General features: G+C 43.7%; 7 protein-coding genes across 8 annotated transcripts; 3 read left to right on the top strand and 4 right to left on the bottom strand.

Annotated features, from left to right (window-relative positions):
• Positions 1-2,285: 2,285 nt before the first annotated feature.
• Positions 2,286-11,626, bottom strand: LOC311128964 (protein smoothened-like; the record flags this gene model as incomplete). Its single annotated transcript, XM_084161196.1, has 12 exons — positions 2,286-3,432; positions 3,768-3,905; positions 4,498-4,646; positions 5,190-5,375; positions 6,096-6,204; positions 6,585-6,677; positions 6,785-6,908; positions 7,255-7,474; positions 7,885-8,057; positions 8,556-8,765; positions 9,725-9,933; positions 11,362-11,626. 12 exons carry the CDS (start codon positions 11,624-11,626, stop codon positions 2,816-2,818), a joined length of 2,493 nt encoding a protein of 830 aa, XP_084017322.1. The 3' UTR covers positions 2,286-2,815.
• A 3,376-nt stretch (positions 11,627-15,002) lies between these two features.
• LOC311130094 (tetraspanin-33-like) lies at positions 15,003-46,002 on the bottom strand. The gene is made up of 8 exons (XM_084162764.1): positions 45,643-46,002; positions 37,216-37,273; positions 21,655-21,782; positions 20,941-21,015; positions 19,763-19,858; positions 18,358-18,486; positions 17,822-17,983; positions 15,003-17,296 (listed from the first exon to the last, which is right to left on the bottom strand). Exons 1-8 carry the CDS (start codon positions 45,739-45,741, stop codon positions 17,195-17,197), a joined length of 849 nt encoding a protein of 282 aa, XP_084018890.1. The 5' UTR covers positions 45,742-46,002; the 3' UTR covers positions 15,003-17,194.
• On the top strand, positions 39,305-40,997 carry LOC311130093 (E3 ubiquitin-protein ligase TRIM21-like; the record flags this gene model as incomplete). Its single annotated transcript, XM_084162763.1, has 1 exon — positions 39,305-40,997. The coding sequence occupies one exon, from the start codon at positions 39,305-39,307 to the stop codon at positions 40,928-40,930; it is 1,626 nt and encodes a 541-aa protein (XP_084018889.1). The 3' UTR covers positions 40,931-40,997.
• Positions 46,003-50,603: 4,601 nt separating the features above from the next.
• LOC311129909 (prestin-like) lies at positions 50,604-66,647 on the top strand. Its single transcript, XM_084162451.1, has 18 exons — positions 50,604-50,767; positions 51,895-52,187; positions 52,738-52,877; positions 55,396-55,506; positions 57,772-57,959; positions 58,372-58,536; positions 58,833-59,068; positions 59,382-59,529; positions 59,712-59,825; positions 62,014-62,091; positions 62,363-62,458; positions 62,841-62,947; positions 63,171-63,240; positions 63,499-63,591; positions 63,829-63,957; positions 64,250-64,465; positions 64,723-64,777; positions 64,925-66,647. Exons 2-18 carry the CDS (start codon positions 52,030-52,032, stop codon positions 65,062-65,064), a joined length of 2,244 nt encoding a protein of 747 aa, XP_084018577.1. The 5' UTR covers positions 50,604-50,767; positions 51,895-52,029; the 3' UTR covers positions 65,065-66,647.
• Positions 66,648-66,680: 33 nt separating this feature from the next.
• LOC311129912 (26S proteasome regulatory subunit 7) lies at positions 66,681-73,074 on the bottom strand. Its single transcript, XM_084162455.1, has 12 exons — positions 72,904-73,074; positions 72,404-72,441; positions 72,051-72,132; positions 71,726-71,825; positions 71,460-71,591; positions 71,276-71,348; positions 68,928-69,023; positions 68,520-68,684; positions 68,175-68,262; positions 67,720-67,922; positions 67,257-67,353; positions 66,681-66,944 (listed from the first exon to the last, which is right to left on the bottom strand). The coding sequence occupies exons 1-12, from the start codon at positions 72,974-72,976 to the stop codon at positions 66,787-66,789; spliced, it is 1,305 nt and encodes a 434-aa protein (XP_084018581.1). The 5' UTR covers positions 72,977-73,074; the 3' UTR covers positions 66,681-66,786.
• Positions 69,343-82,981, top strand: LOC311129910 (dnaJ homolog subfamily C member 2-like). 2 transcript variants are annotated; one of them, XM_084162453.1, is made up of 16 exons: positions 69,343-69,427; positions 77,390-77,580; positions 78,038-78,113; positions 78,257-78,355; positions 78,780-79,002; positions 79,391-79,456; positions 79,791-79,882; positions 80,007-80,128; positions 80,249-80,398; positions 80,542-80,630; positions 80,714-80,783; positions 80,886-81,067; positions 81,266-81,366; positions 81,462-81,572; positions 81,762-81,916; positions 82,250-82,981. In XM_084162453.1, exons 1-16 carry the CDS (start codon positions 69,421-69,423, stop codon positions 82,316-82,318), a joined length of 1,803 nt encoding a protein of 600 aa, XP_084018579.1. In that variant the 5' UTR covers positions 69,343-69,420; the 3' UTR covers positions 82,319-82,981. The 2 variants fall into 2 exon arrangements, with proteins under 2 accessions (XP_084018579.1, XP_084018578.1); XM_084162452.1 differs by lacking the exon at positions 69,343-69,427 and adding an exon at positions 73,336-73,516.
• Positions 82,484-86,876, bottom strand: LOC311129911 (mitochondrial-processing peptidase subunit beta-like). The gene is made up of 13 exons (XM_084162454.1): positions 86,613-86,876; positions 86,088-86,225; positions 85,908-85,994; positions 85,674-85,803; positions 85,320-85,518; positions 84,802-84,881; positions 84,443-84,555; positions 83,883-84,026; positions 83,632-83,792; positions 83,376-83,461; positions 83,093-83,181; positions 82,889-82,964; positions 82,484-82,572 (listed from the first exon to the last, which is right to left on the bottom strand). Exons 1-13 carry the CDS (start codon positions 86,826-86,828, stop codon positions 82,508-82,510), a joined length of 1,584 nt encoding a protein of 527 aa, XP_084018580.1. The 5' UTR covers positions 86,829-86,876; the 3' UTR covers positions 82,484-82,507.
• Positions 86,877-144,179: the final 57,303 nt, after the last annotated feature.

Below are 144,179 nucleotides of genomic sequence, written 5' to 3' on the forward strand. Positions count from 1 at the left end.
CAGTGTTATTTTCATTGCAGTGCTTTACAGCTTGCTTAATTTATCTTCCAGACATGGACATTTTATAAATACACTTCTCTGATACACATAGCACATTAGCTAATAGGACTATCATAATACTGATGTAGGATCTTAATTTGAGCCAGTTTGCTACAGCAGGAACATAATCCTGCAACAACAGGAAATGTGGATTATAATTAAGGGACATTTTTGTAGGGGTTGATACATTTTTCATAAGCGAAAATCAAGTCTGAAATTTCTAAGTGGAAATTGCAAACTTCAAAAGCCTTTTTAAATCTCAAATGCACTACAAGTTTAAAAATGTCCTGCATTGCAGGGAAGTTCTCCTGCAACAGGGTGATCAAATTAAGATCCTACATCTGTAGTTCGGCACCATCTTTATTCTGTTGTGAGTGTGACGCAAAGACACTAATACTAAATTACTTTGGTTACAGCATAGGTACAACTACATCACAAGCTTCAGTGACTTTTCCCTTTTGCTGAGCAAATCTGTAATGTACCTCAACACGGAAAATCAACCAAACATACAGTATAACAACAGAGTTGTAGAAGTATGCTGCGTCTTAGCACAGGAGGTTGTTGGCACCTTAATTGGGGAGGACAGGCTCGTGGTAATGGCTGGAGCGGAATTAGTGGAAAAGTATCAAATACATCAAACACATCCATGTATTTGATGCCATTCCATTTGCTCCGTTCCAGCCATTATTATGAGCCGTCCTCCCCTCAACAACCTCCACTATGTCCTAGGTCACAATAAATGAATAGGTGCACTGCACATAGAGAGAGAAGCACAAGATGCGTGCATTTAGAAATTGTAGCAGATAATTACAAGTAAAGATAATAAACATGTTTTTCTCCCCTCTAGGACAACATGATGCAATATATAGCACTATCCTTTACAGTAAAAACATAGAAAACTCAACAAAGTATAGCCAAGATTGTCTATACGTATGCTTAACTTGGCAGGAGCTCACCGGAGCTGAGTACCGGCACCTAAAATGTTCTACCGCTTGAGCTCCTGTTCCTCTTATAGAATATTAGCTCAAAAGTATTGTGGAGCTCCTGCACCTAAATATAAACAGTACCAGCACGCAAAATGAGTACCGGCACCTATTTCAGTCCAAGTCAAGCACTGCTGTACAATAGAGTAAAACATTATGTGGAAATACTACATACTACAGTAAAAAAATAACCCTTTTTAATACAAAAAACTTAGCTAACTGATGTAGCTAACATGTGCAAGAACACTTTCAAGAAATGAAATGATTGATTCCCACTGATATAAAATCCATTCTCTTTCTCCTCAGGTGAAAAAAAGCTCACTTTTGTGTGATTGCACCAGGCAATATAAAAACAGTTATATATTTTTGCTACAAAAGTACAGACTACTAGTTGACGATGGTATACAAAGTCATGGAACTTCCAGAGAGCCTGATAGTTTGAGGCTACAGCTGCATCTCAAATCGTCTAAAGTGGCTTCCTCTCCATCTTTACAGATCTAGTAATATTTTGTTTATTAACACAGGCTAGTTGATAGCAATATGGAGAATGCCTACATATAATTAGTTTTTTCACCTGTCCAGTTCTAAAGTCAGCGATGACGTGGAAGAGACACAGGTAAAGGGAGCCACTTTACACTACTTATATAAAATGACTCAGGGAAGGACAAGATCTCTGGAAGAGTCTTGGAAGTCATATGATGAATGAATGGCTATGAGTCTGAAATCAACAAGAGTGATATCTGATCCAAGAGAAAGTGACCCGGGATCATGTCAGTGATGGTGATCCTGATCCAAGTCGGTCAGAGTTGAGCTGCCTCCTCTGTGCCGTCATTCAATTAAATGTTTCTGACAACAGAAGTTAGTTGTTGCAACGTGGGTGGTCATGTCTGTTTTCTGACCAATGCCACAAGTGGAATTATTTTAGGTAACTCTGAAAAATCACACACAGCATTGACTAGCCTGGGCGGCGTTTCCTAAAAGCTTTGTAGCTAACGAGGTACTTCATTTCTCTTCACAACCTATAGACCCAGACCACTTGTTGAACAGCAAAGTGCTTTATTCAATTAATTTTGCTCATTTAGACAGGCAGACCAATTCTGATATTTTTGTCACTAATTGGTCTTTTGACCAATCAGATCAGCTCTGAAAAAGATGTGATGTGAAAAGATTTGATGTGATTGGTCAAAAGACCAATTAGTGGTAAGAAGATCAGAATTGCGCTGCCTGTCTAAATGCAGCCATATAATTTTTTTTATTTTTATTGAGAACATACTACAGACATTATCATTGTTACTCTGTCACTGCTGTGGGTTGCTAAGAGAAATTCAGAGCCACCCCACTGGGCACAGAAGTCAGTTCAACGTCTAGTTTTGAATTACATTTGGTTGAGTTGTCAACAAACGTGTATTCAATGTGAAATCAACAAAAAAATTCACCATGTCATTGGATTTAGGTTAAATGCCCTTACGTTGATGACTTTTTTCAAATCCAATCAGTTTTCCACGTTGATTTGGGGGGGTTGAAATGATGTGGAAACAACGTTGATTCAACCAGTTTGTGCCCAGTGGGACATAAGTCAAGAAGCTTTCATGAAACTCACCCTTGGCCTGATCAGTTCTCCTTTAGCCCTTCCCTTTTAATGAGACAGATCTGACCAATTAACTTGACTTGAGTCCTGTTTCATCTTGACTGTTGGGCAGTGACAAGGGAGCACCATAAGTGTAAGTATCCAGCACTTCTAGCTTACAGTCTGTAAAAAAAACACAAAACCCCACAACCATACATGGTCGCTCTCAGAAGTCAGAGTCAGCGTCCATAAGCTCTGCCTCCATCAGGTTGGTTCTAGAGTGGATCTGCCCCCACTCCGCCCTCCTTTGACCCCCCTGCGACCTCCCCACGTGGGCTGTCCTCCCAGACCCCCCTGCCATAGGCGCCACCTCCCCGGAGTAGCGGAACGCTCCATTGTGCTGCCAGGAGGAGGGGGGTGGTTGTTGGGGGCGGCAGCGGGGCCCCAGGCCAAGGTCCTCAGGCAGGTCGCTGAGGGAGAGGGGGTTGAGGTCAGTGTACCTGCTCCTCTGGCTAGAGGAGGGCCCCAGGGCTCCTCCGTACCTCTCCTGGTAGGGCAGGGGCTGAGAGGGCCTAAACTCAGGGTAAGAGCCTGGTAGGACGTCCTCAGCCTCCTCCTGGTGCTGCCTCAGATTGGCCACCAGGCTCCTGTGGCCGGGCAGCTTGGGTAGCCGTGGCACCGAGCTGGTGCCAAACTCTCGCTGACGGTAGCCCTGGTGTTCGGCCAGCTCCTCCATAGGACGCGCCTCCTTCTTCCTCTTCTTCCTCTTCTTTTTCCTCTTCATCATCTCAGGAGAGATCTCCGCCTCCACCATCCACAGCTTCCTCTCCTCTGGCGGTGGAACTGGGTGAAAGAGCAGGGTGAGATTCAGACTCATAGTGGTAACATGGTAACAGGATTAAATCAGACTGGAGGCTGAACTGACAATTCTGTAGCCTGGTTATATCATACTGAATACTGCCATTGTGAGTGCAGCATTCAGTCTGGCTTAACCAGGCTAGTAACATAGGCCCTGTTTGAATCTATACATGATTGGATAAGTGAAAGCAAAGACCCTCTCCCATTGCTTTAACTAATCCAACTGTCTACGATCTGTTATCATTTCAAGGAAGAATGCAATGAACGCAAGGAAGAGTGCAGATGTCAGACAATGTCAATAAGCAGGTGGCAGTTCTCACCAGGTGTCCCTGTAGGGGTGACAGAGATGTCCTGCGGCAGAATGGCACCTCTCCTGGCCACCATCTTGGTCACATGCTGGGCCCAGGCTGAAGACATCTCATTGGATGGCTCCCCGTTCAGGTCAAAGTTGATTCCAGCTACCAATGAGAAAGAAGAAAAGACAGATCAACCATTACTATCCATTATATAGTAGAAGAGCTCAAACATTACTATCCATTCATTAAAAGCCCCAAAGGTTATTTATATAGTAGAATGCTCCCTGGAGTCCCCTGCAGTGTTCCAATAACTAACAGTTCATATAGTCCCTCCAACATAAGCAAGCATGCTGGCCACAGCCACCTCAGTGCTTACATTATCTGATGACTGTCATTCAGACAGAGTTCTCAATGACATTCACTTCTAGTGTCAGACAGAGTTCTCAATGACATTCACTTTTAGTTGTAACATTGAAACATAGTGGAAACATAGTGGAAACTAATATCAGCCAGGAGTTCCTCAATTATAAAAAAGTATGGCATACCATCCTCATAAAAAAAGAATACTTTGAATGTTAGAGTTTTCAGTTCAGCCCCAAAATGTGCCATTTCATTGAGAGGCAGCCAATTCAGCCTCTTGCTGACTGATGACAAGCAGCCTCTTGCTGACTGATGACAAGCAGCCTCTTGCTGACTGATGACAAGGTTTGTAGTACTTCTCCTAAACCCCCAGGGGGTCGCTTTGGGGACTTACCTACTGGCCCGTCATGGGAGACAGTGTGCATGCTGAAGGACAGCTCCTTCTCCGGGTCTTTGTGGAGCTCCTTGCGCTTGGAGAAGGCCTTGGCTATCATCTTGCTCTTCTTTATCCTCTTGGGCTCATCGTCGCTACGGCCGATAACCCTATGACAGGAACAACAGGTAGATAAATGACAATGTGACAGACAATGTAGACGTATCCCTTGACGTGACAATCGCGGTAAAATTGTGCAGACATTAAAGCTGAAATCCATACTTGGTGAAACTACCACGTTCGTTTGAGATATTACAACAACAAAGAAGTTGCATCAAACAACGAACACTGTATTTTTTCGCTCTGACATCATTGCACGTGCGATAGAACAGCATAGTATGTACTGAAGAAAACAAAATGTATGTCTCCTCTCCTCCATTTCATCAAAAAAACAATAACAAATTCGCTGGGGGCGAACAGTGGCGCTGTTTCACCTTATGCGGATTTCAGCTTTAATACACAGACAATGCCGTGTGAATGCCTCAGAGAGATAATAAAATGTGTAACTCCATACTTGGGTATTGTTGTTAAAGTTCATATACTATTTTCTTGTAGCCTACCTTTTTTCTACAATACAACTTTCTGCTAAAGCACAAAGAGACTGCCGCCCTGTCTAATTTTCTGTGTGTGTTCTAAAGGAAATGGCTGCTTACTTGCACCAGGTGCGTTTCCAGATGAGGATAGTGGCCTTGGTCCACACCCAGGTGCTCATGGCGATGCCCGTGCCGAACATGGAGAACAGATTAATCTTTTCTACTAGTAGACTGGGACGGTTCTTGATGGTACATTCTGGGATCGGCTTGTTGGTCTGATGAGCGATCGTCACGTTGGCCTCGCACCTGTTCAAAACCAACATAGACATCATCAATCAATCGTCAAAGCTCTTTTTGCACAGGCAGTTGCATTTGCTGTGGTAAAATACTCTACATACCCACACCCACTGTAAAGCCATATAAATGGGGCATATTCACATACAGAGCGGTTGACATGAACCAGTTGTTTACTTGTTGAGGCAGGAAAGAGACATTTACATTTCTGAGGTGAAATTAATACCAGTCCACCCAAAGTCAACAGAGTGGAGAAATAAGGCTGCATTCACAGCACCACAACCAGGTAGGGCTATGGTAACCACCTGTCTCATCTGCTGGGAATCTCCCACTACACCATACAACTGGGGCCATGTTCCAATACTCTTAAATCTCCCACTACACCATACAACTGGGGCCATGTTCCAATACTCTTAAATCTCCTATTACACCATATAACTGGGGCCATGTTCCAATACTCTTAAATGCATATTTCCTTCCTCCCTTCCTTGAAGTAATCACTCGTTTGACATATTGGATTAGTGTAAGGAAACTTTCCATTGCAAAGCTTTTACCAATTATGTCATGTCATATATTGGTGATTACTTCCAGGTGTTGAGAAAAGAAGCATACATTTTTAGAGTATTCCAAAAGGGTCCAGAAGTCCTTAGGTCCTAAACACCTGTTTTGAAGTTGCAGCGTTGAAAATAGTTCCGGGTTATTGTAGGCTACATGAGGAGAAAAGGAACTTACAACACATATTCTCTGAAGCTCTTCTCCCACTCAGCCTGGTTGAAGAAGTCGTAAAAGTGGCAGCCAAACGTGATTAAGACAAAGCCAAACGCCAGGAATCCAAATATACCTGATAAAGAGGAATTACACAAATTGTTAGGGATATTTGAAATTCCAGAAAACTCAGGAGTCAAGACACAATATACTTTATATGATGATAAAACCAAAGGGTTATATAACATATATCGTGCAACAGAATCTAAAGTAAATCTACGATGAGGCGATTTAAGTGGCTTTATTAAAGGTTTATGCTAGCATGCTATTGTAGCATTTCGTGGGGGGGGGGGGGGTCGCCTGACCCAAAGGCAGTGGATCTAACCACTGCTCCAGGAAAGCTAGCTCCCTTGTGGAAGCGGTTATCTGTCTTTTCAACACTAACCAGGTTTGTTACACTGTTATGCCAGTGGTTTGGCTCTGGATATTTGGTGATTGACAGCTAAGGGGTCATACCAAGTCTTAGCATTGTTTCGTTGATTTTGCTCGCAGCCTTCTCACTCAGAAGACCCGGGTGGTTACTCTTGATGGAGAACAACGTCATGACTCCTGCAGAAACAAACAGAGGAAATCAGTTAGGGAACGTCTGTTTATTTGGTAGCATTTCAATTCTGAAATATGAAAATGTCTAGTTTTTTGGGTTTGAGAGAACTCACCTCGTATGAGGAAATAGCCACCAATGACAAGCACAACTCCAATGGGAGCCAACACAAAGCCAGCGCGGTAGTGGTAGTTCTTATAGCCAACGAAACAGATCCCACTGACAGAGTCTCCATCCACCTGTGGCAAACAACAGAGACCAGAAATGCATACATGTGTTTGAATGGCATAAAATATAAATAATTTGGAAAACAATAAATTCTGAGTCATTGTCTTTCTATCATGAAAAGCGAATAAATAAACTTGTCTCTAAACTGTAGACACTGTTTGGGATTACACCATTGCAAAATAACCCAGTAACACTTAACTTAAAGCCTGCTGGTACAATGCATTAAGATTAAGTTACAACGCATTGTGAGACTTGTCATAAGCATGTATAATGTGTTATCATCATTAGCATTATAAAACGCAAATCACAGAAGTTACTTTTTTTCAATGGCTAAAACAAATGGTAGGTGTTCCATACCTCAGCGGTGGCTAGAATAGTCACAGTGAGGATGAATGGGACGGACCATGTGACCATGTGGAAGTATGAGGTCTTGCCCGACAGGGGCTGGTGGGTGGTGCCCAGGGCCTTGAAGGACGTGTGCCAGGCATAGGTCAGCATGACGAACCAGATCACCCCAGACATCAGAGAGTAGTAGACGAGGCTGAAGATGATGACACACGACAGAGTCTCGGTAGACCTGGATGGAGAGAGAGAGAAGAAAGTGAATGACTCTATGATTTTGAAAGTGTACACTGCCATTGCATTGGCTGTATGTGTGTTATTAATTGTCTGATAAATTCAATCAATCAATCAGCCAACCAATCAATCAACCAATCAAGTTTGAGAAACAAAGCGATCTTGTGAAAACTAACCTCCTGACTCCTGTACCAGCAAAATACAAGACCTACGAACCTCACCAGAAGATTCAAGAAATACTCCTTTAAATGGCATTTTCCCATCTTATCTCATAATACTCCCACTTTCTTCCAACCCCTTCGGTGTGTGTGTGTATGTACAGTGTATGTGTGTGTCTCAGGGGGTTGGGTCGTAAGCAAAAACTACAAATGATGGACAATAAAATATATAGTATTCTTCTTCTTCACTTACGAGGGCTCCCCTAAACGCATGGTGTTGTCACTCTTGCATACGATCTCTTTGCGAGCTCCGTCCATGAACTGAGCCAGCCAGCCGATACTGCCCATGAAGAAACAGGTATTGATGTAGAAGAGGATGACGGCGGGGTAACGGTTTGAATTCTTCCAGTCCGCCAGAAAGGTGGCCTGTGAAAGGAGAGAGGGAAAGAGAGAGAGGGAGAGAGTGGGGGGGGGGGGGAGATAGAGAGAGAGAGAGAGAGAGAGAGGGAGAGAGAGGAGACGTGAGACAGGAACATTTGAGAATAAATATAGAAAATCCCTGGTGATTTCTCAGTACAGTCTCAGTCCACAGGTCATGGGTCAAATCACAAAGATTAATAATATTAATGGAAAACACTTTTTGCTGTCCTTAGAAAGGTCAACTCAGTGAAACACATAGTTCTCCACAAATTACTAACAATATCAGCTAATAAAAAGCATTGTTTTGACAACTTCTGTGAAAAGCAGTATGAACACATTATCTGAAAAATAATGGTATGTGTGTTACAATACCTGTATCTTAATTCCATTTATAACCTCAAATGTAAAAGTTAAAAGTCAAGTCAAAAAATTGTTGCTAACAGCTGCAAGTTACACTTGGAATTATGGGTAATGTAGTCCACAACACTGCCGTGTGAGGCTCACCAGAGTGAAAAAGGTGCAGAGCAGGGTGACGGTGCCGAACACAGCGATGTAGGCATGCATGTCCGAGTGCTCCTCGTCAGTGAACAGGGGGTTGTTGCACTGGATTCCGCAGCCCTCCACATCTTTGTACCAGCTGGCCTGAACGTCTGTCTTCACCAGGGGGGCTTCGCAGTATCCCGACGTGTTGAACTTCAGCTTCTGCACCTCGTTCTGTCTCACCATGGACGGAAGGCACAGTGAGCTCATAACGTCACTCTGTTTGGTCTATTTTTCATATGAGGCATCCGCCTCAATATTATATAGTATTTTATAAATTGGGTGGTTCGAGCCCTGAATGCTGATTGGCTGACAGCTGTGGTATATCAGACCGTATACCACGGGTATGACAAAATATTTATTTTTACTGCTCTAAATACGTTGGTAACCAGTTTATAATAACAATAAGGCACCTCAGGGGTAACAAAATGTGGAAAAAGTCAAGGGGTCTGAATACTTTCCGAATGCACTGTATATAATATATTATAGTATTATATAGTATAATATTGACTGCCATTTTAGACTGAAAGACAATTAAACTAGCCTCTTGACTAGATGGGTGACTCCATGGAGGGGCCTCCCGCTGGGCACAGACTTCAATTCAACGTCTACTCCACGTTGGTTCAATGTAATTTCATTGACATGACGTGGAAACCACGTTGATTCAACCAGTGTGTGCCCAGTGGGTTGACAGTGCTGAAGCCCCCTTAAGAATTGGCCTAGCACCCCGTCAGCACCCTCAAAAAATAATGTATTAGTACACACAAACATGTACACCATGGACTGCAAGCACCCCTTCTCACCCTTCTCACCCCTTCTCACCCTTCTCAATGACCAAGCGACTCCAATGTGTAAGTCGCTCTGGATAAGAGCGTCTGCTAAATGATGTAAATGTAAATGTTAGCTACCCCAGTGAAGAACTTCTGGTGCCACCACTAAATACATGACCAATGAACCTCAGTCTGTGGCCTTGTCCATAAACAACCCCTAGCCCTTACCCCCTAGCCCCTAGCCACTTGTTCAGATCCGAAAGGATTGTATAGGTTTTTCCGATCTACAAAAACATGGCTAGTAGTTAGGGGCTTGGGGTTGTTTCTGGACACATGCATGCATAGTGAGAGCATCTACCATACCGTGCAGCCCATGGGGTACTTGTCAGTCTCCTCACACTTGAGGAAGTTGGGCCAGCCCCTCTCCTGGTCCACAATGCTGCAGGGGCGACGCGTAGCCTGGCACAGGTGCTGGCTGGGAAGCTCCACCTGCCCGTTGTCACATTTGGGCATGTAGACGGCACACAGCAGGGGCTGGATGACCGCCCAGCACCGAGGGGCGTTCCTCAGACCTGCATGGGCGAGACGGGAGGGGAGGGACAATAATGTACCTTGGGTTGACTTCAGTAGACACCAAATGGATGAGAATGCTCCTAAACTGAGAGAAATGTGAAGGTAGGTACCATAATAAACGCTAATTATCGTTTTCTGTTGTGAAAGATTTTGCTACGGTGTGCCCTAGCGAACACGACCCTGGTGCTCCAGCCTGTTTGTGCCTTAGCAAACTCCTCTCTGGGTTTGTTCGTTCATTGTCATGCCAAACATCTATGTATGGTATGGGTTCGATTCCCACGGGGGGCCAGTATAAAAAAATATAATGTATGCACTCACTAACTGTAAGTCGCTCTGGATAAGAGCGTCTGCTAAATGACGTAAATATAAAATGTAAATGTAAATGTAATGGTATGACAACGATAGTAGTGTTAGCTACAGCATATACAGTATGAGACCAGTCTGAATATAAATTATGCACATTCATCACTTCAGTGTGGTGAGGATGATAATCACTAGGGTCAGGAGATAAGTAGGATCTGGATGTTGATGATGAAAATGATCACTAGGTCAGGAGATAAGTAGTGCCTGGACGTTGACCCTGACTGGGATTGGTACCTGGGTCCAGTGCCGATCAACGCAACACCTTAGCTGTTACGCCAAGAGCTCCAAACCTCTTGATGAGGCTGCTACCGTTACAATATCATACATTTGGAAGGTCACTAGTTGTGTGGTCTCCTCTTTTTTTCCCATGGTGGGGGTGGGGAGTGGGGAAGGGAACCACTCTACAGATGAGCTGAGGATTAGTGTAAAGTGGAAGGAAATGCAGGTTGATGGCTCACTAATGAGTGTTTATGCATGTGCAGAAAATCTCACTGAATATCTAACACCTCAGAGAGTATTTTCTTTTATGTTCTTTATTTGCTCTTAACCCCCATTTCCTGTAAAAGTCGTATTCCTGTGTATTTGGCAATTACAAAAACTATCCATTTGGAGGGCCCCTCAACATTTAATTGCCTAGTTAACATGCTATATTGTACCAATGAACCTACTGACCTTGTATGTGACTGTAACCAATATCTACCTTAATGTTTAATGGCACAATGTAATACATCTTATTACATAATTATTATATAGTGCTACTGTAAAAAAAAAAAACGTATAATAGAACATTATGTTTATGTCAAATGGCAAGGTTAAGACTAAATAATCACAAGTGAACGTTCAATGAATAAAATAAATATGTTATTTTACGTTTCCTTTTGCAAATGACATAATATGAACATCTATATTGCATCTGATGCTAATTGGGGGGGGGGGGGGGGGGTCTGCACTTAATAACACAACACAAATGTATAATACATTTTTCAATTTCTTTCATATCAATTACAGTAAATGAACAACATGACCCCTTTTTACCTTTGCTTATTAACCAAATAAAGGCTTACCAGACCACATGGCCAACTTCTCAAACGCTTCGTCTTGGGTACTTGAGTCTTCAGCCAAGACAAGAGACGTGTGCGTGTACGGTAGCGGTGACCCAAGACATGTATTATATTTAAGCACTTCACATGTTGTAGTTTTCTTGCAGAAATCATTGAAAATTGTTTCGTTTCTCTGGACCGTTACCGCATGAGTAACCAGAAAGGAGGCAGCCCAAACGCAAAGCATCCCGAACCCACCAACAATGGAACTCCGGCCATGGGAAGACATCTTGGAGATTCAACGGTGCAACTTTGTATCCAGGGGAAAAAATGGTTATTTGTATTTCAGTGATCTAAAATGTAACCGTTAATAAAAATCGCACGAAGTGCTCTTGTTCATTTGATGCCGAATGTAAAATTATGATACAATGAAACGAAACGTTGTCCCAGTTTTCACGCACTCCCGAACTTTTTCATTTTGCATTTGTTGTACAATCCTTCATTTATCACTGGAATTCCCACAATCCGATCGCGACCAAAAAATATGCATGCATGATATTCAATTAAAATCAAGTGGAACTATTCCTTACGCTGTTTTTGTTGGATAGGCCTATTAAAAAGAAATCAAATCGACAAAGTAACAGATTCACCCTCCCCCACTTCCCCCAAACTTGCCATGAAAAGTCTGAAACTGTAATATGATCTCTAGTCTACGCGCTACATCCCCCTTGCGCTCCCCCTTTCCCGTCTTTTGCTGCAAAAAACTATTTTCATTTAATCTATGTAGGCCTATCCCAAAAAAAAGGGCAGTTTTGGGGGGATTTCTATAGAATTCCGCGATGTGTCTGATGGAGTTGGGTCTTTGTTTTTCTCGCTTGCATGTCGTTTCTGCTATTTTTTTCTGCCTCTGGTATGTACATGGTGGGGGAGAGCCAAAATAACAAAAACATCTCACCCCATCCCCCTCTCCAAGGGTAAGACTATGCCTTATAGGTATACCAAAACAATCTCTCTCCTGCCAGGATAGACTCCAGTAGAAATGCCATCTGTGTACCTTTACTTCGTATGTTTATGTTTGTTTGTTTAATCGTCCGTTAATTTAGAACCTTTATTTCTGACATACCACATTCTTCAAATCAATCACAATCAAATCAAAATGTTATGTCACATGCTTCGTAAACAACAGGTGTAGACTAACAGTGAAACGCTTACTTATGGGCCATTCCCACCAATGCAGAATACAATAAATAAATAAATAATATAAAAAAATAGTAACACAAGGAATAATTACACAATGAGCAATGATATCTTGCCTATATAGCTGGGGTACCAGTATGACACTCATGTTACTCATTTCCAAAAACAAGTATTTTAAAGATCTCCAAAGACCCATATTTTCCACCACTACTTACATCTGACCTTACCGCCTACATTTGCACTGCTTGCTATTAAGAATGAATTGACATAGATTTGCAATCATAGACTGATCAGTTATGTTGGTGTGAACAACCATCTTCAGTAGTCTATTGCATTATACTACAGTGCAACATCCTTCAAATCTGTAAAGAAACTAGAGCCTCACTTTGCCATACAATCTAAATCTTAGTGATTATGCGAGCACAGTAGGCTATATTTCTTTGTCAGCCCACTCCAAAGACTGTTCATTCACCACCACAAAAATGGTAACTGCGAGTTTATCTGCCAGTGGCATGCCAGTAGCCACTCAGGGAAAGTTTGTTGTCTTGGACATAAACAAGTAAATTATCCACTCATTAGGCTACTTTGATTCTAAAAGACCAAACAATATTGTCATTTTCTTTGCTTAAATTGTACAGTTTGTAAATGAGTATGCGGCCTACTGTACGGGTGTTGGCTGGTGGAATTAGAAACAGTAAATAACTTCATGGCATTATGGTTCTGGAAAAACAGTTAGTCTTGTTTATTTCCCTTCCAGTCCATATTAAATCTGTTTCCTTGGAGACCCTCATAATGGAAATGTGCATTCTCTCTCCCAGTTAAGGTAGCACTGCTCTTCACACAAATGAAACCTCAAACTGACCAAGAAAACTTTCAGAGGTTGATTATAAGTTAACTGTAAAGCCCTAAGTGACTGACATTGGTCGGATTTAAGATTCTATCTTTATCCACCAATGGGACAGTAGGTTGAATGAATGTTTCATCATTCACATAGACAGAACACCATACAGTCTCAAACAATCCTCTTCATGCTTGTGATTGTGATGTTATCAAAGCCTCTCTCTAACCTGACCATTATAGGGCAGTGCATTAGATGTGATGCTCCAACAGGCTGTCTCCTGCTGATTGAAATGACAATGGATGTTTTGTTTTTGACCTGTGCTGTATGAATGAGAGGAGCTCCATGTCCCCCCCCCCCCCCCCCCCCCCCCCCCCCCTCCCTCTCCCCTCTCCCCTCTCCCCTCTCCCCTCTCCCCTCTCTCTCTCTCTCTGAGGGAAGCACTGGGTCTCCTTAAAACTCACAGCAACATGGCTGTCTGAGAAGGACCACACACAGAGCACGTGGGCCCCTCACTGGAGCGCCCGGCTAAATCTCTCTTACACACACACACACACACGCTCTCTCTTCACACCAGAAGAGAGAAACGGACTCATCTACAGGTCAGTTATTACACCATTATTGCCAATGTGACTTCTCATTTCACAATGGTCTGTATAACAGAATGTCCCCTAGAATACATATTAGTTGTAAATGTAGGGACTGTGCCTAAGTCCTGTGTGTTAATGAACCAGAGACTTCGTACAGAACACACTGTCGCTGATGTCTCTCAATGCCTGTCTCTGAATAACTTCCCCATAACAATGACATTATGCACACCTGGCATGTAGACCTATAATAATATAGTTCATACAATTAGTTAAAACAACTGCAGGGCCATGTGCATAAAGCAGGAAGGTGTATGGAGAAGAAGTGCTTCACATTCAGAACTGTGTCTGCCCAGGCACAGCAGATTTCAGGCCAGGAATGCATCTAAGCTCAGGTTTTCATTCGCCAAACTGGGGTGGAGAGGAAACACTTTGTTGTTTTACGTCTGACTGTTCACAGCTATATTAGACTTCAGTCCCAACTAGCCTGGAATGAACTTGAGTGTTATCAACCAAATCATGAACATTTTAAAATTAAAAACACACGCAACTCACTCATAATTTCCCCTGCATTTCTATTTAAACATGTCGTACTGTGGGCAGTAGCTAGACCATATTACACTTTAGCTAGGTATTGTAACACTGGCTGGTAAAATCAGTGAAACTGCTGATGAGACAATAAAACAAAATACATTTGTTAAACTGATTGACTATAGATCACACATTTAGTCTTTGTGGATAGCGTATACAGCCATGCTTTCAATTGATACTTGCTGCAGTGATAAAACATGGAGCTGTGCCACCTGTTGTCACAATGATCCTATTGGAGCTTATAGACACATTTGGAGAGGTTGGAGTTCGGTAGCCATTTATGCCTATATCCATTTGAGTTGTTTTCTCTCACGCAACCCCAATCCCTATGTCCTCGTCACCCACCCACTGACAGGTCACAACATGCCATCTGGGAGTACAGTACTGGGAAAGAATGTCATGAGACACTGTTCAATATACAGTAGTACTTCATTTTAGAACACCGTTTCCACTGGTATTTACCTGGTGTTTATTAGGACATTAATAAATGGTGTCAATGGGTAGTTTCTGGTACTTAATCACATGAATTCAACACAATTGGTAACCAACTACTTGCTGTGATGATTCCCAAAGAAACAAATAAGGAATTCATAAGCTATTGTGTTTACATAAGAGTCATTACCAATTTACCACATACATTCAAAGTAAATACCCTCTGTACCTAAGGAGAATTGGGAATATCATTTTGACATGTATTATTTATATTTTTAATGTTAATTCATAGAATTTTACATGGGTCAGTTCCTACAATGAATTCCACCCCCGTCTGTACCGTAAAATAAAGTGCTAACCAGTAGTCTAATACTTGACCAGTCACAGTATATTGACCCAAATGATGAGGGGAAAAAAGCAACTGGTATTCCCAGTGGACCTAACCGGGTTGTGTTCATTAGAGACAAAACGGACTAAAACAGGACTTGTCCAATAAGAAGCGCTTAATTTAATTTTCCGTGCGTGATCAAATGAACACAACCCCGGTGAGGGGAAATGCCAACAGGGCTAGGCGACGGCCCAACATGGTTATGTTATGGAGGAGAGCATTAGTGTGAACTCCAGTGTTGCAGCGCTTGCCAATCTAAACACCAGTGCTTGTGTAAAAGGCGTTACGGAAATTAAGACTGTTTATTATAAAATCAGTAGCTCAGTGAGTAAGAAACTACAATTACATTATTGGTCTGTATGGATACCCACAATGCATCATATCCAAAATATATGCTTTATTGAAAGGAATGTATTTAGAGTCCATTTAGCTCGAAATACACACTTAGTGGCCAGTTTATTAGGTACACCACCCCGTTCACGAAAATGGATCGCTCCTACAGACAGTGAGTCACTTGCCAATGGCTTGCTATATAAAGAAGGCAGACAGGCATCAAGGCATTCAGTTACTGTTCGATTGAAAGTTCGAATGGGCAAAACGAGTGACCTAAGTGACTTTGAGCGTGGTATGATAGTCGGTGCCAGGTGTGCCGGTTCCAGTATCTCAGAAACAGACAGTCTCCTGGGCTTGTCTAAGGTTTAACGAGAATGGTGCGACAAACAAAAAACATCCAGTCAGTGGCAGTTCTGTGGGCGAAAACAGCTTGTTGATGAGAGAGGTCGAAGTACAATGGCAAGAATCGTGCAAGCTAACAGGCGCGCCACAAACAAGCAAATATCAGCACAGTACTACAGTGGTGTGCAGAACGGCATCTCGGGAACGCACAACTCGTCGGTCCTATTGCAGCAGACGACCACACCAAGTTTCACTCCTATAAGCTAAAAACAAGAAGAAGTGGCTCTAGTGGGCACGCGATTACCAACACTGGACAACTGAGGAGTCTAACTTGTTATAGCATGCATGTCACACTACAGTTGGGAGCTTTAACATACACACCATTAGCTAATGAGCTTTATTACATTACTTGGGTTTTCTCTTCCATATCTGAGAAGGGCCAACATAGTTGTCTTGTTCTCAACCCTATGAGAGTAGTAGGGGATAACTGGATGGATATCAATAACAGATCAATGTTGTAAATCGGATAGACAAAATCCTAAAGTACCTGGACAGAGTCTACATTATTTTGCAGTGTTTGGACTAAAAAGTCAGCTGCTTTACCCTTTTCAATAAATTACAGATCGTGTCATATTTCAGATGAGTCAAATGATGAATAGGTGTGAATAGAGGAGTTCTCCATTTGCTGTCTGGCTGGAGTACTTCCTGATTAGATGCGTTCCTTTTAGCTCCCCTGTGGCACGGGGTGGGCAGAGTTTAAACATTGACCATTCCATTGGTCACAAAGTGAAAACTCTACCCATCCGGGGTACTGGGTGAGCTAAAACGAAACAAGCACACATTGACACAGGAATGAAGAACGCAGAAAGAGAGCAGATAACCTCGCCATTTTCGACTCTTGTCAAATGGTGGTGGATCATCCAACCAGAATCTTTGACCTCAAAGCCAGTCCTTGCACCATCGAAAGTATCAAGCAGCCTTGAAAATGAAAACCATCTCCATGAAAAGAGGCCTTTGGACACATGTAAGCTTGAGCCCCATCCAGCAGAAGGGGGTAGAATTCCAGACTCCCACACCCCCTGGGTGACCCCGGGGTTGGTGACCTAGTCCTGGTCCAGTCTGATCGGGGAGGACCTGATCATGAGCAGGTCACTGCCAAGGGTCCGTACGGTGCTGCAGGTTGTAGTTCTGAAGCTCAATCTGGTCCTTTATCTGGTTGATCAGAATCTGAGACAAGAGGATCCCCACCAGCTAACGAGAGAGAGAGAGAGAGAGAGAGAGAGAGAGAGAGAGAGAGAGAGAGAGAGAGAGAGAGAGAGAGAGAGAGAGAGAGAGAGAGAGAGCGCAGGAAAACAATAGAGGCTGGGTGAGCAGAGAAGTGAGAGAAGTAACTTAAAGTGGTTCCTGACCCTCTCTAAACGTATAGATGATTTGCCCATAAAGTTACAACGTGAATCTAAATAGACCAGGGCTAGGGTCAATTCAAATTGAAGTCAGTCAATTCAAGAAGTAAACAGAAATTCCAATTCAACAATTGAAAGAACGGCATCTACTTTCAATGATTTCTCAATAAACTGAAAAGGAGAAGCTATTCATTTCAAATGTTTTAAGTTGAAGGAATTGAGTGACATCAATTCGGATTGACCCCAACCCTGTAATGGACTATTCAAGTGTGTGTGTGTGTTGACTCATTTCTCCTTAGTTTCATTGTGGGTCTGAATAGACTATTCAATTGTGTGTGTGTGTGTGTGTGTGTGTGTGTGTGGTGATGTCTACCTGTGGGATGGCCAGACCCAGGGCGATGCCCCCTAGCATGAACAAGTTGCTGTGGATCCAGTTAACCAGCTTGTCGATGCAGCCATTGGTGTGGATGAAGGCACCAGCCCGCAGGAATGATAGCTCCTGCATCCCCTGACCACACATTGTGTTAATGACCAACTGAAGAGAGAGAGGGAGTGAGAGAGGCAGAGAGAGAGAGAGGCAGAGAGAGAGATGCATTTGAATTACAATGCACGTGCACGCGAATGCACAAGCAAGTACATGAGCATGCACATGTGCACGCACACACACTCTTGCGTGCACACGCATAACGGTGCAAAATGTACTTTCCTTTATAACGGTTTACAACTATATAGTATTTTAATAGGGCTAGTTTAAGTGCCTTGTGCTCTGTTGAAACTAAACCACATTTGACAATAAAGTGGAACATAAAAATAGCACACTTAACTGTAGTCTGTCAAAATTTAACCACTGTAACAAGTTGTTGGCAAGACGATTGTAATACCCCAAGGCCCCGATCTCTAACCCCTGACCTCATCTTTAGACAGCAGGCAGCAGGAGAAGGGAACAGAGCAGCGCTCTCGGCTGGGGTTGTCTGTGGTGCAGTTGAAGTACATGTTCTGAGACCAGTCGGTGTAGGTAACACCTCCACAACAGCTGAACTGAGGAGACGAGGACAAACACGTCCTTGGTAATTGCAGACTGTATAGCTTGGTAATGGGCAGATTGTATAGCTTGGTAATGGGCAGACTGTATAGCTTGGTAATGGGCAGATTGTATAGCTTGGTAATGGGCAGATTGTATAGCTTGGTAATGGGCAGATTGTATAGCTTGGTAATGGGAAGACTGTATAGCTTGGTAATGGGCAGACTGTATAGCTTGGTAATGGGCAGACTGTATAGCTTGGTAATGGGCAGACTGTATAGCTTGGTAATGGGCAGACTGTATAGCTTGGTAATGGGCAGACTGTATAGCTTGGTAATGGGCAGACTGTATAGCTTGGTAATGGGCAGATTGTATAGCTTGGTAATGGGCAGACTGTATAGCTTGGTAATGGGCAGACTGTATAGCTTGGTAATGGGCAGACTGTATAGCTTGGTAATGGGCAGACTGTATAGCTTGGTAATGGGCAGACTGTATAGTTTGGTAATGGGCAGACTGTATAGCTTGGTAATGGGCAGACTGTATAGCTTGGTAATGGGCAGATTGTATAGCTTGGTAATGGGCAGACTATAGCTTGGTAATGGGCAGACTGTATAGCTTGGTAATGGGCAGACTGTATAGCTTGGTAATGGGCAGACTGTCTAGCTTGGTAATGGGCAGACTGTATAGCTTGGTAATGGGCAGACTGTATAGCTTGGTAATGGGCAGACTGTATAGCTTGGTAATGGGCAGACTGTATAGCTTGGTAATGGGCAGACTGTATAGCTTGGTAATGGGCAGACTGTATAGCTTGGTAATGGGCAGACTGTATAGCTTGGTAATGGGCAGACTGTATAGCTTGGTAATGGGCAGACTGTATAGCTTGGTAATGGGCAGACTGTATAGCTTGGTAATGGGCAGACTGTATAGCTTGGTAATGGGCAGACTGTATAGCCTGTGTTGTCAACGGCTGTCAGTCTGTATCTGTGTGCAACTTGTTGTTAGGTCAGTGTGGTGTGTAGATGTTGTCTTTTACCTCAAGCGCTTGTGAGACACATTCGTGAGTAAGGCCAATACAGTGAACTAAACTGTTGTTTTCAGGAAGTTGAAGGCTGATAGAGGGTCATCTCAAAACCTAGACCAAATCTTACAAAGCCCCTTTAATACTAAATAAATAGTAGTGAAACTACCATCTCTGTACAGAAACTTCTTGAGTTCAACGTGTATTATTTTGGGAACAACAAGTATTACAGTGAGAAAGTGTTGTTTTCCAGTTATATGGGGTCCACTCCTCACCTCTTTCTGACCAAAATCGATGAGGTTCTGTAGGTCAATGTCATCCCTATAATGAACGATGGCATTGTTGATGATCTCACTCACTTTATTCCGTGCCTTTAGAAGAGACAGAAAAAAAGAGGACAGCCATTTGCTTTAAATAATTTGTTTGGTCAATCAACTAATACACTCAATTGTACCCTGAGCAAGACAATGTTGTAAAGTCACAAGCAGGGGCCAATGAATTACACACATTTATTTATCCTGAGTAAATCCTGGTATAATAATACCCCCATGGTTAGAAAACAGTGCTGCCTTTCTTTGAGCTGCGTTCTATCTTTTGAGCCATCTCTTCACACACATGCGCAAACACACACGCAAGCAAGCACGCACAGTCGCAGGCTCACACTCAAAGTATACATGTAGTACATTCCTCTGAAAACCAACAGCCTGCTGCTGGATGAATTAAAATCGACCGGTGACGTTAAGTTGAAGGCAACTAACAGCAGAGGGCGATCTCTGGCCACAAGTCACTGACAGACAAAAAAAAAACTCCCTCTTCTAAATTTACATTTTTATCGTTATCATCATGTTTTTGACCCTTATCTTACGGTAATGACTTGAATGAACTGATATGAGCACTAATTGAGCCAATAGGACATTAGAAAGCCTACCATATTCAACAGTCACAATTGATGAAAGTCTAATCCAAAAGCATGGATTCCATTGGTTGCTCTTGTAAATATTGTATATTCACGGCAAATCTTTCTCTTTTAATGATTCCTATCTTCCTCTTGTTGTTGTATATATGCTGTGTGTAAGTTTCAATTGCGCAGATTTTATGCTGCAGAAGAACTGCCCTTTGGGGACAGTAACAATCTATTAAATTGACCTCAGAGAGATGTTGCACTTCTTTAACATGAACTGGTGAATGACAGTAAATTGGGACCTGGTCAAGGTATAATGGCCTAGCTAGAGGCAGGGGTGGAGGGGACGGGACGCATGGGAATGAGTTCCCAGAGTAAAAATCTTAGGGAGAACCGACATTTACAGTTTATTTTAGGGGATAAAATGCTGCATGATACAACCAATAGCAGGAATTCCCATAGTGATACCCCCATAATTCCCATAGTGATACCCCCATAATTCCCATAGTGATACCCCAATAATTCGATCCTTTCCTAGTGGAGATACAGTACCTTATCTGAGAAGACGAAGCCCAGGATGCCTGCAGCTAGCTGCAGCAGAAAGATCATAGTCAGAAAGATGCAGAACTGGAGGAAAGAAATAAAGAGAGAGAGAGAGAGAGAGAGAGAGAGAGAGAGAGAGAGAGAGAGAGAGAGAGAGAGAGAGAGAGAGAGAGAGAGAGAGAGAGAGAGAGAGAGAGAGAGAGAGAGAGAGAGAGAAAAGAGAGAGAGAAAGGAAGAGTTAATAATTTGTTCAGTCTGAGGGCATGTCACTCAATTCTTATGGATAAGAATGCATTAGCCTCGTAATCTTTCAAGGGTCAAAACCCCCATCAGCAGATAACCTGAGGAGGACTAAAGTATCTCATGCTAAGCTATTAATTGATAGAGCACAGCACAGCTCATAATTGGCAGTGGTCCAGTTCCAATATTTTTTGAATGCATCCTTCCTTCCTGCCTTCCTTGAGGTAAAGATCACTGATTTGTACGTTTGGCTATTTGAAAGCACCATTTCTATCTTATTGCTTTCACCCACCAAACCTTAACAGATCACTGATTACTTCAAAGTAGGTAGGCATAAAGTCTGCATTGTTGGGAATAGGCTCGTAAGTAAGCATTTAACGGTAAAGTCTACACCTGTTGTATTCGGTGCATGTGACCAATACAATTTCATTTGATTTGAGGATGCTCTTTTAAAAAGAGTTAGAAGTGGGCTAGACCACTGACCGTTTGTAGGAGGCAGATGTTCTCTCGGAGTGAGCCCACACAGCCACAGAAGGTGATGAAGAACATGAGCACCCCCACGATCAGCAGCAGGATGGCAGGGTCCACCGCTAGACAGGCCATGGCTGCCTCTGGGAGGGTGATGGAGAAAGAGAGAAAGAGAAAAAGAGAGAGAAAGAGAGAGCAAGTGACAGAATCATGTATGAGAGAGAGAGTGGAGCGAGAGAGAGAGCGATTGGAGAGGACAGAGAGAGTGAGAGAGAGTGGAGAGGACAGAGAGAGAGAGAGAGTGGAGAGGACAGAGAGAGTGAGAGAGAGTGGAGAGGACAGAGAGAGCGAGAGAGAGTGGAGAGGACAGAGGGAGCGAGAGAGAGTGGAGAGGACAGCGAGAGCGAGAGAGAGTGGAGAGGACAGAGAGAGCGAGAGAGAGTGGAGAGGACAGAGTGAGCGAGAGAGAGTGGAGAGGACAGAGTGAGCGAGAGAGAGTGGAGAGGACAGAGAGAGCGAGAGAGAGTGGAGAGGACAGAGAGAGCGAGAGAGAGTGGAGAGGACAGAGAGAGCGAGAGAGAGTGGAGAGGACAGAGAGAGAGAGAGAGAGAGAGTGGAGAGGACAGAGAGAGCGAGAGAGAGTGGAGAGGACAGAGAGAGAGAGTGGAGAGGACAGAGAGAGTGAGAGAGTGGAGAGGACAGAGAGAGTGAGAGAGAGTGGAGAGGACAGAGAGAGTGAGAGAGAGTGGAGAGGACAGAGAGAGTGAGAGAGAGTGGAGAGGACAGAGAGAGTGAGAGAGAGTGGAGAGGACAGAGAGAGTGAGAGAGAGTGGAGGACAGAGAGAGTGAGTGGAGAGGACAGAGAGAGAGAGAGTGGAGAGGACAGAGAGAGAGAGAGAGAGAGTGGAGAGGACAGAGAGAGTGAGAGAGAGTGGAGAGGACAGAGAGAGTGGAGAGGACAGAGAGAGTGGAGAGGACAGAGAGAGTGAGAGAGAGTGGAGAGGACAGAGAGAGCGAGAGAGTGGAGAGGACAGAGAGAGTGAGAGAGAGTGGAGAAGACAGAGAGAGTGAGAGAGAGTGGAGAGGACAGAGAGAGCAAGAGAGAAATAAATGATCTCAACAGAGAAAAATGTCCTCCTGTGTGCTACCTATATCCCCCCACTAGAATCTCCATACTTTAATGAAGACAGCTTCTCCATCCTGGAGGGGGAAATCAATCATTTCCAGACCCAGGGACATGTACTAGTCTGTGGCGACCTAAATGCCAGAACTGGACAAGAACCTGACACCCTCAGCACACAGGGGTACAAACACCTACCTGGAGGTGACAGCATTCCCTCCCCCATATGCCCCCCTAGGCACAACTACGACAACATAACCAACAAAAACGGGTCACAACTCCTGCAGCTCTGTCGCACACTGGGTATGTACATAGTCAATGGTAGGCTTCGAGGGGACTCCTATGGTAGGTTCACCTATAGCTCATCTCTTGGCAGTAATACCGTAGACCTTTATCACTGACCTCAACCCAGAGTCTCTCAGAGCGTTCACAGTCAGCCCACTGACACCCCTATCAGACCACAGCAAAATCACAGTCTACTTGAACAAAGCAATACTCAATCATGAGGCATCAAAGCCAAAGGAACTGAATAATATTAAGAAATGCTATAGATGGAAGGAAAGTAGTGTGGAAACCTACCAAAAAACAATCAGGCAACAACAAATTCAATCCCGTTTAGACAACTTCCTGGACAAAACGTTCCACTGTAATAGTGAAGGTGTAAACTTGGAGGTAGAAAACCTAAACAATATATTTGACCTCTCAGCTTTCCTATCAAATCTAAAAATCTCTAACAAAAAACCGAAGGAAAGTAACAGTGACAAATGGTTTGATGAAGAATGCAAAAACCTAAGAAAGAAATTGAGAAACTTCCAACCAAAAACATTGAGACCCAGAAAACCTGAGCCTACGCCTTCAATATGGTGAATCACTAAAACAATACAGAAATACACTACGGAAAAAGAAGGAACAGCATGTCAGAAATCAGCTCAATGTAATTGAAGAATCCATAGACTCTAACCACTTCTGGGAAAATGTGAAAACACTAAACAACAACACGAAGAGCTATCTATCCAAAATGGAGATGTATGGGTAAACCACTTCAGGCGGCAGGTAGCTTAGTGGTTAAGAGCGTTGTGCCAGTAACCGAAAGGTCGCTGGTTCTAATCCCTGAGCCGACTAGGTGAAAGTTGTAATAGAGGAGTCGAATATTGGAGCACCTGATACTAGCAATGATAGGGATTGTAATATTAAATAACATGTATAGTATTTTATAAAAGGATAAAACGACATAACAAGCAGAATAATACATCTTTAAATACAAATAATTAGAACATGGCTTTTTTGGCGGGAGGTTGTTGTTTTGGCGGATGGTTGTTGTGGTTGGTCCTGTGTTCTCTCTGGCGTCCTTTCCCCCTTGCGGCAGATGTGGATGCGGGTGCGTTTGCACGCTCTGCCCATTTCTTCCCCAGTCAACCATGTGGTGTGCAGCGTTAAGTGAGTGAGAGGGGAAATGGTTGCATATCCCAGAGACGACCGGAGGTCTATGAGCAGGGGTAGTGAGAGAGAGCTTTCAATTTTGTGTAGATGAGGGATATACATTAATCTAATTTTTCATTGTCCTATCATGATGGAAAGATCCCTAACCCTATAACCTGGACACCCACCTGAGTGACCCATACACCAAAGAGAATTTCCCATCTCTTTTATGGACCTGCTGTGAGTATGCAGCCTAAACAGAGAAATAACTGCGGTCAGAGACCTACTTGAGCAGCACCGCCCCCTCAAGATTCTGAGCCTGCCTGGCAGGGTTGGTCCTACAAAGCCAGAGCCCCCTGATGGGAGAGAATAATATACAAGGAAATTCTCAAAGCTGCTGAGAACCTTGACGACCTTTTACCTAGCCGGTGGGGATTCCGGTGGGGTACGCCCACCCAGGTAGTGGCAGTGCTGGCAACACTGGCTGCAGTAACCCATGGGGAGGGGGTCACACTCGGACAATCAGAGAGGGGGTTTATTATTGTGGCCCAGGTAGCACAAAATAATCAAAGGTCTGACCGCACGGAGATGCCTGGGAAAATTGTTACAACAGGGGATCAGAGTGTTTGTGTCTCAGGTGAAGAGGGTGGATCTGATCTCCATCACCTAGGACTTGACATAGATTAAGTAGATTAATCAAATCTCACATTGTTATCAATTTCTGCTCAATCTGCATGCTTTCTCAATCAGCTTTAACTGTATATGCACTCGTAAATCCGGTTATTTCTCGAGTTGGGCTCTGGGATATAACAGCCGTTGAGTATCTGATTTTATGGTGGATTATGGAGGAGGGGGGTTGAGTGTGTTGGAGTATGTGAGTATGTGCGTGTGTGCTTGTCTGGCATCTGTTGTGGGGGGGTGGGGATGTTGGGGGGGGGGGGGGGGGGGGGATAATAATTGCTTGTCAATGAATTAAATGTAATACAATGGCAATCCGGGTTATATGTTAGAATCCTACGCGTGAACTGCCGACATTATTACGCATATTAATTGATAATGATGGAAAATAGGATATGCATATTTTTTTTTTTAAATAGTTATATAGATATATAGATATATATATATATATAGAGGTGAAAGCATAGCCAGTTATAATTGTAATGGCTTAGCTGATAATAACAAAAGAAGAACAATATTTACATGGCTCAAAGAGAAGGAATATAATATCTATTGTATACAGGAAACTCATTCAACAATTCGAGATGAAGTAGCGTGGAAAAAAGAATGGGGGGGGGGGGGGGAAGATATACTTCTCCCATGGGCAAAGAAATTCAAAAGGGGTGATGATATTAATTAATAGTAATTTCGATCTGAATGTGCAAATTGTCCAAATAGATACGCAAGGTAGATGGATTATTTTAAATATGTTATTGGACCATAAACAGATATGGCTCATTAACCTTTACGGACCAAATAATGATGATCCACAATTCTTTGACAAGATATATAATAAATTATCAACCCTACAAGCAATTCAAGACAATATTATTATGGTGGGGGATTATAATACCGATTTAAATAGCTCAATGGACCGTAAAGGAAATCACACCACAAACAATCACCCACATGCTCTTAAGGAAATTGTGAATGTCATGGATACATTAGAACTAGTAGATATATGGAGGCTTAAATATACTGATCTAGTGAGATATACATGGCGGAGACTGAATCAAGCTAGTTGTCTTGACTTCTTTCTTATCTCATTCTCGTTGGCACCAAAAGTAAAAAAAAGTGTTGATAGGGGACAGAATGGGGTCGGACCATCATATAATAGGCATATACATTACTCTTACTGAATTTCCAAGTGGGCGAGGATATTGGAAATGTAATCAAAGCCTATTGGATGATAATGTATTTATAATTAGAACAAAGGAATTTATAACTGACTTTTTCCAACATAACATAGGTACAGCGAATCCCCTTATTGTATGGGACACCTTTAAATGTGCCTTTAGAGGCCATGCAATTCAGTACTCATCTCGAAAACAAAAGCAATTTAGGTCAAAAGAGTTTATACTACGAAAGGAAATAGAAAGTCTAACAGAACAGATAGATGGCAATAAAAACTGTAACATAGAGGCTCAGAATAAATTAGAGGAAAAACAAAAAGAAATGGAGAAACTTATTCAAGAAAGATCAAGTGTAATATATTATAAAAATAAAGCAAACTGGATGGAATATGGGGAAAAATGCACAAAATTATTTTTTCATCTTCAACATAGGAATGCTACCAAAAATAACTTAATGAAACTGGTTACAATTGACGGAGTCACCCATAATTCACCAAATGATATTTTGAAGGAAGAAACAAAGTACTTTAAGCATATATTTTCTTTTCAGTCGCCTCCATCTCCTCTAACTGAAGCTAATTGTAGAGATTTTTTTTCTATTGATAATGTCAAATTAACAGCCACACAGAAAGACTCATGTGAAGGTGAAATTACAGAGGAGGAACTTCTGGATGCAATTAAAGACTTTAAGTCTGGGAAACCTCCAGGGTTGGATGGCATACCAGTCGAGGTATACCAAACCTTTTTTGATATACTAAGAGGACCGTTGTTAGCATGTTTTAACCACTCCTATGTAAATGGTAGATTATCTGACACTCAAGAAGAAGGTCTGATCTCATTATTACTGAAGGATACAAGTGGAAAATATAAAGATCCAGTCCATTTACAAAATTGGAGGCCCCTTACACTTCAATGTTGTGATGCAAAAATCCTAGCAAAATGTATAGCGCATAGAATTAAAAAGGTATTGTCGGATATTATTCATTCTAATCAGACAGGGTTTTTACATGGAAGATACATTGGAGATAATATAAGTCAAGTATTGGAAACAATAGAACACTATGGAAAATCTGGGAAACCAGGCCTGCTATTCATAGCAGACTTCGAAAAGTCATTTGATAAAGTTCGACTGGGGTTTATATATAAATGCCTGGAGCATTTCAATTTTGGAGAATCTCTTATAAAATGGGTGAAAATCATGTATAGTAACCCTAGGTGTAAAATAGTAAATAATGTCTATTTCTCAGAATGTTTTAAACTGTCAAGAGGAGTGAAACAAGGTTGTCCACTATCGGCATATCTATTTATTGTGGACATCGAGATGTTAGCTATTAAAATAATAATAATAATAATAATAATAATAATAATAATAATAATAATATGCCATTTAGCAGACGCTTTTATCCAAAGCGACTTACAGTCATGCGTGCATACATTTTTGTGTATGGGTGGTCCCGGGGATCGAACCCACTACCTTGGCGTTACAAGTGCCGTGCTCTACCAGCTGAGCTACAGAGGACCACTAAAAATCAGATCCAATAATAATATCAGAGGATTAGAAATCCAGGGCTTAAAAACAAAAAGGTGTCATTGTACGCTGATGATTCATGTTTTCTTTTAAATCCACAACTAGAATCCCTCCACAGCCTCATAGAGGATCTAGATACATTTTCTAACCTCTCTGGATTACAACCAAATTATGACAAATGTACTATATTACGTATTGGATCACAAAAAAATAAAAATTTTACATTACCATGTAGTTTACCAATAAAATGGTCTGATGGTGATGTGGATATACTCGGAATACATATCCCAAAGGAAATAAATGATCTCACTTCAATAAATCTTAATAGAAAGTTAGCAAAAATAGATAAGATCTTACTACCATGGAAAGGAAAATACCTGTCAATTTGTGGAAAAATCACCCTGATTAACTCTTTAGTATTATCCCAGTTTACCTATTTGCTTATGGTCTTGCCTACGCCTAGCGAACAGTTTTTTAAATTATATGAGAAAAAATATTCAATTTTATTTGGAACGGCAAGCCAGACAAAATTAAAAGGGCATATTTATATAATTAATATGAATTCGGAGGACAGAAATTATTAAATATTAAAGCATTAGACCTATCACTAAAAGCTTCAGTCATACAAAAGTTAAACTTAAATTCGAACTGGTTCTCAAGCAAATTAGTAAGATTGTCTCACCCAATGTTCAAGAAAGGCCTTTTTCCCTTTATTCAGATTACAACAACTCATTTGCAGTTATTTGAAAAGGAAATCATCTCCCAAATATCACTATTTCTAAAACAAGCCATAGAAAGGTGGTGGCAATTTCAATTTAATCCTCCAGAAATATTGTGGTTAAATTCAAATACTAATTGACAAAAAACCTTTATTTTTTGACAGAATGTTTAAAAAAGGTATAATCTTCGTAAATGATATCATCGGTAGGACTGGTGGAGTTATGTCGCACATGCAGCTAACAAAAACATATGGAAATGTCTGCTCTACCCAAAATTACAACCAAATAATTGCAGCCTTACCGCAAAAGTGGAAGAGGAAAGTTGAAGGGGGAGAAAGTAAGGAACTTGTCTGTCGGCCTTGCATTAAAGAACATAATTGGTTAAGGAAAACTGTGATAAATAAAAAAGTATATCAGTTTCACTTAAGGACCAAAGGATTGACAGTCCCATATAGATTGCAAAATAGTTGGGAAGAGATCTTTGACGTACCGATCCCATGGCATAGTGTTTATGAACTGACACGCAAAACGACACCGGATTCAAAAATTAGAATCTTTCAATTTAAATTATTATATAAAATTCTTGCTACCAATAGAATGTTATTTATATGGGGGATACAATCTTCCCAGCTCTGCAGATTTTGCTGTGAAGAGACAGAATCATTAGATCATTTGTTTTGGTTCTGTCCATTTGTAGCTTGTTTTTGGACACAGGTCCAGGAATGGCTAAAGGATTGCAATATTTACCTGGAACTAACCTTGCAGATAGCATTACTGGGTGATCTGAAAAGTCATAGTCAATCAATCAATAATATAATAATACTTTTAGCAAAAATGTTTATTTTTAATTCACAATCTGTAGAAGCAATGAGAATAGAAAGGTTCAGAACTTTTGTAAAACATCACAGTACGGTTGAAATATATATGGCAAATAGAAATCCTATATGGATGGTGTTAAGAGATAGATGGGAGGTATTGAATAGAGTTGAAGGATGGGACTAATAACAAATAACAACAAATAGTAACAAAGATAGCTAATAATGTAAGCATACTGTGTCCATAATAAGTATATAGGTTGTATGTTGGGAGCTTTTGGGAAAGAGCACAGTTAGAAAGATATGGCATATAGAAGCAAACCGGATGGACATCATGAAAATGATCGGAGAGGTTGAGAGTAGAAGTAGTTCAGGAGCAAAAATATGTATATATACAGTGGGGAGAACAAGTATTTGATACACTGCCGATTTTGCAGGTTTTCCTACTTACAAAGCATGTAGAGGTCTGTCATTTTTATCATAGGTAAACTTCAATTGTGAGAGACGGAATCTAAAACAAAAATCCAGAAAATCACATTGTATGATTTAAGTAATTAATTTGCATTTTATTGCATGACATAAGTATTTGATACATCAGAAAAGCAGAACTTAATATTTGGTACAGAAACCATTGTTTGCAATTACAGAGATTATATGTTTCCTGTAGGTCTTGACCAGGTTTGCACACACTGCAGCAGGGATTTTGGCCCACTCCTCCATACAGACCTTCTCCAGATCCTTCAGGTTTCGGGGCTGTCACTGGGCAATACGGACTTTCAGCTCCCTCCAAAGATTTTCTATTGGGTTCAGGTCTGGAGACTGGCTAGGCCACTCCAGGACCTTGAGATGCTTCTTACGGAGCCACTCCTTAGTTGCCCTGGCTGTGTGTTTCGGGTCGTTGTCATGCTGGAAGACCCAGCCACGACCCATCTTCAATGCTCTTACTGAGGGAAGGAGGTTGTTGGCCAAGATCTCGCGATACATGGCCCCATCCATCCTCCCCTCAATACGGTGCAGTCGTCCTGTCCCCTTTGCAGAAAAGCATCCCCAAAGAATGATGTTTCCACCTCCATGCGTCACGGTTGGGATGGTGTTCTTGGGGTTGTACTCATCCTTCTTCTTCCTCCAAACACGGCGAGTGGAGTTTAGACCAAAAAGCTCTATTTTTGTCTCATCAGACCACATGAACTTCTCCCATTCCTCCTCTGGATCATCCAGATGGTCATTGGCAAACTTCAGACGGGCCTGGACATGCGCTGGCTTGAGCAGGGGGACCTTGTGTGCGCTGCAGGATTTTAATCTATGATGGCGTAGTGTGTTACTAATGGTTTTCTTTGAGACTGTGGTCCCAGCTCTCTTCAGGTCATTGACCAGGTCCTGCCGTGTAGTTCTGGGCTGATCCCTCACCTTCCTCATGATCATTGATGCCCCACGAGGTGAGATCTTGCATGGAGCCCCAGACCGAGGGTGATTGACCGTCATCTTGAACTTCTTCCATTTTCTAATAATTGCACCAACAGTTGTTGCCTTCTCACCAAGCTGCTTGCCTATTGTCCTGTAGCCCATCCCAGCCTTGTGCAGGTATACAATTTTATCACTGATTTTCTTACACAGCTCTTTGGTCTTGGCCATTGTGGAGAGGTTGGAGTCTGTTTGATTGAGTGTGTTGACAGGTCTGTGAGAGCCGGAATTCTTACTGGTTGGTAGGTGATCAAATTCTTATGTCATGCAATAAAATGCAAATTAATTACTTAAAAATCATACAATGTGATTTTCTGGATTTTTGTTTTAGATTTCGTCACTCACAGTTGAAGTGTACCTATGATAAAAATTACAGACCTATACGTGCTTTGTAAGTAGGAAAACCTGCAAAAATCGGCAGTGTATCAAATACTTGTTCTCCCCACTGTGTGTGTGTGTATATATATATATATATATATATATATATATATATATATATATATATATATATATATATATATATATATATATATATATATATATATATACACACACACACACACAGTGGGGGAAAAAAGTATTTAGTCAGCCACCAATTGTGCAAGTTCTCCCACTTAAAAAGATGAGAGAGGCCTGTAATTTTCATCATAGGTACACGTCAACTATGACAGACAAATTGAGATTTTTTTTCTCCAGAAAATCACATTGTAGGATTTTTAATGAATTTATTTGCAAATTATGGTGGAAAATAAGTATTTGGTCACCTACAAACAAGCAAGATTTCTGGCTCTCACAGACCTGTAACTTCTTCTTTAAGAGGCTCCTCTGTCCTCCACTCGTTACCTGTATTAATGGCACCTGTTTGAACTTGTTATCAGTATAAAAGACACCTGTCCACAACCTCAAACAGTCACACTCCAAACTCCACTATGGCCAAGACCAAAGAGCTGTCAAAGGACACCAGAAACAAAATTGTAGACCTGCACCAGGCTGTGAAGACTGAATCTGCAATAGGTAAGCAGCTTGGTTTGAAGAAATCAACTGTGGGAGTAATTATTAGGAAATGGAAGACATACAAGACCACTGATAATCTCCCTCGATCTGGGGCTCCACGCAAGATCTCACCCCGTGGGGTCAAAATGATCACAAGAACGGTGAGCAAAAATCCCAGAACCACACGGGGGGACCTAGTGAATGACCTGCAGAGAGCTGGGACCAAAGTAACAAAGCCTACCATCAGTAACACACTACGCCGCCAGGGACTCAAATCCTGCAGTGCCAGACGTGTCCCCCTGCTTAAGCCAGTACATGTCCAGGCCCGTCTGAAGTTTGCTAGAGTGCATTTGGATGATCTAGAAGAGGATTGGGAGAATGTCATATGGTCAGATGAAACATTTTGGTAAAAACTCAACTCGTCGTGTTTGGAGGACAAAGAATGCTGAGTTGCATCCAAAGAACACCATACCTACTGTGAAGCATGGGGGTGGAAACATCATGCTTTGGGGCTGTTTTTCTGCAAAGGGACCAGGACGACTGATCCGTGTAAAGGAAAGAATGAATGGGGCCATGTATCGTGAGATTTTGAGTGAAAACCTCCTTCCATCAGCAAGGGCATTGAAGATTAAATGTGGCTGGGTCTTTCAGCATGACAATGATCCCAAACACACCGCCCAGGCAACGGAGGAGTGGCTTCGTAAGAAGCATTTTAAGGTCCTGGAGTGGCCTAGCCAGACTCCAGATCTCAACCCCATAGAAAATCTTTGGAGGGAGTTGAAAGTCCGTGTTGCCCAGCGACAGCCCCAAAACATCACTGCTCTAGAGGAGAGCTGCATGGAGGAATGGGCCACAGTACCAACAACAGTGTGTGAAAACCTTGTGAAGACTTACAGAAAATGTTTGACCTGTGTCATTGCCAACAAAGGGTATATAACAAAGTATTGAGAAACTTTTGTTATTGACCAAATACTTATTTTCCACCATAATTTGCAAATAAATTCATTAAAAATCCTACAATGTGATTTTCTGGAATTGTTTTTCTCAATATCTCTGTCATAGTTGACGTGTACCTATGATGAAAATTACAGGCCTCTCTCGTCTTTTTAAGTGGGAGAACTTGCACAATTGGTGGCTGACTAAATACTTTTTTTCCCCACTGTATAATAGAATTATTGTAAAATTAACTGTGTCCATAAGGTGTAGATAGTAAGTATAGACCGGAAGTAGAGGCCTGGGCATTGTTGTTCACTAATTTACTCCAAGTAGGGAAAGGATGGCGGGGTTGAAAAGTAATAAAGGGGAGTATATATATAAAAAACATGGGGGATTGGAAGTGATGCAGACAATTACATTGATAGAAGATACAATTTATCTGCAATATTAAGCTGATCCCGCCCCCCCCCCACTTCTCCAATCTTTTTGGCACTATAACAAAGAACAAACAGCAAAAAAATATACATTATCAAATGCAAATCTTAGAATCAACTATTAAAGACTACCAGAACCCACTGGATTCTCCAATTACATTGAATGAACTACAGGACAAAATACAAACCCTCCAACCCAAAAAGGCCTGTGGTGTTGATGGTATCCTCAATGAAATAATAAAATATACAGACCACAAATTCCAATTGGCTATACTTAAACTCTTTAACATCATCCTTAGCTCTGGCATCTTCCCCAATATTTGGAACCAAGTACTGATCACCCCAATCCACAAAAGTGAAGACACATTTTACCCCAATAACTACCGTGGGATATGCGTCAACAGCAACCTTGGGAAAATCCTGCATTATCATTAACAGCAGGCTAGTTCATTTCCTCAGTGAAAACAATGTACTGAGCAAATGTCAAATTGGCTTTTTACCAAATTACCGTACGACAGACCACGTATTCACCCTGCACACCCTAATTGACAAACAATCAAACCAAAACAAAGACAAAGTCTTCTCATGCTTTGTTGATTTCAAAAAAGCTTTTGACTCAATTTGGCAAATTGATGGAAAGTAGGGTTGGGGGAAAAGCATACAACATTATAAAATCCATGTACACAAACAAAGTGTGCGGTTAAAATTGGCAAAAAACACACATTTCTTTCTACAGGGCCGTGGGGTGAGACAGGGATGCAGTCTAGCAGGCATCACCCTACTAGAATATGAAGTCAAATGTCTATTGTTTGCTGATGATCTGGTGCTTCTGCCACCAACCAAGGAGGGCCTACAGCAGCACCTAGATCTTCTGCACAGAGTCTGTCAGACCTGGGCCCTGTCAGTAAATCTCAGTAAGACAAAAATAATGGTGTTCTGCATGCAGAATTCTGCAAAAATATCCTAAAAATAATGCATGCAGAGCAGAATTAGGCCGATACCCGCTAATTATCAAAATCCAGAAAAGAGCCGTTAAATTCTATATCCACTTAAAAGGAAGCGATTCCCAAACCTTCCATAACAAAGCCATCACCTACAGAGAGATGAACTTGGAGAAGAGTCCCCTAATTAAGCTGGTCCTGGGGCTCTGTTCACAAACAGACCCCACAGAGCCCCAGGACAACAACAACAACACAATTAGACCCAACCAAATCATGAGAAAACAAAAAGAGAATTACTTGACACATTGGAAAGAATTAACAAAAAAACTGAGCAAACTAGAATGCTATTTGGCTCTAAAACAGAGAGTACACAGTGACAGAATACCTGACCACTGTGACTGACCCAAACTTAAGGAAAGCTTTGACTATGTACAGACTCAGTGAGCATAGCCTTGCTATTGAGAAAGGCCGCCGTAGGCAGACCTGGCTCTCAAGAGAAGACAGGCTATGTGCACACTGCCCACAAAATGAGGTGGAAACTGAGCTGCACTTCCTAACCTCCTGCCAAATGTATGACCATATTAGAGACACATATTTCCCTCAGATTACAGAGATCCACAAAGAATTAGAAAACAAACCCAATTTTACAGGGTGAAAAACCACAGTGTGCCATCACAGCAGCAAGATTTGTGACATGTTGTGTTGCCACAAGAAAAGGGCAACCAGTGAAGAACAAACATCATTGTAAATACAACCCATATTTATGTTTATTTATTTTCCCATTTGTACTTTAACTATTTGCACATTGTTACAACACTGTATATATATACATAATATGACATTTGAAATGTCTTTATTCTTTTGGAACTTCTGAGTGTAATGTTTACTGTTAATATTTATTGTTTATTTCACTTTTGTTTACTATCTACTTCACTTGCTTTGGCAATGTTAACATACGTTTCCCATGCCAATAAAGCCCTTAAATTGAAAATTGAAATTGAGAGAACGAGAGAGGACAGAGAGAGAGTATGCGTGGGGCCAAAGAGTGAGTGAGTGAGTGAGTGAGTGAGTGAGTGAGTGAGTGAGTGAGTGAGTGAGTGAGTGAGTGAGTGAGTGAGTGAGTGAGTGAGTGAGTGAGTGAGTGAGTGAGTGAGTGAGTGAGTGAGTGAGTGAGTGAGTGAGTGAGTGAGTGAGTGAGAGAGAGAGAGAGAGAGAGTGTAACAGCACATAAAACCTGTCGAATGTCTCATTCTCAAAGCACATTAAAATAAATGTTCAAGGACCAATCAGTAACCTTGATTTGTTTTCCTATTTACAGTGACTGAAGTTGGTTCTTATCTTAGAAGGAATTACAAACATAATGGGGAGATTCATCAAACCTTAGAAGAATTTGTGAGGTGTTTGTATTTTTGACATTCTTCCTAACAGAGTGACCTTTGAAATGACATAAACAAAATTACATACTCTATAAATGTCCTGTACTACCTTGGCATTTCTGCCTTGGTGTTGCGACCAGGGTCATGTTCATAAAGGCACAAAACAGGAGAAAACGGACTGAAAGGATGGGATGAGACTACCTGGTCCAATAAGAAACTCACATTTGTTCATTTTCCGTTTCAAAAACGTTTCGCTACGGTGCATGACCCAGGCCTATTGATCTCAGTATGAAAGCACCACTACAATGCCATACAAACGTCTCTGGAAATTCACACTGAATGTACAGTGGGGAGAACAAGTATTTGATACACTGCCGATTTTGCAGGTTTTCCTACTTACAAAGCATGTAGAGGTCCGTAATTTTTTATCATAGGTACACTTCAACTGTGAGAGACGGAATCTAAAACAAAAATCCAGAAAATCACATTGTATGATTTTTAAGTAATTAATTTGCATTTTATTGCATGACATAAGTATTTGATCACCTACCAACCAGTAAGAATTCCGGCTCTCACAGACCTGTTAGTTTTTCTTTAAGAAGCCCTCCTGTTCTCCACTCATTACCTGTATTAACTGCACCTGTTTGAACACGTTACTTGTATAAAAGACACCTGTCCACACACTCAATCAAACAGACTCCAACCTCTTCACAATGGCCAAGACCAGAGAGCTGTGTAAGGACATCAGGGATAAAATTGTAGACCTGCACAAGGCTGGGATGGGCTACAGGACAATAGGCAAGCAGCTTGGTGAGAAGGCAACAACTGTTGGCGCAATTATTAGAAAATGGAAGAAGTTCAAGATGACGGTCAATCACCCTCGGTCTGGGGCTCCATGCAAGATCTCACCTCGTGGGGCATCAATGATCATGAGGAAGGTGAGGGATCAGCCCAGAACTACACGGCAGGACCTGGTCAATGACCTGAAGAGAGCTGGGACCACAGTCTCAAAGAAAACCATTAGTAACACACTACGCCATCATAGATTAAAATCCTGCAGCGCACGCAATGTCCCCCTGCTCAAGCCAGCGCATGTCCAGGCCCGTCTGAAGTTTGCCAATGACCATCTGGATGATACAGAGGAGGAATGGGAGAAGGTCATGTGGTCTGATGAGACAAAAATAGAGCTTTTTGGTCTAAACTCCACTCGCCGTGTTTGGAGGAAGAAGAAGGATGAGTACAACCCCAAGAACACCATCCCAACCGTGAAGCATGGAGGTGGAAACATCATTCTTTGGGGATGCTTTTCTGCAAAGGGGACAGGACGACTGCACCGTATTGAGGGGAGGATGGATGGGGCCATGTATCGCGAGATCTTGGCCAACAACCTCCTTCCCTCAGTAAGAGCATTGAAGATGGGTCGTGGCTGGGTCTTCCAGCATGACAACGACCCGAAACACACAGCCAGGGCAACTAAGGAGTGGCTCCGTAAGAAGCATCTCAAGGTCCTGGAGTGGCCTAGCCAGTCTCCAGACCTGAACCCAATAGAAAATGTTTGGAGGGAGCTGAAAGTCCGTATTGCCCAGCGACAGCCCTGAAACCTGAAGGATCTGGAGAAGGTCTGTATGGAGGAGTGGGCCAAAATCCCTGCTGTAGTGTGTGCAAACCTGGTCAAGACCTACAGGAAACGTATGATCTCTGTAATTGCAAACAAATGTTTCTGTACCAAATATTAAGTTCTGCTTTTCTGATGTATACAATTATTATGTCATGCAATAAAATGCAAATTAATTACTTAAAAATCATAATGTGATTTTCTGGATTTTTGTTTTAGATTCCGTCTCTCACAGTTGAAGTGTACCTATGATAAAAATTACAGACCTCTACATGCTTTGTAAGTAGGAAAACCTGCAAAATCGGCAGTGTATCAAATACTTGTTCTCCCCACTGTATGCATCGATTGAGCCAATGGAGGATCACTTACCGGCATGTTTCATCATCCTCGCGTAAACGCCAATAGACATCATAACCAATGAGATCATCTAACAAAACGAAAAGAAAAAAAAGAGGTCACAATGTCATTTTGCTTGTTATAAATAGGCATATGGAGTAGAACGATATGAGATGTCATTTTGCTTGTTATAAATAGGCATATGGAGTAGAACGATATGAGAGTAGACTATACATGAACCTGGACATAGTGTGTCCTTATAAAGGTATGACAGTCTCAAAAGAGGAGAACAGGAGGGATTTACAAAAGGTCCAACGCAGACGTTTTGATCTCAATATCAAATCATTTCGGGGTAACAATTAAGTAACTTACTGTGATTGTATATTTTTGACCATTTTAATTGAAAACAAAAATACCTTCTTAGCTATGATCAATTTCTCAAGCAAGAATTTAGCTAGGATTGTCTGGGAGTGGTCTGAGTGGGGAGGGGAAAACTCAAAACTAGCTGTTATTGGCAGAGAGGTTTGGAAGTCAAATTTACCGCCTTGTGATGTCACCAGACAGCTCTTACACTAAAAGGGCATTATCATTTTCCACAATTTCACAGTTTTATTCCAACCTCAGTGTGGAAATCTATGTAAATGTGATATTTCAGTTTCATTTTTATAAATTAGCAAACATTTCTATAAACCAGTTTTTGCTTTGTCATTATGGGGTATTTTTATTTTATTTTTATTATTATTATTATTATTATTATTATTATTATTTATTTTTGTTTGGGGGGAATGGATCAGCTTAATATTGCAGATAGATTGTATCTTCTAACAATGTAATTGTCTGCATCACTTCCAATCCCCCATGTTTTCTTTTTTTTTTTAAATATATATACTCCCCTTTATTACTTTTCAACCCCACCATCCTTTCCCTACTTGGAGTAAATTAGTGAACAACAATGCCCAGGCCTCTACTTCCGGTCTATACTTACTATCTACACCTTATGGACAGAGTTAATTTTACAATAATTCTATTATATATATATATTTTAATATTTTTATTTTTATTGCTCCTGAACTTATTCTACTCTCAACCTCTCCGATCATTTTCATGATGTCCATCCGGTTTGCTTCTATATGCCATATCTTTCTAACTGTGCTATTATGGACACAGTATGCTTACATTATTAGCTATATTTGTTATCATTTGTTGTTATTTGTTATTAGTCCCATCCTTCAACTCTATTCAATACCTCCCATCTATCTCTTAACACCATCCATATAGGATGGGGTATTGTGTGTAGATTGATGAGGGGAAAAATCAATTTAATCAATTTTAGAATAAGGCTGTAAGGCAGGGTTCTTCAATTCCGGTCCTGGAGGGCCGAAACACCTCTGTTTTTCATCCTCTCCTTCTAATCAGGGGCTAATTCAGTCCTGGGACACCAGGTGAGTGCAATTAACTACCAGGTAGAAATAAAAAACAGAAGTGTTTCGGGCCTCCAGGACCGGAATTGAAGAACCCTGCTGTAAGGTAACAAAATGCGGAGAAAGTCAAGGGGTTTGAATATTTTCAGAATGGACTGTAAAACACAGTAAGGAGGTATGTGAGAAACAGCTCACTCTGGAAATGGAACTCAGCTCCTTTAAGAGCAGACCATAGTTATAACTCTATGGAGCAGACACACACAGCCAGGCAGGGAGGGAGGAGCTAGGTTATGTCACTCTGCTGAAGTGAAACTTAACATGCCACTACAGAAACTTGAAGCTGCTTTTCAGAACCAGAATCACCCCCCTGGAGACCTCTGAATTGTATAAAACATTTAATTTTTGTTTTCTGTCTTATTCTGAGGAGAGAGAGAATACACATTCACACAGCAGAGTGGAGAGAGAGCGAGAGGTTACTGTAACAGGTGAGGATAAATCATCTTCCTGTTACACACATCCTGCTATTAATCCTTTCTGGTTAAAGTCTGATTTTACCTTTAAACTACATTAAACTGTTAAAATAAGCCCTGATAAGTATCTCTACGGTGAAATTCAGTAAAATGATGATGCTTTAGAATGAAGAGCTGATTTATTCAAATTAAGATAAGCACTTCATGGCTATATTTTATTGTGTTCCAGAAATGGCGTCCCCCAGTAGTCTGCTGTCTGAAGAGCAGTTCCTGTGTTCCATCTGTCTGGATGTGTTCACTGACCCTGTCACCATTTCATGTGGACACAACTTCTGCATGGCCTGTATCAGCGGATACTGGAATACCACTGACCAGTGTCCAATGTGTAAGCAGAGGTTCTACACCAGAACAGAGCTTCGCGTCAATACATTCATCGCTGAGATGGCTGCTCAGTTTAGAAAGTTGGTTCAAGTGAAAGCTCCCAGCAGCCCGGGTGAGCAGCCTGCTGAGCCTGAAAAACTGTCCTGTGACGTCTGCACTGGGAAGAAGCTCAAGGCACTGAAGTCCTGCCTGCAGTGTCTGACCTCCTACTGTGAAACTCACCTGCAGCCTCATGAGATAGCCCCAGCACTGAAGAGACACAAACTGATCGACCCTGTGGATAACCTGGAAGACAGGATGTGTAAGAAGCACGACAGACTCCTGGAGCTGTTCTGTAAGACTGACCAGACGTGTGTGTGTCAGTTCTGCACAGAGACTGACCACAAGACTCACCACACCGCCCCTCTAGAGGAAGAGTTTGGGGAGAGGAAGGCTCAGCTGGGGAAGACGGAGTTACAAGTGCAGCAAATGATCCGGGAACGACTGCAGAAGGTCAAGGATATCAAACGCTCAGTGGAGGTCAGCAAGAAAGACGCAAAGCGAGAAATAACAGATGGTGTGCAGTTCTTCACTGCTCTGGTGCAGTCCATTGAAAGAAGCCAGGCTGAGCTCATTGAGAAGGTTGAGATGAAGAAGAAAGCAGCAGAGAGGCGGGCTGAAGGGCTCATTAAAGAGTTGGAACAGGAAATCACTGAGCTAAAGAGGAGATGCACTGAACTGGAGCAGCTCTCACACACCGAGGACCACCTCCACCTTCTCCAGAGATTTCCATCCCTGTGCTCCCCCATGAACACCAGGAACTGGTCTAAGATCAGTGTTTACAGTGATATGTGTGTGGGGAACTTAAGGAGAGCTGTGTCTCAGCTGGAGGAGACAGTTACAAAAGAGATGTTGAAGTTGTGTGATGCTGAGCTGAAGAGGGTGCAGCAATGGTCAGTGGATGTGACTCTGGACCCTGATACAAGACATCACGATCTTGTTATGTCTGAGGACGGGAAAAAAGTGAGAGATGGATACAGGCAACATACTCTCCAACATGACCCAGAAAGGTATTGGAATGTTCCCAGTGTCATGGGAAAGGAGGGCTTCTCCTCAGGAAGATTCTACTATGAGGTGCAGGTTGAGGGAAAAACAACTTGGTTTTTGGGACTAATGAGAGAGTCCACAAACAGAGCCTTGCTATTACGGTCCCCTGATAATGGATTCTGGATTGCACGACTCATAGATGATCAGTTTTGTCCTATTGGTGGCACTCGTGTCTGCCTTCAGAAGAAGCTCAGGAGAGTGGGGGTGTTTGTGGATTATGAGGAGGGTCAGGTCTCCTTTTATGATGTGGAGAACAAGTCTCATATCTTTTCTTTCATTGGCGACACCTTCACTGAGAAACTCTATCCATACTTCAACCCTGGTCGTTATGATGATGGTGGTGACAACTCAGCCCCATTGGTCATCACTCCTGTCAATCACACAGATTGATGATGAAATGGGAAAGCATTCATTTTCAGTAAGCACCGTGGAGAGGTGTAGTAGGCCTACTCGAGTCCTGGACTTTTCATGACTCTTAATTCAACCAGTGAGGGGACTTGAACTCAGACTCAACCACTAGTAACTTAAGCCTTGCTCACACTGCAGGCCTTCATGCTCAAATCAGTTTGGTTTTTCAAATCCGTTTTGGAATACTGACTGTCCAAAACAGCAAGTTACAAGTGACCAAATCAAATGTATGTGTTCAGAAAGCAGTCATTTGCTGTCAAGGCTACGCTAGTTGTCATAGTAACGACATGTGTGTGAGCAGTGGTGTAGGCTGATTGGTGGTGGTGCTCGTGCTTCTTATCACTCAGAAGTTATGTAGCAAGCTAAGGCGACAACAATGCCTGCCTTCGACGTTTTCCAGTGACTTTGAATGTTCAAAATCAAAGTGTAAAAACACTTTTAAAGCCTCAAAGGCTAAGATGATCCAACTTTAAAAACGAGTTCTTTTTGGCTAGCCACAACAGTCAACAAGCTAGCTAGGTAGCTTTTTAGCACTAATTTGTTTATAAATAATTATCAACCTAATTAGCTACCACATGTTCTTGTCAAACTGTCAGAGTAGCTAGCAAGCAACAAGAGATGCTAAATAACAGTCTAAAAACCACTTGAGGGCAAATAAATCAGATTTGACCGTTCAGAGACAAGTCGCATGGCCAGGAATCAGATTTGTATCTGACTTCAAACCACCTTTGAAGGTGGTTTGAAATGTGGCTTGAAATATCCTATTCCATTTGCTTTTTGGCTGTTCAGACTGCAGGAAAAAGAACAGATTTGAATGGGATATGCAAAAAAATTTAACTCAGTAAAATCCTTGAAATTGTTGCATTTATATTGTTGTTCAGTATACTAAGCTAGCTATCAATCATTACGCTGTGAACTGTAGCTTGAAAGATTGTCGGACCACAAGCTTTAGCATAAGCAAAGGACTTCTGACTCAACTCGAACGCTAGGGACTTGGGACGCTTGTGGGACTTGAGGTTTAGTCACTTGACTACAACACTAGCACTGTGTATGTAACTTAAAGCTTTAACTATTTTTTTCTGTGCAACTCCACGAGGTGAGATCTTGCATGGATCTTGCATGGAGCCCCAGGCCGAGGGAGATTGACAGTTATTTTGTGTTTCTTCCATTTGCGAATAATTGCACCAACTGTTGTCAACTTCTCACCAAGCTGCTTGCCGATGGTCTTGTAGCCCATTCCAGCCTTGTGTTCTTTGGTCTTGGCCATGGTGGAGAGTTTGGAATCTGATTGATTGATTGCTTCTGTGGACAGGTGTCTTTTATACAGGTAACAAGTTGAGATTAGGAACACTCCTTTTAAGAGTGTGCTCCTAATCTCAGCTCGTTACCTGTATAAAAGACACCTGGGAGCCAGAAATCTTTCTGATTGAGAGGGGGTCAAATACTTATTTCCCTCATTAAAATGCAAATCAATTTATAACATTTTTGAAATGCGTTTTTCTGGATTTTGTTGTTGTTATTCTGTCTCTCACTGTTCAAATAAACCTACCATTAAAATTATAGACTGATCATTTCTTTGTCAGTGGGCAAACGTACAAAATCAGCAGGGGATCAAAAAATGTTTTCCCTCACTGTAGATATCTTCCTTGGTGGTTTGTTCAGATAACCTCTCACACCATAGTTCACATATGTAGCAATATTGATGACTCCCTTGCTGTTTTTTGCAACAATGCTTTTAACAGTCTACAGATGATGTTACATGCGTCCTTCAAGACACATTCTCCAGCTAGCCAGAGGGGGTGAAAAACAACGTCAACAATGCATTCCTCACAGCCGGAGATGCAAGTTTTGACAAGATCTTATCCTGTTTGCACAAGGCCGAAGAGTAGCTCTTCGACACGTGCTCATAGCTTGTGGTGCATTGTGATGGACTGGACTGTACAATCAGGAGTTTGCTTTTGTAATGTCCCTGTTCAAACTTGTAAATCAATGTAGAAGTGGCCAGGGGTGGAGATGGGAGGAAACCTAGTTCCGTCTGCGTTCCGGGAGTGAAATCCTTTTGACATGTAAAGAATAGTTTAAGGTGAATGAAATTATTTTACATTAGTGTGTTCCTGAGTTACTCTTTTTCCATGTCCACTCCTGCAGGTGACCCATGTGGTAAATTTAGCAGATGTAATGATACTATTATTGTACATAATGAAGAATCAAACATACGGATGTGAGCACACTGACACTGTAGCCTACATGTTGTTTTGCTCATTGCTAACCCCAAGCCCTGTCATTTCCTGTCTATGAATCTGCCTTTATCTGCTATGCATAGGAAGGCCTCGCTCTAGTCCCATCGCACAACCAAAGAGTTGCCTCTGCTAGTTAATTAACTCCTCTCCGTTAGAAGAGGAACGCTTACTGACACCCTGGACGAGAGCGAAGGTGTTAGTAGAGGAATGCATACTAACACCCTGGACCAGAGCTAAGGTAGGCCAACGTTTATGCTAGGTTTCTGCTACAAGTTATGGAATGTAAATACAGCAAAACTGGACATAAATCCATGTCAAAGCATATTACCACTGCAAAGCAGTACGGACTAAAACCCAACACTGGAAATCCCAGTCTGCAATAACAACGCTGCTTGTTCTTGGGGTCTTAGTCAGAAACACCCTTACAGTGTTGAACAGTGAGTAGAAGTTACAGTTCCCCCAAGCACCTGACAGTAGGCTGACACTTCTGTATTATAACTTCGCATAGTTTCCAAACTTCTGCTTCCTGAGTTGTTAACGTTTAACAGCTGGCTGCCTTTTTATTGTTGTTATAGATATTCTGTACTCAAGGGCAACGTTTGGGGAAGTAGCAAAATCAGTCGGCGTGCTGACAATCAACCCATTGTCCTACGATCGAGATAAACAAAGCAGATGTCATAAGATCAGGACAATTCAGAGTGGCACATTTTTTTAAACTTACAAATATATAGATTAAGGTATTTTCAGATGTTTTTCTATTGAACAGATAGTGAGAGAGGATGGCAGTAGGGAAAGAGAGAGAGCGGTTGTGTCAAAGGGCACTAGGCCAGATTCTAACCTATGCCGTCACTATAGATGTGTGTGCCAAAGACTGCGGCACTAGATCAGCCAGGCCACACAAAATCCATTCTGAAAACTATTGCATTGGTCTGACAGTGGAGCCAAGGCATGCGATGATTGCCTATGCTGTGTGATGTTAAAGCAGGGCCCATGTTATCAAAGGTATGAACTCAATAAAGAACGCCAAACCTGGATATTTCAAAGAGCTCCCATCTCCTTATGTGTCATAGTTCCCTCAGAACAGCGCCGACACAAGTGTCATCACCATCAAAGGCACATCAGTGCTTGGTGACACAGTGCTTGGGGAAAAAAAGGAGGATGGGGTCCTCCTCATATATTTTGATACAAATTGTGAATTAAAGCTCATTCAAAAGGAAAAATGGGGCCAAGATTAGTTTCTGATAGTCAAACACGCAAAATGCAACTGTAACAAGCATTGGATGAGCTTTGCATAAAAATAAAAAAAACAGAACAAATAGCCCTCTCACAGAACTGTTTCATCAGCTTTCTAGGACTTGATTGAAGGCATAATTGATACACTCATTTAACTGCTAAATAGACTTGGAGTGGAGAATGCATGGGCCCCCTTCTCACAAACCCCCATGTTGCACCATCAGCATATGAATAAATGAAACGTTGTGCTGCTTGGCAACAGCGTGGTTAAAAAAAGGAGCTGTGACAGTGGACTGGCATATAAAGAGCAGTGTATAATGGAGTTGTGTTTACTGCTCCTAATGGTTTTCACATTGTTATTGAAATGAGAGTCTGGATCCACTCTATTTAAACGTTATTAATTTACATCTAAACATATTCTAGCAGCAAACATCTTAGCAACACTAGGTCCATTATTAAAGGAGTAAAATGGGTTATTTAAACACAAATGACAGTTTCAAAACAAGGTGACACTTAGACCAATGAGAGAGCTGCAAGGTATGTGCAGGCATTCCTTAGCACACCTGTAGCTCCATTCCTCACCATTATCACTGCTGTGATGTTGTCACTACGGTTTAAACATGTTCCTCAGAAAATAAGCACTCCTTTAGTATGACACTAGCAGGAGTCACTGGTGTCAAACATGAAGCAGAATACAACCTCTACTTCTCTATCATGTACTCCTTTGAATAGGCAATATTGGTTATTTTCCATGGTTAAGGATTGATTTGGATTGTTTTCTTCTAGCATAGAAGCAAAGGCAAAAATAAAATAGCAGAATGTTTAATCTTATTGAATATGTTGCCAAAGGTCAATGGTTTGAAAAACCTGCCCAGTGAAAGGTCACTGAACTATTTTTTGGGGGCAGGCTTTTGATATCATACATGATTGTATCACATAACTATTTTTCTTATGTTGTGGAACATTTGTAGGCTATGTGAGGCTTAGAAATAATGTGTCTTGTTTGTGAGGCTTGTTTTCTCATGCATTCACACAATAATAAACTAACAGCCTAAAGTTGCTCACGTCCAGTGAAGGCTGTGTAGTCTAACAGCAAATTGATATTTATAATTTGTACAATGAAAATTAGTGCGTAAACTTGAGTTAGGCAGAGTGAGGTGCACAGATTACGCAAAATCAGCAGAAAAAGCCAGCAGAAATCTAAACATATGAAATACTTACCCAAAATATTAAGTTAAAAATGAAAAGTAGATATTTGACAACTGGGCTGACAAAGCTGAACTCTTCATCATAAATCGACAGCGCGGCTCTTTTCCCCATGGTTAAAAATCGAATGCCCAATCCGTGCGTAAATGTAGGCTATCACCTTCCGTGCTCTTTCCGCAATAAGTCCAGGTACATAAACGCATTCATATGTGAGTTTATAGCTACTTTTTATTTACGGAGTGAAGTACAGTAGCCTACGTTGTAGGACGAGTCACTTCTCACACTCGGCGGTGCTGGATTCCTATTACATTTCCTTATTCAGTCAAGTCTAGAGAAAATAGGCTACATACACAACAGAGATACGAGGAAAAGCCTGCAGCCGCAGGCGCAGCACAACCTTGGGTTTGTAAAGAAGAGGGCGTCTTTCTCTATATTGTGCGACGTGGGTCACCTGTTTCAAAGTTGCTAGTGCTGCTGTGATTAATGATTGACGGATGTACCCGAATGTCAAATCAAATCAAATCAAATTTTACAGTGAAATGCTTACTTACAAGCCCTTAACCAACAATGCAGTTTTAAGAAAAATAAGTGTTAAGTAAAAAATAGATAGAAAACAAACAAAAAAAATCATTGAAGAGCAGCAGTAAAATAACAGTAGTGAGCCTATATACAGGGGCTACCAGTACAGAGTCAATGTGCGGGGGCACAGGTTAGTCGAGGTAATTGAGGTAATATGTACATGTAGTTAAAGTTAAAGTGACTATGAATAGATACAGCAGGGGTAGCAGCAGGGGGGGGGGGGTCCCTAGCCATTTGATTAGCTGTTCAGGAGTCTTATGGCTTGGGGGTAAAAGCTGTTAAGAAGCCTTTTGGACCTAGACTTGGCACTCTGGTACAGCTTGCCGTGCGGTAGCAGAGAAAACAGTCTATGACTAGGGTGGCTGGAGTCTGACAATTTTTAGGGCCTTCCTCTGACACCACCTGATATAGAGGTCCTGGATGGCAGGAAGCTTGGCCCCAGTGATGTACTGGGCCGTACGCACTACCCTCTGTAGTGCCTTGCGGTCGGAGGCTGAACAGTTGCCATACCAGGCAGTGATGCTCTCATGCATGCTTCAGTGTTGCTTGCCTCGAAGCGAGCATAGAAGTAATTTAGCTCATCTGGTAGGCTTGTGTCACTGGGCAGCTCGCGGCTGTGCTTCCCTTTGTAGTCTGTAATAGTTAGCAAGCCTTGCCACATCCGACGAGTGTCGGAGCCGGTGTAGTACGATTCAATCTTAGTCCTGTATTGACGCTTTGCCTGTTTGATGGCTCATTAGGAGCATAGTGGGATTTCTTATAAGCGTCCGGGTTAGAGTCCCGCTCCTTGAAAGCGGCTGCTCTACCTTTTAGCTCAGTGCGGATGTTGCCTGTCATCCATGGCTTCTGGTTGGGGTACGTACGGTCACTGTGGGGACGACTTCATCGATGCACTAATGTGTAACTTTGAATTTGTTTGGTATCGAGATAACTTCTGCAATGTAACCAATTACAAAGCAATACAAAATAACAAATATTAATTTGCTTTAATGAATTAAAACATGATTAACAAACATATGAACTGCTTGAGGTTTGAGGCTATAGATGCATTTGATCACAGAAGATCAAACTGGTACACAAATTACACAATAAAGACGCACTTGCTCAATTTTACATGATAGAGGCCTAACACAGTGTCCAATCTCTTTCATGTAAAGTTTTTGACAGTGTGTCATTAAAGGCAATGAGCCATTTTTATATCAATATCAAATCATTTCTGAGTAACAATTAGCTAAGTACCTTACTGTAATAGATTTCCATAACAATTGACAAAAATAGCTTTTTAGCAAAAAACTATTTCTCAAGCAATCATTTTGCTAGGACTTTCTGGGAGTGGTCTGAGTGGGGAGGGGAAAACTGAAAAGTAGCTGTTATTGGCAGAGAGGTTTGGAACCATAGAATTTGGAATTAGAATACTAGAATAGACATGAAACTTCTTATGATGGTCTAAAGGTCAGTCAATTTGGTCTGGGAATTGGTCAACCATGTTTGCCAGTGCTGTGATCAGATATTGTGTAAAATAATTAATTTTAAGAATTTAAAATATAGCACTCACAGCTTTCCTAGAAAACAAAAATTGAGACATTTATGTATTTTTGAGGTTATTTATACAGAAAAGGTTTATAAAACCTGTAAAAAACGGTATTTATAATTATCTGACAATATTTTAGGTTGACAATCATTTTAATACACAATTCTGCATAAGTAAAATCTGGATTATGCCTCGACTGCCATTCATTCCAATTAGACTGGTTTGGATTTCTCCCTGACCAAAGTGGCTGCCATTTTCACCCCATTCTGGAACTTGGAGGGTTTATAACATAGACCCTCTCAAGTAATTTAATAGGATCTCTATGTTTAGAACTCTCTTTGTTTTTGGTCTATTAACCAATTTACTGCCTGGTGACGTCACCTGCCAAGCCGAAACTCCCGCCCATGCAAACCTGATGATTAGAAGGTCCTGTGTAGATTGGATTTTCAAGCAGCAACTATCAGGATTTTTTAAAACACGTTTACAGTGTTAGTTAATCAGCTGTTGTACAATTGATACTGTATGCACTCACTAATTGTAAGTCACTCTGGATAGGAGCTTCTGCTAAATGACTCAAATGTAAAAAAATACAAAACGCAGGAAACACTTTGACTACAATGGGCCTTTAAATAATCTGACAAAGTGTGAGTGACTCAACATGAAAGTATTGCTTAGGTCATGGCTTTGTCCGGACATGCAGATTTGAGACAGGCAGTTCCTTTGAGATTGATGTTCTCATAAGATTACAAAGTAAAACAGATGCATAAAGAGAGAACAGTGAATAGTATTTATGCCTTGAATTGTGAGGAAATTCAGATTACCATATGCCTTCATCTGAGATCACCATTCTTTTTTTTTAAGCAATAAACATTTTATAAAAAGGACCAAATAATTTCCCCTCATGGCCTGTAATGAATGGTGTGATGTGTAAAGGGAGAATGCTGTTATGCCAGGGTATTACACTACACAGGCCCTGTCCAGGAGGCTTTTGAGGCCTGGGACTCTCTTAGTCACTGGCAGCCATCCAGGTAGCCCTCCTCTGGGGTCGCACTTTTGTGCCAGCTGGCTGCCTGCTAGCACCAGACAAGTTGGGTCTGGTGGTCGTATTTCTGGAAAGAGGCTATGGATAAAAGGGTCCTCTGTTCAGAGCTCCATTCTCCTAGGCCTATAGAGTAGAGTGGACCCATGCGTTGGTGGGGGAAATACATGAATGCAGCCAACCTAAATAGTTATTTTTTGCCTGATAAGTAGTAGTAGTAGTAGTGAAATTAGTGGTGGACATAGTAGTGGTGGTGAGATTGGTACACCCAATTGGCCATTTAAGTATGACTTTGAAGGGTTGACATTGTCAAGTTTACACACAGCCTACATTTAGATCCATGACCATTTCCTAACCATATGTTTCAATGCAGGACCACCTGCCTCTTTATAAAGTACAGTACTTAGGCAGTATAGTAGACCTAAGCCTTTTACCAAGTATCTATAATTTAATGCCAGCAATATAATACCAAAAAGCAGAACTGGGACGTCTAGTGATTAGTGACAGACCCTGCTAAAAAACAAGCAGAACCGAGACACGAGCTTCTAAAAAGTATACAATGGCGCCATCTGTCCGAATATTATTTGAGCACATTAATAACGTTTCATGAATACATTTATTTCACATCAGAAGGCCACTAGAGAGCGCCTTTGTATCTGAATAGGGTCCGTAGCCCATTGAATTTGACATTTAAAATGGTTAAGGGAAGGGTTATGGTTAAGGTTCAACACTATCACAGTTTATTGTTAAATACACACAAATTACTTATTCGATATTCGTGACAGGCACACGAAAAAGTCCACTTTTTCGTGTGTATTACACTATTTTCTTTCTTGTTAACGCATTCCTGTACATTACAAGAATTCCAATTAGTTGTGGCTAATGTTAGCTAGGCTAAGGCTTAATGTTAGGGCTAGGGGTTAAGGTTATGGTTAGCGCTAAATATGCTAACTAAGTAGTTAAAGGGTTAGGTTTAGTAGTTAGGTTAAAGGGTTAAGGTTAGGGGAAGGGTTAGCTAAGTAGTTGTAAAGTAGATAAAAAGTTGCAAAGTAGCAAAAATGCTAAAGTTATCCATGATGAGATTGGAACACACAACCCTTGGGATGCTAGACGTTCGCGTTATACGCCCCTCCTATCGTTTCTGCGTTAAGATGAAGTAACCTACTGTCTTTATCTGTGATTGAAATGCACTGTATACAAAATCGTGTACTGCACACGAAAACATATACTTTTTCGTGTGTCTGTCACAAATTTACAATAAGCAATTATATTATGCCATTTAGCAGACGCTTTTATCCAGAGCGATTTACAGTCATGCGTGCATAAATGTTTGTGTATGGGTGGTTCCGGGGATCGAACCCACTACCCTGGCGTTACAAGCGCCGTGCTCTACCAGCTGAGCCACAGAGGACCAATTCGTGTCTATTTCACAATAATCTGTGAGACTGGGTTGTAAGGTTATGGGAGAGGTTAATTGGTGTTTAGGGTAAGGACGTCCGAAGGATACCGGATAGCACTGACCATCTATAGGGCCGGTCGGTCACACATGCAATTGTCAGTGTAGACAACATTCACGGAATGATGTAGTATGATACATCGGGTTTGTTTCAGTTTTTCTTTCTCATGTAGGTGAGTATTTTGGAAATGTAGATGCATATCCTTTGGAAAAACACCAACCAAAGAACTGTAATACGTATATAGAGAGCACCAATAATGATGATTAGAAAAGGGGAATACGTTTGTATCATCATCCAACTACTGTATGAAAGAAAATACAAGTCCCATGATCACTGGTTTAGTGACGTCAGAGTTACGTACGTCCCACTACAAGGGATCTTCCCCTGGTCGATAATGTAGCTGTCGAGTGTCGAAGGTTGTTAAAGTGCATTACCGGCGTTAAACTGTAACCGGAGCCTAGATGCGCGGTCAGTTTGTATATTTGAATTCGATCAATCGCGTCAGAGTGTGACATCCTAGGCTGAGGTCAGAAGGTAAGAAATTGTCCTTTATTCGCGTCTGTCACGTGCGCTGTGCATTCTGAATTGTAGATAGCCATCACTTTTCTACAACACATTCCTCTGTAACCTGAATTCAGGTTAAAATATGTAGCTAACGTTAGTTATGTAGTTAGCTAGCTAACTAACAGTACCTTTTATGTTGAGGATGTGGTTGTGTTTTGTCATTGATGACACAAGTCGCTACTTGCTACAAAATAAAGAGTAACAGCCAGTTACAATACAGTGGTGTGATAACTTCACGTCTTGGCTGTCAGGATTCCAGAAGTTCCGTTTAATATCTTTCATCTCATGTTTAATTCAAATGATTTTTTTCTGTCGGTGACATTGACGGTTCATCATTGATTGAACCGTCAATGCCTATACTGGAGGGTAGCTCTCCATGAACAGGATTGGGGAGTCCTGCTTTTGACACTGCTCTGATGAAGAGTAATATGATCATGTTTACCTTTGCCGCAGAAGTCTATAAAGTATATAATAACAATTTCAATATCTATTCTTAGTAAGGCTGCTGGAGACCTTTCCTCTAAGTGGCTTCCAACCTGAAAGGTCAATATCCTCTGGTTTGCCAAGTTGTGTAGGCCAGGCTACCACAGTCAGCCTGAAGTGTAGTTTGGACCGTTCTTTAGCCCAAAGAAGAGGCTCTTATCTCTGCATTGATTTTGGAGTGTAAACGTTCTCTGTATGTAGAACACAGATGGGGTGTATTCATTAGTGCCAACTGTAGTAAAACGATTTGCAACAGACACGAAAACAAGAGTTTCTTGTTGGACAAGTTCAGGTAGGTCACTTCCTGTTTCTTTCCATTTGGTTCCTAGTGAATAAACCCCTGTTTTTCTTTCTCCACATGGAGCAGAAAGTTAATATTTGGTCACAGTTTTGTGACATCAGTTCTATTTGCTTGAAAAGATAGCTTGGATGTCTGAAAACACCACAACAACAAAACGAGGGACGCAATGTAATCTCCATAAATAGGGCTACTCTATTAATGAAAACTACCAGCCGCATGGTGCTCAACCCTGCTGGAGTTGGGTCAAAACAACGCTTTGCTTCAAAAACATTTGGTCTACGTAGTTACTGACTGTTTTGTCTTTCTCTCTCAGCAGAGCAGCGGGAGGAAGCAGGACCTGTGAAAAAGGGACAGCGAACCAAACAGAGAGAGAGAGAAAGCGAGTAAGAACCTACTTAAGCTAGGATCTTCCCCCTTTATCTGACATGCCCAGCTTCCGGTCTGTGTTATGGAACAACATGTAACGCCCTCCGAGGATGCGCCCCCACCGCTGATGTACCGTGTGGAACGGCCTGTGTACGATGAGGCCTACCTCCACACCCAGCTCCTGCACCCGAGAGAGAGGAGCCCCAAGACAATCCGGCAGAGACTGGCACAGCAGCTCCAGTAAGTATCTACATCGAGTTAGTGCCCACAGACCTGGTCGTGTTCAATAGCACACACCGTAGCAAAACTTTAAAAAAAAAAAAAAAAAAAGTGGTTCTTATTGGACAGGTCCAGGTAGTCCCTCCCTGTTTCAATCAGTTTTCTGCCATTTGGTGCCAAATGAACACGACCCTGTTACAGATCTGAACAGACTGTAGAGTAGTGTTCTGTTCTTCAATCCTGGTCATTGGGACCCACAGTGTGTTCAAGTGTTGTTCCAGCCCAGTAGACACACCTATGAAGGTTTTGATGACCCTGGATTGAAGAACATTGCTGAATGTGTGACTGGGATGTGGAATTATGCAATACCTTGTTTCAGGAAATGTGTTACGACTGTAAAAGCTTATGTGAAGTTACGAGTATTTTTTTATCTGACGATGTTTGTCTAAGATTACACTAGTAGAACTATACACCCATTTACATGCTGCTAGGAAGCTTCCCTAATAGATAAGCAGATTAAGCACACACTCATTTACTCACACCTACTCACTCACTCTCTCGCTCTCTCTAGCTGCTCATCAGAGAGGGCCAAAGCCATTGCTCTGAGCTTCCTGCCCATTCTAACATGGCTGCCGTCCTACCCTGTCAAGGAGTACCTGTTTGGGGACCTGGTCTCAGGCCTCAGCACGGGGGTCATGCAGCTACCTCAAGGTCAGTGGGGTTGGAGTCGGGTGTAGTGCTGCACTTATCAGAATGGGTTTAGATTCAGGGGCGGCACTCCTCAGACTGTGCTCGTTTTAATAAAGTTAAATTGAAGCTGAATCATTGTTGATTGTGCTGAATGTTTGCGATTTTTCCCAGAAAGCGACAAAAACTCAACAGCACGTGCCTATAAATAGCCTACCGGTTTGTGCTTTGATTTAAATAAAATAAAGGTATGGCTTGTTGTTAATATGTGCTAAAAAATTCGCTCACAAAACACCCATGGCTGCGCCCTTGCCCAGTCATATGAAATCCATAGATTAGGGCCTAATACATTTATTTCAGTTGACTGATTTCCTTATATATGAACTGTAACACAGCAACATCTTTGAAATTGTTGCATGTTGCGTTTATATTATTGTTCAGTGTGTGTATATACAGTGAGGGAAAAAAGTATTTGATCCCCTGCTGATTTTGTATGTTTGCCCACTGACAAAGAAATGATCAGTCTATAATTTTAATGGTAGGTTTATTTGAACAGTGAGAGACAGAATAACAACAAAAAAATCCAGAAAAACGCATGTCAAAAATGTTATAAATTGATTTGCATTTTAATGAGGGAAATAAGTATTTGACCCCCACTCAATCAGAAAGATTTCTGGCTTCCAGGTGTCTTTTATACAGGTAACGAGCTGAGATTAGGAGCACACGCTTAAAGGGAGTGCTCCTAATCTCAGCTTGTTACCTGTATAAAAGACACCTGTCCACAGAAGCAATCAATCAGATTCCAAACTCTCCACCATGGCCAAGACCAAAGAGCTCTCCAAGGATGTCAGGGACAAGATTGTAGACCTACACAAGGCTGGAATCGGCTACATGACCATCGCCAAGCAGCTTGGTGAGAAGGTGACAACAGTTGGTGCGATTATTCACAAATGGAAGAAACACAAAATAACTGTCAATCTCCCTCGGCCTGGGGCTCCATGCAAGATCTCACCTCGTGGAGTTGCAATGATCATGAGAACGGTGAGGAATCAGCCCAGAACTACACGGGAGGATCTTGTCAATGATCTCAAGGCAGCTGGGACCATAGTCACCAAGAAAACAATTGGTAACACACTACGCCGTGAAGGACTGAAATCCTGCAGCACCCGCAAGGTCCCCCTGCTCAAGAAAGCACATATACATGCCCGTCTGAAGTTTGCCAATGAACATCTGAATGATTCAGAGGAGAACTGGGTGAAAGTGTTGTGGTCAGATGAGACCAAAATGGAGCTCTTTGGCATCAACTCAACTCGCCGTGTTTGGAGGAGGAGGAATGCTGCCTATGACCCCAAGAACACCATCCCCACCGTCAAACATGGAGGTGGAAACATTATGCTTTAGGGGTGTTTTTCTGCTAAGGGGACAGGACAACTTCACCGCATCAAAGGGACGATGGACGGGGCCATGTACCGTCAAATCTTGGGTGAGAACCTCCTTCCCTCAGCCAGGGCATTGAAAATGGGTTGTGGATGGGTATTCCAGCATGACAATGACCCAAAACACACGGCCAAGGCAACAAAGGAGTGGCTCAAGAAGAAGCACATTAAGGTCCTGGAGTGGCCTAGTCTCCAGACCTTAATCCCATAGAAAATCTGTGGAGGGAGTTGAAGGTTCGAGTTGCCAAACGTCAGCCTCGAAACCTTAATGACTTGGAGAAGATCTGCAAAGAGGAGTGGGACAAAAATCCCTCCTGAGATGTGTGCAAACCTGGTGGCCAACTACAAGAAACGTCTGACCTCTGTGATTGCCAACAAGGGTTTTGCCACCAAGTAGTAAGTCATGTTTTGCAGAGGGGTCAAATACTTATTTCCCTCATTAAAATGCAAATACATTTATAACATTTTTGACATGCGTTTTTCTGGATTTTTTTGTTGTTATTCTGTCTCTCACTGTTCAAATAAACCTACCATTTAAAATTATAGACTGATCATTTCTTTGTCAGTGGGCAAACGTACAAAATCAGCAGGGGATCAAATACTTTTTTCCCTCACTGTATAATGTATTTATTTATTTATTATGGATCCCCTTTAGTTCCTGCCAAGGCAGCAGCTACTCTTCCTAGGGTCCAGCAAAATTAAGGCAGTTATAGAATTTAAAAAAACAACATTACAATACATTCACACCAGATTTCACAACACATTAAGTGTGTGCCCACAGGCCCCTACTCTACTACCACATATCTACAACACAAAATCCATGTGTGTGTGTGTGTGTGTGTGTATAGTGCATATGTTATTGTGTGTGTATGCTTGTGTCTGTGCCAGTGTTTGTGTTGCTTTACAGTCCCGCTGTTCCATAAGGTGTATTTTTATCTGTTTTGTAAAACAGTAGTCCAGGTGCGAGAAAACTAGGGCCTGTAGGACCTGCCTTGTTGATAGTGCTGTTAAGAAGGCAGAGCAGCGCTTTATTATGGACAGACTTCTCCCCATCTTAGCTACTGTTGTATCAATATGTAGTAGAACATTTTTCCATCTCTCTGCAGGTCTTGCCTATGCCATGCTGGCTGCCGTACCTCCTGTGTATGGCCTGTACTCCTCCTTCTACCCTGTCCTGCTCTACACCTTCTTTGGGACCTCCAGACACATATCTATAGGTGAGCCATCCCAACGACGGCGCTCCAACTAGTGCACAGGAAGTCACTTTACACTATTGAGATGTATCATGTGGCTAACCAGGAGCGGGGTCGTGTTCAGTGTTATAAACTGGGTGGTTCGAGCCCTGAATGCTGATTGGTTGACAGCCGTGGCATATCAGACCGTTTACCACCGGTATGACAAAACATTTATTTTTACTGCTCTAATTACGTTGGTAACCAGTTTGTAATCGCAATAAGGCACCTCGGGGGTTTGTGATATATGGCCATTATACCATGGATAAGGGCTGTGTCCAGGCACTGCGTTGCGTTGTGCTTAAGAACGTCCCTTAGCTGTGGTATATTAGCCATATACCACACCTCCTTGGGCCTTATTGCTTAAGTAAATGTTTTGAAACGTCGAGGTACAGATACTACCCGACTGTCTCTAATAAGAACATTGGTTTTCATTTTCCCTTGCAAGCCGGTTTGTTACTTTGTGCCCTACTGAACACTACCCCTGCAGCCTCCCTGTGGGGATGTTTGTGGTGATTATAGATGTTACTCCTACTGGGTTTTCCAATGAAGTAGTCCTAGTTGTGTTCACATAGTATTCCCGTAGGTCTCTACTCCTGGACAGCCGTGGCCTTTTCACTTCTTGGCCAGAGAGTTTTGTATTCCAGTGGCTGTGCCAAGTACAGACTGACCATTCCAAACCAGGCCAACAACAGGTGAATTCCAAATAGCACCCTATTCCCTATTTAGTGTACTACTGTTGGCCAGAGCCCTATGGTGCCCGGGTCAAAGGTAGTGCACTATAAAGGTAATATGCTGCGATATGGGACTCAGCCTCAGCCTTCTCATCCACCCAGGGAGCCCAGTCAATCAAGAATCTGGGTGTTACCTCTGGGAGATCGATCTGTTCAAAAGTAACAGATCAAGTGACCAGAATAATAGCTAAACTATTGTTTCAGGAAATTAACCAAGTTTTGAAATTGTTTATTTTGGGAATTGATCGGTGTCCTTGTTTAGCTTGGGTGAGGTCACGTCTCCTGGCATTTAATGACCCCAATCTGTTGCGCAGAGACAGGCTAGATTTATGGGCACATTCAAGGCAGACATGGCCTTGTCTCCAATTTCAGCCGTCATGTTTGTCTCCTTTTGACAACTCAGTGAGTCAGTGAATCACATTAAACACTTCAACAAGAAAAGAAGAACTAAAACCAGCAGCTGCTGTAGTAACAAAATGGCCACCGCCCAAAACGTCGCCTTAAGGAGGGCAGTTGCTGTAGTAACTTGCGACTGCCTCTCTCACTCAGAGGCAGGGATGAGGGAATATTTGGGCACCCGTTCAAGTCTTGGCCAAAAGCCCGGCCTGCGACACAGACATGCGCTGGACGTGTCAACAGCTCAAGTTGCAAACACAACGAGCTAACACAAGCAAACCTGTCCTGGAAATAATACCTTGTAACAGTAGTTTTTAAAGGGCCTCATACCTCCACAGACACAGAGACTAACCCTGCCACAGGCGCCTGGACTGGGTTCACAGCTGTTTGCACTGGTGTGGCACTGATGTCTCCCCTCTTTATTAAACCAATACTGATAAAGAACCTGGCACCTTGGAGACTGATTGAAAACGTTAAGAGGGGAATGGGAAGTGCTATAATAAAGATACAACGCTGCTAATTCTTTGACCTAGGGGGAGTGCCAAAGCTACCAAGTCAAACGGTTGTATGAATCATTGTCATGAGATAATAATATATGCCATTTAATAATGCTTTTATCCAAAGCGATATAGTCATGCGTGGCCCCGGGAATTGAACCCACAACCCTGGCGGTGCATGCTCTACCAATAGAGCCATACAGGATGAGAGGCAATGGTCAGAATCAGACTCAGCCCACTGAAGAGAAAGTGCCTCATAGTTTATTTCATTGAATTCATGTATACTTCTATTATTCTGTGGTTTTATTTCACTGATTATTTAATCATATTCAGTATCAATATTAAACTGCCAGGTGTTAAGCTCTTTGTCTGTGTCCCTTAACCCTATAGGTCCTAACAATTAGGGTTAAGTGCCTTGCTCAAGGGCACACTGACAGATTTATCACGTAGTCGGCTTTGTGATTCGAACCAGCGACCTTTCGGTTACTGTCATAACACTTTTAACCACTAGGCTACTTGCTACCACAAATTTAAAGGAAATAGCAAAAACCAGCTGACATTCAGCCCTCGAGGAGTTGAGTTTGACACCCCTAATTTTAAGGCTGTGGCTGTGCTCTCTGCAGGCACGTTTGCGGTGATCAGCCTGATGATTGGAGGAGTGGTGGTGAGGGAGGCCCCTGACTCCATGTTCACCATCCAGGCCCTGAACGGCACCACCACCAACGCCACCGCCTTGATCGACACGGGGGCCCGCGATGCCAGGAGGGTCCACATAGCCGCAGTCCTCACCACCCTGGTGGGAATCATACAGGTGAGTTACACTCCCCTCTTCCCCCCCCCCCCCCTCCCCACCTTCAGAAAAATGTCCCCTCAAATAACCCAGCATCCTCTCTGCTGGACAGTAAGTGCATGAGACCACTGATTATTCCATGTTGCCACAGGCTTTCCCACCACTAGTCAGTCTCTCAATAAGAGGTCAAAGTTTTCATGCCGATGATAAGGATCATCCCATAACCTTGGGGATTGTGGTTTCAACAGGTTGCTCAGAGCTCACTGTTTACTCAATCACAGTGGGATCCACAGCACAGTAACTTAGTTGACCTTATGTCAACTTACTTTACTTACTTTATCTATGTTGACATTATTATGCAAGTAAATCGTCATATCATCTACCCTCCCCTTGTTTGTCTTTCTCTCTCTTCCCCCCCCCCCCCCCCTCCCAGCTGGTCCTGGGCTTGTTGCGGTTTGGCTTTGTGGCCATCTACCTCACGGAGCCCCTGGTACGCGGATTCACCACGGCCGCGGCCGTTCACGTCTTCATCTCTCAGCTTAAATACCTGCTGGGCATCCAGACCCCGCGCTTCAGTGGGCCCCTGTCCGCTCTTCACGTGAGTCACTAACTGGGCCCCTCAGAGGCCTCTGCCGCTGGAATGGGGTGGATAACCTTTAAACGGCAGCAGACAGGAAAGTCATCCACATTATAGGAGTCCATGTGGAGGTACTCTGCTGTAATACATGGGTATTAGGCCTAGTTTACAAGCCTGCATGATTTAGTTGTAAATAGACAAAGGATTCATTCCTGATAAATATAGATTGTGATCCTGCATAGAGTTTTATGCAATGCTCTCGGGCACACACACGCCCGCGCACTCCCAGGTCTCTCACACCCCCTCTCTCCTCCCAGAGTGTTACGGCGGTGTTCAGTAACATCACCAGCACCAACGTGACCACGTTGATTGTGGGCGTGGTCTGCATCGTGGTCCTCTACGGCGTGAAGGACCTCAACGAGCGCTTCAAGAAGAAGCTGCCTGTGCCCATCCCTGGAGAGATCATCGTGGTCATCGTCTCTACAGGGATCTCCTATGGCCTCAGTCTGTCAGAGAACTACCAAGTGGACGTGGTCAGGACAATTCCAACCGGGTAAGAAAAAGGCTTTTCACATTACTAAGCCGATCCAAACCAAGCTGTACTGAACTGGCCTTCAGCCCAGCCAAACCAAACTGGTTACTGTATGCATCCTACATGGTTACTAGAAGCGTACTGAAAAGTACAATGTAAGAAAAAAAATATCCAAGCCAGCACAGTACGATTCGGGTCAGCTCTATAGTATGAAAAGGTTTCGGTGGCATATTATGGTCCAAAAAGTGTTTAGTGAGTTAAAATGCACGATTTAACGGCATCAGAAGACATTATTGTTACTATTCAGTCAACTTTTCAGACTATTTGTTTCCAGGCTGCTTCCACCTGCAATCCCAGACTTCTCTCTGTTGCCCAACTTGGTAATGGATTCTATCGCCATAGCGGTGGTGGGCTTCTCCATGGGAATCTCTCTGGCCAAGATCTTTGCTCTGAAACACGGCTACAGTGTGGATGGTAACCAGGTCAGTTTCTCCACAGTACTGTAGCCATTATACCCTTGGAAAGTGGAGATGTCAAAGAACGTCATAGCATTTCCCCCACTAATGGTTAAGGTCAGGATTGGGGAGGGAAGCTGATCCTAGATCTGTACCTATGGGATACTTTACCCCAGAGTCTAACCCGTTGGGTCTATGTTGCCCTGTAGGAGCTGATTGCCATGGGCCTGTGTAACTTTGTCAGCTCCTTCTTCCAAACCTTCGCCATCACCTGCTCCATGTCCCGCAGTCTGGTGCAGGAGAGCACTGGGGGCAATACGCAGGTAACACACACACATGCGCAGACTCACAGACACACACACACACACACATACATACATACATACATACATAGATATGTTCCGGATGACTGTGTGATCACGCTCTCTGTAGCCGATGTGAGCAAGACCTTTAACAGGTCAACATTCACAAGGCCGCGGGCCAGACATATTACCCGGGCGGGTACTCAGAGCATGCGCGGACCAACTGGCAAGTGTCTTCACTGACTTTTTCAACCTCTCCCTGACCGAGTCTGTAATACCTACATGTTTCAAGCAGACCACCATAGTCCCTGTTCCCAAGAACACTAAGATAACCTGCCTAAATGACTACCGACCCATAGCACTCACGTCTGTAGCCATGAAGTGCTTTGAAAGGCTGATCATGGCTCACATCAACACCATCATCCCGGAAACCCTAGACCCACTCCAATTCGCATACCGCCCCAACAGATCCACAGATGAAGCAATCTCAATCACACTCCACATTACCCTTTCCCACCTGGACAAAAGAAACACCTATGTGAGAATGCTATTTATTGACTACTGCTCAGTGTTCAACACCATAGTGCCCACAAAGCTCATCACTAAGCTAAGGACCCTGGGACTAAAAACCTCCCACTGCAACTGGATCCTGGACTTCCTGACGGGCCGCCCCCAGGTGGTAAGGGTAGGCAACAACACATCTGCCACGCTGATCCTCAACACCGGGGCCCCACAGGGGTGCGTGCTTAGTCCCCTTCTGTACTCCCTGTTCACCCACGACTGCGTGGCCAAGCACGACACCAACACCATCAATAAGTTTGCTGATGACACAAGTGGTATGCCTGATCACCAACAACGATGAGACAGCCTATAGGGAGGAGGTCAGAGACCTGGCAGTGTGGTGCCAGGACAACAACCTCTCCCTCAATGTGAGCAAGACAAAGGAGATGATCGTGGACTACAGGAAAGGGAGGGTCGAACAGGCCCCCATTTAACATTGACGGGGCTGTAGTGGAGCGGGTTGAGAGTTTCAAGTTCCTTGGTGTCCACATCACCAACAAACTAACATGGTCCAAACACACCAAGACAGTCATGAAGAGGGCACGACAACACCTTTTCCCCCTCAGAAGACTGAAAAGATTTGGCATGGGTCCCCAGATCCTCAAAGTTCTACAGCTGCTCCATCGAGAGCATCCTGACCAGTTGCATCACCGCCTGGTATGGCAACTGCTCGGCATCCAACCGTAAGGCACTACAGAGGGTAGTGCGTATGGCCCAATACATCACTGGGGCCAAGCTTCCTGCCATCCAGGACCTATATACTAGGTGGTGTCAGAGGAAGGCCCAAAAAATTGTCAAAGACTCCAGCCACCCTAGTCATAGACTGTTCTCTCTGCTACCACACGGCAAGCAGTACTGGAGCGCCAAGTCTAGGTCCAAAAAGCTTCTTAACATTTTTGCAGGCGCTCTTATCCAGAGCGACTTACAGTTAGTGAGTGCATAATTTTTTTTCTCCCATACTGGCCCCCTGTGGGAATCGAACCCACAACCCTGGCGTTGCAAGCGTCATGCTCTACCAACTGAGCTACATGGGGCCGCCTCAAGCTATCCTCAAGCTATAAGACTGCTGAACAATTAATCAAATGGCTACCCGGACTCTTTACATTAACCCCCCCCCCACCCACTGTTTATTATCTATGCATAGTCACTTTACCCCTACCTACATATACAAATTACTTCGACTAACCTGTACCCCCGCACATTGACTCAGTACTGGTACCCCCTGTATATAGCCTCGTTATTGTTATGTCATTTTATTGTTACTTAAAAAATAAAATATAAAGTTTTTACTTTAGTTTATTTAAAATATTTTTCACTCTTTCTTGAACTGCATTGTTGGTTAAGGGCTTGTAAGTAAGCATTTCACAGTAAGGTCTACACCTGTTGTATTCGGAGCATGTGACAAATAAAATGTGATTTGATACAGTGACACACGCACACACACCCATCCTGTTTGCTGGGACACTGAGTGTATGGCCATTAACATGACACAGTTGTCCTTTCATTATATGTGTCACCTCATAACGGGAGCTAAATTGGCGCCGTAAAGCCATAAAGATTAGCTCAACCACAGACGCTTCTGTGCAGACTGAAGGAAGGCAAAATGATAGTGTTGACTTACCTTATCTCTCTGTGTGTGTGTTTGCAGATCGCGGGTCTGTTGGGGTCTATGGTGGTCTTGCTGGTGGTGGTGGCCATTGGTTTTGTGTTCCAGCCTCTGCCACAGGTGGGTGTAACTGTTACCAACCAACTCCACCAACATCTGGTGTTATGAGACAGCTAAGGAAAAATGAGGAAGGGAGACAGTCCTGTCAGAAGTACTGGCTTTATTTGCTATATTTACAAAATGTCAACCAATTCAAAAGACACATTAATATTGGAATTTGAATCGCTATTACAGTAGCCTGTATAATAAATAGTTGCAATTTAAATGTCCAATCCTATTATTTTGAATGGTAATTCACCCCAACTCAACCCTGACTCCCCTGTCCTTCCAGACCGCGCTGGCTGCCATCATCATGGTTAACCTGCTGGGGATGTTTAAACAATTCAGGGACATCCCTGCCCTGTGGAGGACCAGCAAGATCGAGCTGGTGAGTCTGGACCGCAACACAACTCCTTCTGTTTACATCTGACCCAGGGGTCGATTCAGGAAGTAAACAAAAATTCCAATTCCTTAAATGCTTTTCAATGAGGAAAACTTGGAATTGGGTTTACTTTACAAATTGACTGGAATTTAAATGGAATTGACCCCAACCCTGATCTGACCGCACCATGACCACATCGCACCAGAAAACCCAATCGGACAGATTCCTTTAGTACGTGTCATGCTATGGTAGCCTGGTCTACCGAATGATCACATGGTCATTGCATGACAACGACTGTAGGAGTTGGCTAAACAGCACAAAGAGATCTGGGACTAGGCCTATACTATGGATCTGTAAACAGTGATGCGTTGGTCTGTATGTCTTCCAGGCTATCTGGGTGGTAGCCTTTGTGGCCTCTGTGCTGTTGGGCCTTGATCTTGGACTTCTGGTGGCCTTAGGATTTGCCATCCTGAGCGTCATCTATAGAACACAGAGGTACTAAACCGTCCTACTACTTCTGAAATATATTCAAGTGTAATATTTAATTTCCCCCTTCACGATCACTGGTAACCATTTCATATCACCAGCTTCATTTGAAAAATGCTTGATTTTGGGTTGAATAGTTATTTGAGGTAATTTTAGTTTTAATCTGTTCAATGGAAATGTATGAAATAACGGTGATAAAACGTTTAAATATCTCTCGCCCCCTTCTCCACAGCCCAAAGAGTATCATCCTGGGACAGGTCCTGGACACAGGTCTGTACTGTGACGTGGATGAATATGAAAAGGTAACATTGTGTCCTTTGTGATAATGAGGAACTCTCTATATAGTCTTACAGTTGCAGGCACTAAAAAGCTAGGTCTCATTACAGTATTGAACAATTGCCTAGCGATAGCTTGTCACAAAAAATTGCAATGATGGACAAGGTTTTTATCAATTAACTTTTAAGTGCCCTTAACTGGCCTGTAACTACCCTTGTATAGAATGAGAATCTACATGGTGTTGGATGAGAAGTGAGACCTGTGATTCTGCCTCTCTGTTCCAGGCAGCTGAATGCACGGGGATTAAGATTTTCCACTCAAACTCTTCAATCTACTTTGCAAACAGTGACCTTTATTTGAACGCCCTCAAAGAGAAGGTAATCTCAGCTGCCGTGTGTTTCTGTGTGTGTGTGTGGAATATGCAGAGTTGCATAAGTTACATTTTTGTTTGACTATGTTACGGGTGAACTAGTCTTTCTCTCCTGTAGACTGTAGCTACACTGCTCTTTTTTGCAAAGCAAATATTTGCAATCACCAAGTCTAGTGAGGGGTCCTTGTATTGCAAAATAACCGCTTGGCCCATCCTGTCTCGTCATATTCAAACATGTGTACAGACAGGAGTGGACCCCGTACATCTCCAGGCTATACGGAAAGCCAGAAGAAGAAAACTGAAGAAGGAGAGCGCAGAGAGGGAAAGCCAAAACCACAAGTCACCACAAAAAAAGAGTGCCGTCGTCAAACTGGTGAGCCCATTCAATATGGAATTTTCTACTTTGTCACTCAAAATATCACTATTTTATTTACTTCCCTGGCTTCTTGTTGAAACACGCCACATATTTACACTGTAACCAGAACACCAGACAGACAGGCAGAATTGAAGGTCTTCACATAGTCATTTTCTAAGAGGCTTTTGCTGTAAGCCTTGTTGTGGTTGGTTTATAACCAAAAGAGGTGTTATTGCCTGGTACAATATTGGTCTCCTTCATTCCACTGTGTGATTGGCTGACAATTTTGGTTGTCTTATGATTGGGCCAGGATGTGGAGCTGGGCGTCACTCACGAGGTGGTGGCAGGGGGCGGCTCCCAGAACCACTTGGAGGTGCAGGGGAATGGGCAGGTGGCCGAGACCCACACAGAGTCAGACTCTGAGGAGACCCGGTTCCTAGAGCCCCTCTGTCCTGTCCACACCCTCATTCTGGACTGGACCCCTGTCAACTTCATCGACTCTGTGGGAGCCAAAGCCATCAAATTGGTAAGGGAGCATATCTGGACTCACAGAGCACTGGGGTTTGTTCAGAAGTGTAGCTTTACAGAACAGATATGTTGTAGAACAGACCTTTCTGTCATGCAGAACTGGGCATAATGTCAGCTTTGTTCATTACATTTCTATCTGAATGTTGGGTGATGTTGGGACCTTCTGAACAGGACTCTGGTGTTACTGCTGATTGCCCCTTTTGAGTTTCCAACTTCCTCATTTCGTGGTGTTCTCATTAGTTTTTCTCTCTGCAGGTGATCAAGGAGTATGCAGCTGTGGATGTGTGTGTTTTCATCGCCGGCTGCAGCAGTGAGTTCTAAGATACTGGTCTAGATTACTACTAAAAACCCTGAGGGTAACTCTGAACTAGAGGTTGTTTAAAACGCATAGTAACGATAACATAAGACTTATCAGTCAGATATAGGCCAACCTACCAGCTGTGTGTTGTCCTAACAGGAACTCTGCTGGCTGAACTCCGCACCCTGCAGTTTTTCACCGGGGTCGTGACCCCAGAAATGGTCTTCCCCACCATCCACGACGCCGTACTGCACTGTCAGCGCCGGACTGCCCCGCCCACCATCCCTGCCATCCAATGACATCGTCCGACAGGGGACATCAAGGGGGAGGGGACACGGGGTCACATGCACCTAAGGCTGCTCTAAAGCTGTGTTCACATTGGCAGTTTCAAAAAAATGGTGCATATCCGATTCATATCTTATTTTTCCTGCAGTCTGAAAAGCCAAAAATGCACATGGAATCTGAAATTTCAAGCTACATTTCAAACCACCTTCGTAGGTGGTTTGAAGTCTGATACAAATCTGATTCCTGGCCATGTCTGAATAGTCAAATCTGATTTATTTGCCCTAAAGTGGTTTTTAGACTTATTTGGCATATCTTGTTGCTTGAAAAGCTACTCTGACAAGAACATGTGGTAGCTAACTAGCTTGTTAATTGTTTTACAATTATTTTGATTTTGAACAGTCAAAGCAACTGGGAAACGTCCATGGCAGGAGTTGTCACCTTAGCTTGCTACATAACTTCTGCGTGATAGGAAGCACGAGCACCACCACCAATCAGCCTACACCACTGCACACACCCCCGTCATTACTATGACAACTATCGTAGCCATGTCAGCAAATGACTGCTGTCGGAACACATAGAAATACGATTTGGTAACTTGTAACTTGCTTTTTGGACAGTCAGTATTCCAAAACAGATGAATAAAAACTGATTTGAGCGTTAAGGCCTGCAGTGTGAACAAGGCTTAGGTGAGCCATGGGAGGTAGGGCTGGAGCCAAGCCCAGCACGGTGTGAGGTTTGTGTGGTAGGAGCCGGTATAGAACCACCCAGACTTCCAACCAGCAGTGCACTGGAGACAGTCTGAACGCTCCTCTCCAATTGCAGCTTATTTCTTTGCAGAGATAAATGTATTTAATAAAGATGGTTTAGTTTGGTTTTATTGCTAACATTCCTATGGGCTGCAGAGTGCAGTACTCTTGGCGTTCTATGCTAAGAGCAAGCCAAGTCTTTAAAATGGTTTCAAGCACTTGTGTTCTTCACAGCATTGTCTCAAAGAGGAAGAGAAATAGCAACACTCAGGTTTAGGTCACATTGTTAGTGCCGAGGGTCGTTTCAGAGCAACCCCATTAGTGGTTACATTTGAGGCCCAGCAGCGCAAGACTGAATAGGTCTACCACTGGAGCGCTGACATGGGGCAACACAAATGGAATAGATGTTACTTTTACTGTAATGTTTTTCTTCAAGATTGACCTCTTATGTTACCCCTTTCCTGCTGAATATCTAAGAAATGCTTCATCTCAGTTCCTGTCTTTTCCCCTCATTGTACAATCAGTGTGCAAATCTACAACAAACTAATCAGGCAGGCTGTCAGAATGACCACTTCACAGCTGTTACTAATACTATTCTTTCAAATTGTGATGTGCAGTTGTATATATGAATAACCAGTAACTATAGCACTTCAACGCTGCGTTTGGTCCGGTTCAAGTCACTCATCTAGTGTTGTATTATTGGTACAAAGCTTTGAATTTGTACATTTGAAGAAATGTCAATATTTTTGTTATGTCAATATATAATTCAAATGGATGGTTTAAATGTAATGTAGATATCTTACAGCGTACAATACTTTTACATCAATAAACAATGCAGTTTTATAGTACAATTTAATGTGTGATTGAAAGAAAACTATAAAACATCCAAACTGGAATAAACTTTAATGTTGAATGACAAATGACAGAAAATTATAATCGACTCTCCTCCCCAGCCCCTTGGGAAACAAGCCCAGGTGCAGACAGCATTGCTTAGTTGTAGGTCATGTATCTCGGGGTGGCGCTGAACTTGGCGTAGGACTTGATGACCTTGTTGACCGCCTCCAGGAAGTCCTTCTCTGTGGCAATCTTCCGGCGGGCGCGGATGGCGAACATGCCCGCCTCCGTGCACACGCTGCGAATCTCTGCACCTGATAGGACAAAACGGTGTGCGTGTTTGAGATTTATTACATTGCAGTCGGACTGTGCAGAATCACCTTGCATCCCAAATATGTACTCATTATGTGTGTAAGATGAGCAATTAATCCACGCTGATATGAAGAGGCTTGACAGCGTGTGGGCAACATGGTTGGAGCCCATCATTGGGCTGCAGTGAAGGGTAATTGGAACACAACCTACCTCTTACATGAAGTCAAATACTAAAAACAATGCAGTGGCGCCCCCTTGTGTCGCATCACCGGAACAACATGGATACTGAACAACATGGTGTCAGGTCATCTTACCTGTGCTGTTGGGACAGAGACGAGCCAGCAGCTCGAAGCGGATGTCTCGCTCTACGCTCATGGAGCGGGCGTGGATCTTGAAGATGTGAGTACGACCCTGAAACACAACACCTCGTCCTTTACCACACTGCCAGCGCAACTCTATATTCATATTGAGGAGTACATCTCAATCGAATCTCATATCAATCTCGTTTACTATTTATTCAGTAGGAGTTATTGTCGGAAGCTAACTTAATTCGCTACTCATTCATCTTTACATTTATTACCAGCTTTTTGATTTTCTAATCTACTCTGCATATTCAGCAAATCCGAGAAGAGTCAGAGGCTACGTTCCAAGTGGCACACTATTCCCTAATATAGTGCACTACTTTTGACCAAGGTCCAAAGGGAATAGGGTGCCATTAAGGACTAGACTCAGAGAGGAGTCAGAGTTAGGCCCGTTCTAATCAGGCATGGTACTCACCTCCAGGTCTGGCAGGCTGAACTCAATCTTCCTGTCCAGTCGCCCGGGCCTCATGAGGGCAGGGTCCAGGGTGTCGGGCCGGTTGGTGGCCATCAGGACCTTTATGTTCCCCCTGGGGTCGAAGCCGTCCAGCTGGTTGATAAGCTCCAGCATGGTTCTCTGGACCTCATTGTCCCCACCGGCTCCGTCGTCAAAACGGGCCCCTACAGGACAAGACGCAACCCACATGTAAGGCGAGGCTCAAAAACAGACAGGGCTACTATTTCTGGTGACAAGACGAGCATCCTGTCCAGGGGTGCACTTGAACATCAAGCTGCTTCCTGCCCTATGGACTGTTCTGGCTCGGACAAGGCTACTTACTACCACTTCTTGTGAAATGCATAGATCTGTGTTATTTTACAGAGTCTTCTTGCATTTAAATCGGTTTAAACAAGTTTTATTGTTTTAGTGCTGACCCCCAATAGCGTCAATTTCATCGAAGAAGATGAGGCACGCCTTCTTGGTCCTGGCCATCTCGAAAAGCTCCCGCACCATTCTGGCACCCTGAGGAATAGAGACAAAGCAGAGAGAGCAAGGTAAGCTCATACAGATTCAGGACCACATTCTTGGGTTTATTCTCCATCATCCTGAGTTCTCAAATCAATTCAATACAACTTGATTGCGACTCGCTCCGGGTTGAAGTTTCGCCTATGTACAGATCTAGGATCAGCTTCCCCTCCTCCAACCCTAACCATTATTGGGGGAAACTGACCCAAGATCAGTGTCTAGGGGCAACTTCACCCTACATCATTGTGACTCACCTCTCCAACGTATTTCTGGACCAGCTCTGAGCCGATGACCCTGATGAAGCAGGCATCGGTCCGGTTGGCCACGGCTCTGGCACACAGGGTTTTACCTGTGCCGGGCGGGCCGAACAGCAGCACCCCCTTGGGGGGTTCAATACCCAGATTGACAAACCTCTCGGGCTGAAAGCAGAACGGAGAATGAGAGGAGACATCAGCAAAGGTACAAAGTATGCAATATGTTTTAAGTGTACAAGATGTCTAATAACCCTGCCACAAATGCAGGAAGTCTGAGGACACTCACCTATGTTTTTATTGCCTTATTTGTTGAAACTTTCTGATTTAAATGTCACGAATGTATAGTTTATACATATTTTGTGATATTGGGTAGAGTGATTCTGAATGACAAGTTAATGGAACACTTACGTGGAGCAGTGGGGTCTCCACCACCTCCCTGAGCTTCTCAATCTGCTCTTTACATCCACCCACGTCACTGTAGGTCACATCAGGCTTCTCCTCCACCTGGTGGACAGAGACAGGGAGTTCAGGTAGCTACAATACGTTGACAAGCATCCTTATTTCAGGCCATGGTCATAAACATTAGGCACCAAGCAGAAGAAAACTGACAAACAGGGAGGCACTACTTGAGGTGTCTTCCCTAGGAACCAAACTGAGTAACAGTTTCCGTTGCAAAAAAGTTTTGGGCTAATGATTACACCCCAGAACTTGTACAATTAAACTTTTTTCTGTTGCAAAATGTTTTCCCACTGTGTGCCCTAATGAATCAAACCCATTTCTCAAAACAGATGTTGGCCTTCATTGCACTGATCTGAAAGCGGTGACCAGGTGAAAGCCAACCTAAGGATGAGCTTCCACCATATTGTTTTCACCTGTCAAGTACTTTTTCCAATTGGTGCAGATGAAGGGTAGGAAACATTTTAATTTACATTTGAGTCATTTAGCAGACGCTCTTATCCAGAGCGACTTACAGTTAGTGAGGGCATACAGTTCGTTTCCCACGGGGGGCCAGTATGAAAAATGTACAGTGAGGGAAAAAAGTATTTGATCCCCTGCTGATTTTGTACATTTGTCCACTGACAAAGACATGATCAGTCTATAATTTTAATGGTAGGTTTATTTGAACAGTGAGAGATAGAATAACAACAAAAGAATCCAGAAAAACGCATGTCAAAAATGTTATAAATTGATTTGCATTTTAATGAGGGAAATAAGTATGACCCCCTCTCAATCAGAAAGATTTCTGGCTTCCAGGTGTCTTTTATACAGGTAACGAGCTGAGATTAGGAGCACACTCTTAAAGGGAGTGCTCCTAATCTCAGCTTGATACCTGTAGAAAAGACACCTGTCCACAGAAGCAATCAATCAATCAGATTCCAAACTCTCCACCATGGCCAAGACCAAAGAGCTCTCCAAGGATGTCAGGGACAAGATTGTAGACCTACACAAGGCTGGAATTGGCTACAAGACCATCGCCAAGCAGCTTGGTGAGAAGGTGACAACAGTTGGTGCGATTATTCACAAATGGAAGAAACACAAAAGAACTGTCAATCTCCCTCGGCCTGGGGCTCCATGCAAGATCTCACCTTGTGGAGTTGCAATGATCATGAGAACGGTGAGGAATCAGCCCAGAACTACACAGGAGGATCTTGTCAATGATCTCAAGGCAGCTGGGACCATAGTCACCAAGAAAACAATTGGTAACACACTACGCCGTGAAGGACTGAAATCCTGCAGCGCCCACAAGGTCCCCCTGCTCAAGAAAGCACATATACAGGCCCGTCTGAAGTTTGCCAATGAACATCTAAATGATTCAGAGGAGAACTGGGTGAAAGTGTTGTGGTCAGATGAGACCAAAATGGAGCTCTTTGGCGTCAACTCAACTCGCCGTGTTTGGAGGAGGAGGAATGCTGCCTATGACCCCAAGAACACCATCCCCACCGTCAAACATGGAGGTGGAAACATTATGCTTTGGGGGTGTTTTTCTGCTAAGGGGACAGGACAACTTCACCGCATCAAAGGGACGATGGACGGGGCCATGTACTGTCACATTTTGGGTGAGAACCTCCTTCCCTCAGCCAGGGCATGGAAAATGGGTCGTGGATGGGTATTCCAGCATGACAATGACCCAAAACACACGGCCAAGGCAACAAAGGAGTGGCTCAAGAAGAAGCACATTAAGGTCCTGGAGTGGCCTAGCCAGTCTCCAGACCTTAATCTCATAGAAAATATGTGGAGGGAGCTGAAGGTTCGAGTTGCCAAACGTCAGCCTCAAAACCTTAATGACTTGGAGAAGATCTGCAAAGAGGAGTGGGAAAAAATCCCTGCAAACCTGGTGGCCAACTACAAGAAACGTCTGACCTCTGTGATTGCCAACAAGGGTTTTGCCACCAATTACTAAGTCATGTTTTGCAGAGGGGTCAAATACTTATTTCCCTCATTAAAATGCAAATCAATTCATAACATTTTTGACATGCGTTTTTCTGGATTTTGTTGTTGTTATTCTGTCTCTCACTGTTCAAATAAACCTACCATTAAAATTATAGACTGATCATGTCTTTGTCAGTGGACAAACATACAAAATCAGCAGGGGATCAAATACTTTTTTCCCTCACTGTACATTTTTCATACTGGCCCCCCGTGGGAAACGAACCCACAACCCTGGCGTTGCAAGCGCCATGCTCTACCAACTGAGCTACACGGGGCGGGAGGAGGACAGATCTTGAACTGAAATCAAGCTGTTGTGTTACACTTACCTGCATCATAGTGACAGTGGGGTCAATCTTGGGAGGCAGAGGAATGTGGATCTGGTACTTGTTTCTATCCACACTGAAAAAACACGGGAGACTTAAGTATCCAACAATATACTGTACCAACGCAATTTTGGACATCAGCAAACGTGGTTCTTATTGGAGTAAGAGATATCGCCCTCATCCTTACCCGACTCTCATACCCTCCTCTATGTCAGTGGGGGCCACCTGGTCACTCAGGTCCACCACAAACTTGGCAAACTGCTTCACATTGATTATGTACTTTGGGTCTTCAGAGTCAGCGTTGATGATCTTCGTGCATCTGCCACAACAAAATACAACAAGCATGTGGGTGTTTGCTCAAACTAGAAAACAAAACCTAATTTAAAAGATCCATTGTTTTCAAAGACAGTGAAATCTATTGAAAATGAATCCGGTGAGATAAGTGCGCCATACCTTGCCACCTGCAGAGGCTGCTCGCTCTGCAGAGTCTGTTTGTCTGCAGCCAGATCCCATAGTGCAGGAGGAGCCAGGCCAGTGTCCGATTCCTTAATGCCTGCAATGTTAGATAGCGTATGTGTACTAACCTCAGCTATCTGTCAGACTTGAAAGCAACAAACAACAGATGTGTTCTGATATCACTATGAAAACTGTCACATTCTAAATATTTCAAGCATTATGGGAGGGTAGAATAATCAATGTAATCCCTATTCAATATACAGTAAATGTTTAATGAGCTATAATGCACATGGATGTCACATATAATCACATTTCAACCTACCGGTTAGTTCATTGATCTTCTTGAGCAGGTTTTGGATGTCATCTTCCACTTGCTTAATCTGTCTGGAGTAGGTGCTCTGGCCCTGTACATAACCAGCAATACAAAGATGTCAGTCACAAAGAATTGCATATTTTTCAGTGAATGTAGGCTATGTAGTTGTTATAGCAGATAATGTCATTTCAATCAGTGATAATCAACCTTTAATCAATAGGTAATAACTGGGAATGAATAGGCCTGCCCTACACCATCAGACAACATTTTCTCATCACAGGGGTCATTATGATTACCGCTAGGCCTACACGATTTAACATAGCAATCAATTCATGTACAGGTATAGCCTAGCTGATACTTACATAAGTTTTCAATAAGGCAATGTCTCCTTCATCCAAAGCTGGAGAGCAAAAACACATTTCAATTTGAATTTACATAACATTCACGAACAACCAATTCATAGCTATTAAATCGGCAAATTTGATTATTATAACAGCTTGTCTTTACTTCCAGGCATAATTGATCACAATTTAAAGAGCCCACTGTGACATGTTTCCAAAACTAAAACAATTGCAAATTGTTCATTAGCCAGGGCTAGCTAACGTTAGCCCTGGCTAGATAACTAGCTATAGAGCTAGCTAACTAATTATATTAAGCTACTCGTAATGATCACGTAACACCTTGGCTTGTTTGATTTTTGTTAAGTACCTATCTAGCTCATATTGTTATTAACTAACTAGCTTTGTTAAATTATTCACAGTGCATGACTTAAATTACCCATCCTAGCTGGCTAACTGTCGTACTGACCTAGCTAGCTAACGTTAGCTAATAAACAGTGGTTCTCAAAAATCTCATCACATACATCTGATAGGTTTATCCTCCTCTTCTTTGACATCTTTGATTTTCCTTTGATCGCCTCCCAAATAATCTGGCATTGCTAATGTTATTCTGTGTATAAAGTTTTACTAGAAAATGTTGTGCTTCAGCACAACAAGGATTACACAGCAGGTTTGATACTTCCGCTGTGCACAATTGACCGGAAATGGGGGTCTGACCTTTATTTGACGAACCCTTGTCATAATGTTCCAAAGTTTTTATATATATTTTTTATACAACAAATATCTGTTCAAATGTATGAATATTCTTACCATGTTCAAGCGACATACTTAATACTAGTATAACAGTCGTTTGTGAGAAGATCGTCTCTGAAATTGCAAATTATTCTTTAGGAACTAAACATAAGGTATCCTATGTGTGATTTCGGAATTATAAGAGTGTAAGGCCAGCTCTACCCAGTAAGGCACCTGTAAAAGCAGGCCCATGTGGTGCACTGAAAAACCGGGCGACATACTAGCACTTTAGAAAACATTTAACTGAATACATTTCACAGCTGAATGTTATAGCAGACGTTTCCAAGATGCTAATAGAAGCGTTGGAAGAGGATGTTACAGTCGTCTACTGTAATGCCATTGCTGGTAAGCATTGAATGAGAGTGAAAATACTGCTGATACTGACACAATTCGCTATCATGCAGCTAGCTAGCAACCAACTATGCTAGTTAACTACCGGTATATCAGAGAACAGATAACATTAGCTAGCTATCTCATACTAGTATGAAGTGTTATTTAATTCATATTGTTAATATAATAATTGTAACTAGCTAGCTAACGTTACTATCTAGGAAAATTGTTACGCTAACTAGCTAAATGACTAAGGAGAGAGACAGAATTGATCTTGTGCAATTGTTTGCTGTTGCTGAATCTTAGTTTTGAATAAAGGCACCTGCTGCACAGATTTGTTCATAAAATGTTAGGGCACATTTACTGTAGCCCACATGGCTAGCTATAACACTTACCATGGCAATTATTGGGTTAATTTGTGGAAATGTGTGTGTGTATATATATGTATGTATGTACATTGCTCAAAAAAATAAAGGGAACACTAAAATAACATCCTAGATCTGAATGAATGAAATAATCTTATTAAATACTTTTTTCTTTACATAGTTGAATGTGCTGACAACAAAATCACACAAATTATCAATGGAAATCAAATGTATCAACCCATGGAGGTCTGGATTTGGAGTCACCCTCAAAATTAAAGTGGAAAACCACACTACAGGCTGATCCAACTTTGATGTAATGTCTTTAAAACAAGTCAAAATGTGGCTCAGTAGTGTGTGTGGCCTCCACGTGCCTGTATGACCTCCCTACAATGCCTGGGCATGCTCCTGATGAGGTGTCGGATGGTCTCCTGAGGGATCTCCTCCCAGACCTGGACTAAAGCATCCGCCAACTCCTGGACAGTCTGTGGTGCAACGTGGCGTTGGTGGATGGAGCGAGACATGATGTCCCAGATGTGCTCAATTGGATTCAGGTCTGGGGAACGGGCGGGCCAGTCCATAGCATCAATGCCTTCCTCTTGCAGGAACTGCTGACACACTCCAGCCACATGAGGTCTAGCATTGTCTTGCATTAGGAGGAACCCAGGGCCAACCGCACCAGCATATGGTCTCACAAGGGGTCTGAGGATCTGATCTCTGTACCTAATGGCAGTCAGGCTACCTCTGGCGAGCACATGGAGGGCTGTGCGGCCCCCCAAAGAAATGCCACCCCACACCGGTCATGCTGGAGGATGTTGCAGGCAGCAGAACGTTCTCCACGGCGTCTCCAGACTCTGTCACATCTGTCACGTGCTCAGTGTGAACCTGCTTTCATCTGTGAAGAGCACAGGGCGCCAGTGGCGAATTTGCCAATCTTGGTGTTCTCTGGCAAATGCCAAACGTCCTGCACGGTGTTGGGCTGTAAGCACAACCCCCACCTGTGGACGTAGGGCCCTCATACCACCCTCATGGAGTCTGTTTCTGACCGTTTGAGCAGACACATGCACATTTGTGGCCTGCTGGAGGTCATTTTGCAGGGCTCTGGCAGTGCTCCTCCTTGCACAAAGGCGGAGGTAGCAGTCCTCTGTCGTAGCCGGCCGTGACCGGGAGACCCATAGGGCGGCACACAATTGGCCCAGCGTCGTCCAGGGTAGGGGAGGGAATGGCCGGCAGGGATGTAGCTCAGTTGGTAGAGCATGGCGTTTGCAACGCCAGGGTTGTGGGTTCGATTCCCACGGGGGGCCAGTATGCAAAATAAAAAATTATAATGTATGCACTCACTAACTGTAAGTCGCTCTGGATAAGAGCTTCTGCTAAATGACTAAAATGTAATGTAAATGTAAAATGTCCTGCTGCTGGGTTGTTGCCCTCCTACGGCCTCCTCCACGTCTCCTGATGTACTGGCCTGTCTCCTGGTAGCGCCTCCATGCTCTGGACACTACGCTGACAGACACAGCAAACCTTCTTGCCACAGCTCGCATTGATGTGCCATCCTGGATGAGCTGCACTACCTGAGCCACTTGTGTGGGTTGTAGACTCCGTCTCATGCTACCACTAGAGTGAAAGCACCGCCAGCATTCAAAAGTGACCAAAACATCAGCCAGGAAGCATAGGAACTGAGAAGTGGTCTGTGGTCACCACCTGCAAAACCAGTCCTTTATTGGGGGTGTCTTGCTAATTGCCTATAATTTCCACCTGTTGTCTATTCCATTTGCACAACAGCATGTGAAATTTATTGTCAATCAGTGTTGCTTCCTAAGTGGACAGTTTGATTTCACAGAAGTGTGATTGATTTGGAGTTACATTGTGTTGTTTAAGTGTTCCCTTTATTTTTTTGAGCAGTGTATATACAGTGGGGGAAAATAGTATTTAGTCAGCCACCAATTGTGCAAGTTCTCCCACTTAAAAAGATGAGGCCTGTAATTTTCATCATAGGTACACGTCAACTATGACAGACAAATTGAGATTTTTTTTCCTGAAAATCACATTGTAGGATTTTAAATATATTTATTTGCAAATTATGGTGGAAAATAAGTATTTGGTCACCTACAAACAAGCAAGATTTCTGGCTCTCACAGACCTGTACCTTCTTCTTTAAGAGGCTCCTCTGTCCTCCACTCGTTACCTGTATTAATGGCACCTGTTTGAACTTGTTATCATTATAAAAGACACCTGTCCACAACCTCAAACAGTCACACTCCAAACTCCACTATGGCCAAGACCAAAGAGCTGTCAAAGGACACCAGAAACAAAATTGTAGACCTGCACCAGGCTGGGAAGACTGAATCTGCAATAGGTAAGCAGCTTGGTTTGAAGAAATCAACTGTGGGAGCAATTATTAGGAAATGGAAGACATACAAGACCACTGATAATCTCCCTCGATCTGGGGCTCCACGCAAGATCTCACCCCGTGGGGTCAAAATGATCACAAGAACGGTGAGCAAAAATCCCAGAACCACACGGGGGGACCTAGTGAATGACCTGCAGAGAGCTGGGACCAAAGTAACAAAGCCTACCATCAGTAACACACTACGCCGCCAGGGACTCAAATCCTGCAGTGCCAGACGTGTCCCCCTGCTTAAGTCAGTACATGTCCAGGCCCGTCTGAAGTTTGCTAGAGTGCATTTGGATGATCCAGAAGAGGATTGGGAGAATGTCATATGGTCAGATGAAACCAAAATAGAACTTTTTGGTAAAAACTCAACTCGTCGTGTTTGGAGGACAAAGAATGCTGAGTTGCATCCAAAGAACACCATACCTACTGTGAAGCATGGGGGTGGAAACATCATGCTTTGGGGCTGTTTTTCTGCAAAGGGACCAGGACGACTGATCCGTGTAAAGGAAAGAATGAATGGGGCCATGTATCGTGTGAGATTTTTAGTGAAAACCTCCTTGCAACAGTGTGTGAAAACCTTGTGAAGACTTACAGAAAACGTTTGCCCTGTGTCATTGCCAACAAAGGGTATATAACAAAGTATTGAGAACCAAATACTTATTTTCCGCCATAATTTGCAAATAAATTCATTAAAAATCCTACAATGTGATTTTCTGGAATTTTTTTTCTCATTTTGTCTGTCATAGTTGACGTGTACCTATGATGAAAATTACAGGCCTCATCTTTTTAAGTGGGAGAACTTGCACAATTGGTGGCTGACTAAACACTTTTTTCCCCCACTGTATATTTTTGTGACACCACTCAACTTATTAAAGGATATTTGACAGTCCTAGCCTACACTTACTCATACAAAATGTATGTTTTGTGCACAAGGGAATTGAAGTTGTTAGATTGGTCAATAAATACTGTTGATTTAGAAGGTTCTCTGTATCTTTCAGGGTTTTGGGATATTGAGGTGTTTGGTACTTACCTCTCAACATTGATAGGTTGCAGAATGTTATTCTCAGAGAGAGAGAATGCAGCCAGATGGAGGGGATAATGGTTGCCCTCCTCTCTCTCCCCCTCCCTCAGCCTCAGTGCAGATCGAGGTGGAACCTGTTGGTCGGTGGTTCGAGGCCTTTCTGAAGAGGAGGAACAGGAATATATCGGCCTCTTTCCAGGAGCTTGAGGAAGAGGAGGAGCTGTCTGAGGAATCCGAGGATGAAGAGCTGCAGCTGGAGGATTTCCCCCTGCTGAGAACACTGGACCCCAAAGACTGGAAGGTAGTCAGGGGTGTATTCATTCCACTGACTGTTGAAAAACATTTCTTAAATGGAAGCAAATGAAACGGGGATAAACATACCTGAGTCTGTCCAATAGAAACTCTTGTTTGCAACTGTTGGACTAATGATTACACCCTAGATTAGCTAAATGCAGGCAATAAATGTGCAAGGCGCTATTGAATGTGTCACGCTGGATTACTCAAATTTTTCTCTCGACCTGTTGTAGCAACCTCATGATGGGTATGGGGAAAATTGTTGTATTTTGCTGGGTGAATGGAATGTGAATGACACTCAAAAAATATGCTGTAATAGAAATAAGGCCATGCTCATAAATTTTTTTGAGTTAGATGTTATATCAGTGGGACCTCACTTCAGAATCGTTAGGAACATTGTATTGCATTCTACTTTTGGAGTACGTAGTAAAGGATGTCTTCCCCCTTGGCGTTTCTCTTTTCAGAATCAAGATCACTATGCTGTCCTTGGACTGGCTCATATGAGGTACAAGGCGACACAGAAACAAATCAAAGCTGCCCGTGAGTATTTCCATTTGTGTTGTGGTCGTCTTCTGAACTACATTGTATTGGTTGACCATAAAGTTTCTCTGGCATTACTTCCAGAGTTCATTAGAATAGCAGCTTTTTTACCACAGTATATTAAGTCTAATGATTTTCAACAGACAAGGCTATGGTGTTGAAGCATCACCCTGACAAAAGGAAAGCTGCGGGAGAGCAGATTGTAGAAGGAGACGGTGACTACTTCACCTGTATAACTAAAGGTAAGGACATTGAAAAACGTTGTCTGCCTCAAGTTGGTTCAGTTGATAGGCATGGCGCCAGCAATGCCAAGGTCATAGTGGGTTCAATTCTCGCAGGGATCACATGCACATACTAAAAAAATAAGTCCCTATGGATAAATGTCTGTTATATAGGTGTTATACCTCACAATACTCCCTCTATATACAAAAACAATGATATAGTATGAAATATAGTATTGTTTTACCAGAGGGTTGCTGGCATCAATATCGTAGGTGCCACCTACTGCTGATGTTCCCTTGAGCAAGAAACTTAACCCACTAAACAGTTAGTTGGGCACTGCGGCTGCCCTCTGCTCCAGCCTCTCCAACCGAGATCATATGAGGCTAAACGTTCTGTTTCAGCTCCTACTAACAATAATATTTGTGTGTTTTTGTCTCATACCAGCTATAGAAATTCTGTCAGATCCTGTGAAGCGAAGAGCATTTGACAGTGTAGATCCTACCTTTGACAACGCTGTGCCCTCAAAGGGCGAAGGCAAAGATAACTTCTTTGAGGCGTATGCTCCCGTTTTTGAGAGAAATGCCCGGTGGTCTTCCAAAAAACACGTACCCAAACTTGGAACTATGGATTCCTCTTTTGAGGAGGTGGATAATTTTTATTCTGTTTGGTAAGTAAGACCGTCACTGGCCATCATCAGCGGAGATACTTAAAACCCTACCTCTTTAAGGAATACCTGGAATAGTATAAAGTAATCCTTCTTCCCCCACCCCCCATAAAAATAAATAAAAGTGGTTGTCCCACTGGCTATCATAAGTTTAATGCACCAATTTGTAAGTCGCTCTGGATAATGTAATTGTGCGGAAAATCCCTTTAAGTTTAAACTTTTAACTACAAGGGAACTACTGTCCGTATCATCCATCCTTTCAAGCAAAGACTTCTGAATTTGGAACTGATTTTAGACATGCAGTGTATAGCAACTTCTCACAATGATTTGATATTTCTTGTTCATTTGAAATGTGAACTTCTTACGTTTCCCGTTCATAATCTCAATCAAGGTACAACTTTGACTCATGGAGAGAGTTTTCTTATTTGGATGAAGAGGAAAAGGACAAGGCAGAATGGTGAGTAATATCAGAACATGGGAAGGAGCACCGGCAACTCGTGGAATGCCATTGTCTTTACATTTATGTTTTATATACTGTATATGTTTTATTGTCACATAGGAGCAGTGAAATGTGTTCTACACAGTCCGACGTAGTAGTACGGTGCCTCCTTGAGCAAATTAGGGTTAAGTGCCTTGCTCAAGTGCACACAGCCAGATTTATCACCTAGTTGGCTCAGGGATTCGAACCAGGGACCTTTCGGTTACTCGCACAACGCTCTTAACCGCTAGGCTGCCGGTGTCTTCCATTCTCAGTACTGTTTGATATGTATGCTTTCATCTGTTGAATTCAGTCGTGATGAGAGGAGATGGATTGAAAAGCAGAATCGTGCAGCCAGAGCCACCAGGAAGAAGGAAGAGATGAATAGACTACGGACACTTGTTGGTAAGGCCCACTAGACATGCATACTTGTTCTTACATGAACAATAGAAAATGACTAACCTCAAACTGAAATACCTGGCAGATGGGTTCATGGAATGACACTATTTGGGTGCGTTTCTGTTGAAAGACACGGCCTACAGCCTTGATCCCAGGATAAAGAAATTCAAAGAGGACGAGAAGGCCAGGAAGGAGAATGAGAAGAAGGCTAAAGTGGACGCCAAGAGGAAAGAGCAGGAGGAGAAGGAGAAGGTCAGTCAGACTCATTACAACGGCCATTTTGTTTTATTCTTGCCTCTGACCTTTGGGTTTTAGTTGTGTCCAGATTGTTTCTGCGTAGACTTCAATGCGTTTCTGACTGTGTTGGTCCAGGCTCGGCAGGCAGAGCTGGAGGCAGCACGGCTGGCCAAAGAGAAGGAGGAAGAGGAGGCCAAACTGGTCGCCCAGCAGGCCAAGAAGGAGAAGGAGATCCAAAAGAAGGCCATCAAGAAAGAGAGGCAGAAACTCCGGACAACTTGCAAGGTGCTGCTTGCATGGGGTGTCCTCTCTTCAGGGAATTCATTAACATTTGCTGATTTGTGGGCAAGATTGTAATGCTGTTTAAGTTACCCAACTCATCTTAGTATTTTCCTGTCCTCATGTCTGTGTTTTGTTTTCCCCTGAAGAACTGGAATTACTTTGGTGACAATGAATCTGACAGTGTGAAAATGATGGAAGATGTGGAGAAACTTTGTGACCGTTTGGAGCTTGTAAGGTAAAGGATTGAAATTGCCTTAGTGGTAATACTTCATACAAGTCTGGAGTTTGACTCAATACGGCTAATCTCTTTTTCTTCAGTCTGCAATCCCTGAATGAGGCATTGGCATCGGGTTCAAAGGAGGAGGCCAAGGTAGCGGTGGAGAAGCAGGTATAGACAGCACCACGGCACCGCATGATGACTGGGTGTAAATATGGTACATGGCTAACCTCTGTACCACTGACATTGTTTTGTGTGTATGTGTATGCACAGGTGCAGGAGGTGAATGCCCAGCTGCAGAAGGAGAAGGATGCGGAGGTGCAGGCCAGGCAAGCTGTCCGCACTGCTGTACAGGCCAGCGGAGGAGGCGGGGGCGGAGGAAAGGGCTGGAACGAGGAAGAGCTCCCGCTGCTCATCAAAGCAGTCAACCTGTTTCCTGCTGGAACCAACGCCAGGTACCCTCCCAGGGCTGCGTTCAACAGGGCACAACGTTTAAATAGAAATATGTAGAACAAACATGCCTAAAAATACGTGTGTATGTAATGAGCATGCCTCTCACATGTAGAATAAGGAATTCGCTGCTGGTGTAGAAGGCCTTGCAGCTTTCATGCTTTTACTTTAAGTGATTCATCTTTTGTCTTTCTATCCTGTAGATGGGAAGTCATTGCCAACTACATGAACTTGCACTCCACCAGTGGCATCAAAAGGACAGCCAAAGATGTCATCAACAAAGCCAAGAACTTACAAAAGCTTGGTGAGCAACTGTCATGTCACCAGATGTTGGCATCATTGTCCGAGTAATTCTCTGCAAAACAATACTTTTGAGACTATTTATTGCCACTTTTTCAGAACCTGGGCAGAAAGATGAGATTAACAAGAAGGCCTTTGAGAAGTTCAACAAAGAGCATGCAGCTGTGCCACAGACAGTGGACAACGCAGTGCCCTCTGAGAGATTTGACGGTGAGTGATGATCAGTAGTTAATTTTTTCTTGCACAAAAGCCCATTGGATTTATACCCATGACTGAAGGTACTTTTGTCATTGACTCCATGGCCCTGGGTGGGTGGGGGGGAGTGACTATGGGTTCTTTCTGGACATGTTTCAGTGGTAGCCACTCACTGTCCTCCTCTTTAAATTATTGCTGCTTCAGGTGCTGAAGCCAACACTGCATCCTGGACCACCGAGGAGCAGAAGCTGCTAGAGCAGGCCTTGAAGACCTACCCAGTCAGCACCCCAGAGAGGTGGGAGAAGATCGCTGCAGCTGTGCCCGGACGCACCAAGAAGGACTGTATGAAGAGATATAAGGTAAGCTGGGCCTTGTTTTACGATTGGTGCTTCTGTGTGGTTTCAATCCCCGTTTGGTATGTACAATTTAGAGAACAGTATAAGTGACAGAAACATGTAGAAGCCGCAGCATACGAAGGCCGGGAGACAATCTGATGGCGTTTAGTCTACTATGCACCTTTTAAAGGCAATGTTTCCACGTTTGCGGAGACCGAATTCACGGTAAATGCTGCATAGTGCATATGTTGACTCAATCGGAAATTACCTTTTTAAATGTTGATCGCTCTAACACAGATCTACCGCTGATTGGATTGAATCCCCGCCTAAAGCTAGTTTCTTCTCTCTCCAATACAGGAACTGGTGGAGATGGTCAAAGCCAAGAAGGCTGCCCAGGAACAAGTTGGTGGTAAAGGCAAAAAATGAATGAAGAGTCAAACAAAGGGCAATTTATGTTCTTCTTTTAACGTTATTGTGTTGGTCTTTATTTTATAATAAAATTAGAAGAAAAACCACAGAACTTAAACTCTGTTTGTAAAAGTTGAAATGTTTATATACTGTACAGTTGGCTGCTCGCTGTTAACTTTCCTAAGTCTCTAAAGAGAGCGCCAATTCTCAGGTTCTCATCCAGTACATCCCACTGCGAATTCGGTTGTAGTCTGGGAGCTGCTCAATTGGTCCTGAAACAAGAGAGAAATGTACTGAATTCTCTTTATACCACAACAGTTTTGTAAGTAGTCAACCTTGAACAGTTCAATTCCACTGTTCTGACCTAGCAGCACAGCAGACTGGGTAAAGTCTTGACTGAGTGCAATATTGTATGTATTGTTGCGGCAACTTAAATGAAAAGAATGTGTATATTTATAGCTGAAATTGCATAACTTTTTGTTTGACAGCCCCTAATGGCCTTATGATTTGGAAGGGGGGGGAATGCCAGTAAACAGAATGAATTAGAATCTCGTCTTGATGTCAATAACAATAAAAATCACAACGTACCGACTGCTGCGATGGCAGGCGATTTGTCATAGATGTATTTTGTACACACGTCCTTGATGGTCTTTGCATCTATGGCCTTCGAGGGACATAAAACATTTCAAATAAAGACACTGCAATAATTTCCCAATACAGTCCACAAGTGTCTTTGCTATGTTAATCACAGCTTACATTATTTGGTGTTAAACATTACTAGAATTTACTCACATCAATTCTGGCCTCCAGTTCATGCAGAGGGATCCTACGGCTGTAACAAAGCATCTGTCTGCCGATGTCCTCACAGATGGGGGTGGATCCTAGAAAAAAGGTCAATTTGATTTTACACTGAATTTATTATGATCATCATTGGCAGGGTTTGAATTACAGGGGTGGCTGGTTAAATACCTCCATAAGAATTGAAATGTCAATGTGCCCGCAGTTAAACGGTGGGTACCCCCAAAAGTCCATTGGTAATTCAAACCCTGATCATTGGTGTATCACGTGGCCTTACCGTCAAGATGCAAAAGCATGTTTGTCTTGAGGAGGTTCTTGGCTCTCGCAACTTCGCTCTCAGTAACGCTAGTGCAGAGTGACATCCTGAGGTAAACAAAAGTAAATGTCAGTGGCAACCCCCTTTTCACACTATCGTGCTGACCCAAATTGTGCTGGGTCAGATTTTTTTCACATTGTCCTTTTCAGCGACTATGGTGGATGCATAACCAGGCCAGCTTGGTTTGACTGCTTGGTCAGGTGACCGCTGGGCTCACCATTCCAGCTGGGTGAAGTGCATCATCTCGTTGATGGTGCCAGGCTCACACACCATGTAGAGTCCCCACAGGCCTGTGTCGGTGTAACAGGTGTTGAAAGACTGGAAGCTGTGGCACAGGTTGCCCTGGCACGCCATCTGCGCCAGCTTGCTGGAGAGATTCTGGCAAAGGTCAATACACAAATTGTAAGAGGAGGAATCGACCTGGAAGGAGTCCCGATGCCTGGGAACATGAATGGGAACTTAACTTACCACACCCCCACCAAAGGAGCGGTCCCAGTTGCCGATGAGTGTGTTTGCCACCATAAGGGGAATGGTATCGGGGTGCGACCAGCCCACTGCTTCCACAGCAATGGCAATGTGTGCCAGGGGCATCTTGTCGTCACGAACCCGGATCTAACCAACAACAATGAAATCAATTGGCCAATATACTAGGGGAAATTCCACAGTAAGTGACTAATTTTTCACATCAAACAAAAACCAACTATTGCAAAGTTAAACCATAACTTTATGCACAAAGACTACTTTGAACATTTTCCACTGAACATTTTACAGAAACACTTGAACAGTTCAAATGCAAAGTTTGGTAAGAGAATGACGTTTGTGCCATTTGCCGTCATTCTGTTACCAAACTTAGCATCTTCACTGTTCAAGTAAATGGAAATGGTTAAGAGTAGTCCTTGTGCATAGTTGTTTGACATACATTTTAGAGTGAAATCCGGAGTCACTCTTACCATGGCATTGCCCACAGGGAGCAAGTTTGTGCACTTTGCCTCTGTTGAAGATAAACAATAAGGGCCCTTAAATCTCACCTCACTTCCTGTAAAATCACATTGTGGGAAGGTTGGCGCCTCTCCCTTGTATCTTGCAGGAAGATTCCCAAAGTGGTACTTGGCCAAATCTATCAATTCATTGTGTGAAACCCCTGATTGAAAGACAATGTTAGCACAAAATATCTATTTCTCAATGACATCAGTGTGCATTGTGTGATTTTGACCAATTGTGAGCAGGCATTGCCTATTAATTGTCTAATTGTTTGATGTCATTGGAAACATCTTTATTACAAAACAAACACACCATTTTCACATATGTTGATGTTGGGGTGGTGCTGGAGAGGATATGAAGTAGAATATTTTTTGCATTTTCCTTTAAGATGAGTCGAAGAACCTACCTCCAGCAGCAGCCAACACTATTCTCGGTCCTTTGTAGTGAGTAGTGATGTATTCAACAAGGTCTCCTCTGTTTATTGTTCTATAAACACAGACAGCAGAAATGTCACTGCATATTCCCTGTAGTTTCTATGAAGCAAACTGGTCTGAGATGACAGTTAAGTAGTTGACAGGAATGACCAAGTCTAGGGGTGTATCATTCAGTAGTGAGCAATTCAGAACATTGCAGATAGAAATGTAATGAATACAGTTGGAACCGGATGCCCTGTTCAGTATGACAGACAATCATACCTGTTCTACATAATACATTTCTATGTTAACATTCTGTAACATTGTCATCTCCTGAGCTGGGTTGTGTTCATTAGGCACTAAAAGTTAGAAAACTGACTGAATCCGAGAGGGAATAGGCTTCCTGGCCCAATAAGGAATGCAGATTTTTGTTTTCAGTTGCAAAACATTTCCCATTTTGTGCCGTAATGAACCCAGGCCCAGCTGAGGCAGGTGAGATCAAGAGTCCTACTTGATGTTCTCTGTAGGGCCCAGGATGGTTCTGCCCAGCGCTGTGGCTTGATAAGCTGTGGCGTGGAGGTAGTCAAACACAACTTCCTGCAGGTTGGTCTCCACTTCCTGCATCTCTCGGAGGATGACCCCTCGCTCTCGCTCGATCTCCGCTCCCCCCAATGTGCTGTTCTGGATGATGTCAGCCAGGATCTCTACCGCTGGAGGACAAGGGAGGGGGAGCGTTATAAACTGTAACACCACCACACCAAAGATTCTTAATTTCTTAAAGCAAAATGTCCACTATCCATCTGTGGCCACACACAGTTCAGTGACAAGACAGTGGAGCAAATCTCTATACAGTCAGTCATCATACCTCTGGGAAGGTCCTTTGTGAATGCTTTGGCGTAATACACAGTCTGCTCCCTCGATGTGTAAGCGTTCAGGTGGGCCCCCATATTTTCAATCTCCAGCTCCAGGTCAAGCTGTGAGCGCTTCCTTGTACCCTGCCAGTCACACATCACAGATGAACAGACATGTCAAAAGGTATCAAAGTTGGTAATGGAACATTGGTTGCAATTTGCAGTAGATATAGCACTTGTCATCTAACCTTGAAGGCCATGTGTTCCAAGAAATGAGCAGTACCATTGTTCCTCTCATTCTCGTAACGACTCCCTGCATCTATCCAGAGACCAACCTGCAAGGCACCAATTCATCACATCGGACTTCAGCACACTACTATATAGTTAGACAGATTGTACTTAATAGTGGGAGGGTCTCTGTTACTCACTGTGCACGTCGAAAGACCGGAATCCTCGGATGCAACACGTAGTCCATTTTCTAAGGTGGTAACCTTGGTTTCAGGGACATTTAACATCACTTGGTTGGCGGCCTGCGTAGCCAATAGTCTGTGTGATCCAACTATGGACTGCAACGAGGGAGGGGGAGAAGGTGAATAGTACTAGCTACTAACGTTACTAGCTAGCTACACGACAACGTTGATAGCATTTGCACGTTTTACTTGTCATTGTCAGCCGGGCTGGGCATTACAGCTTATTCTAGTCTAGACTATGAAAAAAATATGTAGGTAATGCTACTGGTTTGAAGTAAGTTGTATGATCATTTCGCACGCAGTGTCAATTATCACTCAATTATACTACCTTCATCTAACGTTAAGGCTTCAGGACCTGCAGAACACAGGCAATGCTGCCTGGATATCCCTCTTATTTAGCTAGTTAGCTAAGTCTCCGCTTATTGATAACTCTACCAAGGTTTACCTGATAAAATTGTCACCCTTCTGGATATCGACACTTACCCTGGTTAAGACATTATTCTTCAATACATTTCTTTTTACAAGATATCTGCCAGCGGAGGTAAGGCGCTGTAAGGACGTCGCCATGTTGATTATTTGTGACATGGCTATTGCGCAAGTGCGATTATTTAGTGAGCTGACATAATGAGCATGTAACACGCCCACCGGCATTTGCCATGTCATTACGATTAGTAAAATGTCATATTCATAAATATACATTTACAAATGTAGCTATAATTGCAAATGTATGAATAGAAAACAATTGTTTACCATCTTTATGAATGAAATTGTACAACACTTGAAAACCATTTCCTCCTCTAGTAATAAAAAAGACTGTGAATGACAGTAACTTTTTCAAAGGTTTTTGTTTGAATGTACTTTATTATTATAATGTTTTACCATTCTCTCCCCTGGTGGTTCTGTTTAAAATATATATATACACTAATTGTTTATTTAGTCTGTCTATTTCCTATGTGCTTGAAATGGGTTAATAAAAAAACAAGTTCAAATAATATAGCTGCGAGCAGCAATGAACGGGGTTCACAGGATCAGTTAGTTTCTACATGATAGAGTGCTTGCTTTATTATCTATCTTCCTTTATGTGCAATCAGTGAAAGCATTAACATGTTTATCTCTCAATACCACAAGGATGATGCAAGTGAAGTTTAGTCTCATGCTGTAGGTTGGTTATCTTTGAATGCAGGTAATCATTCTTAAAGTCATTACTTAATGTATTGAGTTTATATATAGTGTACCTATGCTGGGGTGAATTTGACTAATGGTTTATGTTAAGATTTGTAAAATATTTTCAGCGTTAGTGTATTGGTATCTTGCGGTCGTCTTTGAATTCTAGGACTTATTTTGTTAAACTCGTACCAAATATGGTTTGAATATGATTTGTGGTTTTAGAATTGTTTTTTAAAACTCTTTTGTTCTCTGACTCCTTATGCATCCCTTTGAGCATGTCCATCGAGTAGTTACTTGTGTTATGGTGTGAATTTGGTAAGGTTTAGGAATTGTATTGATTGTAATGCGCAAACTGTAATACACTACAGGTAAGTGCGTACACCATTAGTTAATGCAATTCATTAGAGTCTATATACCAAATCTGAAGTCAATCTGTTCATGAGAAGATTTTTAAAGTATTTTTTAGCATTAGCATATATGGTACTATAGGTTCATCATGGTAATGTCTTTGATGACCATAAAACTTTCATGTTGATAGGTCATTGTGTAGTGGATTTACAAAGGATTTAAATGGACACATAAAATCTGATTTTCTGATTTATCAATTACTCAGCCATCTCTTAACCAATCCCTTACCTTAAACTAGGTCAAGAGATGTACCATGGGCCTACATACCAAATGTGGTGTTATTTGTACTAATCTATTCTGATGGACATTATGGGCCCTTGATTTTGTTCAGCATGAGAAAAGACACCTACATTCAAAGTTTCAAGTCTCTAAGTCAAACGGGGCGATGGATATGAAGGTTTAAGTGAGACTGTTTATAACAGTGCTACCTATAGGCTAATCGGTGTCATTCTTTTTTTTAACCAAGTTACTCATGGCCTCTAGTTTCTGTGTGCCAAATTAGAAAAAAAGTTACCAGTCTATGCTTGAGTTTTTTGTCAACAACAACAACATTCAGAGAATAACAATAGGCTTCACAGCTTACATTTTAGTAATTTAGCAGGCGCTCTTACCCAGACCAACTAGGGTTAAGTGCCTTGCTCAAGGGCACATTGACAGAATTTTCACTTAGTTGCCTCAGGGATTTGAACCAGCAACCTTTCGGTTATTGGCACAACGCTCTTAACCGCTAGGCTACCTGCTGCTGTGAACCCCTACAAAAAAGTGTCCTTGCCCATACTTTGAAGCTAATACAACAGCTGGAAAACCCAAAACCCCACTTAAAAGCGCACATATGGGGGAAAACATCTATGTTTAGAATTTAAAACAGCATGTCGACCGAATTGGCTTGACTCTAGTAGTGCCTTTCTGTTTATATTATGCCCAGTGCCTTTCTGTGGCGTGTCCTGAACTTACTACTGATGTCCAGTAGATGGCAGCCTGATCAAACCCCAGTACCTTTGCAGATTTGTAATAGCGCTACGGAGTTTTTTGTGCATAAAATTATTAGATGTCATGTCTGAAATATTGCTTCATGAGGTCGTGTTGAGCGTGTATCTCAATGCCTTGCATCTCCTGACTCTGCCATTATAGTTCATTTATTTTTTGGGTGGTATTTTCATCAACTGATGTCCCTGTTTTGAAATGTAGCCTATTATTGTTATTCAATAACAAAAGTTGGAGAAAAAGTAGGCTAATGCTGGTTATTGCGGATCTTGTTGAATCCTAGCCTTATGTCCCCCTTGTAGTTCAAGGTAGGCTAAAGTGTGGACCACTTTTTCTTGGGTAGGCCTAGTTTAATGGAATATATCAGAAAATGGGACACATTTGACACTTTATGTCCATAGTATTACAATTGTGGCGGCATTATTCAACATAGTATCTTCTGTTGGTCAGAAGGGGTTAAATTCAGAACAACACAGATCCTTGTTACAGTTTTGAGAATTTATTCCCTACATACAGAGAAATCAAACAGTGAAACCACCATTTCATGTAGCATTTGCCTCTCAAATAAGGGTTTTACTAAAGTAAAACTGAAGGGACGATTCTTTGTAAAGTAACATTCCCCTGCTAAAAGATGGTATTTTAAGTATTGTATTGCGTTCGGCTGCTTCAGGCTAGAATAAAAGGCATTTGTCAACACTGTATCGCCTTGGAAATGATCATTATCTCGGTACATGGCTCCCACATGAAAGTGCCTGCTTTCAGTCAGACGGCAACGTTTGATATTCCCACCAGTAATGGCTGTGCCATATTTGCTGTGGGATGTTTCTCTTATAATGAGCCGCCTCTTCTTCCATAACTGTAGCAATTAGACACATTTAGGTAAAATACATTTGATCTGTTTTTCTGCACCTAAGTACACATCCATACTTTTCCTATAATGATACTGTATCTTAATATAATTACTTGAATATTTACTTTTGAATTCATACGTGACTGTAGTAGAATAGCAATCCTGAGTTATGTATATAGGCTATTTCAAATCAACATTGGTATATGGACGATACTGAGGAAGTTTGAGGTATATGGAGTTGAGAGAAATTCTGTCTTGTCTCAGTCTCAGGATGACTCTGGTCTCAGGACCTCTGTGTCTGTCACTTGGCAACAATCTTGTTGCTTGGATACAACATGCTGTGCCTTATTTTCATGAGATCAAATAGGCTGGAGTTTAAAGACTTCTAGGCTAGAACAGGAGGCGGTGTTGTGTTGCATATGATGTGAATGTTTTTGAGGTTATCATACAGTCCTTTGTCCTTTGTGATGCATGGTCCATCCTGTGGCTAGAACCTCCCGTGGCCATGACAGAGGTCAATCTGTAATACGGCGAATTGAGCAAATAAGGCATTTGTGGTGAGTGCATAGATGCCGGCATTTTTATAAAAAATATTTACCCCTTTTTTCTCCCCAATTTTTGTGATATCCAATTGGTAGTTACAGTCTTGTCCCATCGCTGCAACTCCCGTACGGACTCGGGAGAGGAAAAGGTCGAAAGCCATGCGTTCTCTGAAACACGACCCTGCCAAGCTGCACTGCTTCTTGACACACTGCTCGCTTAACCCAGAACTGGGATCGAATCCGGATCTGTAGTGACGCCTCTAGCACTACGATGCAGTGCCGTAGACCGCTGCGCTACTCGGGAGGCCGATGCTGCCATCTTTATGCATGTCCGCCATTGATCAATATCGACCATTTAAAAAAAGAATGGTATTGCTTAGCTGAATAAATAACATATTGTTATTTGTATTTTTAATTTTAATTTTTTTAGTTAAAGGGGAGTTTCTGGAAAACCTGTGAATTTTGGGAAAGTTACCGGAATTTTTAAACCCTATGTATGGACAGTCTAGGGTCCTGATAAAATAATAACGGGGAAGATAGTCAACAGGAATAAGTCAGGGAAGCTGGCCAACAGGAATAAGTCAGGGAAGATGGTCAACATGAATAAGTCAGGGAAGATGGCCAACAGGAATAAGTCAGGGAAGATGACCAACAGGAATAAGTCAGGGAAGATGGCCAACAGGAATGAGAACACTTAATCACATCACATTAGCCATGTTTAAACCATTCCTTGCTCATTTTTAGAAAAATAAATCCCAGTCTGGCCCCATTTTCTTTAAATAGCCTGCTATTTTAAGGTTGGCTTCGCTTGCATGGGGTTTCCTGGATTTGCTTATCAGTCCTACCCAGATATACATGAGTTTCCGCCCATGGGTCTTTCAATACTGACATCACAGGCTTCCCGAGACTCTGAGGCATATTGGCATCTCTCATGAGTTCCTATCCCAAATCATAGGGGATATATATCCCATTTTGCCATATTGTCATCACGTTGAAAGCAGTGTGTCCTTAGGCCTACGCTAAATTTGACTGAGTAGGAGGATTGTGGAAGCAAGTGGAAAAATACTAAGCCAACAGAGAGACACGGTTAAAAAAAATTACATTTACAGCTACTTATAATTAGTGCATTCATCTTAAGATAGCTAGGTGAGACAACAACACATCACAGTCACAGCATGTACATTTTCCCTCAACAAAGTATTTAAGATAGAGGTAGCGTTTCAGACGTTTTCGAAAGATGGGCAGGGACTCCGCTGGGGGAAACTTGTTCCACCATTGGGGTGCCAGGACAGAGAAGAGCTTTGACTTGACTGAGTGGGAGCAGGGGTGGGAGGGCCAAGAGACCAGAGGTGGCGGAACAGAGTGCTCGGGTTGGGATGTAGGGTTTGAGCATAGCCTGAAGGTAAGGAGGTGCAGTTCCCCCTTGTTGCTCCGTAGGCAAGCACCAGGGTCTTGAAGATGATGCAAGCTTAGGCTGGAAGCCAGTGGAGTGTGAGGAGGAGTGGGGTGGCATGGGAGAAGTTAGGAAGGTTGAACACCAGGCGGGCTGCAGCATTCTAGATAAGTTGCAGGGGTTTGATGGCACAAGCGGGGAGCCCAACCAACAGAGTTGCAGTAGTCTAGACGGGAGATACAGTGGGGAGAACAAGTATTTGATACACTGCCGATTTTGCAGGTTTTCCTACTTACAAAGCATGTAGAGGTCTGTCATTTTTATCATAGGTACACTTCAACTGTGAGAGACGGAATCTAAAACAAAAATCCAGAAAATCACATTGTATGATTTTTAAGTAATTCATTTGCGTTTTATTGCATGACATAAGTATTTGATCACCTACCAACCAGTAAGAATTCCGGCTCTCACAGACCTGTTAGTTTTTCTTTAAGAAGCCCTCCTGTTCTCCACTCATTACCTGTATTAACTGCACCTGTTTGAACTCGTTACCTGTATAAAAGACACCTGTCTACACACTCAATCAAACAGACTCCAACCTCTCCACAATGGCCAAGACCAGAGAGCTGTGTAAGGACATCAGGGATAAAATTGTATACCTGCACAAGGCTGGGATGGGCTACAGGACAATAGGCAAGCAGCTTGGTGAGAAGGCAACAACTGTTGGCGCAATTATTAGAAAATGGAAGAAGTTCAAGATGACGGTCAATCACCCTCGGTCTGGGGCTCCATGCAAGATCTTCCCTCTTGGGGCATCAATGATCATGAGGAAGGTGAGGGATCAGCCCAGAACTGCACGGCAGGACCTGGTCAATGACCTGAAGAGAGCTGGGACCACAGTCTCAAAGAAAACCATTAGTAACTGTCACGGCCGTCTTCAAAGGGAGTAGACCAAAGCGCAGCGTTTGACGTGAACATGACTTTATTAAGTAAAGTGCAACACGAAAAACAACAAACAACGACGGCTAGTGAAGTCCAACAGATACAATGACTAAACAGGAACAAAAACCCACAAAACCAAGGTGAAACCACACAGTATAAATATGGCTCCCAATCAGAGATAACGAGCCGACAGCTGACACTCGTTACCTCCGATTGGGAGTCATATGACTAATCAACATCAAAACCAACCATAGAAATGAAACAACTAGATCCCACATAGAACTACACCCAAATGAAAATGACAACCCTGGCTCACTACTAAGAGTCCCGGAGCCAGAACGTCACAGTACCCCCCCCTAAAGGCGCGGACTGCGACCGCGCCTCACAACCCCACAATAGGGGAGGGCTGGGTGGGTGTTGCTCCCCGGAGGCGGTTCCGGCTCCGGGCTTGACCACCACCCCACTATAGTTACTACCCGCTTTCTTAACCTCCTCCCAATGACCACCCTCCACTTAAACCCACCTGGATTAAGGGGCAGCACCGGACTAAGAGGCAGCACCAGGATAAGGGGCAGCACCGGACTAAGGGGCAGCACCGGACTAAGGGGCAGCACCGGACTAGATGGCGGATCCTGGCTGGCTGGCTCTGGCGGATCCTGGCGGGACGGCTCTGGCGGATCCTGGCGGGACGGCTCTGGCGGATCCTGGCTGGACGGCTCTGGCGGATCCTGGCTGGACGGCTCTGGCGGATCCTGGCTGGACGGCTCTGGCGGATCCTGGCTGGACGGCTCTGGCGGATCCTGGCTGGACGGCTCTGGCGGATCCTGGCTGGATGGCTCTGGCGGATCCTGGCTGGACGGCTCTGGCGGATCCTGGCTGGACGGCTCTGGCGGATCCTGGCTGGACGGCTCTGGCGGATCCTGGCTGGACGGCTCATGGCTGGCTGACGGATCTGGCTGCTCATGGCTGGCTGACGGATCTGGCTGCCCATGGCTGGCTGATGGATCTGGCTGCCCATGGCTGGCTGACGGATCTGGCTGCTCATGGCTGGCGGAAGGCTCTGGCTGATCCCGTCTGGCGGAAGGCTCTGGCTGATCCTGTCTGGCGGAAGGCTCTGGCTGATCCTGTCTGGCGGAAGGCTCTGGCTGATCCTGTCTGGCGGAAGGCTCTGGCTGATCCTGTCTGGCGGAAGGCTCTGGCTGACTGAGACGCACCGTAGGCCTGATGCGTGGTGCCGGAACTGGAGGTACCGGGCTGAGGACACGCATCTCAGGGCTAGTGCGGGGAGCAGGAACAGGCCGAGTCGGGCTGGCAACGCGCACCACAGGCTCCATGCGAGGAACAGGAACAGACAGGACCGCACTGAGGACACACACCACTGGCCCTACACGGGGATCAGGAACGGGCCGGACCGGACTGGTAACACACCCCAGTACCCTTGGCCGTGCCTCCACACCTTCCTTCCCCTTCGTGACCAGTGGCCCCCTTAACCTGGCGGCCCTATCTGCCAACCTCCTGCACTCCTCCAACCCGTACTCCTGCTGCCCCGACGTCGTGAGCCCCCCCCTAAAAATTTTCTGGGGGTCTCTCCTCCCCGTGGACCAGGCCTCTAATGTCCTTTCCCAACCTTCGCTCTTCTGTCTCCACCACTCGTCATCCAACTCCTGGAAACGCTGCTTGGTCTCGTTGTGGTGGGTTTTTCTGTCACGGCCGTCTTCAAAGGGAGTAGACCAAAGCGCAGCGTTTGACGTGAACATGACTTTATTAAGTAAAGTGCAACACGAAAAACAACAAACAACGACGGCTAGTGAAGTCCAACAGATACAATGACTAAACAGGAACAAAAACCCACAAAACCAAGGTGAAACCACACAGTATAAATATGGCTCCCAATCAGAGATAACGAGCCGACAGCTGACACTCGTTACCTCCGATTGGGAGTCATATGACTAATCAACATCAAAACCAACCATAGAAATGAAACAACTAGATCCCACATAGAACTACACCCAAATGAAAATGACAACCCTGGCTCACTACTAAGAGTCCCGGAGCCAGAACGTCACAGTAACACACTACGCCGTCATGGATTAAAATCCTGCAGCGCACGCAAGGTCCCCCTGCTCAAGCCAGCGCATGTCCAGGCCCGTCTGAAGTTTGCCAATGACCATCTGGATGATCCAGTGGAGGAATGGATCCAGAGGAGGAACAGTCTTGAAAGTTAACTACAAGGGCTCGATTTCGTATCGAAATGCAGCCAAAGTAGTCAGAAGAAGCAGGAAAAAGGATGATCACACGACCAAAAGAACTGCGGTGGAAGAAGCTAACCACTCCGATTTGAGGTGCCAGTGTCAATGGAGACAGACAGCACCATGGAGGAGGAGGAGGAGGAGGAGGAAGAGGAGGGGGCTGATGAAGATGGCCACGAGGGCTCCTCTCCCTCTCCTGGGGGTGAGAAAGCTGTGCAGGGGGGGTCTGGTGCTGTCCACCCCTACTCTGCCCCCTGCTCCCCCAGCGGCTCCCACCCTGGCCCAAGCCCAAGCCCTGTGTCTGACCACCCCTCTACCTGCAAGACTAGTAGGAGGTCCAGCTCTCTGTCCCCCTCTAGTCCCCTGGCCCTCAGGCAAAATGAGTGTGTGTGTGACTCTGCCTTCTGCCCTGCTGAGCATGGACCCTCAGGGATACAGAGAAACACAGGAACTGGGGCTTTAAAGACGATAGTACAGCCATCGGGGACCTGTCCATGGGTTCAGAAGAGCTTGGTGAAGAGAGAGAGAGAGGATGGGGTGAGGATGGAGGAGAGTGGTCTCACTTCTGACCAACTGGTTCCTGACTGTGTGGATGAGACCATGAAGGGCTCTGACAGACGGCCAAAGACGTTGTCTTTTCCCACTGACGACTTTGCTAAATACAAGAAGGGGATGGACGTTGCCTCTTACGTGATGGCTCAAGACGATGTCAAGAACGATGTGAAAAACGGAGGTCTCTGTGAAGAAGGAGACGATGAGGCAGAACTTATTGCTGTGGAGCGTGGCGGACGTGGCCACCTACTTCTCTGCTGCAGGCTTTCCAGAGCAGGCTGTAGCTTTCAGAACACAGGAAATTTATGGAAAGTCCCTGCTCCTGATGCAGCGCAGTGATGTGTTGACTGGCCTGTCCATCAGACTTGGGCCCGCCCTAAAGATCTACACTGTGGTAGTGACTTGGGCCTTGACAGTGATTATAAACGTGTACGTGGGCTTCCATACCACCTCTCTGTGGTACTGGGGATAAGGACTGCTGTCACCTGACCCATTCTGGTGGTATTGCTTTTATAGGATCTCCCTCTAAACTCATATAGGAATGTTAGGAACCTGCCTAAGGACGCTATAGAAGTCAAGGGCGGCAGGTAGCTTAGTGGTTAAGAGCGTTGTGCCAGTAACCGAAAGGTCGCTGGTTCTAATCCCCGAGCCGACTAGGTGAAAAATCTGTCGATGTACCCTTGAGCAAGGCACTTAACCCTAATTGCTCATGTAAGTCGCTCTGGATAAGAGCGTCTACTAAAATGTAAATGAATGGGAGAAGGTCATGTGGTCTGATGAGATAAAAATAGAGCTTTTTGGTCTAAACTCGCCGTGTTTGGAGGAAGAAGAAGGATGAGTACAACCCCAAGAACACCATCCCAACCGTGAAGCATGGAGGTGGAAAAATCATTCTTTGGGGATGCTTTTCTGCAAAGGGGACAGGACGACTGCACCGTATTGAGGGGAGGATGGATGGGGCCATGTATCACGAGATCTTGGCCAACAACCTCCTTCCCTCAGTAAGAGCATTGAAGATGGGTCGTGGCTGGGTCTTCCAGCATGACATCGACCCGAAACACACAGCCAGGGCAACTAAGGAGTGGCTCCATAAGAAGCATCTCAAGGTCCTGGAGTGGCCTAGCCAGTCTCCAGACCTGAACCCAATAGAAAATCTTTGGAGGGAGCTGAAAGTCCGTATTGCCCAGCGACAGCCCCGAAACCTGAAGGATCTGGAGAAGGTCTGTATGGAGGAGTGTGCCAAAATCCCTGCTGCAGTGTGTGCAAAACTGGTCAAGACCTACAGGAAACATATGATCTCTGTAATTGCAAACAAAGGTTTCTGTACCAAATATTAAGTTCTGCTTTTCTGATGTATCAAATACTTATGTCATGCAATAAAATGCAAATTAATTACTTAAAAATCATACAATGTGATTTTCTGGATTTTTGTTTTAGATTCCGTCTCTCACAGTTGAAGTGTACCTATGATAAAAATTACAGACCTCTACATGCTTTGTAAGTAGGAAAACCTGCAAAATCGGCAGTGTATCAAATACTTGTTCTCCCCACTGTAAGTGCCTTGATTAGGACCTGCGCCGCTTCCTGTGTGAGGTACTTCCGCTTCCTGAATCACGTACTCTACGGATGTTATAGAGCATGAACCTGGAGGAGCGAGTAGCTGCTTTGATGTTTGCAGAAAACAACAGGCTGTTGTCCAGGGTCACGCCAAGGTTGTTTGCACTCTGGGAGGAGGACACTGTGGAGATGTCAACTGTGATGGAGAGGTCTTGACTTTATCATGCTCAATCATTTGTTTGTGGTTGAAATGTGTGTTGACATTAGATTACATTGATACCTAGTTAATACGGAGATGGAAAAACTATGGATAATTCATGCCACTAATTGTGAAGTATGTCAGTTGTATCCTCTGCCCAGTCGTGAGGTGGCATGCGTGTCACAGCTCCATGCCACTGCAGCAGCACCTATAGGACAACAAGAGGACAGACTCACGGTTGTTATTGCAAAATGTAAATGACGTGAGTGTGTTTGTCATGCTTCAATGACAAACACATGGTTCGAGGAAGAGACAAGTGACAGCTTAATTCACACCGACTACACCGAGGACAAAAGAGAGATTTGCTTTGGAATTCAACAGAAGCCAAATCCTTGGGTAATGATGTACCAAAGCATACATAAGCTCTGCCAACTGTAGAGTACAGCTTCATTGAAATGCAGTGAAATACACTACAATCTGACATACAACATTAGAGTCGTATATATAGGTATGTGTGACCGATGCACCAAGTCTGGAACCAACAGGACCCTGAATAGCTTCTACGCCCAAGCCATAAGTGTCACGTTCGTTCATGAACGAGAAGGACCAAGGCGCAGCGTGATAAGCATACATGTTTATTAAATGAATAAACACACGACAAAAACAACAAACGAAACGTGAAGTCCAAGGTAGCACACAAACAACATACCTTACACGGAACAAAATCCCACAACTAACTCGTGCCAATAGGCTGCCTAAGTATGGTCCCCAATCAGAGACAACGAGCTACAGCTGCCTCTGATTGGGAACCACCCCGGCCAACATAGATCTACACATACTAGATCTAACATAGACAATCACAACACAGAAAATACACACCCTGACTCAACAAATACGAGTCCCTTGAGTCAGGGCGTGACAATAAGACTGCTAAATGGCTAATTAAATAGTTAACCAATAGCTACCCGGACTGTCGAGGCAAGCAACACTGAACCATGCATGAGAGCATCAACTTTTCCGGACGAACTGTATGATCACGTTCTCCGTAGCCGATGTGAGTCTTTAGACCTTTAAACAGGTTAACATTCACAAGACCGCAGGGCCAGACGGATTACAAGAACACGTACTCAAAGCATGCGTTGACCAGCTGGCAAGTGTCTTCACTGACATTTTCAACCTCTCCCTGACCCATTCTGTAATACCCACATGTTTCAAGTAGACCACCATAGTCCCCGTGCCCAAGAACGCCAAGGTAACCTGTCTAAATGACTATCGCCCCGTAGCACTCTCATCTGTAGCCATGAAATGCTTTGAAAGGCTGGTCATGGCTCACATTAACACCATCATCCCAGACACCCTAGACCTAATCCAATTCACATAGTGCCCCAACAGATCCACAGATGACGCAATCACTATTGCACTCCACCTTGCCCTTTCCCACCTGGACAAAAGGAACACCTATGTGAGAATGCTGTTCATTGACTATAGCTGAGCGTTCAACACCATAGTACCCTCCAAGCTCATCACTAAGCTAAGGACCCTGGGATTAAACACCTCCCTCTGCAATTTGATACTGGACTTTCTGACGGCTGACCCCAGGTGGTGAGGGTAGGCAACAACACATCCGCCACACTGACCCTCAACATGGGGGCCCCTCAGGGGTGCGTGATTACCCCCTCCTGTATTCCCTGTTCACCCACGACTGCATGGCTGCACATGACTCCAACACCATCATTAAGTTTGCTGATGACACGACGGTGGTAGGCCTGATCACCAACGACGATGAGACAGCCTACAGGGAGGAGGTCAGAGACCTGGCAGTTTGGTGCCAGGACAACAACCTCTTCCTTAACGTCAGCAAGACAAAGGAGCTGATCGTGGACTACAGGAAATGGAGGACCGAGCACGCCCCCATTCACATCGACAGGGCTGTAGTGGAGACGGTTGAGAGCTTCAAATTCCTCTGTGTCCACATCACCAAGGACCTATCATGGTCCAAACACACCAACATAGCTGTGGAGAGGGCACGACAATGCCTCTTCCCACTCAGGAGGCTGAAAAGATTTTGCACGGGCCCTCAGATCCTCAAAAAGTTCTACAGCTGCACCATTGAGAGCATCTTGACTGGCTGCATCACCGCCTGGTATGGCAACTGCTCGGCATCCGACCGCAAGGCGCTACAGAGGGTAGTGAGTACGGCCCAGTACATCACTGGGGCCAAGCTTCCATCCAGGACCTCTATACCAGGCGTTGTCAGAGGAAGGCCCTAAAAATTGTCAAAGACTCCAGCCACCCAAGTCACTGTTCTCTCTGCTACCGCATGGCAAGTGGTACCGGAGCACCAAGTCTGGGACCAAAAGGCTCCTGAATAGCTTCTTCCCCAAATCCATAAGACTGCTGAACAGTTCATTAAATAGCTACCCAGACTTTCTGCTTTTCACCCCTACCTACATGTACATATTACCTCAATCAATCAACCCAACTACCTCATTCCCCAGTACACTGACTCGATACCTGTACTCCTTGTGTACAGCCTGTATATAGCCTCGTTATTGTTATTTTATTGTGTTATTTTATTGTGTTACTATTTACTTTTGATCTATTTGTTAATTTTCTTACTTTTTAACTGCATTGTTGGGAAAGGGCTTGTAAGTAAGCATTTCACGGTAAAGTCTACACTTGTTGTATTTGGCGCATGTGACAGATAAAATTGTATTTGATTTGAAGAACCTCACGCATATAACACTCCATTAATGGCTATTTGAGACTCCATAACCGGCCTCAGTGCCATGTAACTACGAGTGGCTCTGTCATGATGGATAGAGAGTAGGGTAAACAGCCACTAAATGTTATTGATATTAAACACACAAACCTGACAGAGATGAGCAGCACTGCCGCCACTTGTCATTGAAGTGATAACTGGCCAGGGTCAATGGTCTGGTGGGAAGGGAATGGCTAAATTGCCTTGATTTTAAGGGGGGAAAGAGAGAGAATGGGGTCAAAGAGTCATATTCTTCAGAAGCTATAGATTTGGCATATTAAGAAGGGGACATTATACAGACAAGAAGGGACACTGACTTCCACTTCTGCAATGCAAATCAAATCAACCCCCCTCTGGTGTGTGTGTGTTTATTAAACAGAATGATCAACAAATTTTTACTCGTAATCTGTGTTACTCCTCTGTTAACAATAATTTGTTCATTTAATCACTGACATTGACATCAATGTTTGATGAATACTTTCCATCTATGATTTGTTCACCTTCTAATCTTTAGAAGCAAACTGTTCTATTCCAGAATGCATTCACCAGTGTTATATTAGGATCACAACCGCAATGATAAATACAGAGAATACGCCTCAGAATTTAACAAACTTTGCTCTCCTACTCATATTTAGTTATTCTAGTTGCAGGGAGCACAAGGTCTGAGTAATCTCTTGCCCTTCCAATATCAATCACTAGGCCGCGCAAAAAATATCCACAAAAGACGTGAGTGCACGCCACAGTCCAAACTTGGATTAAATACTTCATAAGTAAAAGGCTCTACTACAATCATGGAAATGCCATTGATCGCATAGTGATTCTCCTCCACCATAAATGGATCCTGATGATAAAATGTTGCCAGACAAAGCAAACTATGAACAGGAAATTCAGTTAATGACCCGGTTAATACAATTGGCTATTGACCTTCACTTGAGTAGACTGCAAGTGCAACGCCCCCTAACACACTCTGTGTTGTAGAGTATATTCTGTGCACTTAACATAAATCCATCCTTCCAAATTCAACGTTGGTAACACTTTATTTGGATAATCCCAAGTAGATGGTTTGTATATGTTCAGTAGATGTTCAATTACTGTCAACAACATTTCAACTAACTAACCCTAGCCCTAACCTTAACCCTTAGCCTAACCCTAAACGTAACCCATATCCTAACCCTTATTCTAACCCCAACACTAACTGTAACCTTAGCAAGAATTAGCTTATCAACAGATAGTTTGTTGATAGTACGACCATCTGTAGGCATCTATATGGGACTATCTAAATAAAGTATTCCCATATATCAATTATATATTATTCTGTGTGCTGTTGCCATGTTGTTCATCAAAGTCTACATAGCTACAGATGGATTTTCTTCTGTTTGAATTGTTTCTATGATGTCTTTGCTGCACATTCCACACCAGAGTAAGAGTAGAACATCACGAATGCATGTATGCATTTGTTTTTACTCCTAACAGACAACTACAGCCAGAGAAAATGACATCATAATTTAAGACACAATCCTATTGTTTCAAGATCTTAGTTAATTTTTTCATTTTGAACTGTGTTACTTTGTGCACCTTTAATCTTTAAACCTCTATGCATCTTTCAGGGTTGGAGGGCTGATAGCAGTCAATGATTTAGTGTGTCTCTTCCCTGTTCTACCAGAGCATACGCTCTGCTCTTTGTCAGCCTCCATCCCTGTAATTGAGGGTGCCATGACAGTTCACTGTGCTCATGCCTCATTACTAATAGTGGGCAAATGAACATGGCTTAGCCTTCTCTAGCACAGTTCGCGAGGTAAAATACTGAAGAGGAGCCAAGGAAGAATAACATGGGGAGGACTGTAAAATTCAGCCATTTTATAAGATTACTGACTATTGAATGAGGCCAAGGGCCATCTAAGAAAACAGATCTCATCAGGAATATGGCGGTAACACTTTACTGTATGTCAGAATGCATTAATAAAGCCTTTATAACAGCTATATAACACATTGTAACATTTGCCATAAGCTGTCATAAACTTTTTAAAATAGTTACGGCATAAGATGTTATAAAACTAGTTATAATGGGTGTCATAAATGACTGTTCATCCTGTCATATACTCAGACCATTGCTTGAAACACTACAATGCCGTGATAATGTTTTGTGTCCAATAGAATGGTCTAAATACCTGAAAGGATGGTTAAGATTATATACTCCATTTCCTGTACTTTTGTTTTAGGGCATTTTCATCTCTTTTGTTTTTGGCGTAGAACGTGCCGTTTTCACATATGTGACGTGGAGATAATGTATGACATTAAGAAGCTGGGGATTTCCCTCACCACTGGAAGTTAAAGGTATATCCAGGGGCGTGTTAATTAAAAGCCATCTGTGGCAGGAGTGAAGCTTTGGGATATTTGGCTCCATTCAATAATGAAATAATGTATATTCACCAAAATGTGAGAAAAAACACCCACTGGAAAACTAAAATACTATAACACCTCATTGTACAGTAACTGTTAGAAATGTTATTTTGTGTGTCTGCTAATGTGGGCAAGGGGATGGACGGAGTCAGGCGCAGGAGTGTGAAGAAGGAATATGCTTTATTCAGCCCAATAAGGTAGTCCGCAGCAATGCGTAAACACGATCCCATTAAGACGTAAATGCGTACTGGGAACCAAACATACACAGGTAAATATTCCCGGCAATAAAATAACAAACATGCTCTACCGAGCTAGCAGTAACTCCACAAAGTAACAATCACACACAAAGACAAGGGGGGCAGAGGGAATACTTATACAGGTACTGATGAGGGGATATGAACCAGGTGTGTGTAATAAACAAGACAAAACAAATGGAATGATGAGATAAGGAGCGGCAGTGGCTAGAAGGTCGGTGACGACGAACGCCGAAGCCTGCCCGAACAAGGAGAGGAGGCAGCTTCGGAGGAAGTCGTGACTGTACCCCCCCCCCCCCCCCCCTTGACGCGCAGCTCCAGCAGCGCACCGACACCGGCCTCGGGGACGGCCAGGAGGACACGGAGCAGGGCGAGTCGGATGGCGACGGTGGAAATCCCGCAACAGGGAGGGATCGAGGACATCCCTCACCGGGACCCAGTACCGCTCCTCCGGACCGTACCCCTCCCACTCCACGAGGTACTGAAGGCCCCCCACCTGACGCCTCGAATCCAGGATGGAACGGACGGAGTATGCCGGGGCCCCCTCGATGTCCAGAGGGGGCGGAGGAACCTCCCGCACCTCAGACTCCTGGAGCGGACCAGCCACCACCGGCTTAAGGAGAGGCACATAAAACTAGGGGTTAATACTGTAATCTGGAGGGACTAGTAACCTATACGTAACCTCGTTTACTCTCCTCAGGACTTTGAACGGCCCCACAAACCACAGGCTCAGCTTCCGGTAGGGCAGGCGGAGGGGCAGATTCCGTGTCGAGAGCCAGACCCGATCACGCGGTACAAAGACCGGGGCCTCACTGCGGTGGCAGTCTGTATTGGCCTTCTGGCGATGCACTGCACGCTGGAGGTGGATGTGAGCAGCGTTCCACGTCTCCTCCGTGCACCGAAACCAGTCATCCACCACAGGAGCTTCAGTCTGGCTCTGATGCCACAGTGCCAGGACTGGCTGATAACCTAAAACACATTGAAATGGAGATAGGTTAGTGGAGGAGTGGCGGAGAGAGTTCTGGGCATATTCGGCCCATGGCAAGAACATCGACCACTCCCCCGGCCGGTCCTGGCAGTAGGACCGCAGGAACCTACCCACATCCTGATTCACCCGTTCCACCTGCCCATTAGACTTGGGGTGAAACCCAGAGGTCAGGCTGATCGAGACCACCAGAAGTTCCATGAACGCCTTCCAGACCCTGGATGTAAACTGGGGACCCCAGTCAGACACTATGTCCTCTGGCACCCCGTAGTGCCGGAAGACGTGAGTAAACATGGCTTCCGCAGTTTGCAGGGCCGTGGGGAGACCGGGCAGAGGAAGGAGCCGGAAGGCTTTAGAAAAGTGGTCCACAACGACCAGGATGGTGGTGTTACCCTGAGAGAGGGAAAGATCAGTGAGGAAGTCAATTGACAAGTGGGACCATGGCCGTTGTGGAACTGGTAAGGGATGTAACTTACCTGCTGGGAGGTGCCTAGGTGCCTTACTCTGGGCGCACACCGAGCAGGAGGAGACATACACCCTCATGTCCTTAGCCAAGGTAGGCCACCAGTACTTCCCGGTCAGGCAGCGCACTGTACGGCCGATACCTGGGTGACCAGAGGAGGGGGACATGTGTGCCCAATAGATAAGACGATCACGGACAAGAGACGGCACGTACCGCAGCCCAGCTGGGCACTGAGGTGGAGATGGCTCTGTGCGTAACACCTGCTCTATGTTCGCGTCCACCGCCCACACTACAGGCGCCAAAATGCAGGAGGCAGGGAGTATGGGGGTGTTGTCTATGGGCCTCTCCTCTGTGTCGTACAGCCGTGACAGTGCGTCTGCCTTCACGTTCTTAGTACCTGGTATGTATGACAACGTGAAATCAAACCGGGTGAAGAACAAGGACCACCTGGCCTGGCGAGGGTTCAGCCTCCTTGCTGCCCGGATGTACTCCAGGTTACAGTGGTCAGTCCAGATGAGGAAAGGGTGTTTCGCCCCCTCGAGCCAGAGCCTCCATGTGGTCAGGGCTCTGACAACAGCCAACAGTTCACGATCACCAACGTCGTAGTTCTGCTCCGCCGGGCTGAGCTTCTTAGAGAAGAAGGCACAGGGGCGGAGCTTGGGTGGCGTGCCCGAGCGTTGAGCTAGGACAGCGCCTATCCCTACCTCGGACGCATCCACCTCCACTATGAACGGTAATGATGGATCGGGATGGGCCAGTACCGGGGCTGAGGTGAACAGAGCCCTCAGGTTACTGAAAGCCCTGTCAGCCGCAGCAGACCAGTGGTGCCAGGACAACCCACCCTTCAACAGAGAGGTGATGGGAGCTGCGACCTTGCCAAAGCCCTGGATAAACCTCAGATAGCAATTGGCAAAGCCAATAAAGCGCTGCACCTCCTTCACCGTGGTTGGAGTCAGCCAATTACGCACGGCTGAAATGCGGTCTCCCTCCATCTCCACACCTGAGGTGGTGATGTGGTATCCGAGGAAAGAGACGGACTGTTGGAAGAACAGACACTTCTCTGCCTTGGCATAAAGGTCATGTTCCAACAGTCTGCCCAGCACTCTGCGAACCAGGGACACATGCCTGGCGTGTGTAGCGGAATACACCAGAATGTCATCGATGTAGACCACCACACCGTGACCAAGCATGTCCCGAAACACCTCGTTCACAAAGGACTGGAAGACTGATGGAGCATTCATCAACCTGTACGGCATCACCAGGTATTCGTAATGCCCCGTTGTTGTGCTGAATGCTGTCTTCCACTCCTCCCCTTCCCGGACACGCACCTGGTTGTACGCACTCTGGAGATCTAATTTCGTGAAGCCGCCCCATGCATTGATTCAATAACAGAGGAGATGAGGAGTAGAGGGTAACTATAGAGAATGTTAGTTTGATTAAGTGCCCGGGAATCAATGCAAGGGCGCAGACCTCCGTCTTTCTTCTTAATGAAAAAGAAACTTGAGGAGGTGGGCAAAGTGGAGGGATGTATGAATCCCTGGCGCAGGGACTCGGAGATGTATGTCTCCATAGCCTCCGTCTCAGCCTGCGACAAGGGATAGACATGACTCCTGGGAGGCACAGCGTCTAACCGGAGGTTTTTTGCACAATCCCCCGCCCGATGAGGTGTTAATTTGGTCACCTGCATTTTTGGAAAACGCTTGCGCCAAGTCAAGGTATTCGGGGGGAATGCGCACGGTGGAGATAGTATCTGGACTTTCCACCGTGGTTGCACCAACGGAAACAGCTAGACACCTACCCTGACACTCTCGTTACCACCCCGTGAGAACCCTCTGCGGCCATGAAAAGGTGGTGCGAGCCAGGGAAGACCCAACACAACAGGGAAATCAGGGGACTCTATAATGTAAAAGGTGATTTGCTCCCTATGGGTCTCCTGCATATGTAACCGGTGTGAAATGGCTAGCTAGTTAGCGGTGCGCGCTAGTAGTCACTCGCTCTGAGACCTTGAAGTAGTTGTTTCCCTTGCTCTGCAAGGGCCGCGGCTTTTGTGGAGCGACGGGTAACGGTGCTTCGAGGGTGACTGTTGTCGATGTGTGCAGAGGGTCCCTGGTTCAAGCCCAGGTAGGGGCGAGGAGATGGACGGAAGCAACACTGTTTCACATAATAATCGTGACTGGTGCTGTAACCTCCCTAACAAAACCTGACCCTAATGGTCGACTGTCAAGTGCTTTGAATGGAATGGGTAGGGGAACCAATGTGATACATAACCTATTAGCTAAAGACCTGTCCATAAAGTTCCCAGCTGCGCCTTAATCGACCAGCGCCTTACACTGGGGAACTACCGTGTGCTCAGGGACGTTGACGTGTATGGTGAAGTGCGCAGCAGAGGGCTCTGAACGAGTGTGGGTTTGCGCTACCTGGGGTGACGCGAGAGTGCCCTGCCTTCCACCTCCAGACCCAGAAGAACTCTGACGACAGCGTGCAGCAGAATGTCCTCTCTTGCCACAAGAGTGACACTGGATCTGTCGTCCTCCATTCTCCCGGATCGCTGCACCACCCAGCTCCATCGGAACATAATCCGGGTTGCAGGGGGATGAAATGGGCAGGCCCCTTCCAGGACGTCCTCTGGAAGCCAGCAGGTTGTCCAACCGGATGGCCATGTCCACCAGCTGGTTGAAAGTCAACGCGGTATCCTGGCAGGCTAGCTCCCGTCGGACGTCCTCCCGCAGGCTGCACCGGATGTGGTCGATGAGGGCCTGCTCATTCCACCCGGACCCCGCCGCTAGAGTTCTAAACTCCAGGGCAAAGTCTTGCACGGTCCTCGTCCCCTGCCTCAGATGGACCAGGCGCTCGCTGGCCTCTCTTCCTTCAGGGGGATGATCGAAGACTGCCCGGAAGAAGCGAGCGAACGCCCCGTAGTTGTCCAACATGTCTGCCCCTTCACTCCAGACCGCGTTGGCCCACTCCAGGGCTTTCCCCGAGAGGCAGGAGACGAGGGCGGACACCTTCTTCCGCTCCGAGGGAGCCGGGCTGATGTTGGAAAAATAGAGGTCCAGCTGCAGGAGGAATCCCTGGCAGCGGGCTGCTGTCCCGTCGTACTCCCTCGGTTGGGATAGGTGAATCCCTCTGGGTGCTGGGGTGTGGGTGGCTGGATCCGGTCGCTCAGCTGGTCCCGAAGGGTCAGGTCCTCTCCTCTCCAGGCGTTGGACAACCTGGAGAACCCGATCCATCGCTTCGCCCAAGCTGGCTAGCATGTTGGAATGCTCCCGGACCCGCTCCACGACTCCAGGCATATTCCCGTTTCCTGCTGACTCCATGCTGTCAGGTGTGTGATTCTGTGGGTGAGGGGATGGACGGAGTCAGGCGCAAGGAGTGTGAAGAAGGAATATGCTTTATTCAGCCCAATAAGGTAGTCCGCAGCAATGCGTAAACACGATCCCATTGCGACGTAAATGCGTACTGGGAACCAAACATACACGGGTAAATATTCCAGGCGATAAAATAACAAACATGCTCTACCGAGCTAGCGATACCTCCACAAAGTAACAATCACACACAAAGACAAGGGGGGCAGAGGGAATACTTATACAGGTACTGATGAGGGGATATGAACCAGGTGTGTGTAATAAACAAGACAAAACAAATGGAATGATGAGATGAGGAGCGGCAGTGGCTAGAAGGCCAGTGACGACGAATGCCGAAGCCTGCCCGAACAAGGAGAGGAGGCAGCTTCGGATGAATTCGTGACAGCTAAATAATGTATTTATGCTTTTGTGGGTGATAAAATATAAAAAAGGAGGCACCAGAAATCAAGTCTATCTATCCCTTTTAATATGCACTGTATCATGCCACTGTCTAATTGCTTTGAATGACTGATGCCTTGGAAACCCTTGTTGTTGTGTGTCAATACAGCCCACTGAAAATACCCTGGCAGTTACCAAGACCTGGGATGTTACTGTACAATTATAATAGAATAGCATTGACAGAATGACCACAAAATTATTACTATCCGGAACAGCTTCTAACTTCCAAGCATTTGCAGAGCAAGCTGTGAATACATTAGCATATATCTGTAATTATGGTGGTGAAAAACACCTGCTGGTAGAGGAGTACCGTCTCGAAGCCCTCTCTCCCTTTGTAAACGACAAGACTGCGTCCAAATAATATATCCTTTCTCCTGAAGTACACTCTTCCCACAAATCTAAGAACATTGGATTGGTGGAGGCAAGGTCTAGTGGGAGTTTCCACCATATTTCTTATAGGCAGACTAGTCATTTACTTGTGTAAACAAGTGTACACTTATGACAAAGGAGAGATAATTGGGACATTACCCACAACTCTCCTTGATGGGTTTTCAAACAGCACAAATGGGAAACTGATTATTAAGAAGCAGATGGACAGTTTGTATTATTTGTGTTATTATTTATTTATTTAAACACAGATTAAAGGTTTGCTGAGGCATTGAAGTAAAACATCCATGTATACTAGTATTGCATGCAAAGTCATACAATTATTAGGAGAACGAATACAAATGTAAAGGGAAATACAGAAATAAATATGTAATGCGTTGTCTGAGATCAGAGATGTGAAACATAAATGACGCGTGCAAGAAGCAACCTAACAGTTTTCTGAACGAGGCTGCGCAAAGACTTTTATCGTTGATTTTTTAGGAAGCCAAAGTTAAATAAAATACATCTCACAATGGAAGCCTAACTGCTTGAGTGCTTTTATCAAACGTTTCGTCTGACAATTCTTGACACTGTACCCTTCAGAGATGGCTTGAGTAACTCTGTGTTTAACGCCTAGTGGATATTAAAATATTCAGAGTAAATTAATAGCCACTGCAATATAACACAACCTGGGGCTGCTATAGAAAACGGTTCCTATCTAGCCAGTAGACAAGAAGCCTGTTGGACAGTCATGTTTCGACCCGACGAACCATGAGGGAACTTAAGGGAACGACAGACAGTTTGATCAATATTATGCTCATATGCATTGACAGAGTTACAGTACTTGTTTCCGGTCCAAGAGAACTGTACCAGGTTGAGTAAAAATGAACTTGAGGAAAATTGGCTACAGTTTTCTTGAATCCAAGAGAAGCTCACGAGAGGCGGTTACCATTCGATTAGGATAAATATTATACTTGTGTATGCTCAGTATGCATTGAGCTGCGTGAGTGTGATTTGAAGGAGTCAGGCGCAGGAGGGTAAATCACCGAATACAGAGTTTATTCCGCAGGACACAGTTATGCTGGATAGCGTCAACAGCACAGGGCGTAATACAGGCGCACTGAAACACAAAACAGGCACACGGGGAGAAATAACCCCGGCAATACAAAGTACGGGTAGCTCAACCGAGTTACACTCATCTTCACATAAAACAATCACCCACAAGGACAAGGGGGCAGAGGGAACACTTATACACGGACTAATGAGGGAGTATGAACCAGGTGTGTGTGATTGACAAGACAAGACAAATGGAATGATGATATATGGAGCGGCAGTGGCTAGTAAGCCGGTGACGACGAACGCCGAAACCTGCCTGAACAAGGAGGGGAGGCAGCCTCGGCAGAAGTCGTGACATGAGCAGACATAGTTAGGACTTGTTTGCCTTTTTCTGGTCCATGACAACGGTTTACTATGCTGATGAAATGCACACATCTACTCACACAGAGATGGCTACGGTGAAGGTTATGACAGGGAGAAACGTATAATAAGTATTGGGATGATGTGCAGTACTGTACAGCATAACTAGACACATTCGAATTATAAACTGAGTGGTTCGAGCCCTGAATGCTGATTGGCTGACAGCCGTGGTATATCAGACCAGATACCATGGGTATGACCAAACATTTATATTTACTGCTCTAATTACATTGGTAATCAGTTTATAATAGCAATAAGGCACTTCTGGGTTTGTGGTATATGGCCAATATACCACGGCTAAGGGCTGTGTCCAAACACTCTGTGTTGCGTCGTGCATAAGAACAGCTCTTAGCCGTGGTATATTGGCCATATACCACACCTCCTCGGGTCTTATTGCTTAATTATACACTGAGTATACCAAACATTAGGAACACCTTCCTAATACTGAGTTGCACCCCTCATTTTGCCCTCAGAACAGCCTCAATTCGTCAGGGCATGGACTCTACAAGGTGTCAAAAGCGTTCCACAGGGATGCTGGCCCATGTTGACTCCAATGCTTCCCACAGTTGTGTCAAGTTGGCTGAATGTCCTTTGGGTGGTGGACCATTGTTGATACACACAGGAAACTGTTGAGCATGAAAAACCCAGCAGCGTTGCAGTTCTTGACACAAACCAGTGCGCCTGGCACCTACTACCATACTCTGTTCAAAGGCACTTAAATCCTTTGTCTTGCCCATTCACCCTCTGAATGGCACACATACACAATCCATTTCTCAATTGTCTCAAGGCTTAAAAATCCTTCTTTAACCTGTCTCCTCCCCTTCATGTACACTGATTGAAGTGGATTTAACAAGTGACATAAATAAGGGATCATAGCTTTTACCTGGATTCACCTGGTCTATGTCATGGAAAGAGCAGGTGTTCTTAATGTTTTGTCCACTCAGTGTATACACGTGTGTAATATATTTCGAGGGATATGTCAAGATTATTAGCACAATGGCCCTATCACCAGTCCACTGCCCTCCATCCTGCTATGTCCCAAAGGCTCCTAGGGCTCTGGTCAAAAGTAGTGCACTATGGTGGGTGCCAGTTGGGATGCAGCCTATGGTGTACCGTCAAATCCATTGGTATTTTGGTATCCAACATTTTAAAAGTCTTACAAACCCACTGGGCACAGACGTCAGTTCAACGTCTAGTTTTTATTTACATTTGGTTGAGTTGTCAACTAACGTGAATTGAATGTGAATTCAACAAACAATGTCACCATGTCATTGGATTTAGGTTAAAAGTTGGATTAAAAAAATTCCCTTAGGTCGATGACTTTTTGCAAATCCAATCAGTTAATTCAACGTCATCACATATAATTTTTTGTTGAATTAACATGGAAACAACGTTGATTCAAGCAGTTTTTGCCCAGTGGGAAGCCTTCAATAATGCAGGGCCCTGGTCCTGAGGAAATTAGTGGAAAATCCAAAGTGACTGGAATTATGCAAAGCAATACACCGGCAGCTTCTTGTAGCAGTAACTGACTCCCTGTCAGCATGGAAACCAGCCGCTATAATTGGCCCTGACTTGTGATGGTGTGAAATAATTCATTAATCCGTTCAGCATTTATTTATTTTTGTGGTGAAAGGGTTTGGGGGGGGGGGGTCTATGAACGGGTTCACACAAACACATGCACACACACACACACACACACACACACACACACACACACACACACACACACACACACACACACACACACACACACACACACATACACACCCCGAGACCTCACATTAAGACTCCCTGATCGATGTTAACATAAAACAGCCATGCAACAGAGGAGAATGCCACTGAAAAGAACAGGTGCAATATTGTCAAACTGTAATTAGTCCTACATGTTTAGCTACTGTAATTCAACAATGTGGGATTTCAATTCTCATATTACAGGGAATAACGGTGTCACGAATTCTGCCGAGACTGCTCCTCCCCCTTGCTCGGGCAGGCTTCGGCGTTCGTCGTCCCCGGAGTACTAGCTGCCACCGTTGTATGTTTCGATGTTCGTTTGGTTGTGTCTGTCTGTTACACCTGTGTCCGTTTGTGTCTGATTATGTGCCCTATAAGTTTCAGGTGTTGTTGTAGTTAGTTTGTGTGTTATTTTCCGCCTGTCCGTTGGTGTCACCTGTGCAGTACTCTGGACTTTGTTTATTGTGACGCACTGTGTTGCGTTGTCGCTCGCCTCCTTGTTTGAGGTCCTTTATTTTTGTATTGTTTATACAGTTAGTAAAGTCTTGTGTGACTCAGCCTATGCGTCCTGCGTCTGACTCCTCAACCGCATCCACATCAACACTGACAAACGGAACTTCCCAGCCCTCAATGAACTGGAAAATCCCTCATTAAGTCAGTTTTTAACATGGTTTATCTCACCTCAGTTTTCTATAGTCCTCCTGCTTTCCATTTCTGCTTTGTTCTTAATCTGGTCCTCACACATAGACATTGGTCAGCATCAATGCCAGACCCTTAGTTGGTGCTGCCAACATCCATTAATCAGTGTCAAACAGAACAGCTGATGGCAAATGGCAGGTCATACAACTGCATTAAAAAGGTTCCATATTGATACATTTCAATATATTTTACTAGAATTCCACAAGATTAATATCTTATATTGCCATTTTCTTTACCAACTTCTTTACCACAAAGTGTTTGTGGTCACCTATGTAGGTTGTATTTGCAACAGCAACCCAGTCTCTTTCATCCCATCCCAATGGCAGTGCTATTTCCAGTCGTCGCTGAGAGTGTGTTAGATTAATTTGGATTTTAAGAATAATGACTAAAGAATTTCACCCCAAACACAGTATAAATGTTAGAATTATCATGTAGTGTCAACCCACTAACAGAGGGGGCGGTACTAACCATTCAAGGGGGAAGGCGGGAACTGTTTTAAGAAAGCCACCTAAAGGTGGGAGGAGCATAATGCCTTTGTTTGTCAAGGGGTATAAAAACAGTATGTTTGTGTTTTTGGTCAGAGCTCTCCATGAATAAATATACCGATAATTACTTGTGGATTGTGGACCTTGAATCATTGATGATTAAAACCAGAGCTTTACAACCTCTGGTAATGATTCAAGCTTAGGTTGAATTAGAGATAGAAATTCACGTGACAGATTGGTCCTTCTGAGCGGAGCTTAAAATACATCTTTATCGTTCTGAAGACACCGAATCCGTGCACGGCCGGGTGATTGCATCCGTGGAGAATAGTCCTGGCCTTCGACGTTAAGGTTATAAACAGGCCGGTGATTACTCTTTATGAATGATAAAGACGTTAACGAGTTTGAAAAATTATTTGAATCCAAACTACAAGGAAAAGGTCAGTAGTTTTATTCATGGATTTTGGTGAAATGATTTGAACTTGTATAAGAATAGGAATTCTTGTAGAGGGCAGACAGGTTACCAAAATCTCAAAGAAGGTAATATCTATTGCGACAGGGAGGATCCACAATTGATCCTAGGTAAATAGCTATTACAAAAATAAACTAGTCCGAAATGACATGGAGTGAATGCAATCACAAATGTAAACTAGTTAATATTGTCATTGTACGAATTGCAATGTTCAGTATAAACAGGGAAATAATTATCATCGTATGAGATGGATGTGTCGGGAGTAGCATGTGCGACTGGGCATTTGCTCGAACTTTGCAAACAAGTTTGGCAGATGATAAGGTCGTATATGTGTGAGACTTAATCCATCGGGAGACGTGATCATTATTTCAAGGAAGGAGGAAAAAATAGGTCGCGTGAGAAATTGGGTAACTTACTCTTTTCATGAAACCGGAGTTTTAAATAAAAACTCTGGGTTAGGGGTTAAATAATTTTAAATGGTTAATTACAAAAGCAAGAGGCGCACTAAGATATTAGCTCCTACGAAAATAATTTGGGAGTGAATTATTTAAAAAAACAAAAAGGGGGGGGGGAATTTCTTATTGTTCCACCATGGGAAAGACATCTTCTAAACAAGTCCGAGAATTAACGGGAGATGAAAGATATATGTTAGAAAGAGAAAGAAGAAATATGTTTTATGGATCCATTTGGGAGAAGAGGTATGAATTTATTGGGCATCTCGAAATAAAAAAGTTAGTAGGCAGATGCATATAAAATTAGATGAAAAAAAAACAGCGAAAGGAGGGGCTAGAGACAGCGAGTGTGTTTTTTTTAAGCGCGAAAATGCTTTAACGGGGACAAAGGAATATTTAACCATCGTGACTGCAGGGGAAAAGGAATAGGACAGTCAATTTTTTGGTTCAACGGGTAAAATGGTTGAAAAAATGATTCGTGTCAATTAAGAATTGGCTAAAAACACCACAAAGCGATTATTTGAGAGGTACCTATAAAGTCCAACGATGGGCGGCAGGTAGCTTAGTGGGTAAGAGTGTTGTGCCAGTAACCGAAAGGTCGCTGGTTCTAATCCCCGAACCGACTAGGGGAAAAAATCTGCCGATGTGCCCTTAAGCAAGGCACTTAACCCTAATTGCTCATGTAAGTCGCTCTGGATAGGAGCGTCTGCAAAATCACAAAAATGTAAATGCATGTGTATGAACTTTCGCACTCAAACGTAGAGTGCGAGAATATTTGCATTTTTGGTCAGTTGGCAGACGCTCTGGTCCGGAGCGACTTGAAAAACCAATAGAGAGTTGCATTGAACTATTCTGTTGTGTTGGGCATTGAATGGCATGAGGTGAAATATGTGTGTATGAGGGAATTCAACGGCGGGTATAAATGATAACCGGATACTACTTAGTATTTGGTTGGTTAAATGCTAAATAAAAGATTTGAGGCGTGGTTATGGGGTAACTAGGAAGACGCACTTATTCAATAGAGAATGGGTGGAGAGAGAGTTTTTACGTGTATTAAAAGTTGCATAAGATAACTTTAGTAGTATTCTAAATAATCTATGAAAATATGTTACAAGTACGAATGACATTATTTCCTAAGAAGGTAGATTGTAGGGAAGTTTCCCGCGCCTCCCCCATAATGTAGGAAGGAGCAGGAGAGGGGGGGGAGTGAGAGACAGGACATAGTTCAAATGGTAGGAATGTCATTAAGTGTATGCTGATGAACAATATCAAGCATTTGTTTTATTGATTGGGGCCGAATCAGAGAAAACTGTTAAAGATATTGAATAGCGAACTGAAATGGGTTAGCGGGAAAATACAAATAATTGGAAAATTTTAAAACGATAATTTATTTTCGTTACAGGGAAGCAAGTGGCATTGGCTGTTGTGCTGGGGGAATAGCGCCAGCCTGTGGTGGGTTCTGGATTTGTTATAAATAACTTTATATTTTAAACTAAAGTGATGGAATAGACTACAATTAGAACATCAGAAAAAGGACAATATAATTCGTAATAGTTATTATAATTATTATTGATAGTTATTGCAGTTATTATTATCCTGAGTGGCGCAGTGGTCTAAGGCACTGCATCGCAGGGCTAACTGTGCCACTAGAGATCCTGGTTCGGATCCAGGCTCTGTCGCAGCCGGCAGCGACCGGGAGACTCATGGGCGGCGCACAATTGGCCCAGCGTCATCCAGGGTAGGGGGGAAAATGGCCGGCAGGGATGGAGCTCAGTTGATAGAGCATGGTTTTTGCAACGCCAGGGTTATGGGTTCGATTCCCACGGGGGGAGGCCAGTAAAAAAAAAAAAAGATAAAAATAATAAAAATGTATTCACTAGGTTGCTCTGGATAGGAGCGTCTGCTGGGTGACTAGAATGTAAATGTATTATCATTGATTCAGTAATGATAGGAGGGAAGTAGCGATAGAGCTGTGAGGGTTGAGTTGAGGACAAGGAGAATGATTTGTGGCTCTGGTTGGCGGGAAAAAGGAGAGGCAGAGACAGACTTAGAGAGACAGAGGAAGTTAGAGAGGGAGAGAATAAAAGAAAAAGAGAGAAGGAAACTGTTTAGGTTTGAAAAACAAGCAGGCTGAGAGACAGAGATAACAGTTTCTGGAGCTTGAAAAGCAGAGACTAACAGAGTAAGAAAAGGAACAGACGAGAGCAGAGTATTTAATGGCCACTAGGGGAAATAGCTGGGAGAGGTAGAACTCCAGAATAGAAGGGGAGAGAGATTTTACTAGGGGGTGGATCAAATAATTGATAATGGATCATTTGAATGAGATCACATGTAGCAGATTTAGAGTAATCAATTAAATAATCATTGTATACTCGAGGAATTTTGAGGGATTTTATGAAGTTAGGCAGTATTTAGGTCATAAGAGGGAGCTACCAAATTAAGTTGAGCCTAACTATCTTTGATTGTTATTTTTCAATTGGGTTTTTCAAATAAAATAAAAACACACCCAGCATGATGTTTATAAAGGGTTGTTATGTTGAATTTAGGGAATTTTCAACAGTTCATAGGTGGTGTTTACTATGCTGTGGGATGGAACGGTTTATTGGGTGATATTTGAAACTAAATTCATGGAATAAGCTGCAGTAATCAGAGGAATGTACAATCTAAGGCGAGACAACTATTGCCTAGATCATTGATTTAGCAATAGGATCAGGTAGATAAGGACTAGAAGAAAAAAAAAATAGATGAAGAATTATGAGCTTTTTGGTAAGGATAGACTGCTGTAAAGCTTGGGTACTCATTATGTACTGCATACGGGTAAATTAAGTGATCTTATCTATGGGAAGGCAATGGCAGCCCATGGTAAAATCATTTGGAACTCTGAGGAGGAAGAACAGGTTATGTTGTTGCTCTCTTCCCAAACAGTCTTAGCTTTTCATAAATATATCAGGGATGTTACCCAAATGGTAGAGAGTAAAGAGGGATGACATTGGTCGTGGTTTAAAGATGATGTTTTTTTTTTTTGGTGGGCAATTAGAAATAACTGGGTTAATCACGAACATAGAGGTTTTTATTCTTTGTTGCTAGGCAGAATACTTAGGTGACCTAAAAAATGGACTTGTCATGTCCAATAATCAGTCTTCAGGTCAAGCCCGGGAGAGCCGGGGTAGAACAGAGGTTGAACTAAACATAAGTGTTTTTACAAGATAAGAGATTGTTTGATTGGATTACTAATTGATTCTGAACTGAATGAAAGTCGAATTTAGCCGCCATAAAGACAAAGGAAGTGGGAGGAGCAATAAAGAAGCAAAAGACAATCTCAAAAATGAAAGGCATGGCAATTGGTTGATAAATAACCTAAGGGAATGTTTAGGAAGGTGGAAAAAATTGACACATAAGCAGAACTATGTGTCAAGAGGGGGGAAGAGGCTAATTGTATTAAATAATATACGAAGGAGAGGCCAAAATACTTTTTAAAAAAAAACATTTTTTTAGATACAGTCTAAAAAGAGAATGCAGTCAGAAATTGTTAGATTAATCTGAACATGTGTGAAGATAGTTTATTAACCACACCCGTATGTCAGAGGTTTTGTGCCCCACAGGTGAACTAAAGGAGCAGGTGACCCACTATCTAACCAGGTGACTGGTGAGCATCCAGTCACTAGGAGGAAAACTGGAAGCAGGCCTGTTGGGAAGGGCCCTATCAGGTTATGTTGGTCACCACCTTGGCCATTAGAATAGCAGAGAGAGGAACCTGGGTCCCACTGCAAGAAGGTAAGACCACATACAAGCACCGCTTAGCACACGCAGAGTTGACGAGCAGAACTGGGCCACAGGGTCCGGGGGTCACCTCTGTCAACGAAGATCTCCTACCCAGACCTATCATCACTGTAGTGTGTTCCTAGGGTGTGAGTATGGGGTGGTACCGAGCAGAAGGACTCAAGACAGGAGAGGGTTGGCGGTTTTTGGGAATATGTTTGACCCTGAGCTGCATCATAGTCTCTGCAATAGTCGTGGTTTGTCAAGATCCACCACCACCTCGCACCAATTACGCTATGGCCTTACCATTATTAAGAAATAAAAGGGAAGCGACCCGACATACTGACCGTCAAGGGCGAGTGATCTACAAAATAGGAGTCAGAGAGGGGTGGGGAGTAAGATTCAAAATTAGGATTAGGGATCTTATCAGAGCGGATAAGCAAGCAACATGGGATTATAAGATCCCGTTGTATTTATGTTCAGCTCCCTCGGCAGATTGTTCCTGGGCTCAGGTATTTAGACATACTGGGGGACGGAGATATGAGACGGACGGGGGGGGGGGGGGGCTGGACGTCCAGATGGAGGATAAGAAGGTATAACGACATCCCCACGAAAATGGTAGTAACAATAGTAAAAGTCACTAAAGAGGACATGAAAATAACTTACTGGGCTTGCGCGGACGTATACGGACGGGATACTTGTCTAAGATTATATTTGATGGAGTCAAAAGATATAGAGGGAGCAGGTACTGTCATTAATCCACTAACAGCAATAGACCGAGTAAATCAGTCAAGGGATGACAGAGTCAATTCAACTAACCCGTCCACTATGAAAGATTTTCTCCTCCAAGAATGGAACAATGGGGAAGTGGAGGGGGTCCCTGATGAGAATCTCTGGTTAAAGTGGATGAAATACACCGCTAGGGCCTTGGGGGAGACCAATTGTTATGCATGCTCCATTGGGCGACCAACAATGTTGACCGCCCCAATGCCAAAGGCAATGTTTCCCTGTGTATTAGACCTGGGGTCCAATCAAAAAGAGCCCAATTGCACAGGGATTGGGCTGGCAAAATTGACATACTGGGCCAGCCCACCTAGATTCACTTTAACTCCTGGCGAATAACAGTGTTACAGACATAGAAATGGCACCCGTAACTTGGGTGATTTTGATGGCTGTAAGGAGATAATTAATGTGACTGATTTAGATAAGGAAGGGAGGGAAAAATTTTTAGGAGCCTAACCATCCCTCTGACTGATGTGTGGTGGGCATGCACTAACAAAGGGAGCATTCGACAGACATTACCAGAGGGATGGGTGGGTACTTGTGCACCAGTATTATTGGTCATCAAAGACCAGTGACAGGAAGAATAATTAGGAGAAAAAGAAATAAGTCAGGAAGGAAGGAAATAGCCCAATTTGGATAGATGGTATAGGCATCCCCAGGGGTGTTCCAGACGAATACAAAGCTATAAATCAAATATGGGAGAGTTTTACTACAACATTTTTCTGGTGGGTGACAAACAAAAATATGGATTGGATAAATTATATCTATTACAACCAACAACGATTTATTGACCAGACTAGAGATGCAGTAAAGGGGATCTCTGAGCGATTATCCGCCATCCCGCTCATAACTTAGTAGAGGTTGGTTCTAGATCAGGCAGAAAGGGCCGGTGTCTATAGAAAGATAAGCCATTATTGCATATTTATCCCTAACAACACCACACTGGATGGGACAGTCACCAGAGCTCTTACAGAATTAACTGCACTAAGTGAAGGATGAACTGAACTCAGAAGTTAGTACATTGTGGATAGATGGTTTGATGAAATATTTGGTAAATGGAAAACCCTAGCAGCCACCATCTTAGGAGCGATCAGTGTTTGTATGGGTATTCTTGTATTATGTGGTTGTTGTCTTGTTCCCTGTGTCCGAGGATTGGTGAGTCAGGCGTTGGTGAAATGCAGTATCTAAACAATGATGAGAGATGGACTGACTCCGGACTCTGACCAGGGGAATGTGAAAAACGATCCTCCAGGCTTGGTGGATGACGAGGATTTGGACCCTGAAAGACCGCAATTGGATGAAATGTTTATTAGTTCTGATGTGATCTCTGAGATTAATCATGCTTGTAAAATACATTTATCCTGAATGTGGGAATATTTAGTCAAAGGGGTGGATTGTTAGATTAATTTGGATTTTAAGAATAATGACTAAAGAATTTCACCCCAAACACAGTATAAATGTTAGAATTATCATGTAGTGTCAACCCACTAACAGAGGGGGCGGTACTAACCATTCAAGGGGGAAGGCGGGAACTGTTTTAAGAAAGCCACCTAAAGGTGGGAGGAGCATAATGCCTTTGTTTGTCAAGGGGTATAAAAACAGTATGTTTGTGTTTTTGGTCAGAGCTCTCCATGAATAAATATACCGATAATTACTTGTGGATTGTGGACCTTGAATCATTGATGATTAAAACCAGAGCTTTACAACCTCTGGTAATGATTCAAGCTTAGGTTGAATTAGAGATAGAAATTCACGTGACAGAGTGCTACAGGATAATGCTGTTTTCATGTAAGACATATAGCATTCAGCCTGCTTCTCAGAGGGTGACAGTTGTTACTCTGGGTGAAATCCACCCATGCTGAGTAGTAAGCCACTCCCGACAGGCGGAGGCAGCAGTCCCCTGCCCTCCAGCCTCATGTTCTCTGGGCTCCCTCAAACAGCGTGCCACTACTCCTCACACTGAGGTCTATCGTATGTCCCTGGCACAGAGGACAGGACCACTGACAGGAGAGCTCTGACCTGGATGAAACACATGGTGGAGACACAAGACCTTCTGATCCACACACACGCACAGACGGACGAACGGACGAACACACACACTCACAGACCAATGCGCACGCATACACACACAGGCTGTCATGATTTTCTGTTGTCATACTGTTATAGTGGTGTAGGTGTCCTATGTTGAGGGCACTTGGTATTGCCTGAATGACCTGACTGGGACTTTTTCCTGATCAGGTCATCTGATGAGGAAAAACCCAAGACCCTGGGAGATTTGCCACCAATGCTCCTTATAGGACATATCACTGCATTCTATAATCCTCTGTAAACTGGTCATCTCTGTATACCTGTCGCAAGACCCACTGGTTGATGCTTATTTGTAAAACCCTCTTAGGCCTCACTCCCCCCTATCTGAGATACCTACTGCAGCCCTCATCCTCCACATACAACACCCGTTCTGCCAGTCACATTCTGGTAAAGGTCCCCAAAGCACACACATCCCTGGGTCGCTCCTCTTTTCAGTTCACTGCAGCTAGCGACTGGAACGACCTGCAAAAAACACTCAAATTGGACAGTTTTATCTCCATCAATCATGGACACTCTTACTGACACTTGTGGCTGCTTCGCGTGATGTATTGTTGTCTCTACCTTCTTGCCCTTTGTGCTGTTGTCTGTGCCCAATAATGTTTGTACCATGTTTTGTGCTGCTACCATGTTGTTGTCATGTGGTGTTGCTACCATGCTGTGTTGTCATGTGTTGCTGCAATGCTATGTTGTCTTAGGTCTCTCTTTATGTAGTGTTGTGGTATCTCGCTTGTCGTGATGTGTGTTTTGTCCTATATTTTTATTTTTAATCCCAGCCCCCGTCCCCGCAGGAGGCCTTTTGCCTTTTGGTAGGACATCATTGTAAATAAGAATTTGTTCTTGTAGCTCAGTTGGTAGAGCATGGTGCTTGCAACGCCAGGGTTGTGGGTTCGATTCCCACGGGGGGCCAGTATGAAAAATGTATGCACTCACTAATGGTAAATCGCTCTGGATAAGAGTGTCTGCTAAAATGACTAAAATTAAAAAAAAAAAAATGTTCTTAACTGACTTGCCTAGTTAAATAAAGGTACAAATATATATATAAAGTCAATGTTTTTCATATTGAGGAGATTTCTACCTTGTTTACTGACTGGACCTGGCTGGACTCAAATTCAACTCAAATTGTATTTGTTTATAAGTTAGCATACATATGTAGGATCTTAATTTGATCACTCTTTTGTTGCTGAGAATTTTCCTGCAGGGCAGGAAATGCAAACTTGTAGTGTATTCTAGGTTTATAAAGGCTCCTAAAGTTTGTAATTTCGACTTTAAAATGTCTGACTTTATTTGCCCTAACGAAAAATTTATAAAATGTATGAACACTCAAATGCTAGTCATACTATACTGTCTTACCTTCTAAAACGACTGTGCAAAGAAAAACATTTAATCAATTCATATCTCAGTAGTTTGTTCGGTAGCCTAGCATTCCTAATAGTGGGAGTCATTTTGAGGTTAGGGGAGACGGGTGTCACAGTCGACGTGCTTGCTGTGAATCATTTGGGAGAGACATCAGAGGCACTGTTGACAGCCCACTCAGTGTACCCTCGCTCCCAAACCCTGATGATTTAGAGAGCAGTGTAGTGTGTGTGTGTGTGTGTGTGTGTGTGTGAGCACCTTATTACTTACACCTACTGTAGTCACTCTCTATTTTTACCACAGCTACCAGCCACACAAGATTACACACTGTCAATATTACTCCTTTACATCCTCTGCCAATTTCTAGTGAGGATTTACACAGTCCTATCTATGCATATCCTTCTACGCGTTTCTCCCCATTTACAGGTGTAGAATCTTAATTTGGCCATTTTCTCACAGCAGCAAAAGGAAATGTGAATTATTGTGTGGATTATAACTAATGGACATTTTTGTAGGGGTTGATACATTTTTTGTTAGGGCAAATCAAGTATGAAATGTTTAAAGTGGAAATTACAATCTTTATAAGCCTTTTTAAACCTTGAATACACAACACGTTTGCATTTCCTGCTGTGCAGGACATTTCCTGCAACAACAGGGTGATCACATTAATATCTTACATCTGTACCCTGTGGAAAACGTTTGGAGCAAATGAAATATTTGCATCTGCCTTCAACACATCACAATAACCTAGAAATTACATACATAAAGAAGATACAAAACGATATGAGAAGCTCTTACGATGTGCTTGAATTCAGTTCATAATGTGTTGGTCTCTTCCAGAGCTGCAGAGTTATAGGGACATGTAATACAGAGTTATAGGGACATGTAATACAGAGTTATAGGGACATGTAATACAGAGTTATAGGGACATGTAATACAGAGTTATAGGGACATGTAATACAGAGTTATAGGGACATGTAATACAGAGTTATAGGGACATGTAATACAGAGTTATAGGAACATGTAATACAGAGTTATAGGGACATGTAATACAGAGTTATAGGGACATGTAAAACAGAGTTATAGGGACATATAAAACAATAAACTCACACATTATCGTATGTAATACTGTACTTTCCTTTATGAGAAATGACTCTGACCCTGTGTCTGTTGGGCTCTCTGCATTTCCAATTAATTGTGGTTATTAAATGTGAGCCATATTCCCCGTCACAGATGCTGCAGTGAAATCTGCACAATAACACAAGCAACAGTTGAACACACACGGTCACAGAATAACACAAACTCTCCAAAATGGAAGAGGTGAAACCACAGAATTAGAATGTATAGAACAGACCCCCCCATTCAGGTCAATTATGCCATAATGGGTGGACTGGCGGCCATTTTGAGTGTCTCATGACATTACCTGTCAAATTACCAAGGTCAGGGGTTCCAAGCCCTTTCTACTCATTCTATTTATATGAGTGAATCATATCAAAGATGGTGGATGAATTAAGATAGTTCACTCAGGCCGTTTACCATTGAAAAAATAAATACAGTTACGGTCTGCTTAACGGGGTGGTTCTCCCATTGACACCAATGCAATAGCAGCTGGGTCTGGTCTGCTTAGTTCATTGATTGTAATGCAACCAGAAAACATTTGGGAGTGGGGTGTCTCGCTTCCTCTTCTCTGTCCACATGTCCCAACCTTGAAACCTATAACCTTCTATGACCTCTTTCATATTTTCAACTACTCAACCAGTTATCTTGTGATTAACATACTGTCAAACCCCCTCTGAATTACTTACATAATGAACTTGCTGACTGAAGTGTAATGCAAATGACTTGGTCACATGTTAAATAATTACAATAGCTCACAGCAATTTATATGACAGCTATACTTTCTATAATATGTCATATCTGTCTGGTTTCATACTCATTTGAGAGTTGTAATATGTTTTAAGGTGTGGTAGGTTCGAGCTGAATATCAAATCTCCCTTATGAAATGGAAAACAGAAACATGCTTATTCAGTTGGGCAGACAACATGCAATATACTTGTAGGGTTGAATACAAGTGTCTGGAGCCAGACTGGACCAAGGACAGAGCCACTAGACCAAGGACAGAGCCACTAGACCAAGGACAGAGCCATACTAGACCAAGGACAGAGCCACTAAACCAAGGACAGAGCCACACTAGACCAAGGACAGAGCCACTAAACCAAGGACAGAGCCACACTAGACCAAGGGCACTGCACAATACACAGTTATTCATACAAACGTTTTGTTTTACCTCCTGAAAATGTTGAGAGGTGTTAATAGAACATTGGTTGGTGGAATCGGGAATCAATGTCAGCTTGACATGATAACGTCACTTGCAACACACCAGGGTTATGTTCATTAGGGCACACAAAGGAAAATGTTTTAAAACATGTTGTACAACAAAAAAGAAAATGAGTGTTTTTCAGAATCACCTTTATTTGCCAAATACACTTGCATGTAGAGGAATTTGACTTGGTGAAATGGTATTGCCACAATAAACAGAATATACAAACAGACAATAAATAAGATATTTAAATACAGAATTGACACAACCCACATACAGTATGTACACTATGAACACCAAGCTAAAAACAGACTACATTATAAACACGATAAGCTACATTATGAATTGTGCATGTATAGATGTATAAATATAGTCCCTGGATGAATATTAAACATAGTCCTTGGATGAGTATTAAACATAGTCCCTGGATGTGTATTAAACATAGTCACTGGATGAATATTAAACATAGTCCCTGGATGAGTATTAAACATAGTCCCTGGATGAGTATTAAACATAGTCCCTGGATGTGTATTAAACATAGTCACTGGATGAATATTAAACATAGTCCCTGGATGAATATTAAACATAGTCCCTGGATGGGTATTAAACATAGTCCCTGGATGAGTATTAAACATAGTCCTTGGATGAGTATTAAACATAGTCCCTGGATGAGTATTAAACATAGTCCCTGGATGTGTATTAAACATAGTCACTGGATGAATATTAAACATAGTCCCTGGATGTGTATTAAACATAGTCCCTGGATGAGTATTAAACATAGTCCCTGGATGAGTATTAAACATAGTCCCTGGATGAGTATTAAACATAGTCCCTGGATGAGTATTAAACATATTCCATTGAATGAGGAGATCATCGCAGACCAGCTGGACTGTTGGTAAGGACCACGGCGCAGAGGAAGAAGCTGTTTAGGTGACATATCCAGGAAGTCCTTCCACGTTTCTGTCACTTTTAATCTGTTTGGTGCCTAAGGAACACAACCCACAGGATCCGATGACTCCAAGGAATGAATGTATGAGGTATGGAGCTTCTCTGCTGAATATAAATTAACAACATTAATGCTTTGTTAAGGGTTGAAGAAGAAGAGATTGAGATAAGAACTATCCAAACTATTCTCCTTTGCAGTTTTACCTCATAAATTCAAACAGCTATCCAATGTCACCAGATAACGACTACCTCCATAGAGATCAGAGAGAGGCATGGTGTTGTACCTGTGAGACACAAGATAATGAATACCTCCATAGAGATCAGAGAGAGGCATGGTGATGTACCTGTGAGTCACAAGATAACCTCTACCTCCATAGAGATCAGAGAGTGGCATGGTGATGTACCTGTGAGTCACAAGATAACCTCTACCTCCATATAGATCAGAGAGAGGCATGGTGATGTACCTGTGAGTCACAAGATAACCTCTACCTCCATAGAGATCAGAGAGAGGCATGGTGTTGTACCTGTGAGTCACAAGATAACCTCTACCTCCATAGAGATCAGAGAGAGGCATGGTGATGTACCTGTGAGTCACAAGATAACCTCTACCTCCATAGAGATCAGAGAGAGGCATGGTGATGTACCTGTGAGCTCTAGACAAGCTAATAAATAACTCCAAGTCTGCGTCCTAAATGGCACTATATTTACTACTGTATATAATGCACTACGCTTTGTGGGCCCTGGTTAAAATTAGTGCACCACATAGGGATTAGGGTGTAATTTGGAACGCAACCCTGGTATCAAATCGCTTAAACTTTTGGAATGCTGGAATATCCAAAGCTGGTTTACAATACAACAGGACAATGTTAGGCTAGAGAGCCTTTATGGAAAAAGGATATACCTCATAAGAGCTAGCAGCATGTGGATGGACTGTGCCATTGTGGGTATTGCGTTTGTATTGAATGTAACTGGGAGATTGTTCAGTGAAGTCTTTCTCGTAGACTGGAGGCTTGGAGCTCAAATACAATTCAGCTGTTGATTTAATTTAGCTTAAATCCCCAAAAGCTACAGCACTATATGTGACACATCACAACTCAAATCTGGTCCTCTTAGTCTTCTGCTGCTCCCATTGGTCGGCCCAAACATGTTTAGACCCCACTGATTTGTTTGTCATGAAAGCTGTGATGTCATTATGAAATGAGAAATATGAAACATAACCACTGGAACGAAGTGCTTAATAAATGTTGTGAGGCAAGCTATTAGGGGTATTAATGATATATCAACATATAACCTCACACGGAGCCTCTGGGTAATGAGGCAAAGAGATTAAGCCTCAGTCCCAAATAGTACCATATATCCTATATAGTCCCTATGGGCCCCTGGTTAGAAGTAGTGTACTATATAGTGAATAGGGTGCCATTTGGGACGCAGACTTAAAGAAGACCTTCAGAAGACTTCCTGTTTTGGAAATCATGTCCTAATGAAAGAACATTGAGTAATAAAAGAAAGGTGTGTGTGTATGCGTTTGTGTGTGTGCTAACGTGTGTAGGGGAAGATTGTACAGGCCCGCCTTTTGAGAAATAGCAGCCAGCTCAATTGCAGCAATGACAAATCACATCCGGATGGCTGTGGACCAGACATGTTAAGACAGAGTACAGTGGAGGCTCCTCAGAGGAGATAAAACGATACTTTTTAGATAAAACTATACTAAATATATTCACAAGTCGCCAAATAATTGATTAAAACACACTGTTTTGCAATGAAGGTCTACAGTAGCCTCAACAGCACTCTGTACGGTAGCACCATGTAGCCAGAGGACAGCTAGTTTCCGTCCTCCTCTGGCTACATTGACTTCAATACAAAACCTATGAGGCTCGTGGTTCTCCCCCCTTTCATAGACTTACACAGTAATCATGACAACTTCCGGAGGACGTCCTCCAACCTATCAGAGATCTTGCAGCATGAACTGACATGTTGTCCACCCAATCAAAGGATCAGAGAATTAATCTAGTACTGAAAGCATAAGCTACAGCTAGCTAGCACAACAGTGCATACAATCAGGTGAGTAGTTGACTCAAAGAGAGAGAAAGACAATAGTTGAACAGTTTTGAACAAATTAATTAATTCAAAAATTAAGGAGACGCAAGAGAGAGAGAGAGAGAGAGAGAGAGAGAGAGAGAGAGAGAGAGAGAGAGAGAGAGAGAGAGAGAGAGAGAGAGAGAGAGAGCGCTAGCTATATTTAATAATTTTTTTTCACTTTCACTTCCTTAGCTAGCAAATGCAGCTAGCTAGCAAGTTTAGCCTACTCAAACACCCGGCTCAAACAGAGAGGGATGCTATGTTACTTTGCTGGCTATGGCTATCCAACACTGTATTAATGTATTGCCAACAGGGCCTGCTAAACTGCTTGCTAACTGTACACTGTACTGCATGATTGTAGCGGGTTTACTAATGCGTTAGTTCTAGTAGCTATGTTGTTGACTTGACGTTAGCTATTATGGTGACAATGATGTAGGCTGTGTGTAGTGGTTAGCGTTTATGATAGGAAGGTTTGGTTTGGAAAGGTTTTTCGACTGGTTACAGACAGCTGATGTGTTCTGCACTGAAGTCCACCAGCGAAGGGAAAAGGTGAAAGGAGGAGAACGCGTAGATGCGAGAAGGAATTATACAACGATCTGGCTCCTTTAAAGTGAACTGCTTTTGAGTGTGATCAGGGGTGTATTCATTCCGCCGATTCTTTTGAAAACGAAACAGGGATAAACATACCTGAATTTATCCAATATAAACTCTCGTTTGCAACTGTTGGACTAATGATTACACCCTAGATCAGCTAGATGCAGGCAAGAAGTGTGCAAGGTGGTATTAAATGTGGAAATGTCTGTCACCTTGATTACAAAAATGTCTCTCAACCTGTGCACCTACGTTGTGAACGTTAATCAAATCAATGTTTATTTGCCACATGCGCCGAATACAACAGGTGTAGACATTACAGTGAAATGCTTACTTACAAGCCCTTAACCAACAATGCATTTAAAAAATAAAAAGTGTTAAGTAAAAAAATAAAAACAAAAAAATAAAGAGCATCAGTAAAATAAAATAACAGTAGAGAGGCAATATACAGGGGCGTACTGGTGCAGAGTCAATGTGCGGGGGCACCTGCTAGTCGAGGTAATATGTACATGTGGGTAGAGTTAAAGTGACTGTGCATAAATAATTAACAGAGTAGCAGCAGCGTCAAAGGATGGGGTGGGGGGGGGGCAGTGCAAATAGTCCGGGTAGCCATGATTAGCTGTTCAGGAGTCTTATGGCTTGGGGGTAGAAGCTGTTGAGAAGCCTTTTGGACCTAGACTTGGCGCTCCAGTACTACTTGCCGTGCGATAGCAGAGAGAACAGTCTATGACTAGGGTGGCTGGAGTCTTTGACAATTTTGAGGACCTTCCTCTGACACCACCTGGTATAGAGGTCCTGGATGGCAGGAAGCTTGGCCCCAGTGATGTACTGGGCCGTACGCACTACCCTCTGTAGTGCCTTGCGGTCAGAGGCCGAGCAGTTGCCATACCAGGCAGTGATGCAATCAGTCAGGATGCTCTGTAGAACTTTTTGAGGATCTGAGGACCCATGCCAAATCTTTTCAGTCTCCTGAGGGGGAATAGGCTTTGTCGCTTCACGACTGTCTTGGTGTGTTCGGACCATGATAGTTTGTTGGTGATGTGGACACATTTGTACATTTTGGTAATTTAGCAGACACTCTTATACAGAGCGACTTACAGTTAGTGAATGCATACATGTTTTTTTTGTGTGTTTTTTTTAAATACTGGCCCCCCGTGGGAAACGAACCCACATCCCTGCCGGCCAAACCCTCCCCTACCTTGGACGATGCTGGACCAATTGTGCGCCGCCCATGGGTCTCCCGGGCCGCGGCCGGCTGCGACAGAGCCTGGACTCGAACCAGGATCTCTAGTGGCACAGCTAGCACTGCGATGCAGTGCGTTAGACCACTGCGCCACTCGGGAGTCAAGGACACCAAGGAACTTGAAGCTCTCAACCTGTTCCACTACAGCCCTGTCGATGAGAATGGGCGAGGTTGTAGCAACCTCATGATGGGTATAGGGAAAATTTGAGTATCATGTAGTAAGTGGCCTAAACCTATCCAGGTTACATGGTGCATGGAATATGAATGACAGTCATCCAATATGCTGTAATAGAAATAAGGCCATGCTCATCTTAAAAGGCACAGACTCTGACAGAGTATGATAGGAGCTGAGCCGCAGAGGCAGCAGCCTTATTGTAAGGGCACTGAGAGTCAAAGAGAGATAAGTGCTATGTGAGTAAACTACCTCAAACCCGCTACCGTCCACCAGAGCCTAGCCATCCTCTGGAATCGGCCGCCTCTTAAAGGGAGTGGAATGCGTCGATTGCTTACTTTGAGGGGTGATTTGGTGAGACTGGCATCTGGGTCTTTGGGATAATTGAATGGGCATGAGATATTGGCACTAAAGTAAACCCGGAAGTGTTTTGAAGTCATTAGACGTCTGGAAGGGAACGGTGGATTAAGATGGCACCTTTAGCGGCAGGGGACTTCTGCCCGCCCCTCACCACCCTATTGAATCCTCACGGTGAGTCACCCTGGCACTCTCTGTGCGCCCGCCTTGCCATCTGTGGGAACCAAGCTGCAACTTCGCCAGACCGCCCGACCATCCGCCTTCCAGCCTAACCGTCCGCCCCGGGAAGCCTCACCTTCGGAGAGATATCAATTTGTTCCGCCTACAACAGGTCTCATTTGTCTCAGCTGCATCCCACTCTCCATGGTAACCTTCTGTGTTTACCCACTGTCATTTACATATTGATGGGTCTCGTCCAGCGATGAATACTGATACCTCTCAAGGTCAGATCTGTCACACCGCTGGTGGGAGAGGATGAGGGAAGAGGGGAGAGCAGAGAAAAGAACCCAACAAATTGGTAGAGAGAGAGAGAGAGAGAGAGAGAGAGACAGAGAGAGAGAGAGAGAGAGAGAGAGAGAGAGAGAGAGAGAGAGAGAGAGAGAGAGAGAGAGAGAGAGAGAGAGAGAGAGCGAGAGAGAGAGAGAGAGCGAGAGAGAGAGAGAGAGGGGGGGGGGGGGGATGTGGATGTTTATCACTTTGTCCAGATACCGTCAGGTTTGAGCTGCCCTGTTCTGTGATGGAGGTCGCCCCCTGTTGCCACAAAACCCATGAGATTTTCATTCACGTATCTCCTTTGATCACCTCATCATTGGTTCAGGTTAAAAGCTATTTTCTACAGATGTAATAATTAATATAGCACTTTGCACAAACTGAGGTAGTCTAAGCACTTTACATAGTAGGGGGAAACTCACCTCATCCACAACCAATGTGTAGCACCCACCTGGGAGATGCACAGCGACCATTTTTGTGCCAGAACGCTCACCACACATCAGCTGGAGAGGTGAGGAGTAATATATGTCAGTTAGGAATGAAGGGGATGATTAGGTGGCCATGATGGAATGGAGCCAGTTTGGGAATTTAGCCATGACACCAGGGTTAACACCCCTACCCTTACGATAAGTGCCATGGGATCTTTAGTGACCACAGAGAGTCAGGACACCCATTTAACGTCCCATCCAAAAGACAGCATCTTACGCTGGGCAATGTCCCCTTCACTGCCCTGGGATCTTCTTAGAGGGAAGAGTGCCCCCTACTGGCCCTCCAACACCACTTCCAACAGCATCTGGTGTCCAGGGACCGACCAGGACTGACCCTGCCTAGCTTCAGAGGCAAGCCAGCAGTGGGATGCAGGGTGGTACGCTGCTGGCTCAAAGATATAGGATCTTAATTTGAGCCAGTTTGCTACAGCAGGAAAATAATCCTGCAGCCACAGGAAATGTGAATTATTATGTGGATTATATAAATGGACATTTTGTAGGTGTTGATACATTTTTCATAAGGGAAATTCAAGTCTGAAATGTCAAAGTGGAAATTACAAACTTCAGAAGCCTTTTTAAACCTCAAATGCACTACAAGTTTTACATTTCTTGCATTACAGGAAAGTTATCCTGCAACAGGAATTAAGATCCTACATCTGTAACCCCAAGATACATTTTTCCTGAATACCCTATGAAAAGCAAGAGCCATTATTGTACATTGTGATATCAATTAAATGTAATGGATTAACCCAATCTGATAAAGCTTCAATGAGTTTGAGGTTTAAAACCCCATTATCCCATAGTGGTCAGTGTCCATAAGTGCCTTCGGAAAGTATTCAGACCCCTTTACTTTTTCCACATTTTGTTCGGTTACATTTTTTAAAATTATCAATCTACACACAATACACCATAATGACAAAGCAAAAACTGTTTTTTTAGACATTTTAGCAAATTTATAAAAATGCAAAAACGGAAATATATAACATTTACATAAGTATTCAGACCCTTTACTCAGTACTTTGATGAAGCACCTTTGGCAGCGATTACAGCCTCGAGTCTTCTTCGGTATGACGCTACAAGCTTGGCACACCTGTATTTGGGGAGTTTCTCCCATTCTTCTCTGCAGATCCTCTCAAACTCTGTCAGTTTGGATTGGGAATATTGCTGCACAGCTATTTTAAGGTCTCTCCAGAGATGTTCGATTGGGTTCAAGTCCGGGCTCTGGCTGGGCCACTCAAGGACATTCAAAGACTTGTCCCGAAGCCACTCCTGCGTTGTCTTGGCTGTGTGCTTAGGGTCTCCTTGTAGCTCAGTTGGTAGAGCATGGTGCTTGCAACGCCAGGGTCGTGGGTTCTATTCCCACGGGGAGCCAGTATGAAAATGTATGGACTCACTAACTGTAAGTCGCTCTGGATAAGAGTGTCTGCTAAAAATGTAAATGTTGTCCTGTTGGAAGGTGAACCTTTGCCCCAGTCTGAGGTCCTGAGTGCTCTGGAGCAGGTTTTCATCAAGGATCTTTCTGTACTTTGCGCCGTTCATCTTTGCCTCGATCCTGACTAGTCTCCCAGTCCCTGCCGCTGAAAAACATCCCCACAGCATGATGCTGCCACCACCATGCTTCAACGTAGGGATGGTGCCAGGTTTCCTCCAGACGTGACACTTGGCATTCAGGCCAAAGAGTTCAATCTTGGTTTCATCAGACCAGAGAAACTTGTTCTCATGGTCTGAGAGTCTTTAGGTGCCTTTTGGCAAACTCCAAGCGGGCTGTCATGTGCCTTTTACTGAGGAATGGCTTCCGTCTGGCCACTCTACCATAAAGGCCTAATTGGTGGAGTGCTGCAGAGATGGTTGTCCTTCTGGAAGGTTCTCCCATCTCCACAGAGGAACTCCAGTGCTCTGTCAGAGTGACCATCGGGTTCTTGGTCACCTATCTGACCAAGGCCCTTCTCCCCCGATTGCTCAGTTTGGCCGGGTGGCCAGCTCTAGGAAGAGTCTTGGTGGTTCCAAACTTCTTCCATTTAAGAATGATGGAGGCCACTGTGTTCTTGGGGACCTTCAATGCTGCAGAACTTTTTTGGCACCCTTCCTCAGATCTGTGCCTCGATACAATCCTGTCTCGGAGCTCTACAGACAATTCCTTTGACCTCATGGCTTGGTTTTTGCTCTGACATGCACTGTCAACTGTGGGAACTTATATAGACAGGTGTGTGCCTTTCCAAATCATGTCAAATCAATTGAATTGACCACAGGTGGACTCAAATAAAGTTGTAGAAATATCTCAAGGATGATCAATGCAAAGGGTCTGAATACTTATGTAAATAAGGTATTTCTGTTTTTTGTTTTTAAGACATTTGCAAAAATTTCCTAAAATCTGTTTTCATTTTGTCATTATGGGGTATTGTGTGTAGATTGCTGAGAAAATTGTTTTGTTTACTCCATTTTAGAATAAGGCTGTAACGTAACAAAAAGTCAAGGGGTCTGAAAAGTTTCCAAAGGCACTCTCTTAGACTTCATCAAGTTAGAACAGTGAGCAATATTGTCTTCTCTATGGGCATTACTTTGTCTGATATTTCTGCATTTTGAATCAATGGACCAATGGACTCCTAACCCAATGAATTTAGGACAGGTTCCTCTTCCTGTATCCCCTCTGATTTACTCCTCTCCCTGTATCCCCTCTGATTTACTCCACTGATGAACTCCTCTACCCTGTATCCCCTCAGACGTAGTCCTTTGATTTATTCCTCTCCCCTGTATCCCCTCTGATTTACTCCTTTGATTTACTCCTCTCACCTGTATCCCCTCTGATTTACTCCTCTGATTTACTCCTCTTCCCTGTATCCCCTCTGATTTACTCCTCTGATTTACTCCTCTGATTTACTCCTCTGATTTACTCCTCTGATTTACTCCTCTGATTTACTCCTCTTCCCTGTATCCCCTCCGATTTACTCCTCTCTCTGTATCCTCTCTGATGTACTCCTCTACCCTGTATTACATTTTTACATTTTAGTCATTTAGCAGACGCTCTTATCCAGAGCGACTTACAGTTAGTGAGTGCATAAATTTTTTTTCCATACTTTATCCCCTCTGATTTACAACCTTTCTCAATAAGTGTCAAATACCCTAAATCAATATAGTTAACAAAATTACACACACACACACACATACACAACCTCCACGAGCTCACTTCAGTTAGTGCTCCGGATGCAAGCTGTCAACCCACAGAGCACTAATGTGCTTGCAGGGCCATTATCGTCAGGAAACACTCTCCCTCCCTCATCCCAAAGGTAAAGCTTTCTCAGCTGCTAACAGCGGAAATGGATCCAGTGTTATGGGCAACAGGACAAACAGTTGACCCCACTCTACCCTTCTTATCCAGCTACTCTGTGTTTTACTCACCTGGTTATGGTCAATGAGTGGAGTTGCTGAGCATATTACTGTATATAATGTATTTGATGTGCCTGGTAGATGAGTACAACAGGAGGCTGCTGATGGGAAGACAGCCCATAATAATGGCCAGAACGGAGCGAATGGAATGGCATCAAACACATGGAAAATGTACGTGATGTATTTGATACCATTCCACCTATTCCTCTCCAGCCATTACCACAAGCCCATCCTCCCCAATTAAGGTGCTACCAACCTCCTGTGAGGATTACTGTTGCTGAGATTAATTGGTAGTGCGTGGCATCATAGTAAAAGCACATTACCGTAGATAATGTACAGTATATGATGTGCCTGGTGGTAGATTATGTACTTCCCCCATCATCATTCACTGAAATAGATGGGTACATGCTCACTGAGTGAGGACAATGGGATTACCTTTGAATATCTGTCTCAGGGGCGCAATAAAGTGTGATCACTTGTGGGATTTGAACGTGTTAATATACTTATTATTTATTTAAGATACTCTTTGAAGAGGTAGGGTTTCAGACGTTTTTGGAAGATGGGCAGGGACCGCTGTCCTGAAGTTAGGGGGAAGCTCGTTCATCATTGGGGTGCCAGGACAGAGAAGAGCTTTGACTGGGCTGAGCGGGAGCTGACCCCCACAATGGTGGGAGGGCCAAGAGACCAGTGGTGGCAAATGGAGTGCTCGGGTTGGGGTGTAGGGTTTGAGCATAGCCTGAAAGTAGGGAGGGGCAGTTCCCCTACACGCTTGAGGGAGGGAACAGGGAATTACTTAAAATTTGACATACATGAGCAGTGACACCTTCTGTGCTTTCAGAATGCGCTACAACAGAGTACACTGCAAACAAACTAGGAACCTTTGACCTTAATCAGTCATGTCACCTCTTGTCCCGTCTCGTCTCAGGCAGATGTCACGGAGGGTACCTGTCTGGAGTCGAGTGCATGCAGAGCCACCCACTCTTATTTTCTACAGACACTACAAGCCCCTTTAGAGTCTGTCACTGTACTGTCTTTCGCAGGCTTGGAGGGAAATCCTCCTCTTTGTTTTAATACTAACTGTTCTCTGCAACACTGGGACGCAGCCTGCATCTATGTAACATTGTTTGAAAATTATTTTGGGACTTGTTATAAAACTTGTTCAGATATCCAGAAAATGTATTCTGACAAAAACCTCATTATAAGTTACACAATACATTTCATGGTCACCGAAGCTCTGAGGAATTCGTATGTCCTTGTTGCCATGGTTATTTTTTTAAAAGAATGTATGTTGGAGGTTTACTTGTTTGAAGGGCAATCGTGAATTGGTTGGAGAAGAGTTCAGAATGAAACGGGATTAGTACCATTTGAAACATGCTGTATGTTCCATTGTAGAATATGATGGAATCTTTTTTTTTAAACACACATTGCACAGATTTGGTTATTGATTGCCCTTTCTATTGTAGTTCGCTAAGTTTCACAAAAACGTCAGGGATAAATTTAACACGCACGCACGTACACACACAAACACAGAAAAAATACAAAAGCAGTACGATAAATCTTCTCAAGACAAATGGCCGTGGCCTACAGGATAGATACATCACCGTAGTGTAGAGAAAAGCAGACCACAGGTTTGGGGAGATAGAGACGCCAGCAGTCACAGCATCCTCTCTTCAGCCAGCAGTCACAGCATCCTCTCTTCAGCCAGCAGTCACAGCATCCTCTCTTCAGCCAGCAGTCACAGCATCCTCTCTTCAGCCAGTAGCACAGCAATCCATATACACAGTTCAGCTACCTTATTCTGGTCCTGACTCCTGGGGACACAAAGGGGTTCACATTGTAGTTTTTGTCCTGACTCTTAACACACTTGATTCAACTCATCATCAAGCCTTTAGTTGAATCGGGTGTTATTGCTAGGGCAATAACGATAATGTGTACCCCTCTGGGTCCCAAGGACCAGGATTGGGAAACAGCCCAAAATAATTGAGAGAGAGAACGTTTGGGCAGAATAGTCTCCATATTCTGACCAGCTGCTACAGAATGTAAAACATAGCTGTATAACCATGTTTAAGGAAAACAAACTAAATATGGCCAACGGAAACCGTCTTTAATGTTTGATTAAGTATGATGTTTGATTGTGTGAGAGAGAGAATGAGAGAGAGAGAGAGAGAGAGAGAGAGAGAGAGAGAGAGAGAGAACAAGATAGAGAACGAGAGAGAGAACGAGAGAGAGAGAATGAGAGAGAACGAGATAGAGAACTAGAGAGAGAGAACAAGAGAGAGAACGATTAAGAGAGAACAAGAGAGAGAGAGAGCGAACGAGAGAGAATGAGAGAGAATGAGAGAAAGAGAGAATGAGAGAGAACGAGAGAGAGAGAACGAGAGAGAGAGAGAATGAGAGAGAGAGAGAGAGAGAGAGAGAGAGAACGAGAGAGAACGAGAGAGAACGAGAGAGAGAACGAGAGTGTGCATACACACGTGTGCGTTGCTGTGTGTGTGTGTGTGTGTGTGCGTAAGCTGGACAGGTGTGTGTGTGTGTGTGTGTGTGTGTGTGTGTGTGTGTGTGTGTGTGTGTGTGTGTGTGGGTGTATGTGTGTGTGTGTGTGTGTGTGTGTAAGCTGGACAGGTGTGTGTGTGTGTGCTCGATTGAATCAACATTGTGTTTACTCACCAGTGAGTAGCCACCTGTTGAGCGTTCCACATGTTGGTGAGTAGATGATGTCTCTATATCATCTGTCATAAAGGCCTATTTTATAACCTAGTGTGCATCATTGATTAGAATCAAGTCATTAAGATCTTACCTTTATGAATGACCTCTGTATGCTACCTTAATGGATTGTTGAGGCAAGCATTGGTATCCATCTATGTAATGGGTGATTCTTGGATAAAGGTAATACTAGAATAGAATGTGCAGCACGCATGAAGGATCTACTGTGTGTCAATCTTTGTGCAGGAAAACTCTGTTGTATCACAAACGTTGTGTCAAATATGTTGTATATCAGTTGTAATGGGAACATTTAAGATGAATAAAGTTAATATTCAGTTAAGAGGACCGAACACACACAGATTATTACTGTATTGATGACATTATGAACACGGTGTGATTCTGTAGCAGCTGGTCAAGTCACTACCTTTTGTTTTGACTTTGTAAAAGCCTCCCGGGCTGGTGTTTACAGAACATTTGGTACTGTCTGTTTCGAGTACAAAGGGCCTGTCTCCAAGAGGCTGGTGTTTACACAACATTTGGTACTGTCTGATTAGAATATAAAGGGCCCGTCTCCAAGAGTCCCGTTAGACAATTTCTCTGCTTCTGCTCTGGAGGTGTTCTCCCTGAATTCTTGCAGTAAACCGGATTGATTTGTGATTAATATTATCAATGACTGCTCTCCTTTTTTTCACCTGAAAATCCCCTTTACAGTTGTAGAACCTGAGTGTGTACCGGGCCATTGGGACAATGTATCTTCCCAACAATTGCAAGGCAGATGAAGCTGGATATCACACTAGATCTATGTGAGTGCTGAGATGCCTTTAGATTATTAATCTGTCGTCTATGGAATCCAGGTTTATATCACATGAAGAGGTTAATGATGTGTTTGATCTGAAATCTAGACAAACACGCAAACCCAAGGGAAGGTGTTTGTGGTAGCTAGGACAGGTGGATCCTCTGCAGAGCTGAGACACTTCTGTCCACACTGTTCCCTCGCTATAAAAAGAACATGCCAAGCGCCATAAATGAGGCTTTCCCAGCAAACACTATGGCAGATGGCATCATCCTGCAGCAAAGCTTCCCCATATGGCAATCAATAAAGGTTGCACACTCAATTATGTGCATTGCCCTCCACTGTCCTCCTCCGTAAAGTAAGGGGACGTTCAGAAGAAAACACGGCACAAAGAAAATACTGTGCCACCTCATAAAGGGACTGTTATCCACGTTGTTCAAAATGGCAGCCAGCTCCTGTTGCTACCTTTCATCGCTGCTGTTTTGTGATTGGAGCAGCACCAGCCTATGCCACCAGCAGCAGAAAACTGAAACATTTTGAAATGGGGCCACGCATCTCCCATGGATCCATCGTTTTGGAAAGAGCTAGGCCTATAGTCACCTGTGCTATTTTCAACATGCAGTGTGTTTGCCAACTTGGACTCAAAGCCAATGCAGCAGGGATTTAGGATAGCTATTAATAACTACAAATGTGGAATACACTTCAGCGACTTCATGAAATGGAAAACATATACTTCTAAAGGAGATGGAAAACATTAAATAGACCGTTGCTAAGATACCTCTGTTCATTAGTTGATTGATAATGTCTATCCTTAAGGAATACTTTTGATATTGTAATGCACTGAGAACCCGATTAAGACAAAATACACTTTCACATTACTATATCAACCTGAACCGTACAGTACTGGCTCTGATAACCCACTGGGCACAGACGTCAGTTCAACGTCTAGTTTTGATTTACATTTGGTTGAGTTGTCAACTAATGTGAATTAAAAGTAAAATCAACAAAACATTTCACCATGTCATTGGATTTAGGTTAAACATTGGGTGAAAAAAAATACGGAATTCCCTACGTTGATAACTTTTTGCAAAACATTGATTCAACGTTGTCACACTAAATGTTTATGTTGAAATGACGTGGAAACAACGTTGATTTAATCAGTTTTTGCCCAGTGGGATGTTCTTTTCACATTGTCCTTTCTGGCACAGTCCCAGGAACTATGGTGGATGGGTAACCAGGCCAGCGTAGTACACCTCTGCTGGCAAGGCTCAGTAGGGTGGAAAGGGTAAAAGAGTAAAAGATGAGCGTGTCAGTGGGAATGATAAACAATCCTCCACACATCATTACTGTTTAGAATGAGAAGCACTTTAAAAAGGTTTTTTAGGGTGTAGATCAGCTTTAACATTGCAGATAGATTGTAACTTCCATCAATGTATGTCACGATCGTCTGAGGAAGCGGACCAATACGCAGCGCGTGGAGTGAACATGATGACTTTATTTAAATAAAAGCAACCACGAAAACAACAAACAAATGACGATAGTGAAGTCCTACAGTGACTATGACTGAACCTGGAACAAAAACCCACAAACCCCACAGGAAAACATACAGAAATAAATATGGCTCCCAATCAGAGATAACGAGCCGACAGCTGACACTCGTTACCTCCGATTGGGAGTCATAGACCAAACCTAGAAATACAACACTTAGAAACACCCAACCAAACATAACAAAATACACCCTGGCTCAAATACAAAAGTCCCAGAGCCAGAGTGTCACAGTACCCCCCCCTAAAGGTGCGCACTCCGGGCGCACCAGCATACAGTCTAGGGGAGGGTCTGGGTGGGCGTCTGTCCACGGTGGCGGTTCTGGCCCTGGTCGTGGTCCCCACCCCACCTTAGTCACTATCCGCCTCCGTAGCCTCCTCCACATGACCACCCCCCAACTAAACCCCACTGGATTAAGGGGCGGCACCGGACTAACGGGCAGCACCGGACTAAGGGGCAGCACCGGACTAAGGGGCAGTACCGGACTAAGGGGCAGCACCAGGATAAGGGGCAGCACCGGGCTAAGGGACAGCACCGGACTCAATGGCGGATCCTGGCTGGCTGGCTCTGGCGGATCCTGGCTGGACGGCTCTGGCGGATCCTGGCTGAACGGCTCATGGCTGGCTGACGGATCTGGCTGCTCATGGCTGGCTGACGGATCTGGCTGCTCATGGCTGGCCGACGGATCTGGCTGCTCATGGCTGGCCGACGGATCTGGCTGCTCATGGCTGGCCGACGGATCTGGCTGCTCATGGCTGGCCGACGGATCTGGCTGCTCATGGCTGGCTGACGGATCTGGCTGCTCATGGCTGGCTGACGGATCTGGCTGCTCATGGCTGGCCGACGGATCTGGCTGCTCATGGCTGGCCGACGGATCTGGCTGCTCATGGCTGGCTGAAGGCTCTGGCTGATCCTGTCTGGCGGAAGGCTCTGGCCGATCCTGTCTGGCGGAAGGCTCTGGCTGATCCTGTCTGGCGGAAGGCTCTGGCTGATCCTGTCTGGCGGAAGGCTCTAGCGGCTCCGGTCTGGCGGACGGCTCCGGCTCATGGCAGACGGGCGGCTTAAGCGCCTTTGGGCAGACGGGCAGTTCAGGCCCCGTTGGGCAGACGGCAGACTCTGGCCGTCTGAGGCGCACCGTAGGCCTGGTGCGTGGTGCCGGAACTGGAGGTACCGGGCTGAGGACACGCATCTCAGGGCTAGTGCGGGGAGAAGCAACAGGGTATGCTGGACCCTGGGGACGCACATAAGGGCTAGTGCGGAGAGCCGGAACAGGGCATACTGGACCCTGGGGACTCTCATAACGCCTAGTGCGGAGAGCAGCAACAGGACGCACAGGACTCGGGGAACACACAGGAGGCTTGGTGCGTGGTGTAGGCACTGGTGGTACTGAGCTGGAGCGGGGAGGTGGCGCCGGAAATACCGGACTGTGCAGGCCTACTGGCCCCCTTGAGCACTGAGCCTGCCCAACCTTACCCGGGTTGATGCTCCCCGTCGCCCGACCAGTACGGGGAGGTGGAATAACCCGCACCGGCCTATGTGGGCGAACCGGGAACACCATGCGTAAGGCTGGTGCCATGTACGCCGGCCCGAGAAGACGCACTGGTGGCCTGATGCGTTGGGCCGGCTTCATGACATTCGGCTCAATGCTCACACTAACCCGGCCGATACGTGGAGCTGGAATGTACATCGTGGACCTGGTGCGTGGAGTAGGAACAGGCCGAGCTGGGCTGGCGACGCACATCGTGGACCTGGTGCGTGGAGTAGAAACAGGCCGGTCCGTACCGGGAACACACACCACTGGCCTTAACTGGGGATCAGGAACGGGCCGGACCGGACTGGTAACACACCTCAGTCTCTCATGCCGTGCCACAACAACTTCCCTCCCTCTACTCGCCAATGGCTCCCGTAATCCGATAGCCTTCTCTCCACATCTCCCTGTGGCAGCCTCCTGCTGCCCAACCGCCCAAGCCATGTGCCCCCCCCCCAAAAAACTTTTTGGGGTTGCCTCTCGTCCCTCCGACGATGGCCCTGCCGACGCCGTTGTTCCTCTCTCCGTCGCCTCTCCACTGTCTCGCTCCATGGACGGCGATCCATCCCCTCCAGGATTTCCTCCCAAGTCCAGGACCCTTTTCCGTCCAAAATCTCCTCCCATGTCCAAACCTTTGGAGCTGGGTCCTGTTGCCGCTTGACACGCTGCTTGGTCCTCTTATGGTGGGTTTTTCTGTCACGATCGTCTGAGGAAGCGGACCAATACGCAGCGCGTGGAGTGAACATGATGACTTTATTTAAATAAAAGCAACCACGAAAACAACAAACAAATGACGATAGTGAAGTCCTACAGTGACTATGACTGAACCTGGAACAAAAACCCACAAACCCCACAGGAAAACATACAGAAATAAATATGGCTCCCAATCAGAGATAACGAGCCGACAGCTGACACTCGTTACCTCCGATTGGGAGTCATAGACCAAACCTAGAAATACAACACTTAGAAACACCCAACCAAACATAACAAAATACACCCTGGCTCAAATACAAAAGTCCCAGAGCCAGAGTGTCACAATGTAATTGTCTGCATCACTTCCAATCCCCCATATGTTGTTTTATCTCGCAAATATATACATATATATATATATATATATATATATATATATATATATATATATATATACACTGCTCAAAAAAATAAAGGGAACACTAAAATAACACATCCTAGATCTGAATGAATGAAACAATCTTATTAAATACTTTTTTCTTTACATAGTTGAATGTGCTGACAACAAAATCACACGAAAATTATCAATGGAAATCAAATTTATCAACCCATGGAGGTCTGGATTTGGAGTCACCCTCAAAATTAAAGTGGAAAACCACACTACAGGCTGATCCAACTTTGATGTAATGTCCTTAAAACAAGTCAAAATGAGGCTCAGTAGTGTGTGTGGCCTCCACGTGTCTGTATGACCTCCCTACAATGCCTGGGCATGCTCCTGATGAGGTGGCGGATGGTCTCCTGAGGGATCTCCTCCCAGACCTGGACTAAAGCATCCGCCAACTCCTGGACAGTCTGTGGTGCAACGTGGCGTTGGTGAATGGAGCGAGACATGATGTCCCAGATGTTCTCAATTGGATTCAGGTCTGGGGAATGGCAGGCCAGTCCATAGCATCAATGCCTTCCTCTTGCAGGAACTGCTAACACACTCCAGCCACATGAGGTCTAGCATTGTCTTGCATTAGGAGGAACCCAGGGCCAACCGCACCAGCATATGGTCTCACAAGGGGTCTGAGGATCTCATCTCGGTACCTAATGGCAGTCAGGCTACCTCTGGCGAGCACATGGAGGGCTGTGCGGCCCCCCAAAGAAATGCCACCCCACACCATGACTGACCCACCGCCAAACCGGTCATGCTGGAGGATGTTGCAGGCAGCAGAACGTTCTCCACGGCGTCTCCAGACTCTGTCACGTCTGTCACGTGCTCAGTGTGAACCTGCTTTCATCTGTGAAGAGCACAGGGCGCCAGTGGCGAATTTGCCAATCTTGGTGTTCTCTGGCAAATGCCAAACGTCCTGCACGGTGTTGGGCTGTAAGCACAACCCCCACCTGTGGACGTCGGGCCCTCATACCACCCTCATGGAGTCTGTTTCTGACCGTTTGAGCAGACACATGCACATTTGTGGCCTGCTGGAGGTCATTTTGCAGGGCTCTGGCAGTGCTCCTCCTGCTCCTCCTTGCACAAAGGCAGAGGTAGCAGTCCTGCTGCTGGGTTGTTGCCCTCCTACGGCCTCCTCCACGTCTCCTGATGTACTGGCCTGTCTCCTGGTAGCGCCTCCATGCTCTGGACACTACGCTGACAGACACAGCAAACCTTCTTGCCACAGCTCACATTGATGTGCCATCCTGGATGAGCTGCACTACCTGAGCCACTTGTGTGGGTTGTAGACTCCGTCTCATGCTACCACTAGAGTGAAAGCACCGCCAGCATTCAAAAGTGACCAAAACATCAGCCAGGAAGCATAGGAACTGAGAAGTGGTCTGTGGTCGCCACCTGCAAAACCAGTCCTTTATTGGGGGTGTCTTGCTAATTGCCTATAATTTCCACCTGTTGTCTATTCCATTTGCACAACAGCATGTGACATTTATTGTCAATCAGTGTTGCTTCCTAAGTGGACAGTTTGATTTCACAGAAGTGTGATTGACTTGGAGTTACATTGTGTTGTTTAAGTGTTCCCTTTATTTTTTTGAGCAGTGTATATATACACATACATACATACATACATACATACATACATACATACATACATACATACATATACATACATATATACATACATATATACATTTCCTTTAAAAAAATATATTTCCCTTTATTACTTTCCAATCCCACCACCCCTTCCCTAGTTGGAGTAAACTAGTGAACAACAATGCTTAGGCCTCTACTTCCAGCTTATACATACTATATACATTTTATGGACACAGTCAATTTTACAATAATTATATTTTGTTTGTTTTTATTCCTGCACTTCCTCTACCCTCAACCTCTCCGATCATTTTCATGATGTCCATCCGGTTTGCTTCTATATGCCATATCTTTCTAACTGTGCTCTTTCACAAAAGCTCTCAACCTATAACCTATATACTTATTATGGACACAGTATGCTTACATTATTAGTTATCTTGCTGTTATTAGTTGTTGTTAGTTGTTATTAGTCCCATCCTTCAACTCCATTCAACACCACCCATCTATCTCTTAACACCATCCATATTGGATTTATATTTGCCATATATTTTTCAATTGTACTGTGGTGTTTTACAAAAGTTCTGAACCTTTCTATTCTCATTGTTTCTACAGATTGTAAATTGAAAATAAACATTTTTGCTAAAAGTATTATTATATTATTGATCGATTGACTGACTTTTCAGATCACTCAGTAATGCTATCTGCAGTGTTAGCTCCAGGTAAATATTGCAATCCTTCAGCCATTCCTGGACCTGTGTCCAAAAACAAGCTACAAATGGACAGTACCAAAACAAATTATCTAATGATTCTGTCTCCTCACAGCAAAATCTGCAGAGCTGGGAAGATTGTATCCCCCATATAAATAACATTATATTGGTAGCAATAATTTTATATAATAATTTAAATAGAAAAGTTTTGCAATCTATATGGGATGGCTGTCATCCCATATAGGGTGTAATCCTTTCTCTTTAACCTGATTGGCCGGTTGGGGTCAACTGTATGAACATCATATTCATCATTCTACATGAGACGAGGACAGCCCTTTTCCCCTTTTCGTAAGACATATCCCAATAGCCCTTGAGCGGCGTCAGACCACATTGCCCAGTGGCCATTCTTTTCTCTCACAGAACAGTTTTGACCGATTTGTGTACCGCATATCTGCAAGGGCAGTCTGTAAAGTAAAATGTGAAGGACTTTCACTTTGCAGTTTAGTTCAACAAAGGAATGGCAGTCATTTAGCATGGTCGTGTGGAACCGCAGTAGGTTTCATTATTTGACAAAGTCTGATCTAAGAAAATACTTGTTGTGCTAAGATGTACCTTTCCTGCCCCCATCTCTGTAGTTTTACTTTACCTGGGTGAGTGAAGTGTGTGAGTCCCAAATGGAACCCTATTAGCCATAGTGCACTATATTTGACCAGGGCCCATAGGGTAATGCACTATATAGGGAATAGGGTGCCATTTAGGACCCACCTAGTGTGTGCATCCCTTAGTGAAACATACTACAGTGTGATATTGCTATTCCCCGCCT

Source organism: Coregonus lavaretus (assembly GCF_964263955.1).
Source record: "Coregonus lavaretus genome assembly, chromosome: 5".
In the NCBI taxonomy this organism is placed as follows: Eukaryota; Metazoa; Chordata; class Actinopteri; order Salmoniformes; family Salmonidae; genus Coregonus; species Coregonus lavaretus.

What these genes read in the sequence shown, in the direction of transcription:
- LOC311129909 (XM_084162451.1), top strand. Translation starts at nt 52,030, where the DNA reads ATGGAACAACATGTAACGCCCTCCGAGGATGCGCCCCCACCGCTGATG. An exon ending in GGTCATGCAGCTACCTCAAG is followed by an intron (nt 52,878 to 55,395) that starts GTCAGTGGGGTT and finishes ATCTCTCTGCAG; the next exon opens with GTCTTGCCTATGCCATGCTG. An exon ending in GAGCCAAAGCCATCAAATTG is followed by an intron (nt 64,466 to 64,722) that starts GTAAGGGAGCAT and finishes TTCTCTCTGCAG; the next exon opens with GTGATCAAGGAGTATGCAGC.
- LOC311129912 (XM_084162455.1), bottom strand. Translation starts at nt 72,976, where the DNA reads ATGCCAGATTATTTGGGAGGCGATCAAAGGAAAATCAAAGATGTCAAA. An exon ending in GAAGATCAATGAACTAACCG is followed by an intron (nt 71,826 to 72,050) that starts GTAGGTTGAAAT and finishes CTAACATTGCAG; the next exon opens with GCATTAAGGAATCGGACACT. An exon ending in CAGCCTCTGCAGGTGGCAAG is followed by an intron (nt 71,592 to 71,725) that starts GTATGGCGCACT and finishes TTGTTGTGGCAG; the next exon opens with ATGCACGAAGATCATCAACG.
- LOC311130094 (XM_084162764.1), bottom strand. Translation starts at nt 45,741, where the DNA reads ATGGGGAAAAGAGCCGCGCTGTCGATTTATGATGAAGAGTTCAGCTTT. An exon ending in TTTTTAACTTAATATTTTGG is followed by an intron (nt 37,274 to 45,642) that starts GTAAGTATTTCA and finishes TCGTTTTGTTAG; the next exon opens with ATGATCTCATTGGTTATGAT. An exon ending in TCGATTTTGGTCAGAAAGAG is followed by an intron (nt 18,487 to 19,762) that starts GTGAGGAGTGGA and finishes TCGTCTCCTCAG; the next exon opens with TTCAGCTGTTGTGGAGGTGT.
- LOC311129910 (XM_084162452.1), top strand. Translation starts at nt 73,459, where the DNA reads ATGCTAATAGAAGCGTTGGAAGAGGATGTTACAGTCGTCTACTGTAAT. An exon ending in TAGACTACGGACACTTGTTG is followed by an intron (nt 79,883 to 80,006) that starts GTAAGGCCCACT and finishes TTCTGTTGAAAG; the next exon opens with ACACGGCCTACAGCCTTGAT. An exon ending in ACTGTATGAAGAGATATAAG is followed by an intron (nt 81,917 to 82,249) that starts GTAAGCTGGGCC and finishes TCTCCAATACAG; the next exon opens with GAACTGGTGGAGATGGTCAA.
- LOC311129911 (XM_084162454.1), bottom strand. Translation starts at nt 86,828, where the DNA reads ATGTATATTTATGAATATGACATTTTACTAATCGTAATGACATGGCAA. An exon ending in AGAATAATGTCTTAACCAGG is followed by an intron (nt 86,226 to 86,612) that starts GTAAGTGTCGAT and finishes CCCTCGTTGCAG; the next exon opens with TCCATAGTTGGATCACACAG. An exon ending in GCTCCTTTGGTGGGGGTGTG is followed by an intron (nt 83,793 to 83,882) that starts GTAAGTTAAGTT and finishes GACCTTTGCCAG; the next exon opens with AATCTCTCCAGCAAGCTGGC.